The 142,067-nt window shown below is 48.8% G+C and overlaps 6 protein-coding genes across 7 annotated transcripts in view; 4 read left to right on the top strand and 2 right to left on the bottom strand.

Annotated features, from left to right (window-relative positions):
• Window positions 1–6,116, top strand: part of LOC128277599 (ribonuclease P protein subunit p25-like protein) — a 27,603-nt gene extending 21,487 nt beyond the window's left edge. The window contains exons 2-3 of the mRNA XM_053016079.1: window positions 5,237–5,549; window positions 5,620–6,116. Of these exons, the coding sequence (XP_052872039.1) occupies window positions 5,272–5,549; window positions 5,620–6,115 (774 nt within the window). The 5' untranslated portion in view covers window positions 5,237–5,271 and the 3' untranslated portion in view covers window position 6,116. The remainder of the gene's footprint in view (window positions 1–5,236; window positions 5,550–5,619) is intronic.
• A 190-nt stretch (window positions 6,117–6,306) lies between these two features.
• LOC128277935 (MOB kinase activator-like 4) lies at window positions 6,307–8,695 on the bottom strand. The gene is made up of 4 exons (XM_053016542.1): window positions 8,611–8,695; window positions 8,236–8,399; window positions 7,947–8,156; window positions 6,307–7,874 (listed from the first exon to the last, which is right to left on the bottom strand). Exons 1-4 carry the CDS (start codon window positions 8,668–8,670, stop codon window positions 7,640–7,642), a joined length of 669 nt encoding a protein of 222 aa, XP_052872502.1. The 5' UTR covers window positions 8,671–8,695; the 3' UTR covers window positions 6,307–7,639.
• A 64,608-nt stretch (window positions 8,696–73,303) lies between these two features.
• Window positions 73,304–119,307, top strand: LOC128267941 (rap guanine nucleotide exchange factor 4). 2 transcript variants are annotated; one of them, XM_053004906.1, is made up of 19 exons: window positions 73,304–73,315; window positions 88,472–88,618; window positions 92,515–92,566; window positions 93,612–93,730; window positions 98,724–98,810; window positions 99,067–99,208; window positions 99,519–99,705; window positions 101,279–101,424; window positions 103,578–103,722; window positions 104,097–104,270; window positions 105,245–105,566; window positions 106,017–106,106; window positions 106,188–106,302; window positions 106,489–106,742; window positions 106,820–106,990; window positions 115,975–116,108; window positions 116,194–116,364; window positions 118,305–118,483; window positions 118,566–119,307. In XM_053004906.1, the coding sequence occupies exons 3-19, from the start codon at window positions 92,530–92,532 to the stop codon at window positions 118,688–118,690; spliced, it is 2,598 nt and encodes an 865-aa protein (XP_052860866.1). In that variant the 5' UTR covers window positions 73,304–73,315; window positions 88,472–88,618; window positions 92,515–92,529; the 3' UTR covers window positions 118,691–119,307. The 2 variants fall into 2 exon arrangements, with proteins under 2 accessions (XP_052860866.1, XP_052860865.1); XM_053004905.1 differs by lacking the exons at window positions 73,304–73,315; window positions 104,097–104,270 and having other exon boundaries at window positions 88,484–88,618.
• On the bottom strand, window positions 108,312–111,857 carry LOC128267942 (zinc finger protein 335-like). Its single transcript, XM_053004907.1, has 3 exons — window positions 110,691–111,857; window positions 110,540–110,613; window positions 108,312–110,476 (listed from the first exon to the last, which is right to left on the bottom strand). The coding sequence occupies exons 1-3, from the start codon at window positions 111,430–111,432 to the stop codon at window positions 109,484–109,486; spliced, it is 1,809 nt and encodes a 602-aa protein (XP_052860867.1). The 5' UTR covers window positions 111,433–111,857; the 3' UTR covers window positions 108,312–109,483.
• A 4,455-nt stretch (window positions 119,308–123,762) lies between the features above and the next one.
• Window positions 123,763–126,187, top strand: LOC128268718 (succinate dehydrogenase [ubiquinone] iron-sulfur subunit, mitochondrial). The gene is made up of 4 exons (XM_053005913.1): window positions 123,763–123,963; window positions 124,606–124,716; window positions 124,966–125,270; window positions 125,337–126,187. The coding sequence occupies exons 1-4, from the start codon at window positions 123,904–123,906 to the stop codon at window positions 125,731–125,733; spliced, it is 873 nt and encodes a 290-aa protein (XP_052861873.1). The 5' UTR covers window positions 123,763–123,903; the 3' UTR covers window positions 125,734–126,187.
• A 300-nt stretch (window positions 126,188–126,487) lies between these two features.
• LOC128277576 (klaroid protein) lies at window positions 126,488–134,425 on the top strand. Its single transcript, XM_053016054.1, has 6 exons — window positions 126,488–126,605; window positions 128,218–129,460; window positions 129,523–129,735; window positions 131,627–133,282; window positions 133,487–133,599; window positions 133,837–134,425. Exons 2-6 carry the CDS (start codon window positions 128,311–128,313, stop codon window positions 134,044–134,046), a joined length of 3,342 nt encoding a protein of 1,113 aa, XP_052872014.1. The 5' UTR covers window positions 126,488–126,605; window positions 128,218–128,310; the 3' UTR covers window positions 134,047–134,425.
• Window positions 134,426–142,067: the final 7,642 nt, after the last annotated feature.

The following is a 142,067-nucleotide window of genomic DNA, read 5'->3' as shown; positions in this document are numbered from 1 at the left end:
TCTCTCTAATAGCGATGACAGAGCGCATCGATCCACGAATCGATTCTTTACGGGCCATAATTTCCTATTGTGGCCTGATGATTGTTTCTGAACGCTGTATTGGACTTGTAGACATTTTTAGAGACATAGACACTTTTTCTCAGATTCGTTTTTGGATCACAAAGTACGATTAAATGATGTTTTAAAATTTTACCACAATCGTCCGTAAAAAAGGGTTATTACACGATTTGGAAAAGAAAGAAGGGATTTTGATCTTTTTCGCCATTTTTAGATCCTTTTTGTTAAATGGAGTCAATTGAAAGGAAGAGAGTTTTTGGTGCAGTGAAACTGTGAACGCAGCTTTTCCATAACGTCTTAAACCTATTTTCAGTTTATACGACACAAGATTTCCTATTTCTTTTGAAATTTGCTTCCACAGAGTAATTACTGTTACTGTAGTATTATTATTTCACAATAGTTAGTTTCCGAAATCAGCACACGTACCACACTTGTTGCGCTTTAATCACTGGCACTGCCTGGCCAAACGGGGGGCCACTCTGGGGGAGACAGTTCTAGCTGGCCTCCTAGAAACGACGAGCCTTGCTTATGCCGAGCAACTGCCGAACCGGACGGTGTAGCTTTCCGATGCTAACTGAGCCGCCTGGCGTCCTGTCGGTCAGCATAGATCCTTTTCGGCATCAGCCGACCGATTTCCCTGACCGTCGTTTCGCATCACCCCACGCCATGACCGTAATCAGCGGTGGGCTTTCCCGACTGAGATCCTTTGCTCGGTAACACTTCGTCGTCATTCGCCTCGTGTCCGTGGCTCTGTCGTGGAAAGGGAGAAAAGGATCTCGTTCGACACCAGCATCGGATCTGATCCGGTGGCATCCGGTAAGTGCGGGAGTAGTGCAGAGTGCGTTCAATGTGGCGCACATTCCGATGCGTCGCCCGTCGTCGTGCTCCGCTGGTGGCGGCGTTCTTACTTGTGTCGCCACCTCTGCGGAGGGTAAAAGCGAGAAGACCCGAGATATCGACCCGCGGAAAGAATGTTCTGCCTTTATTGTTCCCTCTAGCGATGGCAAACCAGTTTTTGATGCCGCTCGGGCGCTTGGCGGTGAAGTGCAGAAAATTCGAACCGGATCGGATCGTGGAGGCTTTAGACTGGGTGGCAAACGGTGAATTAACGCCGTTGAGATCAATGAAAAGAGTCGTATCCTGTAGAAATCCTGCGACAAAAGGTGTTGGTGTGGCGGATAGCTTATTGATCAGTTCCGTTGACGTCATAGACCCGAACGCGAAAGGAAGCATTTTCTGATGTCATCTGACTGGCAATACGCCAGCGCAATACGCGATTTTGTGAGAGTGTAAAATTGGAATGAAAGGTTTTTCATAGTTTTCTTTAGTTAACAGAACTGTGTGGTGCACATTTTGGTAAGTAACGCAGCGCCCGCCTGAACATTTATCTGTCCGCTTTTTTAAGTCTCCCCATTGCATTGTGTGACTTAATACCCGGGGTTTCCCGTTTGCATTGTTTGGAGTTCCGAACATTGGAATAGGGTTCTGCATTATTGCGCCGTACTGAAGGCAAACATAGTGAGCTCGCGTTGCGTTCGGATGCATCTTCTCGCTATTCCAACTCGTCAACAGGTGGTAAAGAACCGCGTGTCCGTGCTTTAGCACCGCAACCGAGCACGTTTTAGATTTTTATTTTCCGAACATCGGAATCAATTAACTTTCAATCACCTTTCTGCCCCATTCAGCAGATCGCTCACGTGTCGGGAGACGATGTTAGCCGAGAGGTGAAGCTTATTGGTAAAACTTTTCAATTTACTACCCGGTTCGTGGATTTTTTTAAATTGAAAGTAAATTCCACTGAAACACGAATAGAACGCTTATTAAAGGTTCCACGAGATTACCTTTCGAGGCTGCAGAAAAGTTGCTGAGGCTGTTGTTTTTCGCGCTTCTGGTTGCCGTATTTTTCTGTCACCCCCTAGGGAAGACAGCCGCGTGTACGGTTTTGTGATTTTCGATCGAATTTCGCCACCGCAATCCATGGGGTCATTCCCGATGAGGGCGTCCGCACAAAAATGGCACGGATCGATACTGGCAGCTGATTGACACCATCAATCATGTTTTAAGTGATTTCATAGCGTAACGCGGGCGTAAGTAGCAGTTCCTATTTATATCGGTAATTCGTTCCTTTGCCACGTCTCCCGGATGCCGTAATTAACCTGCTGATGGGGCTATTGTTCGCGGGTTCACGGTTTGTTGCAAATGTTGGCTCAACTTTCTCATTCATGTCACTGTAAGTGCGTTGCGTAATTAAGGTTTTCATAAAGCGAATTATTGTGTTTTAAATTTTTCACCATGTTGCGTTCTTCGTCTGTGTCTCGTTCAAGTTACTCTTCGCCGAGTGGCGAAGCTTCGGACGAGCTCCAGAGGGTTGCAACATTGTTGCGACTCGTGCTCCACAGCATGGCGAAAGAACGGCTCTGGGCACTTTGCTTGTCGCCGTTTGACGTCACGACTGCTATCCGTTCCGGCATCGCGTGGTTGTGTTGAAAATAATTCGTTTCTGGCAAGGACCTGACTGTCACTTTCGCAAACCCCAGTTCTGTTAATCATTTTATTCATTCTCGCCAAGTACAAAGACTGATAAATCTTGACACACGCCTTGCGGTTTCGTTCTTCTCAAATTCTTATTCCTCAACATTGTTATCGGCCGCGGCTTCACTTCGGGAACGGCCGGTGAAAGGGAGCGAGGCGATATTTCTGAATGAAATTCTTTCACGCCGCTCGCATAACTCCTGGTCGGTTGGCTTTCCCGAGCAAGAACTCGAGAAGGATATCGGTCCCAAACGGGAGTGTGAAAGGGATAAAAGCTCAGAGCAATTGAAGCAGGACAATGAGACAGATGACACGAACTGAAGTGATGGTTGCCGTGGATCGTTTTCCCGAGCGCAGACTATGTATTGGAGGTTGTCGAAAGAAAATTAATTCACTTCTAACCTCTCCGGCCTCCCGAAAACGCCCTTAGGAATCAGGACGGGTCATGGAAATGGTGTGCTCGGGCTACCGAACGGCGTCTTGTACGCATGAGCCCGGTACGCACCGACCGACGGGTGGGTCTGAAACCACACTGCGAGGCATCGGTCGGTTCGAAGGGCAGTCTTCAAGGAACGAAGATATCGGTCTTCCTTTTTTTTCCTTGCTCGCTTAAATGCCGATAAATATATTTCGAGAAAGGGTTCATCACTACGCCGTCACTCGCAGGGTGTACGGTTTTTCCTGCGAAGGAAATTTGTCGCACCGTTCGCACGGCCAGGCAGGGGAACGGTCTGGGTGCCTTTCCCGTTTCTCCGTGAACGGTTCCGGTTGTACCGCGATGAGCGAAGTGGTTCTTCTGATCAATTAAATTATACTTCGTTTGCACACATCCTTGGGTAGCGGGACGTCTCGATCGCGCGATGGATTGCTCTTCACTGTGCGGGCCAGCAAGGAAGGTGCAGAACACTGGAATTGGCACGATGGTTCATTTCTGGTGCACATAGAAAGTTGGAAGCGTGCGCACACATTCGTATTGCAGGTTGATATTTATTTTTGCCTAAAGGCCTATCTAATCGTGGCGTGTTTCCAAGAAAACGGTGTACCTTAGAAAGGCACATAACATCGTGATTTGTTGATTTCTATTATTGAACACCTGCATGAATTTATATGGGTGTTGTTATTAATTATCTTTCACCGTTGGATCGTTGAGTAACTTACTCAAGCCGCGATCAAAATAGTTACAATACATACAATTATTATTGTTGGTCACCGTAATGGGTGACTAGAGGAAATGATTATACGAAATCGGTATATAAGGTTTATTGTTTGTTATCGCATCCGTGTTGGATAAGGTTATCTGTATCCTGGTAATTGGTATTACTGGTATTACTAGTATTGGTATTGGTGGTATTGGTAGTACTAGTACTGGTATTACTGGTATTACTATAAATGCTTGCTTGCGGTTGTCCTGTTGTCACTTCTTGACTACTTTCATCGCTACCTCAACACCGTGAGTATTCTAAAAGAGCATTAAATACAGATAGTCATGTGGTTGGTTGTTCTGTTTTTTTTATTATCCGCGCAGCATCAATTCGACGACGACGAGATGAATTACGGGCAAACTCGCTGTGCTACCGGGTACAGTTATCCCAATGAAAACTGCTCTTGCCCCTATTGTGCCGCCGCTCATAGGGGATCATCGTTTAAAAAGGACTATAGCATCGGAGGAACAGAGTTAGTTCACTCATCCAGAAATTCTCTCCCTTACCCACCGGGCACACGGGCGATCGAATTTCGCCAAACTGCGCTTCGTTACGAACTCGATGACGACGATGACGATGATTAAAGTTGTTATTTTGAATCGAGAGTGAACGCGAAACCCGACACTAGTAGATTCGGCCAACAGCACTGTCGAATTGTGTATGGACGTGGTTATTCTTGAATAAAATTACTCTAAAAAACATCCTTCTAACTCTGAACTGGGACAAATTACAGCACAAATGTTTGCCATTAAAGTACTTTAAATAGAAAGTTGACGAAATAATGAAACGACACAGCGACATCCAACGCGGAGCCCCGCTAATAGGGGCACGAACGTCCAATCGTTCTTCGTTTCAATTGAATCAATTGAACGACGCGAGCTGCATGTCCACCATGCTACGAAAGGACAGGTTTTGCATAAATGATCTCAAAAATTAATCCTAATTTTCGATAGCCGTTCATCTTTCGGCAACACTGTTCGGCGTGACGCAGAATAAAGTCAATTTCTACGTAAAGGCGTTGCTATCTGTTGCCAATGCTCGACTTTGGGCTCGTTTTATTGTTCAAATTTAATTTTCTACGGGTTAAGGCGAATCGGTTTGTTTCTTTCGTTCCACAAACGATGACTAATGTCTGACGCATTTCACTCTCAATTAACCGGCCCAAAGAATCGATCACTCGTCTTTAAATTGGTTTGGTTTCTGTTGGCTTCGGTTTTCGGTCCTCCTTTCAATGACAAAGTTGTTGGAATGTTAGGAAATATTCCACGGCAAAGGCCAAGCGGCTAACGACAGACTGTTGGCAAGGGGTTAAACGTGCCATCATCGCATCAATCGATCGATTTTATCATTGCTATGAACTGTGCATTAGAAGAGATTGTATTAGAAGCTTCAAGTTGGCCACCGCGACGGCAGTATACCTCTAACACCTTTCTTCCATTTCGCAGGAAGAGAACGTCGGCTCGTAGCCGTTGACCACACGATGATGCACTATAAAAAAGGAAAGAATGTGGAGCAAGAGCTGTCACAGGAGCAGATTCCGATCGAAGTGCTACCGGAGCGGTTCCTGTGGATGCACGTGAAGGGTGGTTCGTCGGTCAAGAATCTGACCGAACACGCCAAGCAAGCGCTTACCGACGGGTCGTACCGGTCTGTAGTGTGGAGCGGTTCAGATGGCGGTGTTGGGAAGACGATAAGTTGCGCCGAAATACTGAAGCGTGACTTTGAACTACATCAAGTGACACGGATATGCTACAGAAAGTAACTTAAATCGGAATAGATCGTATTGCGTGTGGTTCGCTAATCGCTTCCGTATTGCTACCTTTTCCAGAGTGGAAGAATTTTGGGACCCTCTACAGGAAGGCTTGGAGCAGATAGTGGCCAAACGGAATATTCCCTGCGTACACATACTGGAGTCACTGGATGCGATCGATGCCGGAACACCAGGCTACCAGCATTCGAAATCACAAGCCGGATTCTGGGTAGAAGCCGTCGGGGTTGATGGAACGACAAAGCGACCTCAGGGCCAGCGCCGCCCCAGGGATGGTGAGAAAAAGGGAAACTATTTCACCGGACCACAGCTGAAGAAAAAGGCCAACCGCCACTACGGTAACGGACGGCAAGATGACGAAGCCGGTGCGCCTAACGGCAGCCAGCAGCAGCGACGGGACCGGTCAGTGGACAAAGGAAAGGCGAAACCCCCGGGTGGTAACACTCCGGGAGACGGATCGCGAAAAAAGGGCAAACCAAAAGATGGCAATCGGAATAATCCGAAAAATGGAAGTCATGAAGCAGCGGCAACCTCCACCGGCCAGCCGAAAGATTAATAAGCAGACAGATAGCTGCTGAAAGGCTCCGCGCAGCAGGTAAGATGGACAACGGATTTACAAAGGCGCAAATACAGCTAGAAGATTCACACTTCCCTCTTGATGGGTTTGCTGATGTCGATTGAAAGAATTGCGTTGGGAGAACTAGTGGGACTCGTGGATTGTTTTAATACGAGTTTGTATTAGATAAATGGATTTTATTACTTTTCTCATATTTTATCCGCCCGTACATAATAGTGTTGATACTTTGCTCGTAACACGCCCAAGCTAAGAAGTTACGGTACCTCGGCGAAATGTGGTATTTCCGTTTTGTTTGTGGCCGGTGGTTTAATTGCCATCCGAGCTAGTTTTTGGGGTTCTATGTTTGAATTGTTCCTGCGTTTTGTGTAAAAATGCTTTGATCTTCCAATACGTGTTTTGTAACATAGAAATAAAAACACCGTGCAATGGGATCGGAGGTACGGTTCCATCTGGCACATGCGATTTGTCGAACATAAGACTCTAGTAATGAATGAAATTGTTTAAAAAAAAGGCAGTATCGCAAAAAAGGGTCACCATCCCTCCAGCGTTTTGCGGGCACGTTACCGCTTTACCGGTGTCCAAACGACACTTCTTTCTCTTGTCCCACTGCTGTCCGTTATTGCTTTGAACTTTGAAAACCGTTTCCGGTTTCATCTATGCCAGAAACCATCGGCTCTTAAACTCTTGAATTCGGATTCCTTGCGGCCCGTGGTACGTGTTGTTAAATTTTAGATCTGCGTCAGGGCACACCGTGCAGATCAATGTTTTCTCCACTATTTTGTTACCTCATCCACACCACCGTTGATTATTGTGTCAATTTGTTCAATTAAATAATAGTTTTACTATTTATACATTCATATATTTTTATATGTATAGTTTTATCCATTATGTTTACGTGCTTTCCTCGGTAGCCGCTGTTAATGCTCTGCGTTTGTTTAATATTGTTTTTTTCTTGCTATTAGGGTGTTGGTTCGTCGTCTATGCGCATATACACTGTCAGCTGGTGTTCCTAGCATCTACCCTGCCTAACCACGTGATTCCGTCTGTTTCCGATTCCGCTAATATTCCGATACTACTTTCGCCTAATATAAATTGTCACCGCAGAACAGTACGATGGGAGTATGTGCTGTTCGTTTTGCAGACGATGTCGAATTATAAAATTAACGGAAAAGGTAGAAAGAACTGGGATGAAAAAATATATAAATATATTTACGTTTGAGTTATTCTAGGGAAAGTCGCTTGAAGAATAGAACCAGTGATCGATTGAAATTTTTCAAAAAGCCACGCATCGTGTTCGGAGTGGCTGGGACGGGACCACCTGCAATGGATCGCGCCTTTTATGGGTATCGGTGAAGGAATTCATGAAGTTCATATTTGTTTTCCATTCTTGATAGGATGCAATGCCTTCGCCATGGCCTTTGTTGGGGAAAAAACGTGCCAGCGGTACTAGGATGCGTGGACAGTGTGACGGGCGCGATAAGGGGCCCACTGTGTCATCGCACCTTAAGCTTCACTTTCGCCCGGCGTAAGCTCACCCTCCGGGATCGGAACGATCAGGTTCTCCTTCGACATGAGCGTGTATTTCGTTACGAAGTTGGTGAATCGCAGGCAGAGCGATGTTTCCTCCTCGAACTCGTTGAATATTCGCCGGTGATGGAAGTAAGCGTGCGAAAAAATTCGATAAACGCGACGGCACACCGAACCTAGCTTCGCTACCGACGATTCCTTAATCGATACCCTACGAGTTGAGGGAGAGGCCGATTGGGCAAATGTTCGCTACGGGAATTGTGCGTTTCGAAAGGACACTCACCTGCTGGGGAAATATTTATTACTATTCAACAAGCACGCGGCCCCGTCGAGCGTGTGACGGGTGTAATCGATTGCCGGGCACTCTTTTGGTGTTTTGTGGGCAGCGCACAGAAATATCCACTGCTCGGTGGCCGTCATCTGCGTGCAGGTTGCAGGAAAACACTGCGTCTGTAGGCGAACCGCTAGCCCGTTCAGTTCCATACAGAATTGTCTGAAACAATAACAGGTGGGAAACCGTCAGGCCCGCGGCAATGGCACTCCGACTGCTGTTGCGGCCAACAAAAACGTACCGTAAATGTTCGTACTTCCAAACGCCCTCATCCTGGCCGTCGGGCATCGTGAGTATTTGATCCACATTGGATGGGTCCTTTTTGATCATCTGTTGGATGTACTGCTGCACCGCGAGGGTGCTGTCCATCTCTTCGAACACCTCATCGGGCCAGCTGGAGAAATCCTGCAAACAGTCAGCACAACGAACGCCATCAATCGATTGTGTACGCCAAACGGAGGGCCACTTTCACATCACAACAACGAAAGCGCAGCTCCGACATGGTGGGTTGAATACGGGGCGAAGGCGAGATGGAAGGGCCTGGCAAACACTGTCCTCTTGCAGAAACGTATCGCTGCTTGCCGTTTTGCAGTATGCGATGCCAAATTACACAAACCTTTGCTTTTGTTCCTGGTCTGTTTCGTCTCAGGATTGTTGAACCGTCAGCCATCTTCATGATTGAAAATTTTCTCTGCGCTCCTCGAACGCTGTCGACTGTCAAAACGTTGGTACGCGTGTATGTGTGTGTGTGTGGTTTTCAATTTTGGCGTGGCTGTCAAACTGAAAGTGGTGAGTTTCCGAGTGCGAGAAAGCTTCGTGGTGAAAGCTCGTTTTGAAATTTTAAATAACCTATTACTTCGACCAAATGTAAAACGAGAAACATTTGCTAAACGCATTATTCGTTGCGCAGCGAAACAAACAAGTTTTTGAAACGATGCACAATGACCCACTTGTTACTAATATAGCCTTTTTGAGACGAACAGAAGAAATACTTAATACTAACAGAACTCAACAGACGTGCTGTTTAGAATGGTTGCCGACTTACACTTGCATTTTCGACCTAATAGCACAACTAATTACTACTGACGAGACGGAAACAAGGACGAAACTATGACCGCATCAAAGAATGTACATTGCGACACTGACTCAATGGGCGTACCAAAATCAAGAAATAACATGAAACTTTTATCGTAGTGAGCAGATAAACCACGAACATTAGAAAAATGTTTTTATTGTTATTGTCCGTAAGATTTCGGCGATTTTGGAATGTAATATTTTTTTATCTGTTTCGATAAGCGTTTTCAATCAATCTGAATGACAAAGTCCAGCTTTATCTGGGCTAATAACCAGATTAGTTTACATCCGCGTGCAGATAGTCTTCGGATCCGGGTTGAAATCATGCACGTAACGGGCTCGTGTATCCCTATAAATACAGCCACTTCTACGATTCTATCACAATTCGTGTTTGTAACTTGTTGGGTCAACGAAGTAACGCTTTCAAGCTATAAGGAATGTAAGTATTCGAAGAAGTAATTATTTGTCCTCAATAAAGATAAATAGCTTTGAGTTCATGATTTTATGCGAACTGGTCTTGTGTAACAAATGTTTAAGTCTGTTCCTGAAAAAAGCATTATGCTCATAATCTCTCAAAAACAGCAAGCCTTTATAACAATTTGGTATCAGGTTACAGAATTTCGCAGCTTTGTGTACCATTTTTGATTTTCCGGAAAAACCATGAAAATTGACCTTGTAAACATCTTTTTGCACATTGTCATATAACATTGCATTCAACTAATTACAATTTATTTTTGCTCCAGGTCCAAAAACCTGAACTATGAATCTGCCCGCTTAGAAACATTTAAATCATGGCCTAGTCGTGCAATTGAACCAGAGGAACTAGCAAACTCCGGGTTCTATTACGTTGGTCCCGGTGACATGGTGAGTTGTTTTTTCTGCCGGATCGAGATTGGCCGATGGCAAAAAGGAGAAAATGTGGATCAGCTGCATCATGTTCAGTCACCGAAATGCCCTCTTATGAAGGGAAAACCGACAAACAATGTGGAATGTGACGATGAGCCCGAATATGAAAGTCGTTACGGATTATACCGATATAATGTAGATCCATAGCATTCTGCATTAGACAACTAGTTCATTTATAGCACCATAGCAAACATCATCTATTTTTATGTTTTGCTTCACCAGGAAATAGAGTGTGTTTTCTAAATTTCTCCGCTTCTCGATTAACATGCCCGAGTCACCTGCGGGTACTTTGGGGTAGTCGTTAGTTACGGATCAATGAGAATGGAAATGAAAACCTTGACCAACGTTTTGCTACGCTAGCTCGGCGTCATTATTTGACCTCAGCCTTTGAACATCCTGCAGCCTTCGAACATGGGCACCGTTTTCAGAAACTGTGCCTATGGGTAATTGGTTTGTTGTCTATTCCAAATAATAATAATTCCAATATAATAATAATTCCAAATAATAATTATAATTCCAAATGATCACTACCAAAGTAACATCGATGTCTACAGTCAAAGTCCATCAAATTGAATCAAAGATTCAAACAGGGCGTCACAACGATGAAGGAGGAAAAGAATGCCATCAAAATGTTTGTAAGCCATAGAAACTATTTATTCAGATATGTTTGAATTATAAATATAAATAAGCAAGAGCACGCAGTTGCAATTATTTTGTTTTATTCTTTATTTTTTTAAGTTGAAATAATTCTTTATCCTGAACCACATAATCCCATACAATATTGCGAACAGGGAATAATTTATGCTTTTCTACAACCCTCCAACCATCGCATTGTACCCCTGGGCGAAACAACTATCAAAGGGTTTTTTATACGCCAAAATGGGACACTTGCCAGCCAAAGCCCGTTGGTGAGATGAACTTCAAACGAGGAGCATGAAACGGTCCCTTCGCTGGTCGCCTCCGGGATTCTTTTGGCCAGCGGCCGGTGTTGTCATTAGTGCTTAGCAAGTTGTTCATCTTGTTGTGCCCTGATGATAAATTAGTTTCCCAACGTGCCTCTCTGGGGCCTGCGACCGTGGTAATGGTCACTTCAAAGTAATGGGAAAGTAATTTTAACTTTTCGGTTTCGTTTCCAATCGGGTATCGAATTATGGTGTCGAACTTTACCGATCCTCCCCGGCTCAAGATGGCTCCCGGATACATTAAGCTGCCAGACTGCCGGCTGGGGCAATAGCTTTCCGTTTCCTGCTTGATCTGTTGGTCGTTTTTTACTGTCGCACACTTTACTAGGCATAACTTTTTGGGACACGAGGTGGTTTCCGCTTTTGCTTTGCACCATAATCTTTGGGTGAGCGCAGAGATCTGGCGCAAAAAGTTCCCACTATGCAGGATGCTCCACAAAAGCTTCGTTTCCCTGTATTTGGTTCATACCTTTTGGACAGAAAGGGGAGGATTTTCGATAATTTTCCATTAGGGACTCATTTTGTTGTCCGCTGGGACAGTATGCAAAAAGAAGAGAAAAGGAATTCTGCATCGAAGATAGGGCCGCCGCTGTAAGATCTTGGCCGTGCGTGTGGACTTCGATGTAGATTTGATCAGAATCCACAGCCAGACGTGAGGGTAGTTTTCTTCTTCTACAGGTGCTGTGGACCCGAAGTGAGCCATTATGAGATTCTATTATGGGAAGCCATGGGGCGGTGCGCCAGAATGAAACACGCTTTCCATTTGTTAACGCCTCACTGCTCCGTAATTATGTTCCGTTTCGACGCCATCTCGGCAGTCGGCTTGGTTTAGCTTCCGCTAGCATACCGGCGAATCTCTCTCGTGGCCATGAGTGCTCACGGTCAAAGCTGTAGACAATCCGCAAAACCTAGCAATCCTTGCTGTGTGGTTCCACAACACCGGACTTTTCCATGGTCCGCGAGAAACTCAATGCAAGTCAGCATGCACAGTATCTAAACCGCCATGCAAGTTCTCTTATTTGTTCGGGCTTTTTGTTTGAATTATCACAAAACAACACACACCTTCGCAATGGGGGAGCTGGATGGAAAAGTTTTCGCGTTGCGTCGGGTACAGCTGCTTTACAACTTCCAGCACACCCATACTTTCTCGGAAAGCCCTCTGTGAGATAACTGTTTGCGCGCGGTGTGCAAGTCAGAAGTTAATTATGAAATTGAATTCACGGAAAAAGCAAACATAATTTTGCGCATAACCGGCACAAGGTTGCTGAGGGACCGAAGTGCCTTCAAGAAGGCAAGTGGTGAAAAGTAGAATCTCTGCGTTGTCCGCACGCACAACAACGTGTTTTGGTTTATTATGAAACTTTCTTCATACTTTGTTAATTCGAATCGGTTACGATCTTACAATTCTTATCGATATTTGGCTAACACTTTTAGAATATTTTGGATAAAGTTTTTTTGTCTTCGTTACCGTTTATTCAATTTTTAACAGTATACATTTGTGGATGGATTTAATTTGAGCGATAATTATGCTGAAGAAATTAAGTTGAGTTAATTACGAGGACCATTCTTGCGGAGGCTGAAGGACCTTGCCGTTCGATTTGCTCACTTTATTGAAACATTAAACTCCCATCAGATGCCCGTTTGAATCTTGGCTAGATCTCCCATAAAATAGAATAGTTCATAGAGTCCTTTCTCTCTCACTTACTTATACACACCCAACAACGCCCTAATCCTTGTCGTTTTAGGATTCTGCCCTCGAACAATCACCGTGTTCTTTGGGCCTCTTGTCTATCGATGGCTTAGTTGCTGAGTAAATAAACGATTATCTTAATTTGCTTAGTCGTGCGCGTAGACACTAAACGCTTGGGAAGGAGCATGCCTTCACCGCTCGCGGGCCAAACTCCTTTAAACTTTCAAGTGCCACTGAAGAGGGGTTGGGAACGATTCGGGAAAGGATTAACTGATGTCGTTTACAAGAGGGGTCGCGTGTTGTCGGAATCCGTTCCCTGTGAGGCATTAGTGTTTGGTAAACATTCGTCGCCAAAGCTGTCGGTGTTTTCAATCGTTGACCGGATTTGGGGAGTGTGGATTACATTTAAGAACGTTAAAAGAATTTAATTATGAACAAACATGGGCAATGATTTAAAGTAAGCTACGTTGCGGTTTGGGTAGGATTTTCTATTGCCCAACCGTGGAGACACTCTCTATGCTGCCAGAGCGCATTTGGATAGTCACACCGACCAGAAGTCTGGCCGTTGATACCGTTCGATGCTCACCTTTCATCCAGCTGTCAGATAATGTACCGTATTTTTCAATGTATAACGCGCACCCGTGTATAACGCGCACCCATATTTTAAGAGAAAAAATTTGGAAAAAAAGTGTTTTATTGTACATTTTTCAGATATGTGATATCCAACAAATACCCAATGATAATAATGTATTATGCTAAATAATCTAAAAAAAATCTATATTATTCTATAAATATTCTAAAGTAGACTAAAGATAAAATGCGTATACATTGCAAAAGACATACTACAGGGTGTTTCTAAAACGATGCATGATTTCATTTGGTTATAAAGCAAAAACGGCTGAATATTTTTTAATGGTTGAACATTTATTTGAAAGGTTTATTCCTTCCATTTGATCAGAAAAGAACAATTTTGGTACAATGTTTACCACGATTGACAGATGTTTACAACGGAATACGACCATAAAAATGTACCTAAAAGGGCACATTTGTAAGTTTAGAGGAGACAAAATTTTTACTACCCTTGTATAACGCGCACCCAGATTTTAGAGCTAAAAAACTTGGGAAAAAGGTGCGCGTTATACATTGAAAAATACGGTAGTTGAATAATTGACCTATGTAAGGGAATTTATTGCCAATCGTTGCTACAAACTGGCGCCGTATGGTAAGCGCTGATAGGATTGCATCGTTTGATGGCGTGCAGTAGCAGTGTGTAGAGTGAGATGGCCTCGAAAGGATTGGCTGGACGTGACTGTGATGGGCGGCTATCATATGGAGCGACAGAAATGGGAATTGAAAAGTGTTCCGAGAGTGACTTTGACGCTTTCCAATAGGTAAACACTTACCATTAAGTATAGAGCAAGTATCGTGAGCGTGCACGAATGGATCGGTTGTGCATTAGAAGCTGGTAAAACAGTTGGAATGTATTGAAATAGAGGCAATAAGTGTTTATTGATTACTTTGAAAGGATTAGCCATAGGCAATCGAAATATAACACAATCCACCAGATCAGAATTGACTGAGACTTTTTGTTTTATCAAAATTTATTTATCGGAAGGTATGTGCCGTGAAATTTGGCTCATAACTTTTTCCCATCAATCCGTGGCAGCTGTTGCCGTACAGTAAGCCCAGGTGAGGCCATGTGCGTGCCATGTCTTCGTGCGGGGCCGGTTTCATGTGATTATCCTTAGTTATGGTCTCATAATTCCGTTGTTGCTTTTTAAGCCCATTTCCCTAAACCATCGTTCAATTTTCCAATCAATCGCATCGGAAGCAGACGGCTTCGCATGAGCCAGTGAATCGTCCCGGCTTAAGGCCCGGTCTGTCGAACGTTTCTGCATGTCTGACTGAGTGTGTGGCAATATCGGCGGCTGAGCTTGAAGGTTGCTTCCACGCTGAACGCTTCGTTTGTTTTATGACTCGAGGTGTTGAGAAGATAAATAGAAACAGCCCGAGTCTCGCTGTAATGGCTGGAAGTTACTTTTCGATGAGTACCTATCCTTAATGCGCCCTTCAATGCTTTGAGGAGTAGATAAAAAGCGCCTTCCTCTTTGTGAAACTTTAATACATTTTGTCAAAATAATGCATCTAGATAATGTCTATAATAAGAGGGGGGGTTTGCATACATAAGGTCACTCAAGTGAGTGCAAGAAGTACAACACAATGGCCTCCACATGCGCTAATTGCAGGTGTTCCCTGGACAGTTAACAGTGAGCGGGTCTCTAATTTTTGTCCCAGCCAAATCGACACGCCAACCCCACACGCAAACCAATTAACACGCCAGCGGCAGGACATTTTACCACCGGCGGTGGGATTGGATCGCGCTGCCTCGGGGACTTCCGCTGTTCGTGCTTAATATTTCCAATTTCCCACTTCGGGTCATCCGGCTGCATGCCGGTGTTGATTAGCATTTAGATTAAAGCAAATTGCCACGGCATTAATTAGGGCCGGAGAAGGTTGCGGACCATTTATTCTGACCCGGCACGGCCATGGTAAGTGCATTCGCTAGGACATTAGACATTGTTTTTACTCCGGCCCGTGCCGGAGATGTTTTTCTTCGATGAATTTCCGACAAAGAATGGTAAGTGCTTTCCCGAAGCACGTGAAATACAAACCTTAAGTAGAACATGATACTGATGTATACGTAAGCCTATGGATGCAGCAGTAGCCCAATACAATGTTGTTAGTTGGACATTTTGAAGGAAAGTTATCTCGCAGCCTGTAAGCTCTTAACCTACTACACACAAAGCATGCGACTGTGAAGACCAAAGGTCAAATACGCTTGTGCATTTCAAAAGCATCGATAGTTTCTAGGAAATGACTTCAGAACACGAAGCTTGACGGCGCTGGGTGACATGGTGGATGTTATTTGCAGTATGATTTTGCCGAAAGGATATGCTAGAAATTGACTTCCGATCCGCACGTTGTCACACAGTCCGTGAAATGGCTGTGAAATGCTAGAGGTGTTCGAATGACAAAGCGACGACCACATTAGGACCGTCAGATGGTTGCAGTGGCGCCAACTTTGTGTACTGCTGTGTAGGACTGGCATTTGAGTGCGCCTGAGACTGAAGACACAGTATGGAGATGAACGTCAAAGTTGTGACCAGCTTAGGAGCAGTTGGTAACGTTGGCGATGCATATGTTATTATGCCGTCGCTAAGTAGCATAACAACCATAGAAATGACATTTTGTTATTAAACTGGTATCTGTATTGCGATGTACGTTCCAGAAGATTCAAATAAACCACTTTCTCGGCTTTAAAGAAGATCATTTTAAAGTTAGTAATTTCTAATTAATATTTTAATAACATTGGTAAATGGTCACCTTTAATTGGTTTACTAAAGCTCCCCTGGGGCTACCACAATCTCATCGTTTGATCTGCTTAATGCGGAGCGCACGGAGATTACATTTGCTCGAACGACTGCATCGAAAGCTTTAAATGTTGGCACACACCACACTGTGGGCAGGTAATTTGTTTTCTTTAACTGTCTCTGCCTTCTATTTGAGGAAGTCACTGAAAACTGGACTTTACGAAAGGAGCCCAATAGCTACTCTCCACCACAAGCGGTGCCATTCATCGACACAATAACGCCGCGTTCGCTGTCTTCGTCCTTGGGCAAGGAGGCGGACATTTTGTGAACTAATCTCACCCATTTGCTTGAAGTGCACCACCGTGTGCCGTTGTCCCAGTACATGCACCGTCCTCTACCACCAGTTCGAAGGATCTTGGCCGGTTACACCGGGAAGTTATATCCCCGGATCATGATGATGGGCCAACGGGTAGCGAGGCAAGGCCAGAAACGGCAACTTTCACCGGAAGCCCTCTTGTGCATCGTTTGCAATCCGGGAGGTAGCAGGCTGCTGGCGAACCATTCCGGTCTTCTGCTTGACTTCTGTCGCTTTATATCACCACCGAGGCCATTTGTCGAGATGCCGAAGTGGGAAGGAGGGTTTGAGATGCTTTTTGCGACTGCCATGATCCGGGCACCACGTTTCAGCGTTCGAAAGTGCCGAAGGGATAAGATGGCGGCCGGAGCCATATTTGCCATTTTCTTAGTCCGCCTGCACCGTCGGAAGATTACTTCCGTGCGAGGGCGAAGGTAAACTATTTTGTTGGAATTTGACAGAATATGTTGTTTTTTGCTTCAGACTCTCAGGCTGATAACTGTCATTTGCCAAGATAGGCCAGGCCGAGAAGCGGGGTTTGCCTAAGATAATTTGTGTTTACTTTGGAGAAACATACGAGCTCACTCTTCTTGTCTCTGCCAGGAACGATTCCTTCTCGATTGTCTCGAACGGAGTCGGGGATATGTTTTACCAACCTCTCCGGCAAACTTGTGGCGTCACTCAACTCTTATCGGAATGCCTCGGGCGTGGGAACCGCAAAAATGCAATACAGCAGGTGCAATGGAGACGTCAGACTGCCTGGCGCTAGTTAAGAGACCAATCGCACGTACCTGACGTTCCGGCGCTCCGTGTGGTAAGTTTTTGGCGAATCTTTCTCCCGGACACCGGGCGCATTTCTATAATGCATTTCTTGGCCGCAACCACTTGTCCACCGCAGGCACAGGCGGACGGGAAGAACGAAAAATGGCCACAGGGAAACCACTTCAAGATCTCACGGACAGGGAGACCAACAGCAAACCCCATTTGTCGTGAACCGTTTTCACCAGACACGAAATGTAATATCAGAACCCAGTAGCAGCCAGCAGTAGTGGGCAGCGGTGACGTGACGTGATGGAACGCCGGATGATGCGGCGAAAGTTTGCCTTGGAAGTGAAGTGATCCTTCCGACCGCCCAGACTGACCGGACGACGCTGAAGGACGACGGATATAAACACCAGACCGGGGCCAGCCATGGCCTGGTGGTTTTTGGTACGTGCTCGGAAAAGTTTATCTACCATTCCAAATGAGAATGTAATTACTTTATTCGACGATGTTTGCGCTTTGTTGCACCAGAGGGCCTTCGACGGCTGCGATACGAGGGCTGGCGGGTCTGGCGGGAATAATCGAAGTATGGGGCGAATTGTCGAACACCGAATAGTGTGCCAATCGGTTGGCTGGAAGCAGCAGCAAGAGGAGATGTGGCGGGCGTTTCCTCTCCTTATCTGTGAAGTGTCTGCAACTTGATGCTTCCCCCATTGCTGCTGTTGGCTCAATTACTCGTTGGCTAAATTTTCACACGCGTGTGTGTGTGTGTGCCACGGGATAAGCCAAGAAGCCGGCAGGACCTTCGGTTCTCTTACGCCGAAGAACGGGATTGAATCGATCCTGGCGCCAAGACTGGTTCCACAGGACCCATCGGGCAAGGATAATTTGCAAGGATAGGGAATTTCTCAATTTTTTTACTCCGGCCCGGGCCGTCCCGGCGCAACTGTGCAACTAATAGTTATTGCACGTGCAGCGATGATTCGCCCGAAGTGAAGTTAATTGAAATGAACGAGCAGCCCGGCGAAAGAGCACAATTCAATGAGCGTTTCTTTATGCTTAATTGCTTCACATTCTTTCACCATCTCGCGAAAAGGTGAAGATTGTGCTTTATCAATCAAGGCGGACTTTCACCGGGATAGGTTTAAGCGGAATGGAAAAGTGACGCGAAAAACTAAGGCAAACTTTGACGGCTATGATCAGTGGCATAGGATGGTACTTTTTGCCGGTGGTCTGAATTTCTTAAACATTGCCTTGCTCGTTTACTTTCTAAGAAAAGCTTAAGTACTTTTGAGTTCTTGGCTTGATTTAGCACGATTGGATGATAAATTTCAACAAACGAGATATCTTTTTCACTGGCTCACAAACATGTTTATCAACATGCACTAGCCCCAACCTAAATCATGGCGCTAGCAACAATGTATTCCATTCGCATCGCCAGAAGCAACAGGAGAGAACAATTTATTATTTTTAAGATGCCCGTACTGTGGGGCAGCTGCTACGAAGGAGCACTTGTGGTTCCAACGTTTGCTTCAGTTTCTCCAAAGCACCAGCTTAGGGCCGGGCTGCCGTTAGACTTTCACCGAAACTCTTGGCGGATTGTCCTATCTCTATCCCCAGGTCGGGTTGACCAGTCCAGAGGAGCCCACCTAAGGGGCCGGCTGGTGCTGGTTTGGCGAAGAAATTGCATTACGGACCATCAGTCCAGGGAACTAGCGTAATGGAACGTGAAAAGTTTCCTCGAAAGCGATCCCTCAACGTCTCAACGGCTCGAGGATCGTGTTACCAGCGTTGGGGCGTTTGGGACGGTCCGGTTGGGTTAGGGTTTCCCGATTCCCGTTCGTAGGGCATGAAATTAAATGCATAATTTCATAATCCATTATGGGTTCGTTATCCAAAACAAGATGTTTCCATTTCGGTTCTCGGCTAGTGGGCCGCCCCAAACCTAAAAGGTGTTCTATTCCCGGTGCTCGGCCGAAAGCAGCAGGAAATGGTTTCTGTAATTAAATTGGCTCAAAACTCATCACACTCTACGTTCACCGGCGGCCACGAGAGCCGTTCATCTATTTCGGGAAGCCTCGGTCGGTCTTTTGATTTTACTTTGAGAGATATAAAAATTAAATGTCCGTTGTCTTTGCCAGATGTCGGTTGAATTGATTTTTTAGTTTGTTTTTCCTCCAGCAACCTTAATTAGATCACAGACAAGCGAAGCTTTTCCAGTATTTCTCGTCGAGTCCCTCATAACTTATTATAAGTCCCAGCAAGGGGCAAACTTCCTACGCAAATAAAATACAGATTCAAAAAACCTGCACTAGCGAAAGGGCCGTCTCTGTGCGGAAGTGGCGGATAACGATGCACGCTTTCCAGGGAATGTTATTGGGAAAAGTTTCTCCAACTCAGCCAAGATGAAGAGAGTGCACCAGCACGTGTTAGACGGGGGAGATTGTCGACGGAAGTCATAACTTTCGCAGCAATGCCTGCACACAATGCATAAACAACTGTTGACTGCACATTTCTGCATTTCTATCAGTGTTCACACTATATCTTTTGCTGCGGATCGCTAGAGTTTGGCGAATCAGTTGCCAGAGACAATCCCCGTGCCAGGATCCGATGCTTCGATGAGCTGAGTTTTCCGGTCGAGAAGTTTTAAGGCACATTATCCGCTGCAAACGATGCAACTTTTTATGTTCGACAGGAGCAGGTTCAGCAGGCGCACGGTTTCGCTGAGAAAGTTCATCGTTCATCGGTGGTCGCGTCATCAGCCCGCAATCAAACCAAGTCTAACCATAAAGCTAATCGCATATTCCGCCGGAAGCTTAGTATTCCATTGTCGTGTCTTGCAGATAGATTAATGAAGTGGAAGCATCGTCAGGATTAGTCAGATGAGAGAATAGATGTACGACCTACCATCAGAAGTCTTATCGAATTTCAAAGAGCTTGTGGAAACGCCTGAGGTGGCAACACGGATCGATAGAAGTTTGCAGTTTGCCATCATTATTCCAAAAACGATACGACAACGGGGATAAGCAGAATGAGCCCGGTAGCCTGGAGAAATATGAAGACTACCTCGAGTAATAGTTTGTGAGGGTTGTGGTTAAATCCTGCGGTTCGCAATTTAGCTAATGTTAATGTTGAATGCTGATGCGCACTCCAGACACATTTTTGCCTACTGTTTGTTAACGAATGAGCGTTCAGTCCAGGGTGGGAAGAATTTTTCCAATTATTTTCTCTTTTTCCCCAGTATCGAAGAAACTTTCCAAAGCCGGAGCCAAAGGATCAACCTGTGGAATGTTGCCCCTTATCCGGTGTTGCGGTTAACGGGTCTAGGGTGGGCTATGCGCTGAAGATGGATAGTGGAAGCTTGGCATCGCCCGGTCCGGTCTCCAGTAGAGATTGATCATAATTTTTAGCCGGAAAAGCACTTAACACAACCGCATCTTACTTTTCTGCCCCTGTCTCTGGCCACCCCACCTGTATCTTTTGAACCGTTAACGTATCAGAGGGGATCGAGTTGTTTCCAGCGACGCGTCGGTGTCGAGGGATTTTCATCTTCTTCGGCCAGAAGTGTACTTTCGTGTGGACCAAAACACGGGCCCGTTCGCCCGCCCGGTAGGGTAGTATCATCGCTCAGCAACCCTTTACAAGCTGTCACAAGCACACCGAGAGCACATTTTCTTCACTTTAATTTTTCATACCCTTCCCATTCGCTTCAGCCCTTTCAGCTCGACGGTGTCTGCGCCGTGTTTGGGGACGGGCCCCCCCAAAGAAAATGGGTCAAATGAGTTTGTTGTCTGGTTCTGGCCACTATATTCTTACCGCAGGAGCAGCAGGATCTTGACAAAGCACGACGTCTGTCAGTCGCTTTACAAAGACTCACAACGGCCCGAAAGTGGAAGACAATGCCACGCTCGGAAGGAGCTCTTAGTCGGGGGGTATGGGGGTGGCCCAAGTGGTGTCAGCTCCCACGGGGTGCCGGTGTCAAGAGGCTCGGCTACAGGTAGTAGGTGTTGTGTGAGTGAAATCAATAAACCCGCCAGCGGCAGTTTTAAATCGACCGCACCGCTAAGTAAAGGCGCACGGGCGCCATTTTCCCGGAAGTACTTACGGAATCGTGCTGCGTCATCGTCCTGCCGTTGTTTTCCGCCGTGGTGTTCCGGCCCGACCCTGATGAGATTTTCCAAGGTGTTGTCGGGTAACAAGGATGCAAGGTGCCGAGGGGCCCCACTATAGTGGCTCGTGTTTCTTCGCCATTCATTTAATTCCATTTACACACACTTTTCACGAAGCTGAGGGAGTCCAGCAGCACCCGAGGAACCTTTAATCTTTCCCAACGGGTGTTTTTTTTTACATTTTGCTATGTGATTTCCACATGATAATGATCTTTTCCCTTTGTTCGGAGTTTGGTCCTACTTTATGTTATCCTGCCAACGCCACAACGACTCGGGCGGGCCCTTTCGGCGTTGAATCATTCTCATATAGTCCTGGCACCGTCCGAATCGTGGAACCGAATAGCGCTAGTCTCTCTCCTCTTCCTCTCGCCCTTTCTCGGCTTTACGGTTCCGGTTAATTATTTATTTAGAGCTTAATGATTTCCTGCGGTACGTGCTGCATCCAGACTTTCGACCAAGCAGAAGTGACCTAATGGTTGGGTTGGAGTGTGTTTCAGTTCTTCGTGTTGCATCGTGCGAAACCGTCAGCTGGGCGGACTGTGTATGGTGGATTGGAAAGTCGTGCCTTTGTTTTTACTACCAGCTGATTGACTTCCTGCTCGGCAAGGATACTCGGTCCTCGGCCAGTGGGAATGTGGCACAGCTGACTGGTGATGGAGTCGTTTCCTAAGAGGATGGCTTATTTTGGCGTTTAAAAATTTATGCCTAAGAACCTGCTCGGTGGCTGTGGCCCTTAAGTGGAAAAGGTGTAATGTTGACAGAATGGGTGTAACATTATTTATTGAGTTTTATCAGTCTGTCCGGCAGAAGTGTTGAATATTTTGTGGCCTCACCAAGTGTAACAGAAGCGACATGAACCGTTTTTAATGAGCCTGCTTCGCACTTCGGCTCACCTGTAGAGCTCCACCAGGACCAGACCAGGACCAGGTTCCCGGCGACCTAGAATTCCGCACCAGAAAAAGAGAGAAAGTGAGAGTGAGTGACTCGTCTCGGTGAGCGTTCCCGGAAGATATCCGGAGCCACGGACACACAGCTCGGCACGATTTCTTTGTGCGCCAAACACCTGTCCGCGGTGCTGCTCGCTTATCGTTATCAGCCAGTGACTCCGGGTACGCTCCGGCGTCCGGCGAGCGAGAGCTTATTGGCAGGGCACTCACAAGGACGAGCTTTCGGGTACGCTGAACTCCGCCAGCGTATGGCTCTCTTTCGCTCTCTCCTGGTAGCTTTGTTTTCGATCCTGTTGCATGTCCCTAGCGTGGGGCTGTTGCTGTCTGCAACCCAAGAACCCTTGCCCTGGGACTCTTGCTGGTGGCGGATCTTGTCGGAAGCGGTGACCAGCATCCAGTCGGGCCCAGTATCGTAAGACGACAGGTTAGACGACAGCGGCGCACTCGCTCGCTCTCGCTGCACGGGCCCCGAGCCGATCGTAGGAGGCTGGTAGTCGCGTTCGGGTCAGCCGATTCGTACGAAGCACCCACAACCGGGCACTAACCAGTGTTCCGGTTGTTCCGGACTTGCCGTGCTGTGCTGGGCCGCTCCGGCGCGGCAGTTGAATCTGTGCGCGCGTTCGGTGTGGACGTAGTGCTTCGTCGAGCGTTGCTCCATTCGGTGGAAGTGTTACAGTGCGTTACTCTGCTGACAAACACCGTGTGTGCGTTACTACCACTACTGCTGCTGCTGTTGCTGCTGTGGCTGGTGGCTCCACGCCACCAGACTGTGCTTTTGGAGGGCTTCTCAGCCAGCCAGGGTAGGAGCTGCGGATGCGTGAGGCCCATAATCCGTGCATTTGATTACATTTCGAGCGATTCCCGGTGGCTCATTCCGGAGTGCGGACCGTTCGTTAATCCGCACTGCGTGGGGTTTAAGATGTGTGTATTCGGTTTGCCCCTTTCGTTGAAGAAGAGGAGTAAGTTTTTGATGGCTGAGGACGCTCACGAGCCTGGCCAGCCCGAACACCTTGCGTGCCGTTGCGGTTGAGCGGTTAATGTTATCACCTTTGGCCTCGGGAAAGCCCCGGGCGCGTTTACTCTAATTGCGGCAGTAAATCAAAGATATTAAACGGTTGGTTGCGACACCTTGGCCGATAGTTGTTGACCGAGGCAGACGTTAGGGCAGTGACCATGTGTGTACGTGTGTGTGTGCTCGTTCACGGTGTGTGTTGTGATTTATGTTGAGGCGCACTTTCTCACGCGAGCTTCAGACCCTGTGAATTGAATCGGCGGTTGAAAGCATTCTTTCTTGGTGTAAAAATGTGAGAAGCAACTTAGAGTAATCGTTGAAACATACTAACCTGTGACCGTAGTTTGTCTAGCGAAGCGCAACGGAAAGGAATACGAAGCTTGAGACGTTTTACATTAAAATTTATTAGTTTTTGAAGCCACGACAAAAAGGTTGCCGGTGTTCATCAATGAAACAGAAATACGTCCCAGGTTGTGTCCTTGGGGCCGGAGAACATGTTCAACGAATGGGCGCCGTGTAGCTTAACAGGGGCGTTGAGAGCGTGATTCATAATTAACGTCCGTGTTTGGTCCTTGCTGGCGCTACGCCACGAGGACTAAAACGTACATCTGTCTGGGCTCCTGCCACGATTCTGGCGATGGAATTGACGAGCGTTCGCAGTGTTGGGTAAGTTTCTGGGTGCAGTGTTGGGTGCTTTTCGGTACTACTGATGAGGCGCTACGTTAGAAAGCGGACCAGGACGACACGTCCTGACGGAGGTTATATTCTCCTAATATCTCAATTCTGGGAAGCCATCTTGGCTAGAATGTGGAATGCTTTTTCGCTGGGCGACCAATCTACTTGCTTAGTGACCTAAGCTCAACCAAACACTGATTCATTCATTAGCCCGTGGAGTAGTCTCCCGGAACAACTGTTGCCAACATTTACCGTGAACTTCCAGTGCCACCACGATCGGGTGCATTCGAGTATCGAGCCCGTATCTGAAGTCGGAAGTTAGTTAGTCGGCCGAAGGTTTTTTCGAGCACGGCGTCCCAGCGATTCGTATGCGGCCAAGCAACTTCTCCGTGGGCCGAGTAGGTGGAACCTGTTTTACGGCCACGCGGCCTGAACAGGCTTCTTGTGGGCGTTCTGACGCGACGGCAGCGTGTGTGCAGTGTGGATGCATTTCGAGGTCTCGCCCTATGTTGGGTGTCGTTTTCTTTTTGACGCATTACCTTCCCTCGTCACAGCACGACTTTAGGGCCTGGCGTAAAATTTTGCGTACCCTAATCGACTTTTATGAACAGGCGCGCAGTGAGCCAATAAATTGGCCCGTTGCGATTTTTTTTGTCTGCTCCACGCCATGATTCGAACGAATCGGATAACTAAGCGGATGAGGCTTACGTAGGGATTTGAGAGTGCTTACTTGTGAGAATAAGTGCTTACTTCTTGGCTTAATTCGGCAAAATGACCCCGGTCGGAGCGGAGCGGTATTTGGACGAGCCCTTCGTGAGGCGTTTAATATTGATGAGTTCTCTCGTGATTATGGATCCCGGGAGATTATGGTAAGGCCCGCTAGACGTGCCCCCTACAGAACTGTCCGCAGTGTAGTGAGAAGCGAGCGAGGTCCATTGTGGCATTTGCGGGTAGTCCGCAAATCACGGCCACCGAATGGGGACATAGCTTAAAGAAAATTATTCTATTACTTATTGATCGCAGTGATTGATGATTATTTAAAGAGGTTCTTTTGACTCTGCATTAAAACCATGATCTCGTGGAAGTAACTAAATCAACGTTCCGTTTGATTCGACTTTCCATTGAAATTTATTTTATCCTATAATTTACCCGGTTTCGATACATTTTGGGCACGTCCGTGATCGATATTTTGTTCGTGACGTTCTTGCCCTCTACGGCGATCGGAATAATTCCTCAAACTGCACGAACCGTGCCATGAATGCCGGGCATCGTTTGCTTTCGCCTCCTTAACCGTTTGTCACGGCTGGCGATGAATTATTTAGCATCTGGTGCGGATGAAATGGCAATTCTTGCGATTTAGATGGAAGTGGTTCGCTTCTGCACAGCAGCTTCGTTTAATTTATTCGCCGTCTGGTTTTGTATTCTACTTACCGGCATCACTTTTTCATCCAAAGCGTCGCGCAGCGCAAGGTTCGGTGTAATGATTGTTGTTGTTAACATCGGCCGTTTCATGAAGAATTTGAACGGCAACCACGTTGCAGGATCGACATTTGCGAGTGCTCGACATGCTTGGGCGAAAATTTTCAAAACAAAGTATGTTTCTATCATCAATTTTCGTACGTCGCTTCGAAGTTGCAAACTTTTCACGTTCGTCTGCGATGTGAAAGTTAAATATTTGTTCACCTCCTAGCGTACAACTTTTTTTGTTACTCGACCTTTGTCTGTTTGTCTGCCCTTTTTTGCGCTCGTCTCGGCCCGGTGGTTGTTATTTTGCTTCGAAGAAAACAATAGTCAATCCCGGGAAAGCCCCCGAGTGGTGGCCCAGAAGGCTTGAATTCGTTGCAATCCTTTCGAGTGTTACAAATTGAATTGTTCTCAGGAGCGGCGTAAAGAATGTCCATTGATCACGTCTTGGTCCGGTCGTCTTGATTTATCTCCCCGCTCCCCAGCATCTACACCGACGGCTCGAGGAAGTTGAGGCACGGTGTGTTGCGTGTGGAGCACACGTACGCACACGGGCCTAAATCAACATTTCACACACCATCGCAAGTCACTCGGGGGGTGTGTACGGCACAAAACCTGATTTATTTTGTGGCAGAATTTAAGAACTTCAATTCCGCAGCAAGTGGCAAACGGGTGAAGGAGCGGGTGATCATCTCCGTACGCGCACCGTAAAAGGGGACACACTGAGTGGGCCGTCGGGCGGCCACCGCACTGGCGTCTCGTATGCCGCCTTCGCAAAAGCAGAAAACGTAGTTCGCGTTCGCGTGGCAAATGCAAATTGTGTTTGTGGCGATTCCGTTGAGCGGTGCGTCAGTGTGCGGCGTTGGACAGGTACTGGACACGCGGACATTGCGTTGAGGCACTTTAAGGTGCTCGGCCAACTGCTACGAAAAACACCTTTTAGGATACTAACTGCTGCCATATTAGCGGCGCCCGGTACTGGAAATGTGTAGAAAATGGGAGAAAAAAGCTTTCAATGAACTCACCATCATTAAAATGGGGCGAAAAATGATACATTTTTAGACTTTTCTTCAGCCCGTTAGCATTCCCCGTTTGTTAGGCCTTCATGGTGGCTAATTTGAATAAGTTCATCTTCAGGTATGTGTCCGAATTGTGTTTCGAAAGCAAACGCTCGGCGAGAATGTTTCTTCACAAGTGCTTTATCAGTTGTGGTTATTGTGGCGATGATTGCAAGCGAAAAAAGTGTGAGTGCGGCAACTGTCCGCGAATACCACTAAGGTGATCAGTGTTTGTTATCGGTATCAAGTGCTTCGGGAGGGCTTTTAGCAAACAATAGAGTTTGGTGTAAGTGTTCTTCAGAACATTGCTATTTAGTTTTTTAAACAAAAAATACCTCAAAACAAAAAAAGCAGGTTAATTTACACTCAACAGTGGAGTAAATAAAATGAAATCTGGCAAAGTATATGATCCGATATTGGGTTTGATATTTGGTGTCACTGATGATATTAATAATTTTTGCCACATGGTTTTCCAAGCATAAATATATTTTTAAACATAAACATTTTCAATCTACCGGCTTTTTAATCGCCTACTTTTTTACCTTCCATTGGCGTTGCTGTAATAACAAAGTCTGGCATGACAGGTGTATTTATGAATACTCTTCAAAACAATTCTAGATCATTGATTTCGCATTTTATGGTACAGAATTGACAGCTCTGCACCGTGACAATAAAAATCCCCGCGAACCAGGAATGACTGCGAAAGCGCAGACGATGCATTAATGTGCTAGAATCAGTTTTTTTCGCAGAACATAAAAAAACCGGTATCGCTTCGGGATTACGGTTCTACGGATGAGGCTTTCCAATAAAAAAATGCCTCGAATAGCATGGTCACTACGAGACTGTATGTAAAACTCACGATGTGCGAATCATCGTTTTTGCTCTACATACCGATGGTGTATCGTCGCTGGGCTGAGTGGATAAATGTGTGCCATGCACGTGTTCTCTGCGCCGTGAACATATCAATTTAATTACGCACAGAAGCACAGATGCAACGGTCGATAGTGCACCGCGGATGGTGCTTCGGTGGATCGTGATGAAACGAAGGCAACTGCAACGCCAGACATGCTGTGTGGCTGGATAAAATGTCAAATTTTATTCTCATCAACTAACCCAAATCTGAACCGAACGTCTCACTGTGGGCACGAAAGGCCGTTGGCTCGTAAAGCCGATATCCGAATGTCATGAATGGGAGGACACACAATTCAATCGGGCACCAGTAAGCTCCTATCGGAAGGATATTACCGATAACGATCACTAAAGGGTTGCAAAAAACATAAGCCTTTACGTTTTTTTTCCGGTGGATGATAGCACGTTGGCGCACGACTTGTGCGCCTGAATGGGATTCCTCTTTTCGCCAGCATTTGGACAAAATAGGATTATCGACGTTTGACCAAATGTTACAAAAGAGTTTAAAGTGTTGTTGGACCATTCGTTTTGTACAAGTATTATTGTTCTACAAAATCAGGCGTGAAATGTATTGTTGACCTTTTTTAAAGTAACATCATGCTCCGAACGCTTTAACATGACGATTTTCGTAACTGTTGTTCCATACTTCAAAGTCTACAGGACTTGCGTAAATTTGTTGCTACCTGAGACTCTTCCTGCTGATCGTCGTCGCTTCATTACCAACACCATGACGGAGCTGAAAGTCAATCGGGAAAAAAATTCTGCCTAGCTAGCAGGCAAATCGGACCTTCCGGGAACTGAGATTCCAGCCGGTCGGTTTCGTGGTAAAAGATCCGAAATTCCATCCGGATACTGCAGTGTCAGAAAGAATGTCTTCCCTGCCATTCAATGACATCGGTCCGACTGGTTGGCAGACTTCCGGTACGAATCTCGTACCAATGCCGGAACCCTTTTTCTCGCTCTGATGTGGTAAAAAATTATGGCATTTTGGGTGCAAAATCGATTGGTGAAAAATTGGAAAGCTCACAACATTGCTGCCCGGGGTCCTTCCCGGATAAAGCGGTCCTTAAATTCCGAGCATAGTTCAGAAGGTGAGGGTTCGACTAAACCTAACGATCTGTTTAGCCGTCTAATGATGTTGGGAAAAGTTCAAAAATGATACCTTTGTATGGAGAGTATTTTAGATAATTTTATTCACACTCTAGAACAATGAACCACCCGTGGGCTGGGTAGGACCATTCACAAAATCAAAGGTCAAAGTTTCTCGGAAGGATGTCGAAATTACAGCCATAGGTTTATAGGTCTATTGTAAACTATCGATAGGAAGCAAAAAGGGATTTTCATTCTCAAAAGATGCCATCCGAAAGCACTTTCATCTCTGAGCGTCTTTCATGAAATGGTTTCAAAGAAGAATAACATGAAAGAAACTCTTTCAGAGTTGAATTTTAAATCACCCGAATTTAGCTGTTTCCGGTTGCGGGGTAAAAAACGAAAACCGTAACTCTACAGACCTCGACTGCTGGTTAGTAATCAAATCGTCCACCTTCACAAACGCACGATGCGCCGAGACCGAGTATCTTCCCGAACGATGCCCCATTCAAATCGTAGCCAAATTTATTCCAGATTACGGTGAAATTGAAAATGAACAAATGTAAATGGCTTCCGGTTCTTTTCTGCCCGCGGGTCGCCGCAGTCATTGCCCGTTTCCGCCTTTGTGGCAAGCAAAAAATAGTATCCTTTTCGGGAGGATGCTTTGGTAAGGTTCATTAGAACACAACTCCGCATACCGGGTCGCCGGGTCGCGACCGGATCCGGTGAATCGGTCTTTGATGGCCATGTGTGCAAGGCCTTTGGTACGGATGACGCATTTTTATTCTCACCCAGAATGGACACCCACCACTCGTTGGTATTGAGCAAAAAGATGTAAAAGGATATTCTACGGGATTGGTCGCTTTCGGGTTGGAAATTGGATCGAGAAAAGGGTGAACATTATCGTTGTATTTTGGTCTGTTTTGTTCCATATCATGGCAGGTAATAGAGACTCCCTCGGGCATTTGTTGGGACGGGTGAAAATTAGGATTAGGAAAACTCGAATCGGTGCCCGTCTACGTCCGCACCGGAAGAGAAATACAATGTGGTGCTTAGCAAGAGTCCAACTTGGGAGTACTGTAGTGTTAGAAATATTTACTCATGTATGCAATCAGATTAAACCTGCTTTAAAAACATCCAACCGGTTTTTCAAAAGAATTCCGCCCGGGTTGTTGCAATGGATTTTAATTAATTTCATGTGTTTTTTGGCCAATCTTTAAGCTGCCTTTGTGTGCCTTCAATCGTTGAAGACCAGCAGCAGCTCGATTTCATTTCGCCACCGGTTTTGACCGAAATTTGAATTGGAAATTCAATTTCAATTGGGGCGTACGTTTTCGGACAAATTCCGGCGCCCAGTTTTTCGCCTTCACACCACACGCGGTGCGAAAGATGAAAAAAAAGTTTAAACTTTATTCCCTGATTCTGATTCGGTTCTCGGACTCGGACCGAAAAAATGGTTATAAATTTTAAATTTCTTTTCCCGGCAACCGCCCTGAACATCCGAAACACTGTACGGGGCGGCCGCTTCCGATGGGTGCGTGTGTTTATACTGGAAACATGTAACTACCGAAGGCACGCAGCTCAGCATCCGGGCGCCCGGAAGTGGTTATAAATGACCGTGCGCCGATGGAGACACCTGGTGTTTTGTAGAAATGGAAACAGCCGCAGGAGGTTGATTGAAGGTAGCCCCCCCGTGGGGGTTGCCGTCCGATGGTCTGTTGGGGAAAATAGTAATAAAGCTGAGCGAAAGCGGCCCCATGAACTTTCAGGTAGGTCAGCCAGTGTCGAGCCGGAATCAATTTCCGGCCCAGAGGACTGTGACGGTGCCAGATAAATTGAGACAAGTGTTTATGTGTGCCGTGAGTTGGCGGGTATCTTTCTGTTTACTTGGCCACTACTTGGTCGGCCAAGTGGCGGTCGAGTCCAAACGGCAAAACGCAAGCCAATTGTAGGGCGTCAGAAAGCATTGGGCACCAGGGTGGGTCATTTCTTGGAACTCTCTAATCCCATCGATCGGCCCCACTGAGCGTTGCCGTTTGCCCAGGACTATCGGGAGTCACGTTTTGGAAATATCTTACACTGCCTTTTCGTGCTCAGCCAGGAGACTAGGGCTGGCAAATACGGCCTATGACATTGGGTAAAAGTGCTGCTCGAGTCGAGAGCTGGACTTTATTTATGGACGGCTAACCTAATTTGAAGTTGGCCGCTCGGAGCTCCGAGGAGCAAAAACTCGTAGCCTTCAGGCTAGCTGGCAGGTGACGAAGGTTTTCAAGTGGCCTAGCCTCCCGGCTGGAAGAGGTCATTCAATGGCCGAGCAATTCCCGGTAGTCTAGTTTTAGCCGCTGTGCGTTCCGGTCACAATCTTCCCATCGTTGGATGATGTCCGATGGTTGAGGATAGAAAAAATGTCCCTTGATAGAAGCGACACAAAAGAGGGCTAGCCATGTAGCCATGGTGGCGGTGAGGCAGGATATGGTTCCGGGAAGCGATTCGTTACGTTTCCAGTCAGGTGGTTGACCAAAGGCTTTCAAGCGGCGCCGCAGGAGGTCGACCACTGGAGTGAAGCAGTGGTTCCCGGCGTTTTGAAAATTCTATTTTCTAGTCTTATTATTTTTGTCAATCAGTGTTTCTGTTATTGCACTCTTGTAGAAACATTCGGTTGGATAGTTCTTCAATACTTTTTAATATTTCACTTATCGGTTTTCCATTCTTTTTATGTGGGTCTCTTTCAATTCTTTCATTCGTTTTCGATACCCAGTTAACAATTTTTATTTCACACTTTACTACACATTCCAAAATGTAAGAACCACTCTGGTCTGTGTTCTCACCGAGCGGAACATTTCACCGTACGGTGCCGTACTCCCACAGGGGGACTTATTATATTTACTCCGATGTAGCATGTTACATCAACGGTGTCGATGGGTTGTCCTGGGTGCCCCTTGTGCGAGCAAATCCTCACCCGCAAAGCCTCTCACTTGGGCGGGATTTCCTGGGATTTGGGATTTTTCTAAAATACTGTATACGTTTTCTGTAACATTCTCTGTACATTTTCTTTAAATGGGCCATCCGATCCGCTCCATTAAAGCTCATGGTGCGCTGCAGTCGGCGTAGTTAACTTATCATTTAGTGGCGCTACAGGACTCATTGCGTTCCGGCCACATTTACTTACTGTGAGCTCATAGCACCGTGCCGGGCGATAAGCTACGGTCATTCCGGAGCAAAAATATGAGAAAAGGGGCCAGAATCGTCCCCGGTGACACTGGCGACGCTATATCGCCATGCAGAAAGGTGGAGAAAGAATCCCGCAGGAATGTTGCATGCGACCGTGCACCAAGCTGACATACATTGTGTAGGGTCTCGCCGGCGTCACACTTTTCTGCGCCCTCGGCCTCATTATGCATTCACAGGTTAGTTTGCATATTTTTCCACGATATGTTGCCGTGCACCCTCCGAGCCTTTGAAAGCTGCGATGCTTCGTTCTGAGTGATGGTCGGTGAGGAGCATAAATTGAGCACGGCATTTCTGTATGAGAACTCACGCGCCGTGAACTGTCGGAGGGGTCGTTTGAAGGCTGAAGCAGAAAAAAGAAAACCAATATAAGTGGATCAGGAGCTAAGTGGTTGTTGGGTGGCCAGACAGTACGTCACTACATTTTATGTGCGAAATGCCAGGGGAATAATAAAGGACCGTAAATAATGGATGATGTCGAACATGGTATTTTTATGATAAACTAAACCATAGCTGACCTTGAGTTCATCTGCAAAGGTTCCGCACGACTAATTGTTGCTTTGTGCAAATTTTATGTCACCCTTATCAAAGGTTCGCTCTTATGAATCACGATTAGATGGGGTTTATCGCTACCAGTACGAGTGGCATCCATAGTGGGTATTTTATCGGTGCACGGCCGAATCGAACAAACATTAATTAAATCCTTCATCCGAACGAGAGTCAAAGACGCCTGTTCGCTCTCTGGACTCGAGGACGACGATGACGACAGCTGCGTAAATCGGAAATGTTCCCTTCGGCCGGCTGACGACCATGAGGGAATCAGTGTGAAGTCCCTCGCCTGCGAAAGCATCCGCCAAAGCGCGACGTCATGTTGTTCCGCAGGATTTCCCATGACGCCCTGGCCCTGGTCGTAATGGTTCGATGGCAATGTGAACCAATTTTCTGGGGCAGCGTGCCTTCGCTCCCCGAAAGGGACCGGAATTCATCCGTGAAACCGAAGGAGAAGCCATCGCCATCTCGGCGGAGGAAGATGATTTTGATGGTGCAAAGGCTCAAACGTCAGAACTTCAATAAACCTACGAGAGCCGGCTATGATGTCGAGCGAACTTAATTAAGTTGACTGTCGTCGGCATATTGCGATACCGTTTTAATCGCCGGTCATCGCTGCTGATTTCACTTGTCACGTCGCGTGTACGGAGCGTTCCATGGCATATGACTAATGCTGGACTCAATTAGGGCTCTATGCAACAGGGATTGGCTTGGATAAATATTGGAAAAACGGATATGAAAGATCGTTTAAAAGAGAACCGTTTTTTACAAATCTGTTAATCGTCTTCAGGCCGGCGCCAGAGTACAACATTTGAATATATCAACTCCGTAACCAGTTCCATCGTTCAAACTACGGTGGATAGCGATGTAAGGAACGGTACGTCTTCACTCTGTCTTCAAAGCAAAAAAAATTAAAACTCCCATCACCGGTGAAGCAGCCTCTGCGTTGCAGTTTTGCTGAAAGATTTATCGTCCCCTTGCACCGGAGATCGGTTTCGGCTACGGTGTGTCTTCGATTTTCGAACGCCAAATTGCCACTTTACGTGGCTCCAACGGCACAGGCGATGAGCCGTTGGAGTTCGTTTCATTTGAATATCTGGGTTGAGTTTGGCACGCCATACAAATGCTAACAACGGGCGCTAGCCATTCTGCAGTTAGCATAAATCAATCGTTTTTACGGAAATAGGTTTTCCCCTTTTCTGTGTGGAGTGTGTAGGAGTTTTGTTTTGTTCCGCTGTCAAGCATTTTGTGGTTTCATATTTCTCTTCCAACGGTTGGACATCAACTGCGAAAAAGAGGATAGCCATTTATGCAAATTTAATTCAGGTATGTTTTCTATTCATAGGCGTTTTCGTTTTGTGAGAAAATCATTTGAACGCTGTTTTAAATATTGTTTTGAACACGACGTTTGAAGTATTAATATTTTAATGATGAATGGTTCTGAAATGACTGGCTTTAAATTGAAATGTTGTTCAAAATTAAACTCAATTAATTTTGCCTTCAAAAATACAGGTTTCTGGTTGTTTTGCTCTTGATTGATGGTTGCGAGCATATTTCCGCGCCAAGCCGAGAAGTTAATTGATTTTGCCTAATTACGGCATCGTTGCTGCTGCTTCAGACGAGCATCGAAAGGCACTAAGGTGGTGAAACTTTAGTCTAGCGCAGGTACCGAGACAGACGCCAGAAATCAATCGATCGGTTATAAGTTTGTGTTCGCCAGGCGCTTACGAGGGCTTAGTAATTCGATACTTTGTTCATTAATGGATTGATGAAATGTTGCCGTTAAATTGTATGCTATTCTTATGCTTTTATGCTATCCGGAACTTGCCTTTGTACAGTTCCGGTTCTAACTCACATTGCTTAAAGCTGAAGGTGTCGTTAGAATGCTCGTTATCTTTTGATTTTTACCATACTTTGGATAAGTATTTTTAGAAAAAAGTTCTCGGCGCGTTTTCTTATGTGATAATTTGTTAACCACAAAATTTAATATTGTCAAAGAAAGATTCATTAAACATTTTGCTAAATATAAATGATTTATGTGGAAAAAGCCAGTTCCAAGATTAAGAACTGTTCAACAAAAAGCAATCTGTTGTAATACGTTCACATGACGGGCAAAAAAGTTTTCATTCGCTGCCCTCAACAACGAAATACACACGTTCGTACGTTCTTGCCGGTTGGCCAGGAAAAGTGTTTCCCGAGGCAGAAAGGATGAAGGCACCAAAATTAGGAAACCAAAGAGCAAACAGCGCAAAAAACGAGAATGCCTTCTTCTGTGCGTATTTCCGTTTCTTACGTTCGCCGACATTTCCTTTTAATCTGGGTACCCTCGGGGCCACCAGTTGATTAATCAGCGTCAGGAGCCATCTTGCCGATGGCCGAAAGCGAAAGGAGCTACAGCTGTAAACATGATGCGGATTCAGTGTCTGGAGTCATTTAACTCACATCCGTTGACGCCTAATCCTAATTGAACTTTCGTGCTGGTGTCCTTGAAGAGGCAAAACGAACAAGAAGGTCTGCGAAAATTCTTCCATGGCCGTCAGAGTATTGTTTGGTTTTTTGGTAAGCTGAGCAAAGTTGAGCAAATTACTATCGGGACATTGGCTAAAATATATTTTCAAAACTGATATTAAAATCAGATAATCGATATAATCCATTCGTTGGCTGTATTCATCGGCAAGGAATCCCCAAGCAACCACGTATGAGCACCATTTGGTTGGTTTTCAGATAAAAGCATTCGCCTTATCACGGAGTGACTTTTTAGTGAAATACGTGGGCGTGCGCTCGGAGCAAAATTGCAAATGACACCGTACGTGGCAGGAAAGTGCAAAGAAAAGCTTGCCCTCCGCAGGGAGCAGAACATGAGTGCCAGTTTAAAGTGGCCAAGGCAGTTTCGGTTTTGGCAAAAGTCATGCCTGTCTTGGCGCACCTTCGATCGATCGTACGGTGGTGGTTTTTGCACATGGCCCGAGGACATGTTGTTCCAATCGGGGGAAAAAATAGCGCCGTCCAAACGAAGTTCCACCTCCGCCAAGGGGAGCTTGGCGGCCTTCAGGCGTTCGAGGTTCGCCTCCGGCGGCACGAAGAGAAGTGAACTTCACGAAACGTAGCACGATGTTCACGTAGTTTATTAAATTTTCTTTATTATTTACGACTTTCCGGTCGGTCTCGGTCTCTCTATTTGTTGTTAGCCGTAGAAGTGGCTACCCTTTGGCGTTGCCCTGCCATTTGTCTTCGACTGCAACAAGTCCGACTTTCGTCCCGGTTGTGTGCGCCCGGGAGTTTGCGCATCCTGTGTCTGAGGGCCTTCGCTAAGGCCGCGGGCATGGTTATGCTGATCCAGCACACCTCAGCTCGAACTTTTCCACAGTGGAAGTGTGCCTTCACCAAGCCCAAGTTTTGGGTCTGCCGAAGCCAGGCTTGGTTTTGACGCCCTTCCGGCCGCGTACCGGCGTGGCGGGCTCTTTCCGTTACCGTGGGTTACCGCGGAAATGGATTTTCCGACCACATCCCGATCGTGCCGCGGAACGTTCACCGGCAACGAGTCTGAGCACAGGACGGGGCCAAAGTTTTGCGGGCAAAAACGTTCGCGGTCGCGGAGTTTAAAATGGAAATCCGTTTGTCGGAACCCCTCCGGCTGTTTGGCGTGGCCGTCGCCGGCTCGCTCGCTATTACTTATTCAATTTCAATTAGACCGATGGATCATCGGGCTTCTAAGCGGTAGTGAAATGGCTTCTAACTGAGCGCAGTGACCCGAGTTGAAATCGGGAAGACATTCGATTGAGAGCGACCACAGGCCGGCCGAAGGGGCGGGCGTTCCCCCGGGCACTTCTCCGAGAGGCAGCGGAGGAAGTGGTTCCGAAACGGTTACTCCCGGGTGGCGAGATGAAGATGATTTAAAATCTCATCTCATTCACATGGCCGCCTTTTTGGGGGCTTTCCGCGAAGTTTACCGAGGGATTGACAGAAGCGTCCTGCGTCAACCATTCGGCGAAGGGGCGAATTATAATTTTATGATTGCATAAATTTTGCCTCGTTCGTCTCTTTCGAGCCGACCACGTAGTCATATTTGCCCACAACCTTATCGTCCTTCCCGGAGGATGAAGGACTTTGCCGTCCGCCGGAAAGCAGCCTTTATCACTTCACGCCAGAAAGAGAGAGAAAGAGAGAGGTTTTCACGGTAAACACCATCGCTTCGTTGTCTCAAAGCCAAGGACGAGGTCAAGGTGCGTCCAATTGTGCTGTTGCGGCTAGCCTTACGCTGCCATAAGGATTAGGCATAAATCGTTCCGCTTGAAAGTTACGCAGGAAATGAACTTGGCGGCGGCAAACCCACGTGCTTGTGGGTTCGGACCGTACCTTTCGGCCTACGCAAAAAAGTGATGGACCTGCCCAACTCCGACCGTATTGTCTGGAAAAGAAAGAAAGTTTAAAAGCTTTACTCAAGGTGGAAGAGAGTTACAGATTGGAGATGATGAATGATTTCGTTTTCCTGACCTGATCGATACGATACGATGAAGTGTAGTGAGATATCGTTGCGCTCCTGGCTATGCAAATGTGATCCCTCTAGACGGTTATGGCTCAATTTTCCGATAATCTCGCGTAAAGGTCCCAAGGCGCTGAATTTGCCCGCAATCAGCGTTCCAGCACTTTGCGCCCGAACTAACCAACTGTTAATGCGACTTCCGTCCCGTAATGATGCACTGTCACCGGCCGATCGTATCGGATCCATAAATCACTGCCCGCCTCTTAGCAGGGGGGCCAAAGATTGCCAGCCTGCCATCGAAACCGACCGGAACTGATGCAATGCGAAACGACAAACTATTTGTTGACCGACAAAACCGGTGCGTTGGGTTGGGTGAGCAAAATAGGGCGAGAAAAAGACCTTTGCGTTCGAATGAAGTAGTTCAATCTTTCCCTGCCGCCGTTGTGTTGGAAAATTACTCGCTGAAGGTAGCTTTGGCAGCGGCGACGGCTGCGTTAATTTTCCGTTAACCCTTGCGGCCCTTCCTGTCAAAAAAGGTAATTAATTTTATGAACCTTTGCCCGTTTCGCGCAAGCTTCAATCAACCGCAAATTGCTGTAGCTGCAAAGGTCCGCCCGTGTCGATAGGGATGGCTTTAAGTAGATCTTTGCCCCGGCCAGGTTTCGCCTTATCGCAGAGAGAAAAGTTAGCTGAGTGATGCCTTTGTTAGCACTTAATTTATGATTGACACCAGACAATGCGCGGTCGCGGTTTGGGGTGCAAATTTAATAAAGTTTTAAAGGAATTGCGGTCTGATAAATTCAATCCGAAAGGATAATTTGAGAGTTTTGTATAGATTTAAGTGTCAACGTCAGTCATGTTTTATTGCCAACAAAGAAAATTATTGCTCGGGGCAAAAGTTCGAAAACCAATAGGTTGATGCAGAAAGCAATCGCTCCGGAAGGTCTGATCTAGCCGGAAGCGTTTGCTAATGATTGTTGTAGGGGTTTTCCGTCTCGCTTGATGTCGTGTCCAGTGGGCGCATAATCAAATTCGAATCGAATGACAAAACTAGCTTCCAATCAGTCGTCGTATTGAGTTTCGCCACCAGATCGAATGATTTATAGCCAATTTGATTTATCAACACTGAATGCCAACCGCTTACGTCGGTGTTTACCGATTGTTGCCGCAATTTCATAGACTGTAGAGGCTTTTTACCGTAGATTTATTGCGGCAAAATCGGGGTTTACCCGCGGTCCACGTTATGCAACTGTTTAGGTTTAATTATTGGGTGCTCGGAACGTGATTTGAGGTTTGGAAAATATCATTTTAATTGCTCAATAAGGTGTTTTTGTTGCGAATCCTATATGCTGCGTGGTCAATCGGTCGCTCCACCGGCTGGAAATTAATGATAGCAAATAATGACAGAAATTAATTATTTCGTGCGGTTAAATTTATTGAAATTGGTTTTTAGTACGGCGCTATCTTTAAGCAGAAATAAGTTTCTATTGCACTTGCTGTTCTGAGGACTACAGCACCGAATGGTTTTAAAATAATTTAGAAGCTACAAATACTTCACTAATTAAATTTTGATTTCCTACACTGGGCTGCAGTTCTCGGCCATTCATTGCTGCACTCGGTCAGCTAAAAGCGTATATCATGGCTACATTAGACACGCATCGTAAAGCATGCTGTAGAGAGGACACAGAATTTTTGGACACGGATACAAAATACAAAGCGGTCCTGAATTCATGGTTCGTATGTACGGAAGTTTGAAATTAAATCATACATTCAGCGCAAACATTGAGCTAATACATTCATATTTATTGCGAGCCCATTGTGGGTGTATGTGTGCCGGATGAAGGAAAGTTTTTAATGAATTCCACGAACTTTCATCACTGGGCCAATACTCTTGCTATGGCCAAAAAACGTTCACTGTAAAGCCCAGCAAGGATACTCTCGTACTCGTTGGGTGAACTAAACTAAAATAGCCAGCAAACAGTCGGACAGGCCCCGGGATGGTGGCGAGGGTGTCGCAAACAGGCCATTCAAAACCGGCCATTACCTTGGTCCCCATCCCCGGCAGCAGGAGCAGCAGCTTATGCATATTTCCATTTTAATTTAGTACCTTGCTTTTGGGAACCCGCAGCATGCTTCCATCATTTGGTGCCATCTATTTTGATGAACAATGGTTTTTGCTTCCGCTGCTTTTCGGACACTCTTTAAGTACCAACCATGTTTCGGTGACATTAATAAATTGTGCCGGTTTTATGTTTAAACCTAATTAAATTCTGTTTTTTCTTATATTTTCAGGTGAACTGAAGTCGAAAAGTCGTTCGAATTCCGTGGCACGGTGAAAAGTGCAAATAGTGAACACCAAACAGCGTCATTAAACGAAGCCTCAACAGTCTAAATTTTTTTAGAAAACCATCAATCGAATTTGTTAAGAACTGTAGCCAGAATTTTGCCTGCCACGTGTAGCATTACGATAAAATTGGGCCTGTTTAGACCTAAGCCAATGATCGAGATTCGCCTCATTTTTCACAAAACAAACTATACTATTCCTTCTTCATTTCGCACCTATTTTGGCCTGTTTTATCGTGCGCGAATCTGAGCTGAGCTGAGCACCTTTTATAAGTTTTTTTTCTGTTAAATTGATGGTATTTCATCATATGACAGGTGAACAGGAATCAACTTTCGAGAGAGGATATTTTCAACGGAAAGACAAACTGTCACCAGGTCCACGAGTTTGGCCGTTTATCATCGAAACGAAAGTACGTCCAAAGTAAATCCGACTGCGCGCTCCGGGTTCGGTTAAACGGTTTTTTGTGATTATTTCGTTTGCATTTGTCGCACTTTTTACATTTTCTGCACCCTCCTCAACGGTGTGTTCCGTGCGCCTGAGCAGCCCTTGGGATGATTTGTTTCACTTTGGAAATACGAACGTGTGGGCCACACGTCCGGGCGCTGTATGAATACATTTATTTTTCAATTTCATTTCGGGCTCTGGCTGTAACGGCTTCTTTTATTTCTCCGTTAGGTGGACGAACTGTTGAATCGTACTAGAAGTGAGGCAAATTTTTGGGAGTCATGTGAATTTTTGGTGCTCGTTGTGCCGTGGTGTTCCGTGCGGTGCGCTGAAGGAAGGACCTGGCCGCCAGGCGGTTGGTGCCATTTTTCACACGCAAATATTTTCCCGGTTTCCCAGTGTCTCGGATCAGTGCTGAAGGTGTGAAGGTGTGTTGTGAAGCTTCGGGTGAATGTAGGTGCGGTCCGTGAAGTAGGCAGCTCCGAGCGAACGTCTAGCATCAGCAGCATTCACGATGGCGATGGAATGGATAACGGCGATAGACAAACGGTAAGTGCTGTTTGATTGATTAGTTTTTCGGGAAATGGCAGACTTTCCTATGCACGAAGCGTGACCTAAGGGTTTCAGAATACAAAGCGGCGCAAGTGATCACAAGGAATTTCAAGTGGCTTCAACAGAGATTTAAGATACAGCATCAAGAGAAAGGATTGGTTGAGCGCTAGATCAATGTGACGTTCTGATCCATTCGACAACGCGTCATATTTTACCGTTCAAATTGCAAGCAATTTATCTTCCAAGTTCAAATTCCTCTACGAAAACACTATTCAATCATCATAAAATAAGCGCGAAAGACGCATCGGGTCGCACTTATTTGTGCGAGTGCGTGCTATGAATTTGTTCCCGCACAAACGACAGCAACAAAACATCAACAGGAAAGGATGAGATTAATGGAGGGCAAAAGAAAACGGACGCACCATTTGATGAAGGATAACGAATTGTCGAAACGGTGCTCTTAACGAGCATGTCCAGAAACGGTCCCCTTATTAATGAATCTAACGGGCACCTTTCAGTTTGACAGATACGCTGGGTTGACAATTATATTTTTAATGAACTTTAGGTGCGAACGGGCACCATTAGTAACGGCCGCGTAATCCTCCAGCTCCACCTTTTTTGATCATAGGTAAATAGCTATATAATATCATAGCTCTCTTGACCTTTTCGGTCCGGTATCAAATAATCGCTCTGCATCTCTCTTTACCTAAGTATTAAATAACTCCTGAACAGCTAAACGGCAATGAAAGCTGTGATTGATTGAACAAATCGTTCAAATGTTGGCGTCGTTATTACTTAGGAAAGCCTTACCAGCACCCATGCCATGGTCTTAATCCTTGAAACGTAGGCATTCCTTCGCCTTCCCAAAGCACTTTAACTTCTCGTTCAACCGTTTCGAGTGTTTGATTTTGGGGCGCTTTACAAATCTCAAAAGCCGCTCTTGATTGGTTTTCCAACCGTCGGCCACGGCCTGAGACGGTGAGACGGTGGTCTAGACTCACCTAACTTACCGCAGTTACGCCAATTGTTGTCATCAATTCTACGCCAGCCAAATAAAAAAAGAAGAAGCGAGCCGGATCGAGATTTGAAAAGTTTTCTTCCTTCACCAATTACAGCCCTCTCCAAATAGCAGCGTTCACCACCTTCTTCGCGGTGTTCTCAATGATAGTGGGCCAAAATAAAAAACCTCCAGGAGGTAAGGTAATGTTTCGATCCATAGCTGAATCAACACCGAGGCGCAGAAAAGTTAATCGAAATTTTGTGGTACGAACGTTTCGAGCGCTAGCTTCGCGTTGCGAACGATTGTGTGCGGGGATTGCTGTAGGATTGCTGGGAAAATTTGCGCTCACAATTTTCCGCGTGTGGAAATTCGTCGAAATTCTTTTTCGTTTTCTTTTGCTTGCCGTTTGGTGCTCGAGAATGAGAGCCAAAGGAAATCGATTTTAAATCCCGATACTTAACCGACCGGAAGCTGCTTTGCCGGCATCATCGTGAGCTGCAAAACCGAGTGACATTGCAGAGCGCGTCGCAAGTCGTCGAACAATCCGGTCGCGTCGCTTTGTTTGTGCAAAGATTTTCCACTGTTTGTCAAAGCGATTGATGTGTCGGGGAAATTTGTTAGCTATATCTACCGGGCTGTTTGGGCGAAGAATGTAAATGTTGACGGTTTTTTGATTTCTTTTTCAAATTCTTACGATTTATCCCGGTGGTTTCCGGGTGTACACTCGCCGGGCTTGAGTTGAGTAATGTTTGTGTCGTTTTCGGTTTGCTTAACTCAACTTTAGCGCTACATTATCATTGAAAGTTGTTTGACTTGCGTTAGTGTGATCTTTAAATCCTGGGTTTTTGAACAATTATTTTGGCCGTTTTAGTTCATAACAGTTCTAATACCCTTTAACGATTTGATTTTCGCATTTTTGGATAAAACACTGAATGGAGCATAGCGCAAAACGTACCCCTTTTGTCTCTATATTGGGTGTCTTCGGCAGTCGATAAACCGATTTACGGGAAATTCTTGCAACCAGAATGTTCATCGCCAGCGTTTGAAATGGAAATGGTGTTCGATGAAAGGGCAGATAAATTGAATACTGCCGCTGGCTTGAATACTCAATACGCCGCCGACGCGAAAGGACGACGATTCGTGAGCGCTAGCCATGCTTGTCCTCTACCAAATTGTTGGGCAAAGCACTCAGCATAGGAGACAATTCTGTAACGGTATCCGGACACGGACAGTCTTTCATATCTAATGCAAGGATGGGTAACGGACCGGCTTATTACCTTTTCATCTTGTTGAAAAATTTCAATAAGACCTGAAACAGACCACCGAGCTGTGAAGGAAGCGGACCAAAACTGTCCGGAGCTTTTGATGCTACCAGAACCTCGGTCACACCGTAAGCTTCAGCTGAGCTTGAGGTGGTTCGTAAGGTTGAGTTATTTTCCTGATTAATGGTCGTATTAATGCTGAATGATTCACGATTTTGGAGCACGCTCAACGCGCACCGAATGCGAACGGTTGACGGGGCAACGCAAATCGAAAGGATCGTGTTATGCAAACGCGGGATTAGCTTTGATCTTCGGGAATGCTGGCTACCCAGTTTCCGGTTGAACGAGAAATAATTGTCAAAAGCACTGCTTGGGTCCCGGATTCCGTTAGCGGCGATTCCGAGTAAATTAATTCATTTCTTCAAACGTCTAAGCTGAAAATGGCAGCATCCGATGGAGAGAGCGTTTTGATTTAATTCAAATTTGCTCCGTTTCTTCGCAGCGTATCTGTGCTTCTGTACGAATTTTACTCAAATAAATTAAAGTCTTCCTTGCGGCTAAGGTGCCAGGAGTTCCAAGAACCGAGCGGCTGGGTTGTTGAAGCGCTAAAAAGGCACAAAACGTGTGCCTTCGTCATTGGGTAGGAAATGGTGCACACCTTGCTTCGATTCCGAACACCGGATGTTGCCTCCGGGGGGAGTCCTTTTTAGTCGCTGAGAGCTCAGCCGGAATTCACACGACATCGTTTTCTCATTTGTACTACCGTTACGCGCGAGCTGGTGTTACTTTTTGGAGTACGAGTTCTCCGAAGGCAGATAACAACGTGCCGTGGGCCTTAGATAGGTGCCACTATCGAAGGCAATGTGGGACGCATTTGACAATCGAACCCGGCCGACGCTGAATTCGTATGCAGTGGAGTATATTTACTTTCGGAAATATGAGCAAAAAACTGAAGCTTCCCAAAGAACGCCTTATGTTCGTGCCGTTTCGCATGGAACGCTGAACGCCATCTGGTGTCGATGATGAAGAGGAACCTACGGGGCACCTGCGCGGGCCTAACGTAAAGTTCCCGTGGGGACGAAAGACAGAAGACAACCGATTGAGCTCCACGAACCGGAAGCGGAAAGTGTGACTTGGTGCCATGCTGTGTTTAAGCTTGGCGGAATGGGCTTAGCACTCACACCCGGGTTGCCGTCGTGTTTTCGTTTTGCTTACAAATGGTTTTGCGCGACGCAGTAACAAAAATATGAAGGTGCGAATGTTTTCGGCGTGTGCTTGAAGCTGTGGTGCAGTACTTTTGAGGCCTCAGGGATACCATATTTGGTTGGAGCGATAAATTCAAGAAATGGTTCTATTTAGTTGGCCGATGGCTTATTTTTTATCAGCAACATTTTCTCCATCAAAATGTTAAAACGGCACCAAAAAGATAAAGAATGGTTTTGAATAATATTGACCGTGCAGGGCATTGAATGGAATATGTCCTGCTTATTGTACTATTTTGGTATTAAAAAAGATGACCGAAGTAATATGATGAAAAGATAGACGACAGTTAATATTATCGACGGCGTATAACAATTTAATGCTCTTATTTTAAAAATTTATTTACATTTGCTTAAATACTCCGATCCGATTTACTCGACATTAATGCACACCGAGCGTAATTGATGCCAAATGACAATGTGACGCAAATGGTAAACTGCAAACTGGATAAATACGACCAAAAATTAATGTGTTAATTAAAACTGGAAGTAAGCCACCGCCAACAGGCTAATAGCTCCGTCGTTTGTTTGCTTCCAAACGGGCGGTGCCGGGCGTCCTTTCCGGTGGCCACCCGGAAAGGACATCACATCGCACTTTGGCGATCAACAGGCTCGTCCATTTCGCAGAGCGATACAAAATATGGCCCAGAGACAGGGACAGGCACAAAAACGACACACGCTGAAAATGAAGCTTCCCAAACTCGGTAGTCAGCGGGGCGAAAGAAAATGCTCCGCTGGACGGCTACCGAATCATCGGCACCGAAAACAAAAAAAACAACAACGAAAGCTCGGATGTATGCGCAAAAAACGAGGACCCACAAACACCCCGAAAGGGAGAGAGAAAACAGTAAAGGATACACCGAAACGGCGCAACAGTGGTGGGCCCCCAGTCGAGTCAGCATTATCGTCACCATCATCATCGCCATTTACGATACCGGCACCCGGCGAGCAGCGGCGGAGCTGCACGGGACGCACGAAGGCAAATGTAGTGCCAGGATAATAAAAACTCTGGCCAACTGCAGGGACATGGTTGTGGCTTCCCCGGCAAACGACGGAGCCAACAAACGGCTGTGCGGTGTGTGATTGCCAGAAGCGAGACGGAGAGCGAAGTAGTAGTGTACGTACTGACCCAGGCAACAGCCGAGCCGAAGCAACATGTAGCCATATCCTGGCAAGCATATTTTCTACTTTGCCGCTGCTTTGGGGGTGCCGCAGGAAACGGAGAATGGTTTGCCATTCGTCATGCTCCAAAATGGTCGTGACGGCTGTTTCTACGGGGGGTGCTGGCTACGGAGGCAGGAAAACGATGATTGACGGGCCAGAACGCCCGGGAGCGCGGGGCTCCGACCGACCGTGTTTATGAGAGTTTTAACCTCACTTCCGACGGCACTTCTTTCATCTCTCTTGATAGACGGCGGGAGAGTGAGAGAGGATTTCGGTGGCGCTGATCGATCGATCCGCAAGTTCATAAATATTTCCCGGCTGATTCTCATGTTTTTCCAGAGCAAAATTACCCGAGGGGTCTGGGTGCATTGGAAGCAGCACTCGGGAGAGCTACGATCCTTTTGCTAATATACAACGAAACATCCCAATGTAAAATACCCAAAAATGTAAAAGATTTTACAATTTTATTTACTACATATAATTATAAGTCCATTTGAAGAACTAATAATGAGTTGTGCTCGAAAGCACGTGTTGACAGTGGATAGGATAATGGGATTGGGTGTCGTAACTACTGGCCATAACTATATTTGAGTTATAAAAATACGGAATTAGCTGAGTTAGACATCGCGAGGTATTTCTCAACTTTAAAATGTTTCTTTATTGCTCAACATAAAAATAAAGTGAACTCCTTCAATACTTTCCGAGTATTGTACCTCAGTATATTAATACGCATGATTGAATCTCTCAGAGGAAGGATGATGTGTTTGTATGATGCATATAAATGTCCCATGCTCCCATGCAGAGTGTCTAAAGGCCAAGGCTTAAGGTTCCATAGTTGACCGCAGACTGTGGCCAGAGCTCATAGCAGTGGCTGACGCTTTAGAGCTCTCTTGGCGGGGCCTTATGGATCCACTCTGAGCTCGTTCAAACCCGGGCCAGGGATTGGGCTTTACAACAGACACCAACCTTGCCTTCTGCAGCCTAACGCGACCTCGCCGCCGTCCGCCGACGATGGTCGTGTAAAGTTTCCCGACCCCGAAAAAGGATGAATTTTCCATCGCCACAACCGTGCGGTCTCCCGGGGGTCCCGAGCTCGGTGTCCGTGCGACTTCTGCGGCCGTCCAATTTCTTTGGCCTACCAATCTGGGACCAAGCCAGCCGGGGAGCCGGCGGCGGTGTTGTGGTAGGTCGTAGTTTATCCTTTTCCCACAATCAGCCCTGGCTCGTTGTGCACGTACGGTGCTCGGCTTTCCTTCTTCGCTGGCCGATGCATGCGCCCGGCCGTTATGTATGTTGGGCATCGGATCCATTTCCGCAGGAAGTCGGCTTAGCTGCCGTGTGCAAACACGACCCGAAATGTTGCCATCTTGAGTTTCTTCGGTGGCCCGGGTCTTCGCGTTCGATTATTAATTTTCCCGGCAAGACCGTAATATTTTCTCACCGCCCGTGCCCGGTGTCGGGGGAATGGATTCTTTTTGATCACTGTCGAGCACCATCCGGTGCACGGTTCGTTGACGCTGCGCAGCCCCCGGGATCGGAAGGAAAATGTTTAATTTTGTCGATGATAATAGCAAATGATCCCATCCGGGGTGGTCATTGCAAGCCCGGCCATGAGTGGTGTGGTTGGCCGGCGACAAGGACCACTTGACCGCGTTCCATGTTGGATGGAATGTTACGACGTATGTTATTAACATGTGGCAGATGTTCGACAGCACAGTGACCGCCCTTTTTATGGGAGGACATGTTGCTGTTGGCATCGGCAAGGGATCTACACATTCGGAATGAACATTCTATCACCACACAAAGGAATTGAATGCCTGAAGTTACTTTCTGCAGTTGTTTTATTCCACAAATTTCGATGATTATTGAACCATTTTTGTTGTATTTTAAAGTTTTCCCACTTTCGTTCGTCCCGATCTGCTGGGTTTACACTGAAAATCCTCAATGCGGCGCATTTTCAAGTAAAATGTCTTCCGCTGTGACTTCAAAAGGCTCGTTCAGCGAACGCGACAGTATCACCTGCGTCTTAGCCATGGCTGTCGGCGTTTGGCTTGTTGTTTGATCCTCCAACGCGCTGCCGGTGAGCCGCTGGGGTGGAAAAAGCATATTATCTTTCCGGTTCTCGGAAAGAATAATGAAGTTTTCTTTGCCGTACTCGCCCAAGGCTGCGCTATCAGAAAATGGGGGATCACGAGCGAGTGACATCCTACCTCAAGCGACACACGGTTGTTTCGAGAAAACACTATTATCACAGGTATGTCGGTGTGCATTCGTGTGATATCAAGAAACGTGTGTAAGTTAATGTTTGTTGAGTTGAAACTTTGCACGTTGAAGCTTTACCCACACGATGGTGTCATCAGTCGGATGCTATATGTTTATGTAAATTATTCAGGTCTATAAAAATCACACAGTGTTTGGTTCGAATAATATTCACACTCTTTGTCGCACCACAACGGAACATAATTGTCTCCGCGGCTGGTGATTCAAATTTAATTTTGCACCGTCGACGGCGTTGTCGTGTGAAATTCAAGCTGTCTTCGACATCGTGCCACGACTTTCCGTCTTCCAGTTCCGGCCATTTGAGCACGCAATTTTTCAAGCGCTCGCGGAAATGGGAAATTATAAATTTGCCGTCAAGTAATGATCATTATTTAGCTGTTTCCATTTAATCAAAGCCCAATTTGCCGCACTGGTGAAGGAAGCAGATGAGGCGCAGAATTGCGGAAATGAAGTGAACCGTAATGATATTTGTCATAACGACTTCCGGCCATAAAAACGTTACGATCTTTGGTTGTGGTTATTATAATATAAGGAATCCGAATTCTGCCTTCTGTTGAAGATGAGACGATTATTCTCAAAAATCGAAGACTGTACAATCGATAACTTGCTGCACTTTCAGCGACCATGAAAATTCGAAAAAGGACGGCGGAACAGTATCGTGGAGAAATCACGATCATGAACGTTTGCCCTTTCTGGTTATTTGATTGACAAATTGCTATCCGGAGGCGTCCGCTTGGAAACCGTGGACGCTACGCTCCAAAAGCGTAACATGATACTCATCAACCTAGTTGCTTCCATCCGGCAGCTCAGAAGGAAGCACCGCTTTTCAGCGTCAACGTTTTCGCCGTTACTGATTGACGTTGATAGATGAAGAATATTGGATAATCAATTCGTTGAGTGCGGTTTGGCTAAAAAGGAGCTTCTGTGCGCCGAAAAAGGCCACTGTCTTACGGTATGCAAATGCACTCCATCCATTATGCATTGCCCCGGAAAAGGGACACTTCCGTTGACTACTTCCGCCGTAAGCAGCGTCGGGCGTAACGGATGGCGCGATACCGAACGCCCATCCATTCAAGTGACAAGTGGAATTTTTTGGCTGCCATGCACAGTAAGAAAATATAAGTAAGCATCTTTTTTCCACACGCTTCCTTCCTGTTGTGTTTTTTGCGCCCTTCGCCAAATGGACAATTTTCCGCTCGGTTCACAGCCGGGCGCATAATCATGATTTTTATTTTCCTTCCTTCGCCGGGCCGGACCGGCAAACGCCGGCTAGCGTGGAGCATATTGTCGGGGCTCCATAACATTATTCTCAATCACGGTGATCAGCATCGTCATGATGATGATCCGGACGATCCGTACCCGCGGCTGATCTAATGTTTCATCTTAAGTTGCCGGCCGCCCACCGGCACCGTAAAGGGACGACGGGATGGTTTTCTGAAGGGCTGTGACATTGAAAGGCATCACCGTATTGACTGCCTGTGCAGGAGATTTTGATTGCGACGAAAACGGTCCTCGGAGTGTGCGCTGCGAAGGGTTTTTTCGGAACGCCCCCGGGTCCCAAAGTGGAGCAGAACACAGGATCATCCTTTCTTATGGTCGCCAATAATTTCCAATGCGCAGGCAATAATCCACCTGAAACAACCGGCCGCCCCGCCAAAGAGCAATAAAACCGACCAGCACCTGCCAAGGACGTTCCGCCGGAGAAGCTCTCTGGGCCAAGAGTTCGATCGAGAGGGCGGATTGGGAAAATCTATTTCCCGCACTTTTTCGACGGGATAAGCAGAAAAAAGCTGCTTCGGCCACCACGTCGGAATACCGGCACCGGCAGATTTGGGTGCCTGTGTTATCAGCAACCGTCCAGGAGCCACATACTTGACAGAGCAGCTGGTGGAAAATTGAGATTTATTGTTATGTGCAGTGGCCACGTACGGCCACGACTTACCCTCCTCCCGTTCCTCACTACTTTATGGGAAACCCTTTTTTCCCAGGGGCCCAGGGATTTCCGCCGGACCGACCCAACCGAAATAGCTGGGAAGCAATTTTCGTGACCATTCCGACCGGTGCCGGTGTGATTTGGGAGAAAAAGTTTCCGGAACTTTGGAGCAACAATCTCGGCGACAGAACTTGGTCCGGGAACCGGGCTATGATTTGATGCCGCCGCCGGCCGCTGGCCGCTCGTGTGGTCCGAGTTGTGCCACCAGCGCGACACAAAGTTTCAATGTTAGTTTCGATGTCGAAGTGGCTTATGTTGTGGTAATTTTAGTTCCGCCTGTGGCGTCCCAAAGGTTCCCGAGTGCCGAGAGGGTCCGGCACATCCTGCGTAACTCCCAACGAGGAGTTAGTTTCGTGCGCGCTCCGGGAACGTCCATTTAATTGACAATTTGCTGTGCGCGGGATTGTGATTTGTCGTCGAATGGCGGCTTGGAAAGTTGTTCGTTTCGCCACCGATTGCACTTAAATATGCTGCAATTCGCTTGTATTGCGTGTCGTTCATTTGCATATATCTATACAAAGTAAAATGCGACCGGCAATAGGATTGCCAAAGACAGTAGGCAAACAAATCCCCGAAGTTGTCTCAATTTATTTGCCATCATCATCGCAACATCATTCGTCACGCAGCATAATGTTTCGTCACTTCCAGCATCGGGTTGTTTGCGTCGAAACGGGGTCTTTAATTAGAGAAAACAAAAACCCACTCAGACCACCAGAGCCCGAGCCTGGGTCTGGGAAGCATCCCGTAAAGCCACCGTGGCGTTCACGTGGCGCTGGTCTCCGGTCTGGGATGCTTCGGACCGGTTAATTACCGCGCCCGGTTGGCCGTGCCGGCGGTCGTGTTTCGAAATTTGCTTCTCTTAATCCCCAGACGGAAGGGGGTTTTGCGCCTCTGGTTCGCTTTGGGTGCTACTTCAGGGCCGTTTTAAATCTACTTCCCTCGGTGCGGAGCAGGATTTTCTTGTAAGCTCATCTCACGCCTTCCATGTTCGCCCGAGTGTTGTCCGTCCGAATCTGCACCGGAGCCTGCGTGCCGTGGAATGATTGTTTTATCCGTGTTCGGCTGTTTAGTGCTATTTTTAGTGCCACGCCGCCACCAAGACGCTGGTCATTCTTGGGGTCCGAATCCTGAACCGAACCGTAAATACTAAAAATAACCCGCCGACAAGTGCCGAATGACGGGCGTTGCTTTTGGGGCCGGAAATCGAAATCCTTCCATTGTGTCTCGCCGGTTTACGTGAGAAACGAATCGAGGGTCCCTCGGTGTTAGTTCTACCGTTGTGTCTTACTACTAGGTGTGTGCGTTGAGAAGTGAAATTTTAGAATGATGGCTGTACCTGCCGATTGGGACTTCCCAGTTTTGCGGTTCATTCATCATTACCTCATTTTAACATCAGGTAAATCAGTCCAGGTCGCAAAAAAAATTAATCAGTTATCAAACGACCGCTGAAAGGGTTAGACCATGCCAACTTTTGTGCCTGAAAATGACGTTTTGCGGGGATTATTATTTTTCTGCTCCTGTTGAAGAAAACTGCTTCGGAATCGCACCAAATGCTTGTCGGGACTTGGTTTTGGAAGATCGCTGTGCTTTGAGTGGTTTAAAAAACTTCAAAATGGCAATTTTGACTTAACAAAAAAAAGCGTCGAAGGACTCCAAAAAACGGACTTTCTGATGGGACAGAAAGGTGTGGTGTTTCACAAGCTCCTAAAACCTGATGGAAAGGTTAATTCCGATCGCTACTGACAACAAATGATCAATTTGAACCATGCATTGATCGAAAAACGACCAAAATGCAATTCTAGTGGGCTTCAATGGGGGCGCCTGGTGGCCCGTGGAATCAACCACCAGGCGCCCAAAAATACAAAACTGTTTCAGGATACTATCAAATCACTTGGATGGGAGCTGCTATCCCTCCTCGCGTTATTCACCAGACTTGGTTCTTTCCGAATATCATTCATTTTCATCGATGGGACACGTATTGGCTGAGCAGCCCTTCGTTTTTCCACGAGGAAGTCGAAATTGGATGACTAATTAGTTTACTTAAAAAGTCGAAGCATTCTTTCGTCTGGGAATCCATGATTAAGCAGAGAGATAGGAGAAATGTATAGCTAACGATGGCACATACTTCGAATAAAAAAGAAAATTGCATAAAAATTTTAGAAACATTTTTTGTGTGTTAAAATATTTCACTTCTCAACGCACACACCTAGTAAGTTTATTGGTTTTCCTTCCAGCAAGGAACAAGAGAATTTATATTCTTTATTAGTAAAGGACTATTAAGCCCTACACGCAAATTTTGTAATAATTTTGCTCATTCGAATGGCTGCCATCGTGACGTCCGTTGCTTGTAATGTGCCACTTTCACCCGAGATCATAACGGCATGCAACAGGTTCAATCGAATTTCCACGCTGGCGGTTGTCCTTGGCATCCGGCCCGCCTCGTGTGCGAAGCGCAACATGTGTAGACTTTCGACGTTACTTTGATTTTATGCTCGATAAAAACAAGGAAGTGCTCGCAGGAGTTGGAGTCGGAAAGCACACCATTCGTCTTTAAAATCGTTCTCCTGTTGTCTTGTCGCTGGGTCTTGCACGCCAAATGAACTTTACAAGATTATGCTTCTCTGCACAGTAAATTCACTTCCGTCATCGCAAAACGAAATGGCAAATGGCGAGGTACGAGCAACATGTTGGCAAAAAGGATTTTCAAGGCGCAACAGAAGAGCGTTTTCCGTTCCGGAAACGGCGCGCTAAAAATCGATCGAGCGAGAATCAGTACAATTCGCTCAGTATGCCGAGCATGCCGGCGACGATTGGGCCCTCGGTTCGCAGCACAGCCCCGTGTCCCGGTAGGATTCACCCGGGACTCAGCGAAGCCAAGTGACAGCCCGCTTTATCTAACTTATCCCGTATGGCAGGGCCCGGGGTTCGGTGGGGTGGTATTTTGAAGTGAAGAATTGGGCCCCCGAATCCGTTATCTGCGACCTAGGGCACCTTTCGTACGATTCCGGCGGTTTCTACCAATAGATGTTATTGTGTTGCGGCTTATCGTGAACTTTGGGTTTGCCATAAATTTTTCTATTGAACTTTTTCGCCGAAAAGTTAGATTTATTCGCAGTGCAACCTTTTGCCTTTATTGTGTGTTGCCACGGGATAGCTTTAGACCCCGGTGTGCCTCGCCTTGCCTCGCTGGTGAAATTAATTCAATCAACAAAGCACCGGCAAAATTGTTTGGTGCGGAATAGCGGGAAATGAAATTATTTTTCAAGATCAGATTTTCATAAGCCACGACGAACGCTTTGCCAGCAAACGCCATGGACGAATGTGCGCCCATTCATTGATGGTTTGGTGGGCCCGCGACGACGAGACGGGAGGAAACACATTAGAAACAGGACGTCTTTTTGGGTTGAACAAAAGTTCCCCGAAGCAGACACGAATGTGCTGCGGAGTGTGTGTGTGAATGCCGAGGTCTATTTTTGTCCATTGTGTGCGATTTAACACTGCGAAATTCTGAAGAGGTCCTTCGAAACGAAGCCATTCAGCGACTGTTGTGCCACGCGCACAGACGACCGTCAATGCCATTCTTTCAATTCCACTTGCTTTGAAAGTTGTACCTGAATTGTATATTTTTGTAAAACAACAATATGATGAGAGTTTTCTTTTCATAAATACTTTCGCCGCCAATCCCTACACCCTCATGGAGATCATTGTGAGGAAAATGTCTAACTCCAAGCAGTAATAGAAGCGAGTTCAAACAAGTGACTTTTCTTGCCGCCGTGGCCTCACACTGTGGCCGAATGCTGCTAACACGATAATAATGTCTTTCGGCTTGTCAATTTAGCCACCCCGTTGATGCTTAACCCATTAAGAATTTAATAATGTGGTTACGCACGTTCAGCACACTGGAGGAGTGCCATCGTTCAGTGAAACGATAAAATCCACGTCCAGTTCGCCCGTCTGCTTCTCTGTTTTTTGCAATTTCTACACATTATGAAGCCCACCGATGGACAACGGCCCTCGGCCCCGGGAGGATATTTGACGCGAAACCGAAGTATCGGATCCGACGCGCACGAGTTGATATAAAATGGCCAGCGTCCCTGCGCCAACGGCGAACGATGGTGTGAATGGATGTCATTAAAAATCTTGCCGCTTCACGAACGACATAATTTTATGGCTTTTTGAGTGAGGCAGGCAGCGGGAGAGCAACGGTACTAGAAAGTTGGCCAACGTTAATGCTACTTTGGTGTGTCCCAGCTGTGGGCAGTTCCCATCGTGCGACGTTGAGTCCGTCGGGAAGCGAATCTAACTACCCAAAGTTGGCCAGAAATTATGCTGGCGAATGTTCGGAGCGGAGAAAACCGAAACTTTACAATACTTTACAATACAATAGAGCTTTAAAAGCATTTTGCTGTACATTTCCTTTCCGTTTGGCAAATGTGCTCGTTGCAGTTTGATTAACATTTTTGATTGAAATTATAACTAAGAAAGTGATCAAACGTCAACATCTCTCAATATGTTAAAACGGGGAGCAAAAACTGTCAGTACGTCGTGCTAAAAATACACCAAAAAACTATTCATTTTCCTTTCCTTATGTTTCCAAAGTTTGTGGTGATAAAAAAGAGTCCTCCCACAATGGCCCCGCATCAACCGGTGGTTTTCCGATGCTCGAGCTTTGCCTCCTCGCTTCCCACCGGATGTTCCCGTTGCGCATTTCGTTAGCGTCGTATCATAATGCATCTCTCGCTGCATTCATTTCCGGTTCCGGGCTTTTCCCGTTCGGGACTGTACCGAACGGTGGAAAAATGAAAACTTTTCCTTCCGCTCTGTGGACTCCGCGGTTGGCACAGTTCCTTACGCTGGTTGGTTGAGTCCTTCTGCGGCTCTTTTTTTGTTGTTGTTGTTTGGCAGCACGCTTTAACGGACGGCTGACGATGGTTCCGGTTGGCAAGTGAAGCGCGCGGTTGCTTTGGGTCAAGCATAATTTTTGCTCCTTCATCGCCATCACCGACGGCGCCGGCGAAGCAAAAGGCTACCCAAAGTGTTAATTGACGGACAGATCAGCGCCAGATCCCGTCGGTGCTGCTGAAGCGTACGGAGACGCTGCACTTTATGCTTCGTAGCACGCTTCGGCCCGAATGGAAATGAAGCGCATTCTATGGGTTTCGTTTCAAATAGACCAGTAATTATGAAACGATTTGCTTTGCACGACTGAATCTACGTCTAATTGCATTGTTTTCGCCGCGAGAACCCGAACGGAACTATATGGTTCCTTTTGGTGAACTATGAGGCGCACAGCTGCACAAACAATTTGCGTGCTCGCTCACTGATGGGTCAGATTTGGGCCATAAATCAACTCCAGGTTTCAATTGATAAACGGTTGTCGGTGAGTGTGGCTTCCAGCACGATTGATTGATATCACGCGAGTATTCCCGGCGCACGGCGCAACATATTGTGCATCATTAATCATTTCGCATCCCGAACCGAAACGGAGACATCCGAAAAAGCCGTACAAAGCCGCCAAACCCGCTAAACCGGAGTAGCCGTCGCCGTCGGGATCGAGACATAAATATAACAGATTTTATCGCCCCGACGGATCGCACCTGGTTCCGCTTCCACATTTCACTCAAGCTCACGTTCGAAACGTATCCGTTTTGCAGGGGGCCATGGAAAAATACTAAAGTTTTACAGCCGCCGAATGCTCCGATTCCGGCTTTAACTCTCTGTCTCTCTCTCAAGTCCGTCGATTTTTCGCCGCCTGATTTGGGCCCCACCGATAGTGAGGCATGCACTGCACCGACTCAGACGGCGGTGTGCGGTGAATTATTCATTTATGATAATGCGAGGATATATTTCTTCGATAAAATCCCGGTGCCTCACACACGCTCGGTAGGCCACCGGAAGTTGCCAAAAAACAAAATCGTGATCGCTTTAGATTCGGAGCCTGGCTTTTTAATCCCGCTTTGAACGGGGACGCCACGGCGACCACGGCGAGAGTAATAAAATAAAATAAATAAAGACGTCTTCACCGCCACGGGTGAAACGGCTGCAGGTCCTGGGCAATCGGTTACCGCGCGACAAAACCGCGTGATGCGTGATTCGGTGCGCACGGGCCGTTGCGATTAGCATATAGAGAGGATCTCGGTCTCGGGCTTTCGTCGGAGCTTACGAAACATTTATGCATGTAAACACGAGCGGCGCGATCGCGTTGCATAAATTTTCAAACGCAAACATCACGTTCGGTGCGCCTTTTTTTTGGGAAGGTTGTTGACGAAGTACGGTTCTCGAATGTAAACTCCGCTATCGATTTACATTGCATCACAATGGGCGGATTTTATGTAGCAATTAGTAGCCGCGGGGCTTTCGTGGTGTTAGCAACAGTTTATGTGGGATGGGCTTGAAACGATCGTAATTTGCTTTCGACATGGCGAAATCATGTACAGAGGTACCGCTTGATAACAACATGGTCTTGTAGCTCTGAAAATGATGGCCCTACCGTCGTTACTGCAGTCGATTGATTGATTTAACTCGGAAGCTAACCAGCACTGGCTCGGAGGATATGAAACAGAAGGCTCGTCGTTCGATCGGGGCGGGGCGCGAAAATGAGAACTATGGTGCTGGGTGGTGGCGGGAAAAGTAGTTCCCGCCTCGATGGGAGGGTTACTAGTCCGCGGACTCTCTCCATCGGACAACATGTGTGAAGCACTAAATCTGAGTTATGAGCCAGCCATAAATCATGGATGATCAACGAGACGTGTTATTGTCGACCCAAGAGCCCTTGGGAGCGAGAGAGAAAGAGAAAGAGAGAAACAGAGAGAGAAAAAGAAAAACTTTACCAGAGAAAAAACATGGCTTCCGAGTTTAGAATTTAAACCTCGCTTTTCCCGGCGAAAATGGGCGAGCCGAGCTAATAATTCATCCATTTCGAAACGAAACACATTCAACCGACCGACCCATACAGGCTTCAGGTTCAGGTTCCTGGGGCGTGACAGGGTGATAAAACATTGATAATAAATTGCGAACCGGGCCCGATTACGTTCGAAATATATTTCCCAGACCCGCGCGGGGCCATTGATTTGACCGCCCATGTGTTTAACGTGGCTAACCGTGCGATTATGTTAACAAATTGTTTAGCAAGGATAAGGTCGGAATGCAACACTGTTCAGAGTGTGTTCTTATTGAACACACTCTGGATTTCACATACACTAATCGTATTTATGCCTAATGTGTAAATCTTTAATTTATAAACGATGATGTGTTTATGTACATCAAATTAAATGGGCGGTGATAAGAAATTCTCAATGCGTAAACGTAACTTTTGAATAAAACAATACAAAATCAAAACTGAATGATTGCAAGACCCTGGCGTTTAAATATTTATCATGTTTGGCGCTGCTTCATGCTTGTGTTTAAAAAACATTCATCAACGAGCTTACACACGCCAAGAAGCAATTTCCCGGATCGCCTGCGTTCTCAGTGGACCGCGAATCCGCTCACCAAGCAAACGCCAGTCTTCCATCATGTGCAGAATCCGCTTTACAAAAGTAATCTCCCCAAAGGGTATTCGCTTCGCGTCGCGAGGTGTAAAAACTTTGCTCAAACTCAAACATATTAATGGAACAGCCGAGGAAAGCTTGGAACTGATTTTCATCAACTCTGCCACACACAAACAAACACCCGTGTTATCCTCCCTCGAGGGGGCTGCCCGTTTCATTAAGGAGCCAAAGCAACCGAGGCTAAGAACGGTCCACCGATCGACTTCATAGGGGATTCTTTTTGCGCAAAAAAAAAAACCATATTGCCAGCAGCAACTGGCGGACGTGTGAAAATTAGACTTGCCGAAGCCAGCCCGAGCTATGCGATGCGCTTCGATGATGAGGACGTGAGGAAATGTGGCGCGTCAAGGCAAGTCAGTCTCGTCATCAGACACCACAGAGAAGCTTCGCGTTCCCTGGCGTTCCCTGGCGTTCCTTGCCACCTTCTTTTCCTTTAATAAACATATTTCACTGAGCCCCCGGGGGGACTGGGTCGAGAATTTAATGTGTTTTTGAGCGCTGCGGGCAGGAATTCGGTGCGCATAATTAACGTTAATCCGGCAGCAGCATATTAATGTGTTCATTAATTACGACTCCGTCTGCCTTTAACTCGGCTCGGCTAGGAGTGGTTCGGGAGCATGGTCATAATTATTATTCGCTCGACGAAAGGTCACTTTAAGTGCGGAGTTTTGAGATGTTTCATCAGGATCTTTATGCCTCGCCACTGACGATTTAATGCTTTCTGCTTCTAGGCCCTGCGACCGGAACATGCGTGACTGTGAGCTGATATCCTGTCGATTGCGTCGCGTAGAGCCGCTCTGCCGGTTGCCGGGCTCTGCCCTGCAGCAGCTGGCCATGTGCGGGTTCTACGAGGATCTCGAGAAGGGCGTCACGTGTAAGTGCTGATCCCGATCCGTTTGTCCACTGGCGTTCGACGTGACTAACGCTTTCCCGGCTTTCCACAGTATTCCGAGCGGGAGAACAAGGACGTTACTGGTACGCGGTGCTCGGTGGCCAGCTGGAGGTTCGATACCACGCGGCAGACACCAAAGATGGAAAGGTAAGTTCGATTGGTAGTGCATTGAATCGCCATTAAATGCCGAAGCGTCGATTTTCAAGAAAATCCCCTATTTACTGTCGAATCAACAGAGCGAATAGATGTAATCCTTGTTCACTCAATTTTGCCCCAATTTGGAGCCGGAAATTGGACAAAAACTCCTTCCGATTATCGATGCCGCAAGAAAAGCTACTTCCGCTGAGTATGCCTACTGTGTGCCAGATTTTTGCTTAATTTGAAATTCATGAGCCACCAGATTGATTGGCCAGCGAAGCTAATCCTGGGGCTTCCGGCTCCGTCAGCTTTCTGTTGTTTTCATGCTGGGCGCGGTAAACGCGATGTTTGTTTTGTGCAAAACGGCCACGTGAGTGATGTTGTTACAAAGGAAAGGTAAAAGTGCTTAGGCATCTGGCAACAATATTTTGTATGTGGCAAAATGGAAAACCCTCCTCACCAGGAGCTTGCGCCCGCTGTTATGGCTGCTGCCGCCGTTGGTGCGATGGGGGGTTTGATTCACGCGCGCCAAGCAAACCGATTGTTTATTTTCGCTCGTTATGCTCACAAACCACGTTGATACAAAGCAAACGAGACACAACGCAACCACCACGGAGGTGTCATCTTACGCGTCTGCTGTCTGTTTGAACTCTCGGGCACGTTCGTCTTCCTCAGCATCGGCCACCGTAAGCCACGGCGGAAGCCGTTCAGTGTTCATGGTGCGATGATTGCTACTCTGTTACACTCCGTGGCTCGCATTTCACGAGGCTTCGGATTGCCATGGGCTCATCCGAGGGCCCCGCGTTTGAGTAATAACAGAATGACGACATGCTTTTTTATGCTTTCAAAGACACTGTGGCGGTGTGTCATTCGCTGCGTCTTCGGGGCCTTTCAAACGCCTCGCTCGGCTGAGTGGCTAAATGGGACCAAATACTTTAATTAGACGCGGCCCAGGACCCCGAACATACAGCCGAAAACTTACCCTTCCGAATGCTGTGCGTTCGATTGGAATTGATTAACTGGTTCGCGGTCGAGCGATGGACACGGGCCTCGGGTCAGGGTCACCCAGGGGGCTAAACGGCGCACCCTCCGATGCTGCCGAGCCCCGCCGAGGAGGTCGGGCAGAGTAAACAGAATGTCGGTTCTTGGAAAACTGCGGTTCAGAACAATGAAACGAAAAACCGTCGTAGAAACCAGATCGCCACCGAAAGGCGCGCACAGCAATCAAGCTCAATCAGCAAAGCGGTCGCGGTAGCACGGAATTGAACGGGCGGTTGGCCTCATCGACCAATCAAGTAATTGAGGAATTACCCACTGTCTGGCCGGGAGGTCCCGGACTAATTGTGCGACGTAAGTTATCGGCTTACACACCGTTTATGGATCTTGTTGGAGGAGAGGATCGCGTAACTCGGGCCAGCAAATCACACTCAGTTCGCCGAGTCCCCACCATCATGCAATGCCCGGAGCGTCTCTCGGACCTAGTCGGGGGGGGCTACGTGCTGTGCTGGGCCGGATAAAAGATTACATTTACGGCTAAACGTGACCGCACGTACCGTGATCACCCGGCGGATGGGAGGCTGCCCGGCACCGGAAATAGGGTATCTGTAGTGCCAACGATTGCCAAGCAGCGGGAATCTTCCGCAAGAGCGTGCCAGTTGCTTCGGCGTAGATTCGTCGTTGCGCTCTCTGTGAGCGGAAATCTAGGCTGTTGTTAAATCCACTTCCTACAGTATCCTACACTGTTACTGCTTTCATTGAAACATTAACATTGCTTCGCTCGATTCAAATTCGGACCGCCGAAACGTTGGCCGGTCGGCGGCCTACGGATGTTGTTTATCTTTAATGCCGACAGTGAACCGCCCGGGGGTTCGAAATTCTGGGATCTGGAATCGATACTTCGAGCTCTTTGTGTGCCAAAATAATGGTTTATGATTTTTCTCCGAAACCACTGAACCAACGGTCCAACAGGTTTTGTTTGCATTTCTTCAAGCCCTTTTTAAAAACTTTGGACTTGCCTTGTTGGCTTGTTTTCTAAATCCTTACAGCCTAATCAGTTCCCTTCACACAGCTGAAGCAATACCTGCTTGGCGCAATCTGTTTATCGTTGCCCTCGTTGCCCTCCGGTAAACTATTCCGGATACTGTTTCCAGACTCCCCGAAGGAACGATGACTTCGGCAGCATCTCAGCGGTTCTACCACTGGCGCTGCTTTCACAGACTCTGACCGGCGAGATTACTACTGCCGCCAGTGTTTATTTATTTGCCAAACAACGTTTTCATCCGACGGATTTTCACCGGGGTCTCGCTCGCACCGGGCCTGCGGCACATCCCTGATTTTCGGCCATCCCGCCGTGGAGGACGATGGATCCGGTTCGGGCGATTGAATTTGGTTTAAAGTGTACCTTGGCCCCGACCGGACGTTCGTCGTCGACACTCGGTTCACTCAGTACTCGGTTGTTTACGCCAATTTATCATTTTTTTACTCATCCGTATCGTCGTTAGAGGGTTCTGGTGTTTATGGCATCGTTAGCCAGTGAGGAACCGAAACCGCGGCACCGTTAAACCGCGGCACTGTTCGTAAACACGACGCGGCAACTCGGAGCGCCGTGCGTGCGGAGTGAATTCAAAGGACATTCGAGCGCCCTGCGGCTTGTTTTTATTTGCCAAAATTTGGTTCCCATTTTAATTCCCGCTCAGCCGGGCCGCCGAATGGGGGCAGTGTATCAAGTTGCATTACAGCTTTATCAAAATGGGTGTACATTACTACAGTTGAACCGTATTAATACTACTGCGCTCAGGTGTACCACCGATCGGTATTATCTCAACATTTTCCCACTCATCAAAGTGATTTACGACAGTCCCGGAGGCGGTTTTTCCTCGTTTAGCCCAAACGGCCTCTTATCGTTAAGTGGCCCCTTTCGCGATGATGACGTCATTCGGGGATCGTATTGGGGCTTCGCAAACATTGAGCTATGTTATCTGCGCAATATCCTGCTCGCTGTTGGGCATTTTCCCAGACGCAGGCGATACCCCTTCACGGAAAAACATCTCAATAAGCACAACAGGACTCATTTGAACCTTTCACTGAAGTCCGTCACCAAATGTAAGGTATTTGCAACATTTTCACTGCCTCCATCATGATACTGCTAATTAAACAGAATTCTGAGAAACCTTCGCGGCATTCTCGACCCAAAAAAAAAGGTATGAAATGTTTTACGTTTCCGCGTTCCGCCTTTGTTTCCCGCGGAATTAAGCCGCTTCGTATTGGCCCAGTTCGGAATGTTGGCCCCGTGAAATGTAAACATTCTTGCTGCAGTTACCCACGCAACCGTTGGTTAAGCCGATTTGTTGCGCCAGTATTTATGCATTCCTGCATCCGGCGCACGCTGGTGGAGACTCCACAGCTCAGCGAGTGGGCCAATCGATCGAAACACAACTCTCGCCACAGCTGCCGGTCGGACTCGGAGCAACTATTTCCACTCCATTTCCATTCGGCACTATGCAGAAACTATTTGTGTGGCGTACACAACCGTTGTGGCTAGAGCTAGACATCGGCTTGGCACATCGTTTCCGTTAGCCGCGAGCATTGCGAAATGTGCCCGCCGATGTAGTGGTTCACCTTTTTCAACACCTGCTTGCGTTTCACGACTGTCATTGTTCCGTTTCCTTGCTCTGCTACTGTTTAGTCCCCGGTGAACGGCCCCCCGGTAATGGACGGGTCTGCGGACGAGCGACACGCAACCTTCCGCTGCTCGGTTAGGATCGTTCCCGCTTCAGGCCGCTCGGTCGGTAATATCCTTTAGCCATCGGCCGGGCGACTGAAAGCAACGGCGGTCCGACGGCAGCCAGCGATGGGAAGAAGGTTGATGTTTGTGCTGATATAAATTCAATTATGAAATTAATTCGTTCCTATTAAGTAATCAACTGTACATTATTTTCCTCCACTCCGCAACGCACCAGCCGCGGCCCAGCCCCCCAAGAGCTAGCTCCTCATTTGGGCGTCATTTTCTACCATCATCACTGGGGACTCTTCCCTTTGTTGCCCGTCGCCCGACATTAGACAACGCCGCACAGCACGACGACAACGACGATTAGTGCTCGGCGGTTTGGTCAATTGTCTCTGAATTATGCTGATTTGAGGCCACTGTGGGCCGCTGTGGTTGTTGCAAATCTTTGCCCCATTCGCTACTGTGTTGCTGAGTTGCTCTACGAGGACCCCTCCCAGGTTTCGGGATGCAAGTTTAATGCTGGCTCGTCCGGCTCCCAATCCGCCACCGGCGAAGGTGAAAGCCAGCACGGGTCGGGGAAGCTTATGGCTGTCGGCAGCGCTGGGTGCCGGTATTGCAACATGAGTAATGGTTGTGTTTCTACGGCGTGCCGGCCATTTTGTCGGCTGACCTACCGACGGCCGATGAAACCGTTTCCCAGGCGAACCCATTAACATCAATAACGAACGCAGTGATGTTTGTCCTTTGTTCTCTAGCCCGGCGCGGCAGGCTACCCACTCCACAGGCTCTAGGATCTAGGGCTGTACACTAGGGCCCCTTTTTCGGTGTTGATTTTGATGATTATGTTGATGCTGATTGTTTGTTCCGACAGCGGCAGCGAATACTGCAATAATTAATTCGTGTTTCACCGCGCTGATCCGTTGGAGTGATCGGATCGCGAACGAACACGTGTAGTTCGTGGGATGCTGCCATCGAGGTGGAATGCTGTGATTCTGCCAGAGTCGAACAGTGATGGATCGGTAACCGGATACGGTTGCGTTTGGGGTGGCTAAATTCAATTCACTGTGCGAAGCGAGCGAAACATTATCTATTAATTACCCAATGGAACGGCCGTCGGGGATGTCGCGCCCGGCGAAGGTTGGGTGTTGAAAATTAACCCAATTGTAATAATCTGTAAATGCGAATCCGTCGATGTCGTTATTTGGGACACGTTGATAGATGGCTGAATGATGGAAATTATGTTTATAGTTGAAGCTAGGCCATCATTGAAGTCCAATAAAAATGGTAGAAAAATGTCACCTCGGTTAGTCGCCATGTGCCATCTAATTTACATTGCACCCTGGTTCCCTGTGACAAAACAGAAGCCTACATCGAGAGCGTCATGTTCCCGGGCGTCTCAATTTACCGACGCATTTCACAGCACGTTCATCGAAACGCTAATTTATGCAACACCGGAGATGCCGGAGTCTCGTGCGGCTGATGTTGCCACGACGGCAACGCCGTGTCACGAATGTATCGAATGTTTGCCACAGGAATGTGAATGCAACGGGTGGCGTTGCACTTTCAGTGCTATGCAGCTCGGCCTACTATGCTGCGCTGATATGCTCGGTCCGCCCGCTCCGAGGTTTGTTTGCGCTTGTTTGTTTGCGGCAGTCCGGTGTGTTTGTTGTTGGTTCCGTCGTGGTCACTGCCATTGCGTGGCGCGTGTGACAAACAGTGGAAAAGGCCCGATTGCTTCGACAGGTTGCTTCCGTCTCGCTTCCGACCACTTTCTGGCGCCCTGCTGCTGCATCTCTAATTACTCTCTTTATCCGCCGGGTCCGACTGCACCGTGGTTTGTTTTGTGGTATCTCTCTCTCTCCCTCGTTCCGTTTGTCTGTCGCGTATCGCTTTCGTCCTACTTTGCGTTCGGTCCGCACATCACGTCACCGCAGCATCCAACGCATTCCGACGGCGAAACCATCCCACGACGATCATCATCCTTCGACAGCGTAGAAGCGGTATTGTGTCTCTGGCGGCGTAGGTCGCGACAGCTCGATAGGCTATCTCGCTCATACGCGCTCCTTGCAGTCGATCGTTGTTCAGTATGATCGCGCAAAAAGTGATCATATGTTTTGTGTTGCGCCTTCTATGCGCTGTTGTTTACGTTCTCTTTCACTCGCCCCCCCGGGCCACTGGTCATTAATTTTATCCGATCGATGATTGTGTCGCGGTGCCGCCGCCACCCGATTACACGCTTCGCCACCGCGATCGTCGATCGACGGTGGCTTAATTTTTGTTTTCGGGTTGTGGCCGACGATCGGCGCTCCCCCCCACGCGAGACGCCAGCCGAGACGGTCCGCAATGGGAGCGAGAGAGCCAGCCGAACCCCCTTCGCGTGTGCTCGGTCTCTTTCTCGGGCTTCTCGCGTTCGAGGCTGGTGGTCGCGGCCACGTTTTCGTTCGCGCACTCAGTCGTCCCGTGGATGTCCGACAGAGTGCTCGCGCGTGCGTATATTTCGTTCGTATTAGTGCATTGTTTGTGCCTTGCATATCGTACAGTCCCCCGGTGGGAAAAGCGAAGAAAAAGTGTCTACGATCTCCGTGTTTGCATAACGCATTGCTGACGACCGCGGTGTGCGCCGCGTGTCATTTATCCTTAACCATCAGCGCGAGCGTCAGTAAGGCACCGCGTTGAGCGGTCTGTGTTTTAAAATCTCATAAAGTTGTGTGGCAAAAGCCAATCGAGCAGATATTCGAATTTGATAGGGCGTTTGGGACGTGGTTTTTGTTACATACATCCTTCAGCCTACAGTGAGTTTTTGACCCCAGCTCGAGCCGGTGTGTAGGCGCTCGATCGATCGATTGGTTTATCGTGGCCCCCCACGGTAATATCAACATATCGCTATCGCGCCGCTTGCTTCATCAACGCGCGGCCACAACCAGCAAGTCCCGGTTTATTGCAGCGCCGAGCCGAGAAAACAGGGCTCCAGAATCGAAAACGTTTATTGGCCACCAAGTAGTGTTTGCGTAAGCAGAGTGCCTGCCTGGGCCGTGATAAAACGCTACTCCCACGGCTGGCCACCGAGCACCGGAGGTGCACGATGCGCATATGGTAATGTGGTGCCGTCGCCGCCGCCGATCTACCGTTCCTATGCTAACATCCGGCCCGGCGATAAGATAAGGATTTGGGAAGCGAAGCCGATTGCGGTGCTGGTTGGAGTGGCCGTTGGGTTTTCATCTCGAACTGCTGGCTGCTGCTGCTTGAAGTTTGTGTCGTCATCTAGCTAGTTCGAACGAATGAACGAGTCGAATGCAAATTGCTGTTTCGCAGTTCCTGAATCCATTTTATTGTAAGTACACTTCACTGGCACACGAATTGGCGGTTAAATAATGGGTTTTATTGTAAATAACGTTCAACATATTCGATGGAATGTTTTGCATTTTGCTCAAAGTCACTACGGATTTATGGTACTGCCGGAGCACTTTTATGGCACGTGTTGCCATGCCAGGCTGGCAGTAGCCGCCAAATCAATCGGTCGTATTACCTCAATCGGACCCGAGCAGTGTTGTGATCTGCGTATTATTCGTTTGCACCATCAACACGCCATCCGATCCGGGTATGGATCCGATAGGTTCCACTGGCGGCACGATCTCGGCTCCCAAAATGAAGCTGTCAACCGGTCAGCAACGGAACCGATCGAAATCGAAACGGTCAATCGATTACGCAGCGGAAAATGAAAAATATTTAAATAAGGCACCGTGTGATTGGCGGACCTTGCCCGGGAGGCCTCTCGCCCTCTCTCTCACCCTCTCTGTGTATTGCTCCCCCACCCGCCAAGGCCGTAGACGGTGTGCACCGATCGGGCGACCGATCGCGAAACAGTGTGTCGCGGATACCGTGAAGGTTCACGCGCAAAACGTCAGCGCAAACAATCGTCGCCGACCGCGCACCGCCCGCAAAAGGGCAAGCGTCAAGGAAAGTGAATCGTGCCAGCCAGCGGGAAAGGGGTACCGGATGGCCACCGGCTGGGCCCAGCAAGGGGCGGGTTCGAATGTCGAAAATAAATAATTATCGCTACGGATCGCAGCTGATCGCCACGAGCACCGTGCGGCATCCGGCAGCCATTGCAGCGATCGCGTGCGACATTCGAGCTGCAATATGGGTCAAGTTTCACCACTTTTTCCGGCCCATGCGTTGCTACCCATCTCCCGTTTGGGGATTGGCGTGTCCCATTAGTGTGGCGCCGCGTATGGGGAGTGTCGTCATGGTTAGGCAGATCGTTAGGCCACTCCGGAGCTCGTCGAAGTTGATGAAGCCCTGTGCAACGTACACATTAGCGGCTCCTCAAATGGTACCTTTACGATGCGATGATTACGGGTGCCGGTGCAGTATGTTGCTGCGAAAATAAGGTTTCCACGAAATCACAACTTCAAACTGCCACCAGAAATCATTTGCAAACTGACGGGCATCTCCGGACTGTCATTAGGACCGCGTGGGGTTCGCCCACGTGGCTGCCCGGGCCGCGTCGTCGTGTCCGTGTATGGTGCGCACGTCATTACGCGAACCATTTGTCATTGTCTGGTTGCCGAAAAGAATGAACACTTTTGAATCCAGCTGTGAAATCGTTCCGCCTAAATTACCCCTGCGCCTACACACGCCGGACGCGTCGCGTCGTTGGATCGCGATCGCGATCGCAAGATGAGCGTGAGCCATTGTGGCGTGAAACAAAGATCGTCCTTCCAAGCGTGGCAAGCAACGTATTCATTTTTCACGCCATCAATTATCATTCAAATTGATATTAGCCTCGGCTAGCCAAATATGTGATCCTCTAACTACATTGCGTCGATCTGTTAGTACTCCTTTTGGTGGCGAAAGTAGCAACGCTCGTGTGACCTACTTCTCAATCTTCAAGGCATCGAGCTTTGTTTTCCGAGCTCCCTGCCAACCACTGCACTTCCATTAGAGGTCGTTTGTCTTCATTTTCTATTGCAATAATCCCGGTCGGCAATGTCCATCCTCCGGACCAGTGATCCTCTGGGGTTAAAATATATACTTGATATCTCGACGTGTGTAGGCAGGGCCTCATTATATCCGTAGAAGCACCGATTTGGAAGCTCAGCCCGTCCGGCGTGTTTCGTTTCGGTCGAGCTTTTGCTAAAAAATGCTAACGTCTCCCTCGCGGAACCCGCTGGCTGCTATAAATCCACTTGGTGGCCCCCTACGCGGCGCCGCTTGAAACTGACCAGCACCAAATTGGGCACCTCCTCCTACACCGGTGCGCGGTGAGTTGGCGTCTGTTTTGGATAATCCGCGTCCACTCTTGGCGCACGCGTAAAGCCGCAAACAAACGGTGACATTTATGTGCCGTGTGCGCCGAGTTCCGGATTTCAAGGTACGGCACTTCCAGCGATAACCGATTCGTGCTGTGAGTGCACGAAAGTGAAACCATAAATTTGGGTGTTTAACCGAATCGAATATCCCAATGTCTGCTCGGCTTCAACCCGCGAACCTTGGGTGGCTTGCTTTCGCTTAACCTAATTAGAGCGCGAACCGAGCGAGATAAGTCAGATAGCTTTCGATGTAGTCGAGCCGCCTGCGCAAGTGAGTTGTGACATTATTGGAACGCACTCAGCTCACAGCCTCATTACCGGCGGATAAAGTCCCGACCGAGAAGGTCGAGGTCGCAGCGCACCAATGTCAATAGGTCCGATCAACTCGCACTACCGTCAATTGGCGCGTAATTTACATAGGCAATGTCAAGCAGCAAATCGGCTCGGCGGCCGTGATGGTGGCGTTAATACGGACAAACAATTTTAATGACCGCTGACGTGATCCTCACAAGGATCGGCACGGAAACTGCGAGCAGCGTGACTTGCGTTCAGCTTTTGATTGCGGTATTCAACGGTGCAATACACCGTCCGCAAGTACACCCCGAAGTAATGAGCTATTGATTGGTGGCTAATGATTAACCGACCGAATTGAGTCCTTAATATGTTTACGGTTGTTGGGCACGGTCAAGTGCCGCGCTACATTCTGTAAATAAATAATGTAATCTACACATTAACGATATTACGAAAGCTAACCGAGAAAAGCAAACAACGTGTGGACATTGGGACACCCAGAAAATTAAGCACATGCTTCGTAGGCACTCGCTGTGGCCGCTCTGTCGCATGTTTTGCCGGAGAATATTAACCGGCCGGCATATCTGGGCCGCATATCTAAATGATGGCTGTCGGTGAGTGTTAAACTTCCATCAATCAAGATACGCACGGTCGGTGGTTGGCCCCACCGGCGAGTACCGCTGGAGAAGATGTTCCGAACGATGATGATGATGATGATGATGCTGATGGTGATGCCGATGTTTAACCCGGGCGCCGTCCCGTCACCACGGGGCGTTCGCTTCCGCCCCAGCAGAAACCACAGGTCGTCTTTAATCGTGTACCAGAGAAGGTGGACCCGCGGTTGCGTAGACAGTTACGCAAACGGGGCCTGGGTTGGGCCTGGGTTGTTTGAAATAAATCTAATTAATCGCGCAGCGTAAGTCGCAGGGTGGTGTGGTGGTTATTTCTTTACGGTACTACTTCCGATCTTTACGACGAGTACCGGCCGGCCGGAAGAACCGGATTCGCCCTAGAACAACACCACCACCGGTTCAGTGGCAAGGTGCAACACCTGAAGGCGGCCCACTCGGCGGGGAACCGGCAGGTTTGTCGTGACCGACCTTCGGATGGTCACGCAAACGCCGAAGAGACCGAGAATGGCGAGAAGCGCCGTCTGTCGCTTCGAGCAGAACGGGAGCTGCCACCGCAAGGGCGGGCTCTGTCGGCGATGGCCGTCTTTCAACGCTCATAAACATAGCGGTTGTCTTGGCCCACGGCGGACTGGGTTGGGCCGCTTCAGTTGTGCCGCACTTCCGGGCAGTGCGTATTCTTTGTGCCCCCCACAAGTTTTCTTACTCTATTTTCTTTTCTCGGCCCCCTAATGGCTAGATTTTTCACATATTTCTCTGGGTTCGCGGAAAATATGATACTTTCTTGCAGGGGTCGCGGCGTTCAGCTGATGTGGTTTGGCGATGAATTATTTAACGCCACCACCGCTAATTTTGAGCCCCCTTGTCTTCGTGCCCGAAGGCCGAAGGCCTTAAGCGGCGTGTGCTGCAGCGACGGAAAGCGCGAGAGGAAAAATTAGATCTCCCAAGAAAGAGCAATGAAAATAATTCATAGTTTCTTTGCACCGAGTTTTTCCACCCGAATGGCGCTGGCCCGTTAGGAACATGCAACATCCATTTGCGAATGGACTCATTTTTTCCCTTGTACCTGGTCTGGGCTCTCGCGTGCTCCAGGCGGCGGCGGCGGCTTCTTCGCACGACGCGGTTCAAATCATTGCTAGAGCGGTTGCAGCCAGCTTCGAAGTGACATCCGGCCGAGGCAGAAAGGTGGTGGAGAAAAAAAAAGCGCGGACCGATAAAACGGGCCGCCGTTTTATGCTGCCATTTTCTTTCCCACATTCATTACGGGCGAAAAACAAAAACCGCATTCGCTACAAATTGGCTTCCGGGATTTCCGGAAGTGGCGAGGATTATGCATGGCGCCAGGGTTTTTTTATGTTATTGAAAGAAATTTTAATGCTATTCAAAATTAACGCAAAAATGTTTGCATATCATGAATCCGCGTCCAACATTAATGTGCACCGTGGCCTTTTTTGGGCCGGCTGGACGAACGGTCGTTTGCATGGCTAATGGCGCATGGGGCGATTCATATTTCAGCTCGGAATAAAAAATAAAACATAAATCGTCAACCGGGGGTTTTTGTCGCCTATCTCACGAACGGACCGCGAACGGAAATTAGTCTTTCATTGTTGAATATTTTCTAACGAATAATGACTTAATTTACGAGCAAGCGTTGCTGCGTCACGACTCATCTGGTGCATGCTCGAAATTGGGTTTATGTGAGGAAGGCACCGGGTAGCTTGGGATGCATTTTGACTAGCCCGTCCGTACACGAAATTCATTCTCGTGTGGAACTCAAGTAGACGTGCCTCACAATGGGAAGGGTTGCTGAGCCATCCGACGAGTGAGAGATTATGCTTTATTTACTGTATGAATAACCCGCTTCCCGCTCGACGACATAGGACTGTTTGCTGTGTCCCACTGCCAACTGTCGGGTGCAACCATGCGAAGGTGCAAATGTATGCACGGATGTGTATCCATCCGTCGTGTAGTTATCTCTTTTTGGCCCAACTCCAGGTGCGTTGAGTATGGTCCGGTTTAAAGTGCTGTTCCCACGGGACTTTTGCGACTGGGGAAGTTTGGCGTTTCGAGGTTACTTTAGAGTAAATGTTTTCCAGAGAACTTTTACCACGGAGCTGTCAGGTATCGTCATAAAACGTTCGCGCCAAAGGACCATAAAAGTTTAGGAATTTTATAATCTGAGCATATAAAACCCAAACCCGTATATTTCTATCACTTAGATGGTCTTTTACTGATACTTAATCTTTATTGACTAATCGAAGAATGATAAACTTTTCAATTTTAGACAGAGAATAGATTCAAATCTGTCCCCAAGCCTATCGTAAATTGATTATGCTAAAATGTTAGTCGGTCACGTCATTAAAGCATTCCAAAATGCAAATACCGCTTAAAGCCCTAACGAATCAGTCCACTGTTGGTGGGCTGTAGTCAAAGCCGTAACCGCGTCACATATTCCCTGATAGGCTCCGACAGCCGGCTGCTCCCCTGGCTTTCCCGTTACCATCGTCCCAAATTGACGTAGAGAAAAAAGGCTCCGAAAAGTGTAAATGGCTTCGATGACAGCAAACCCGGCGGCGTGGGCACAGTAACACGGTCGCCAGGGTGGACGCTTTCCATCAACGTGAAAAAGTATCGCTTTTCCGGCCTGCGAAACGTGCTTAATTTGTTGGCAAAACTAACTTTTCCACCGAGCCGAGCCCGAGCCCGAGCCCCGGCAACGTTGGCCTCGGCAAGTGACGTTGATGAACCGGTATTGATTGATTCTGTACGCCAAACATGGCTAAACCCCGTGGCCACCCAGAAGCTATTTCCGTCCCCGCTGCCATCGGTCCACCCAGTGTTTTTGTTTGAGGGCAGAAAATGGCTGCCGGGGTTAGAGCAGGATTGATGCTCACGACCGACTGACCACCGGCCCCTCGGGCTATTGGTGCTCGCGGTTGACCGATGGTGCCCGCAGCTCGCCACTTTGCGCTCCCAGGAATAAAGCCGTTTCAAGGACACCGAAGGAAAATTGCATTTAGATCGACTCGGGCACTCGGGCACTCGGGCCGTGTGTGTTGACACGGCACGGCAGCCGAACCGCTAAAACGCGGTGCATCCCGGGCAACCGCGACGGCTTTCACGGCGTTCATTAATCTCCGGTGGACACGCGGTGGCCGAATCGATTTATCTTCCGAGCTAAATAACCGGACCGAACGACCATGTTTTCCGCCGGCCGTGTTAGGTTTGTTTTAGGTTGACGCGCGTGTGGTTTGAAGCGTTAAATGAGCGGAAAATGCCGCCCGGCGCATGGCGTAATCCTCGGGTTTGATGGTCGGTTTGTTTGACATCACTAACCGACCCTGTATGGAACCATGCTTTGGTAAGCGATGTGCCACGGGCAATGTTTAAAGGCGCTTCGGTGCTTGTTGAACGCACAACACGCTCCCTTTAAAAGGATTTTCCAGTCAACGTTTGCATGGGGACCGGCACGCGCGGTGCTACTTTTCGCTTTCCTTGACACGATTTCCAGCTTTTCGTCCCCAAATTGCCTAAGCCCTTGAGCCGTATGCGTGAGGCTTTCTCTCGTCAGGCCCGCATCTCGAATCAGTAGCACAGTGCACAGCGCGTCGCCCGTACATTAGCAAATGGATGCTGTACCGTAGCGCGGCAGTTGAAAAGCAATTTGTCGTGATGGCAGCTTGAAATCAGCCTGCTATGCTTTGTTTGTTTGCTCGCTTTCTTATGTGCTCCTCACTTGCATCGCACCGCCCGAGCAGAGCGCCGGTGTCATCTGCCATGGTGATTACTGGTGCGGCCCGTCAATGCTGCCCGGGTTGAGCTGTGGGTGAGAGTTTGAGAAGGGGGCTCCACAATCAACGTCGTCTCGCTCATCTGGATAAACGGTTCACTGAAGTGAGGCTGACTTTTTGTAGTCTGGAATTGCGATTAGTTGGTCGTTGAAAAGATGCGACAAAGTTGCTTGGAAGCTTGCCGTTTGTATAGTTGAATGTTTCTTTTCGTTGACTTTCGTCAGCTAAGCACAGTAGGCTGAGGCTGAAAACGTCCAGAAGTACTTCGTTTTTATGTGAAAATATTTGGTTCAATTAAGATGTGGTAAAAGTGTTAATAATAATTAAATAAATTACCCGGCTGATATGTGAAACAACGAACGTTACTTCATAATTTGTGTACAATTTTAATGTTCTGATCATAAATCAGAAAAACGGTATGTCGGAACGGAATGTGTACCGAAGATGTCCTCGATGTTGGGAAACTGTGCGCTCGTGCGGCCACAATTCCCCCACCCAGCCGGTTCCCGATAGGTTTATGAGTGAAAACAGCCTTTCATAACTGCAGCTAACCGGCGTAAGTAATGAAAAGAAACAAAGCACGGGATAGCGAGGATGTGCGGCTCTGCTCCACTTGTGCCGCCGTGCGGTGCAAGTGCATCTCTTGACGGTACACCGTCATTCTCTCCAAACGCTCGCCCGTATGACACTCGTCGACGGGGAGAAAATTGCAACAAATTTTCCACCCCGTTGCGTTCTGCCAGACGCACGGTGTAATGATGGCACATTACGGGCTTTACTCCGGGCCGCCCGCCTGAATGCAGGTTGCAAGCTGATGGCCGGGTGGAAAGCAATCATTGCTGTTCATCTTCAACCGCGCCATCATCTCGCCAGATCTGGGAGGTTTCGTTTGTTTGCAGTTTAACGTTCGCTCGTCTTTTTCGAGGTTTTTTTCGCGGAGCGGCACTCTACCCGTGGGAGGTTATGATTGTTTTATGATACGACCGTCAGCGACGCTCCCACCGACCACCACGGCGGCATGAGTCATCCAGGAGGGGGTTCTTCGCGTTATCGATGTGATAATTTGTTGACGGCGCTCGGTGGTGGCGGCGCGCAAATCTTGCGTTTCGAAAGCAATTAGGCGTCGTCGCTGCGTGGCACGGCGTGGGATTAGCGGCGCGCCGATTGTCTCGCGCGCGCGCCGTCGATGGCAATGACCCGGACCGCCCACCGCAACATAAATAAATATCAACGCCAGCAAACGCGGCGTGATGTGAGCGCTGGATGGGTCTACCAGATATTGATGGTTACCTTGTTGGTGGGCCTGGCAAAACTCGGATCACCTAATGCCCACATACATCCGTCCGGATTTATCAGCGTAATCACATGGCAACTTCGCAAAACCTCGCACGATCGCCAACGCCATTGATCGCGGATATTTCCGGATGTGGACGAGCCGGAAACATACTGCCCGGAGTGTACCGGAAATACCGATCACATCGGGTGCACCTTCGACGGGGTGTAAGTGTTTTTGATTACTCCAAATTACCCACGTTTACCAACAATCAATGACCGACCGGCCCGTTTGGCGTGAGATAAGAAAGTTACCGGAACGCGTGTACGCGTCAATAGGAGGCGTAACGGAAGTGGCCGACTCCCACGGGTTTGTTTACCCCTTGGAGCGGGCTTGGAGCCGAGCGACAACCCCTTCTGCCGAAACGAAAGTACCACAAACGCTGCTCGGTGGGAGTGTGCAATGGTCGTTTACTGGTTAATTGTTGCTTTTGTTTCCGTGCCGGTGGTGGGTAAACTTTAATTGCCGCACGGCATTTCAGATTGCAAACGACGCATACTTTTTATCATGATGGAACCGTAATTAAAATGATGAAAAACAAGTCTCTTAAAGTTATGCTAACGTAAACGTATTAATCTCCCTGCCAAATAGTTTGCTAATCGTGTCGAAATTTCTTATACTTTCAGGTAATAAAACTACGGATACAGCTTTGTCACAGTAAGTCACACCATAGGGGTTTGCGAGATGAAACTAATGTACCGTTAGCAAATAATCGCAAACAATCACCATTAAAAGTATGAACACGGGTTTGTAAATTGAATAATTTATGCTCAACCAAACGCGCAAGCTCCACTCCACTCGAAGCGCTATCCAAGACTCCAATCTGAGCGTCGTAATCAAAAGATCGCGCAATAAATCGCTACAATCCCAAATCACGGTGGACGGTCTGCAAATCATAGCCCAGTACAATCTGCGGCCAAACTGCGGCCAAAGCATCTGCGGATCTGGGAGGTTTTTGGCGAATGTCATCATCGCTGCCCGGCCAGCGCCCATTCGTAATACCTGCGATGGCCCCGGGCATCTAGGCGCTGGCTGGACGCCCCGGACTTTCGCCCAATCGAAAGGCCCACTGTTCACTTTCCCGACCCCAGCGCTTCGGTGCTAATTAGCGAATGGTACACGCCGAGCACGGCGCTTTGTAGACATGTCTCTTCAACGGGCTGCCAAATCAACGAACGCCGTCCGCGACGGCTGGTTAATTATTTATCAACGGAAAGACTTTCCCGATCCCGGCGATTGGCGTGACGTGTGTTTTCCGTGCGCTGCCAACGGGCTGCCGTTGATTAGCCAACCATTTCCGTTTCCGTTGCCTCTTGCTTTTTGGGCGGAGTTTGTGTGCCCGCCCTCCCGTTCGCTAACAAGCTGGCGCAGGCCGCAGATTAGCGTCTTCAGCTAGTGAAGTGTAGTGTTCTTTCGTAGGAGTGAAGAGACCCTCTAATCTCGATGGCCAGCCCAATTACCGTCACGATAGATAACGCGTCGCTCCCCTGCCGCTACTTGTTGATCAGCTGGCCATCATCAGAATGGTGGCGGAACCCGGTACGGGGAATTCTTATTTTCCCACTCGCACTCCCTCTCCATCGAGCCGCGGAACTGACACTCACGCCGGAATGTCCGCTCAGAGAACTCGGTCACACTTCTCGCTCTTCTCTTCTTCGCCTCGACGGTTTATGATGCCGGTCCGTATCTGGCACAACACCCCGTGGCGTTACGATTATTATCGCAGCATCCTGCCACTGCGAGATTCTCGGCTGCGAGCTCCGATCGATCAATAATTCGTTCCTTCGCCAGAAAGGGACGCCGGCCGGGTCGATCGAAAGAAAGTAATTTATTGCTTCCGATTGCGTTCGGAATGTGTGCCGCTCACCGTCATCGGAAACCTATTACCGCGAGCGGGGTTTTACTCTTTCTTCGTATTTCTGTTGGTGGCCGAGGTGGGCATACCGCAGATGGGGCCCTGTAGCTGGCAGAAAATGGACCCACTGAGAGACACCTTTTGAGAACTTCTTCTAATGATAGACCAGCACATTTCGGGCCTACGAAATACTTTCGCTAATTGAATTCTCCCAGTGATTGTTAAATATTTCCCCCAAAACCGGAACTCACTGTTGGTGGTGGAATTTTACTTGCCGCAGCCTGGGCTCCGGAGTCTGGTTGACCGTACCGGTTCCGGTTAGTTGCACATCGAAGACCTTGGGCCATTCTTTGGGGCAAACAATGTGATGCATTATGATAAACACGCAAGGCCGGATGTGGTAGCGGGCCGTAGAATGATGCCGGAAATTAAACATTCGGACGACCACGATCGTCCGAACAGCGCGTTCCCCGAGCATTCCCGAGCACGGAGCATGGAGCCGGAAGTCTGAATGGCTCCAGAAAAGCCCGAACTCAATTTCGGTGTCATGGTACGCGCGCGGCCAGTGCGAAAGAATGCACCGGGTGCCGGATTCCATTCTCCGTTCTCAGCTCGTTCGGGTGGCCGGGTGTAGTTCGGGTGGCCGGTTGCGAGACGGGCTGGCTTCTGGATCATCTCCACGAACAAATGATCTTTACTAATTCAAGTGCCACCGAGCAGCACCGGAGCCAACGTTGCGACCGACGTCTCGTTCAGTCTGTCAGGCCCCGGAGTGGTCCCAAAGACAGGGCCCTCTGGATGGGGCGAAGAATTTCAAGCCGTTCCATGCTCGGTGGCCTTGACGAAGATGTCAGTTGATGGCACTTGAGTGCACTTCTTCGGACGGGGGATATTGTGGGCAAATTACGTCAGCTCTTGACTGGAGCTGATGCAGCTGATTTGTTCGACAGGCGACTTTTATGAGTTTTGCTGAAGTTTTTGACATTTTTCTCGAGGGTAACTATTTTTGCTCGTCCATCAATCTTGTGCATAACTTGTAGCTCCTAATGGCTGCTTTCAGATAGGCCCGTTTTGGATACGAAAACATTTGTAAACACAATCCCCAGTTGTTGTGCTATACTTAAAAGGGTCATTTGAATTTGTTGAAACATGCATCGCTGGGCCGCATTAACAACAAAGATGTACTTCATTGTGATCACCTATGGATGCGCCTGCCAGGTGCATCTTCCCATCTTGCAAATTATGAACACAACGATGCGTTTCCCTCCTGCATTGTGCTCGGGTGCATTGTGTTTTCCGTATGAAAATATCTCGAAAACGGGAGCCTTTCCGTGGTGCTTTTGTGTTCGAGCGGACTCCGGACTCGGTGCGCCCTCCTCTCGGTGGTTTCTGGCTCCCCGAAAGGTATACTTAACTTATGCATGAAGCTGACTTTAACGCGTTGAATGGGGCGGAAGTTGGCTTGTCCTGGCGGAACCGGACGCTAGAGCGCTCCGGAGCTCCTCCTGCAAATGGGTACTCTCCATCACGCCAGCACCCTGAATGGACTCGTCCATTATCGAGTCAGTAAACGGTACAAGGCAGCAGTTGTTGGTCCCGGACCTGGCTACGCTGGGTCAAGAGGCGTCCGTAAATCTTCTGTGTCGGTCCGGTCGGCGACCAGTGGAAACCCGGTGGCGGTCTGTCGGAATGGTCGAAACGAATACGGTCACTGCTGAAATCATCGATGCGCGCCACATCCTTCTTGGCTTGTTTAGGCCGCTGTTCAGCCGGTGCCGGTGTTTGCTTGGGGAAACGTATGGTACAACCTGCTGCTGTGCGGGTCCTTGGTCCTGTGGACAGGTAGTTATGAAAGGTTTCGACCGCCCAGGAAGATCAGCAATATTGAGCGGCAACAGGCTCGGGCTCGGGTCAATTTGTATCGTCAGGAGGTAGTAAATCGATGGCTGATTTCGAGCTCACTCCGAGTCCGGGCGCATGAAGCCCCGGTTCATCGGTAACACCTCATTATGCAGAGTTTCCGTTGTGTTTGCTTCGGCGCCTGTTGCGGCCAACGAACCAACCTTGAAGGTGGGCGGCTGTTTAGAAGGTCCTGAACGTGGGAAGGTCCTGAACATGAGTCCCAAAAGTCGGTGGTACTATCTGGACCAGAAATTAAGTTTGTCTAGCACAACGCAAACTTCTAATGAAGCCATCTGAGCATGCAGTAATAATCCGGGAGGTCTTGGCCGGTCTCGTTTGGTGCGGTTTAATTTTTGGACCGAAAACTGCAGTCGGTAGCGTTGGCCGGCAGGAAATCGTTACTTGTTTGCGCAGATTACAAAAACGAGCTTTCGTTCCGAGAAGTTGATAACGAGCTATGACGCCGACTGCTGGCAGGAACGTTCCCGTCTTGTGGACAAACATGACATCATTTGACGTCACTCTGGCATCGAATAGAATTTCGCTAACTATGGTGCACAATTCCGGCAAAGTTGTGTCTTACAACCATCACTCAACAACTCTGAGGAAGCAACATCTGATGGATGCGTATCGCTTTCAGTGTCTGGCTGCCCGTCCCGAAAAACGGGCACACATTAGTTTCTTCCGCCCATATGTGTAGAAGGTTCCATTTCGCTAGCATCGCATCCCCATCGGAGTCTCCTGTAATCTGCTTAGGTGCGCCTGTTGGGCCCAAAAACCAACAAACCATCTACCGGGATCCGGAACCATAACGTCATCACGGGGAGGCTTTACGTCAATCCGTGCGTCCCGAGGTGTGTCGCACCGGAGAAACGCAAAAAAGGCGCACACACGCAAACAATCCTCCATTGTTTATGCCGGTCAACATAATACATCTATTATGATCGGATAAATGATACGGCCACGCTTTGATAGGATCTAAAGGATGTGGCCAGGCTTACGGGCTGCGTGTTTTTCGGGTGGCTGTTTTTATTTCTGTTGGCCATTTCGGCAAGCCAGCGAAAGCGAAATGATGAAGCAATTCCTTCGGGTAAGCTTTGTTAAGACCTCTGATGTCACTACGCTTCCCATTCCGTGCCGTGGTTTGACAAATCTTTTGCGTCCCATTGGGAGGGCTCATGTTGCCAGCTGAATGTGACTCGTGTCGTCTTACATGAAGATAATGAAAACGAAAATAAAACATACGCCCGTTGTGTTTTTATTGCAAACTTTGCGCCACTCTGCCACGTTTTTTACACGCTGCCTTGAGCTCGTTTTTACGTTCCAACCGCGCGTCGGGATAGTCAATTTGTGCAGCCATGCAGGGTGTCCAAAATTAAAATTTATGACCGCGCCGGTAATGAATAATTGTTTGGCCATCGCAGGCGCACTGTTGCGTGTTGGCTTTTTTGCATACCAATAGAGTTCGGGTTCGGGCGAAGCGAAGCACACACAAACCAAAATTGCAAAGCGTCATTGTTGCTGTCTTTTCATGCAATTCCGGTTGCGGTGCGTGTCACATAAGTCGTTGCGCCCTGATTAGCATTAGTTGTGTGCAGCATTTAAAAGGCTGGAGGCTGATGAGCAGGCCGATAAATGGCAAGCAGATCAAGGATGGTGTAATGTTTAAAACTCTTAGTTAAACCGTAAATTATGAAGCCTCATTCAACTTACGCTTGAAAGCTTCTGACGCCACCGACGGCGGGGCCAATAATTTTATCTTCGTTTTAAATCAGATCGTGCGATATTTAGTGCTACGTGGCTGAATCCCTCCAAAAGCCACCCCAGGGACGTTGATTACGATGTTCGCTTCCTTCTTCGTGGCCTTCCTTAGATGGATCATGAATTCGTTTCGTCACAGCTGCGCCACTCGTTTATCACGTCGTCGCGTAAACGCATCAATCCGAGAGCACCAAGGCGAGTATCGGCCGGAACATATCACCACGCATAGTGTCTGTTTCAATCACGAACTGCAGTTATGTCACGACGCGCTTCTGTGGCCATCGTCGATGCAGCTGAACCGGAACAAACTGGAATGGCGTGGAGTCGGTTATGGACGCCAAAAACCCGACACTCAAGGGGGAGGTCCCCACATGTGCGTGGCTTGTCACCTCGGGCTGCGTTCGCGTGTTGGTGTGGAAAAGCGCTGCGGAAACACGGCGGATTGATAACACGGCGCGACACGGCGTACCTTAGTCCGTGTGTTAAACGCGTCGCGTTCGGTTTGCTCGCTTTCTCCGGGTTTGCGAAACCAATCTCGGCCAGGTAGCATCGTAGAACAAGTATCGTATTCATGATGCTGGGAATGCCATCATCAACGTCACCCCAAATACTGATTCATTTCATGTGCCGTGTCGTGATCGAAAAACAAACGGTCCAATAAAAAATGGTAAACGTGTCAAAAAAATCAACGCGTCGTATCCGTTGCGCAAAGTGACCGTGAGAGATTCGCTCTCCGCCGCCTACCCCGCGGCTCGGCAAAGGTTAAGGGCAATTGTCCGAGACCCTATTTGCATTGCAGCCTCCAGCAGCAGCAGCAGCTCTCCCCCGCCGGCCGAGCTGTCACTCAGACAATGCCGCGCACGCGGTGACAGCGCCGCCTGACAGCGAGTGGTCTCGTTCCCCGCGGTTCTGTGGAGTTATTTTTTCGTCTCCCTCGCGGAACTCGTGCCTTGTTGACATTGCATTTGCGCCGCGCCGCGCAGCGTTTCCAACACATCAGCACAAAAGCCTGCCGGGGAGAGGTGCGTAGCATAAGCGATGGAGTGTGCGGCGCACGTGTGTGTGTGGCTCCCAACAGACGGTGCTAATTAGCTGCCACCGCGATAATGGGTGACGCCGCCCGCAGCTCCGCCGTGTTGGAATTTGCGTGAAGGTGTCTAGCCCCCCGCGTGTGTGTGTGCCGTCGACAGTAACCTTATGGCGTAGATATGGCATTCGCGTAGGTCGCGGTGACGGTGACGCGTTGCCGCACGCAGGTTGCCGCGAAACACGTCAACAACTTGTGGGAAGCTTTTAATGAAGATACGCTGGGACATTATCTAGGAAAGCTGGGTTGAGCACTTCATCGGGGTGGGTTAAAGCAAAAACATCGGCACAATTTTACTCCATGAAGGAAGTTGAACAAACATCGGAGGACTTCACAGACCGGCTGGGATTCTGGTAGATCCTTGCTCAAGAGAAAATGCCCAAGAGCGTGCCTCCGGAGGCTCAGAACCACGTTCTCGGTACACTGTTTCCATTGTCATATCACCGTCGCACACCTGTGAAGTCTCGTTTTTATGGAACCCGACCGAGAGATGGTGGCCACATGGTGAAACAATTTTCTGGTTCGGGCGAGGAATTTTATGTTGCCCCAGAGAAGGGCTCCGGGCTGCATTGCAACCACCGGGGGGTGGGACAAACTTTTCCCATGAAGTTTCCAGCCCAGTGGCACTGGATTTTGCAACGGACCGTTCTGTCGACGACGACTTCCGTGTTGGTTGCCCCCGAAGATTGTTTTGGAAAAGTTTTCACACACACACCGGCTGGGGGAAGGACTCTTCCGTAAACGTAATGAATGGCTGACCATTATGGGTGGCCATCAATTTTGTCCTGCATGCCAACGCCGGGGGTATCCTGTTGCTTGATTTACGCGCCCAACAAAGGTGTACCGAAGCCCTGGCTGGGTGCTCCCGGGCGAGGGTCAAACGGGATGAGGTCAATTTGATGTGGTTTTGCTCGACCTCCACGAGGGCATCCAGGAGCTCCGGCAGTAATTTCACTTTATGAGTTTTATCGTTCCGTCAAAATAAGCCCTCTCCTCTGACTGGGAAGGGCTCCGACTCCTGTGGTCCCAGAATGTCTGGAACGAGAGCGGCTTTAAACACACTTTACCATTTTGATCCTATCTCTGGCCGTTCGATTGCTGACACCTGATATTCCGTAGCCGGTGATGAAATGTAAACAAGGACGGAAGCCAACGGTCGGACACTGCATCGCATCCGCACGCTTCTATGTAACGTTGATGGACGTTGACGTTGGGCAAAATGCGTTTAGCAACTATAGACACTTGGGCTGAACTTGACTATATGCTCCTGGATTAGTACGAAACACACAAGCCGCAGCATGTGACCACTACGGTTCTCCTGGGGGTGCAAGGTGATTTTTTTCACAGATTACTGTTGTGCTCAAGGTGAGTACGCCACTCGACGTGCACCTCGCTAATTCCGCTATGGACGCGGATTGATTTTATAAGAGGCTTCTGGGAACCCTGACGCTGCGAGAGGATCACGTTTTTTGACAGACCACCGGAGGATCCGTTAAGGATTACACCGGCTGATTGAAACTGCACTCTTGCTCCAAGTGAGCGCCGTAATCTTGGACGCCAACATGCTCCTCACCACTGGGACTTCGGTTGCGCTTAGCACCAGTGTCGACTCTCGGTGGCTCGGTACACGGGCCCTCCAACACGAGCCAGCCAAGAGTGGGTAACGAATGTACTTGAACGGAGCGGTCCGCACGCTCTGTTAGTCTCGCCGTACGAAGGGCTGCTGCCAGCGGCCATCAATATAACGCCCTATCTTCTGACGCCCTGTCCGACGGTGACATAATGCCGTTTTATGTAGATCTTCACGTTTTATGGTTCCATTTGGCCCTAAGTGACTCCCGGCCGAGGTCACTTTCGCTGTCCAGTCCACTAAAGGTGGCGGCTGCAGTTTGCCATCGTCATTCTCGCTCCTCCGATCCACTTTAGGAAGTGTTCGAGTTCGAAAAGAGACACTCTACGTGAAGCAGGATAGTCTGGTTTAAGCTTGCCGGAATCGTTCATTAAAATGACCCGCTATCCTACCGTAAGCTTTCATCGAGACGAGTTGGATGTAAGGATCGCACTTTGTGATGAAATCTTGATGCGACAGGCTGCCCCTCCCAAATGCTCTCAGTTAACTGGGCCGGCACGGGGCGACACTCGGGAAACGCCATCTATCCTTATTTTCAACGGTGGACCAGTGTAAATTAATCAGAAGTTTCGGCGGGCGCATTGGACACTGCTGTTCGTCTTCATCTGCCAATTACTCGACGATCCATTTGATACCCGTTACGCATTGCGGACAGTTTCGGTGGATCGTAAATTGCATTTTTGCTGCAGTTATTAATCTCGTTCCTGGATACTACATTTTAGTTGACTATTGAAGGGAAACGGTACCCGGGTTAAAACGCAAAAGGAGAATTATTTGTCAGTCTCGCAAAGTAGTTCCAAGATTGATAGTGGCTCTTCGCTTCGCCCTTCAAAAGGTGGAACTCTTTGTATGAAAAAAAAAACGCTAAGATTCCTATCGTTGCGCTGTCAACCGCCAAAGGAATCTGCAAATCCGTCCAACTCAATTTAATTCTTCGCGCGCGCCCGTGAAAGGGGCACCCCCAGGCAGTGCGAAAAAATGTAGAGTGCATCCTGCGTGCTATGGACGAGCGCTGGAAATTCCTTTGTCGATGTTCAACGAGCAGCGCAGATTAATTTTTTCTCTCCCATCACTATCCGCGTGATTGCAAATAGTGTTTCAATTCCGGGAACCCGGCTAAAGGTACGGCAAACATTGTTCACCAACATTGTGCAGCTGCCGAGCATCTCAGGATTTAGTGGCGTTCGCCAAGACGGTGCTCGAAAATGGAGTGCATCAGCACACAAACACAGTGCACAAAGTGTTAACAAAGCAATATTGTAAGCCTGGAAGCATCTTCCAGGAAAACGACCTTCAGTTCAGGGAGCAGAAAAACAACCAAAACCTTCAACCGGAGGCGGAGTTTCGAAGTCAATTGTTTACGCTTTCGTAAAGTTTCGCGCGAAAGGTTTTAGCTGAAAGCTGAATTTTCGATTATAGCTTTTCGGAAGGATTGTTTAAATCGCATAATAATTGGCATGAGCGCCTTCGAGGAAAAATAGAAAGCCCTCCAACGTCCACCTGTTGTTTGTGCCAGGCACCAAATTTGCAAAGATGAATGAAAAATTGATTGTTTTCGCTTCGTTATGGCACAAAATCCAATTTAGTTTACTTCAAATAATGTTTATTCCCCTTGTTACGAGTGCTGCACGATTTTCAGTATTTCCCGTTGCGCCATTAGTTGCCCTTATCGGTTTAATCTTTCGGATTAGTTTCGAGTACCTAGAGGCTTTATTTTTTATTGTTTCTCGGGTCGGGTTTTTGTCGCCCCCTAGAACGCTGTTGATGACAGCTTCTTGCTCGGAGTGGCACGCTTTGGCAAAGGTTTCTTTTCCTCACTTTTCTATTTCGGTGCTTAACCCTCATCGGTTCTTTGTATGCGCGCACATACAATTTGGTTCTAAAATGTTTAATTATATAAAAACGGTTAGATGAAATTGTCTGAATTTCTCCAAAGTAGATTTATTTTGGTCATAGAATCGAAACATATCACCAAAAAATTTGAGGCATGTGTAGTATTGTCTGAGCAGAAATAGTTACGAATCGGTTTTTTGTGTATGCGTACGCATACACATACGAGGGGTGATCAAAAAGATTTGCGAAATTGGATTTTCCGAGGGCTAAGTATATCCGATTTTTTTGTGGCGTTAGGTTGCTACACATGTCAGTGATTTATGGTGAAAAGTTTGGTCATTTTGAATAATTAGTTAATTTTTGACAGCTGTTTTGCTTGGACAAGATTTTGCTCATTGTCGGTTTTTGTCTACTCCAAAAGTAATTGACCACGAAGCGGTAATTTGAGTTTTGGAAACAAGAAAAAGTCATAGGGGCCAGACCTGGAGAATACGGTACACGGAGTGTTACATCATTAGTGTGTTGTTTTGGCCAAAAATTCACTCAGAAATAACGATGCGTTAGCAGGGATGCGACAGCCCATTTTGGGTTTCCCACAAGTCAGGGCATTTGTGACGGATTGCTTCGGGCGAATTGGCCATAACCTGCAGGAAATATTCTCTATGGACCGTTCTATCCTTTGGCAACAGTTCATAATGCACCACGACCTTGCAATTCGAGAAAACTTGAAGCAAAACTGTTCACATTCGACCAAACTTGGCTTTTCAACGTTCACATCTTCTTGGCCCTCTGAAAAAATTTTCAACCACCGATAATCCCGGCTTTGGGTCATAATAGCTTCACCATAAGCCACAGTCAACAATCGGCGCTCCTAATTTCGTTTTTCGCACAAAATTTGATAAAGTTTCTTTGCCATCCATTTCTTGAAGTAGACAAAAATCGACGAAGAGCCAAGACACGTGCATAGTCAAACAGCTGTCAAAAATTGAGTAATTACTCAAAATGGCCGAACTTTTCACAATAAGTCACTGACATGTGTAGCAACCTAACGACACATACATAACCCGCGCCAAATTCGTTTGTGCTGACCATCGATATGATATTTGCGAGAGATGTAACAAAAAATAAAAAAACTTGAAAACTTGACTTTTTTTCCCGATTTTTCGCATATTTCTCAAAAAGATGATTTTCTATTTTCCGTCTTTACTACTTATTTTCAGAATTTTTGACACGTATATCATTTTTCTTCAATAAAAAACATTCCAATGAACAAAACGCAAATAACTAAAGTTGTTAGTTTTGTGAAAAATGGTAATTTTGTATTTTTTGAAAAATGTGTGTATGCGCGCGCATACACAAGAACCGATTCGCTGTAATTTTGGAGGGACCGATGAGGGTTAAAGCACCAATTTTCCTACAAAAAGTCATTTCCGCTTATCGCTGAAAAGTGAAATAAGTACCGTGTTCGGTTTTTCTTTCTGCTGCCTTTTGGCTTCCAGGTAGACAAGGGACTTCGCCGCGTCGCGAGAAAAGTGCGCGAAATAACCAACAGTATTCAAACTTTGCACAACTTTTCCTCGCCCGAGGCGACGGGGTGGTCTCGGCAGTCGGCAATGTTGCGCCGCTCGCTTTCAACAAGATTAACGACCAAAACGACGCCGACACCGCCGCCGTAGTAGCGTATGGTAAAAAGCCCACAGGACGAGATGGGACGAATCCCAGAACCAACCGCCGGAAAAGTTAGAACATTTCCTTCGGCACCGCGCCAGTTGAGCGATGGCAGGGCATAAGAGGAAACTTATTCCCCGGACGAAGGGATCTCAAAACCGAATCCTGGGGGTGGCCGAGACTCAAACCGGCTATCGATCTGGGGTCGTGCGGGTCGCTGAAGTTTTTAACTGATCGACAGCAGCAGTGTGTGGGATCATCCCATTTATTTATCTTATCGCGACCGATTCCTGCGCTCGCTCCGGTGGACCTGAGCATTAGCCAAACTTTGCCATTAGCGATAATTTCGCTCTTCCCGATAACTGCCCTCGGTAACTGCGGCTGCGTATCCAACGGCCACAGCGCAAACTTTTGAAGGGGCCGTCGCACTAAGATGACGGACCGAGTGTGAGTGACTGACACTTTTGGTGCCGCCGCGGGAGTTGGTGATCCGGAAAACTTTGGTTCTCCGCTAGCCCGCAAGACAGGGGGCGAAAAAGGGTCATCCCCAGCAGGAGAGACTTGTTGAACGGCCATTCGTTCCATTTTGTTCTTGTAGGGATGTGGGGTATTCTGTGGATCAGCGCCGAGCTGACAGCGGGAGTTGATAATGGGGTTCGTTTTTTGTGTGGAAGTAAGGGTTTGTGATTAGGTTCCGATAGCCAATAATGAAGCAGTATTGGGACTATTCACTGATCCATTTGTCTGCATTCTTAGAAAAGGATTCAATTTTCTATGTGCTTTGTAACTTACATCCATTCCACATTCCACGGTAGGGTTTCACCACAGCTATCGATTTCAGAAAGCTTGCTGTATTTTCCAACGGGAACTGCCTCCACTATAACCATAACTACACAGGAATCGATCGCTACCAAATTCCAAAAGTCGGTCGCGAAGACTCTTCCGATGTCCTTGTTAACAGCTAACCGGCCAACCCGCACAACGGTAGGCGATCCATTCTCGTATGAAGGCAAACATGTTTTTGCCCCCAGACATCACCGACGCGACAGTTCTTTCGCTGGCAGCGATGCGCCTTCTACAGCAACTTACTTGTAGTGTTGGCCACCGTGGAAGCGAAGAGTGAACGTGAAAGTACGTGACAATGGCGCGTTGTTTTTACTCGTGTTCGCATATGTTGCGCCCAAGATACGAGTGTCTCCGGGAAGATTGAGACCTCGTTCCAATCGAACAAGTGGCACTGCGTTTCGCAGCCGTAGCTCAAGTCGACAACATGTTTGGAGCATCGTTTTACTAGATATACCCATACCCAAAGTGTCACATGTCATACGCTGTCGTAGCAAAAGTACGCCAAAGAAAACAAATGATTGCAAAACTCCGTTTCCACGCCAAATTCCTTCGTTTGATTCGATTCTTAACATTTTATTTGATCCTGTTCTTTAAAAAACATTACCGTAAAGAATGTCGAAGTGAAACACTAATGAAAAAACCAACCTACACCGCCGGGCAAGCCTCGCATCCGGTTCCGGGCCGAGGCCGAATTTGGGGCGTAAATTACGGAAAATGAGTGACACGCAACGAAAATATATTGGACATTTTCCGGAGGGGCGCGTGTCGAAAAGATAAGAACATAGTAGCTGTCCGTGTCTTCGGGCACCGGAAGTGACACAAACAGAGCGCAGAACGAAGAGAAAAGCCCCACGACTGTCCCCGGCGAGCCCGTAGAGTGTGAAAGTGAAATAATAACACCGCCGTGCTACGGAAACCACGGGTGCTGTTAGTGTTGGTGCCCTGGCACAGGCTTCCACCGTACCGGTGGACGTCGAAGAAAAATCAATTCTCATCACCGCGTGGCGCATCCTGCCCGAGCAGGATGTGGCCTCGGCGACACCGATGCTACAGTGTAACACCGAACCGACGACGTCGGAATAAGGTAAATTCCAGCTTCCACCTGATGGAGAACAAACAGTCGAACCGACGGAAACGACCCCCGGGGGCTCCGATCCCTGCCTAGGTTCTGCATCCGTGTTTCCGCTTTTGTAGATTTGAAAATTTGTGAACAACTCTTCAAGGTCGAAATGTGATTGATTTTCCACTGCCCGTCCCTTTTCTGTGGTCCCGAAAGGGCGCAGCGCGACGGGAAGCGAGTGTGGAAAGCCCGCCGGGGAGGAAAAAGGGAAATTGTTTCACAGATGAGTGAAACAAATTGTGCCGGAAAAACCGCAATAACCGTTCCGCGTGCAGTGAGCACCGTTTTGAACATTCTGGACCGCGGCAGGGAATGGGTTGCTTAAGGGAACTTGGGGAACTTTTGTGAAACAAACGAACCACGGATCGCGATTGTTGTATCAGCGGCCGTAAAGGAGAGAACGAGCGAGAAAGAGAGAAAAGTAAACGAATCCTTGGAGTGTGCGGAAAACTGCACTTCGATCGGAAAAAAGTTCCAGTTTGAGCTTTGAGCGAAGCGAAAATGATGGAAAGGAGTCCCGGTTTTGTTTCGACGTTTTTCTCAACGCCGGGTTTCGTTCAATTTATGTAGATTTCCCACCATTCTCCACCCTCCGGCACTGATCGAACCGAACGGAATGGATGGCGAGCGAACGAATTTGAGTTTGGTTTGGGAAACACAAAAATTGCAACTAGTGCCAGTTCGGGAATCGGACAGATTGACTTGATGGCAGCATTCCCCGGTGTGTTCTTTGGGACGATTACTTTATCCATTTCGTTCCTGCTGCGTTGAGTTTCTCGCTCGAAGTGATTTGTTTGGAGGGCTTTGCCCTGATTGCGTGTTGCTTTGGCTCGCTTCCGTAGCTAGGGGAGATTTATTTACTTTCGGGTTGTTCCTCGGTGATGGTTAAAAGGGATTTAAAAGGTTCAATGTACATACCAATACATTTGTAGTTCGTGTACTCGTAGCTGGGTCGTATGATTGTTCACAAACTTTATTTTAAGTGGTAATTCCCATTTTTATCCGTATTGGTTCTGTACTTTTCCAACTATATTAGTTTATAGTAGCACAATTTAATGCTTTTCAAAGCATCCCACCAGGGGCATATAAACTGATGACACTGACGGCTTGGCATTGTTTATTCTTAAGGACTCGCACTCTTTCTTTTAAGCATCTTAGCGCGTCTCCGTTCAAAAGATTCAGTCTTCAGCTGCTTTTGGTTAAACTTAATGAAACCATTTTTCTTACGCTCCGACGCCCTGTTTAAGCGCTCAGTGGAACGAGCTGATGCTGCACTTTTGGGCTGCCTCACCGTTTAGTTTAACGGTAGCAAACAATAGCAAAAAGATGGCAACCGCTAGCGGTGGGTAATAATCTACTGCACCGAACCGCGAACTTCATCGTCGTTTAGCAAAGTATGGTGAAAGTCCCATACCTCCTGCTTCTAGCGCGCGCGGTGTTCATACGACCGTTAAATATGCGCCGAACTTTCTCGTTCTTTTGCAGTTGATGAACTGAACTGCAGCTACTTTAGCGACGGGAATAATCAACTGCAGTGCCTGTCGAACGCCGGTGCCGTTGATGTGAGCCCCTTGGGACCCTGCTGCATTTTTTCCAGCCCAGCGACGATGCTTGGTGAAGATAATTGCAACCTTCGACCTACGAAGCGCCCGTGAAACTTTAGACTTCACCGAGTGTCACTTACATACTTTTCCGACATTATGATATGCATTCAGCAGAGCATAATAAGGTTTAGGGCGGGCCATTTGCAATGCTCTCATTGTCTTTCCCGACCACAACACAAACCCTTTCACATATTATGTTTCACATTTGGGTTTGATGACGGTAGCATCCTTTATTTTGGGGATTACGTTCAGCTACCAACAGCCAGCATTCGTTGCTCGAGTCGATGTACTTTGTGGCTGCATTAGGATGCCTCCGAGCTCACCGAGCAGACCGATTTAAATTATCCCATTTTGGCTACTTCCGTCCCAGGGAGGGCGCCCGGGAGCATCATCCACCGCGTATGCATCGCATCCATCATGGCCGCCAACGTGGTCGTGGTTCGAGAGTTTCCAAAATGATGCCATAAACTCATTTTCTTCCCCCTCTCTCTGGCGTTTTACTTGCAGCTGTCGGTGACACTATGTAATTTGGGCGTCGGGGCCACCTTCGGTGAGTCGATCCTGCACGATCTGCCCCGGGACAGTACGGTGGTGACCAAGACGACCTGCGAGCTGCTGCGAGTGGAGCAGCAAGATTTCAGACTGATTTTTGAGGTAAGTAAGAGCGTGCATGGAACCCGATATTAGTGAGCTTCCAGCGAGCTGCATCAGCATAATTCTACAGGACCCGAAAAAGGCCACGGACGGAGCCCACTTGCGGAGCATTCGGAGGGCAAAGTAAATCAGCTTTCGTCGTGTTGGGCGCAAACATAATACCACCGTCTGTTTTGGAAGATTTTTAGCTCGGTGGCTTGTGGAGCAGATTTACAGATTCGATTTCATGCTTAGTTGCATGCAGCATAATTTAATGGAAGATCAACTGAATGTAAGTTCGCTCTGTCTTGAGCTAAGTAATGGTCTGGAACGGCAACATGATTTGCTTAAAGACTTTATAATGATTATCTCCTGAGCGTTGGAAGGATTCTTAATCCGAAAAACGTTTCGGCAGAAATGCACACAATTTGCACCCGTGTCGTGCAAATCCTGAATTGAGTTCCCAAATTCCGTATTTATTTATAAGCCGGCTGAGCATGGAAAATACTTCTGCACTGTGAGAAGCTGCGGGCCATTAATAGGAATTTCCTTATTTTAGATCAAAGGTCTCTATTTATGCCACAGAGAGCGTATCAAGTGTCAATACACTACCGCCCAAACACCCGCGAGGGTACTCCAGGCGAGAAGTGAGATGAAGTCTTACATCGTCAACAGCGATACGGAGACATGCAGGAACCAGGAGCCAGACGTAAATCCAAATTTATCCCACAACAAGATGAAATCAAAGCCCATTACATCAGAAAACGGAGCTCTGACTGGTTGGCTACGTCATCGCTACGCCATCACCATCTGGCCCGATCGCCCAGGCTACGGACAAACATAAACTCCAATTAATTGGGGGCCCCTAGTTTGGCTCGAGCTGTGTGCTAAGCCTAGAATAGCACGGCCCAGACTAGTAGTACGGGCTATTTGTCGATGTCGATAAATACACGGTCGTGGTTTGCGCTCTCGTGGAAGCGAGGCGAGCGATTTAGTGATGCCAATTATGACAGCATTACTGGTGACGTGTTCAAACGAAACGTAGGAGCCAATGGTTTCCGTAGGCAACAGAAATCTCTTCGCTACTAATTAATCCATCGGAAATTAGAAGCGCACAGCTGAGGAACATTCGCTTCCGTGGAAATGTCGAATAACGTACCATAGACAGAATGATTCATGCTCTTTTGCTAAGAACTTTCTACGCAAACCAATCACGAAACTATGTTCGTGGGCTTTTGAACCGTCATTCGAACCCCAAACTAATGGGCCGGATCCATCCCGACACGACCCTTTTTCCCGGCCACCCGATGGAGGCGCCTGGTGGTTGACTTTAAAGCTAGTGTTTGATGTGGAATCCTTTGCCATTCGGATTTGGGTAGGTGTCCTTTCGCGTCCGTACGGCCACTGGTTTCCGGACTGTATCGTCCGTTGCCTGCGGGTCAACAATGCGGAAAGACAAATTGTTTGCGGTTTCATCTGTGGACGAAAGTTTTCGGCTGAAATGCGCAAATTGACGTCAGCGGCAAGCTAACCGCAATGGTGCGAAATCTTGACCGTCTGTTCCTGGGGGCCCCTGTCGGCTCGGTCGGCTATTTGTGGCTGGATTGGAACCCTGTGGTCCTGCAAGACAGTCAGCTGGTCGGCCAGCCCGCCGTCCTGTTTCGATCGCCGTCGGTTTCAGTTGCGTTGCTGCCGGGCCAGCGGTCTGGTCCCAGTTGCTAATGATGGGCCCGAAAAGGATGCTCACAGCGGGAATTAGTAGCGTGCAGTAGGACATTGTTGCTCGCCAGGTGGTTGATCGCCGGTTGCCATCCGATTTACAAACAGCGGTCGCTGGTCATTATCCTCGGCCAAGCCGACATTTTATGTCACACGACGTTTTGTCGTTGCATCATTTGTATAAGAATTCAAAAAAAGGTAGGTGATTTTGGACCTTAACAAACTTTTGAATAACTTCAAATTCGCCATCCGTGAATTGGCGCAATTATTGTGTTTGGCTATTCCTGCGGTACACAAATATTTGCTGCACAAAAGCAAACCTTGCGTGCGTGTTTCACGTCTTCATCGTACAACACGAGACGCGCCTTTCCCGTTTCGCAATCGTCTCAATTTGGGGCCACATCCGCGAGGCGTTTCCAGCGAACCTTCTGCAGAAGGAAGCCGCACATTCGCCCCGGCGCTTGCCGAACGTCATGCCGATTGTCTTCGGAGTAGCACCATCAAGACAACTTGAAACCGAATGAATCTTGATTTCTTGTTTGCCCGCCTCAAACACACGCAACGATGTCGTCGTCGTCGTCCTCGTCGTCGTATTAGACGTCTCGCTATCCCATCGCAGTCCACACTCAGCAGCCGTTCGTGCCACTAGTTGATGGATCATTTTTCCTGCGGGCGTTGGTTTATTTTATGATCTGCGTCCCATCCCGCCCGCCTCAGCGTTCCCTTCACTTCCATTCAGCTGTGCAAAAATAATCCGACGAGTCAATAGTAGCTCGAGTTTCGTGCAGAGTGTTTTCCTTGGCCCATGGCCGTGCGTGTCACTGCCACGGCGGGCGCTGAATGGCGGATTTTCTATTTCAATTGTACGTGAAAGTACACACGCTGCGAACCGAGGTGAAACATGAACGCGGAGAAATGTAAAGATTTGCCGGCGAGTGTAGTCTTTCTAAAATGTCTTTCGCCCTGATTTATCCGACTGAATAAACATGATTGAAAAATTCCTTCCACTTGAAACCGTGCGCAAGCGGAAGCTTCATAAAATTCGTTTTCTTCCATCGTGACTCGAATTTATTTCGGCATAGACTGGTTTTTTGCAGAATAAATCCCTTTTCTCTATCTTTTTCTTATTGCAATCAGTACTCGAAATTGCTTGGTAATATGCATCATGTATTGGGCATTAAATTTGTTGCGCTGCAATCCGTCTGGGATTGTTCTAGAAATCAAGAGTTTCTTCAAGAAAGGTCTTTCCGTGCTGTGTGTTGTCACTCGGATAACCTGACCCGACGTTTGAGGGATTGGCTGTAACTCTTTCGAGACATGTTCTATGTATCCAAGGATAGCACAACCCCTGCACAAGACCGGTGTAAAACGATGCACGACATCGACGATAAGCATTGCGCTTTCTCCGGTCGAGTGATTCATTTTTATTGCAACCATCTCACCGAGCTTTTGCTCTCATTTATTCATGATCATGCACTCGGATCCGGTGCAGCTGATGATATTTACATCCAGCTGGATTTACTTGCACTTGGATGTTTGACATCGGCGTCTGAATTAGTAGATGATTTATGGACGTTCTGGTTGGGCACTTCGGCCGGAGAATGGAACAACCCCCTTTTGCCAACCAAATTTGCCATTAATTCTGGGCATTTGTTTACACGTGTAAATACCCGATCGCATCCCCGGCTGTGCTCGAGAGCACTTTTGACATTCGGCCAATCAGTGGCTTCCAACAATATTTCCCAATCAATCCTCATTCTGTGTGTGTCTTTCGCCGGGTGGTTTTCGAATGGAACCGAAACGCTTATGCATGCCCTTTTTTCGATCGATGCTTGCACTGATCAAATGAAGCTCGTTTGAAGGTTGTGTAGTGCCACCGATTCGCAATTGAGTTTATTGTCAGTCGTCATGATTGGCAGCACTGTTTCACTTTATCGCATTACTTCGTCGCGTGCTCGTGTCCCGATGGGAAGCAATTTTCTGATGCTTGTTTTGGAATGGATGTAAAAATTTAAACATTCATTCGATATCAGTGCACCGCTCAATCCGTAATCGATTGTGACGGGAAAATCCACGTTCCGGTTCCGGTAATCGTAACGATGCTTGTGCCACATGTTTCCGGATGGCTGTATTTTTATTTTTGAAACTGACCACTGCTGAGCCCCCCGTAATAATTCTCACTCTTTCTTTCGTTGCAGAAAAATAAAGAATTAATGAACGACATAATTACAAACTGTAGGCTAAAAAATGGTGAGTACACAAACGCAATCTGCATTTCTGTTGAATAAATATTTCATAATTGGTACAACGGTTGGCGGTTGACAGATAACCAATTTCCCGTGCAACATTGCTCGAGCCAAGTTTTGCACTGTTCTTAATTTGTTTGTCCATTGACATGCAGCAGCTGAAGGTGGAATTATCAACAAAAAACAACATCGAGTCGACATTGATTAATATCAGTCGTGGCCACTATTTGATAGTAAATAACCTGCAGGCCTTTGCAACCGTTCCGATGAATATTGATGAACATTTCCCCGTGCAGAAATCAAATATCTCACGCAACAGAAGTCACGTTTCGTAAAGTGGCGTTTCGCCACGGAACATTTAATTGGCATTTCGGCCAGCTTCGAAAATCGCTCCATCGTCGAGCACTACTTTCAGCGCTTCAAACGACGCGTCGAGTTCGTACGAGTTCTGGTGCATTCCGCCCGTGTTCCGAACCAATACTATTTCGTAAGACCCGCAGCCGAGACCGGCGGCAGGAGATCGATTGATCGACTCCCTTCCGCATAATTGCTTTCGCACGCTAATGATAATGGTTCACCGAAAGCGATTTTCGGTCACTAATGCCGTGCCGAGTCTCGAGTCCCACTCACTCACAGACTGACGGTTGAGACCATGCCAACCCCACCTAATGACTGCCGTGCGAAGGTCCTGCCACTCCTATCGACGGTAATGATGCGGTTTGCAGTAGCGGAACTGCTTGTGTGGGTGTGTATGGCACACCGCTCCGGGAAAACTCATTTCCCTCCGGCTGCCAAGGGAGTGGAATTGGCGCCATTACTTTGGCGGCATGCAAATCATAGTTCCAGAAAAGGTTCTATAAAGTTCTGTTTATGCTGGATATGCTTTTTATATTGGTTAACGCGAAAAGTGCGATAAAAATTCACACAAATCAATGATGATCACGGATCGCATCCGCCGCTCGTGTTGCTTTTAATTAACAGAAAAACATCCTTTATCCTGTTTTTTCTTTCAATCGCTCTCTCTCTCTTTCTCTCGCTGTGCCGTACAGGATTTGGCCAGAGCATGCAGACGACCAGCACGGTGCAGACGAACGTGCAGCAGCAACCGTCGCCCACAAAAAAGCAGCTCAGTCCGGATCATCCGAATCCTGCCGCACCAATCACGGAGGTAAGTGGGTTAGGTTCACGTCACCGTTGTTGCATTGCGAAACATGCCCCCACGCCTACCGACGTCGGGTTGAGTTTACGTCGCGCGTCCATGAACTCTTTTCTGGCCATTAAAACCCATGGTACAGGTAACGGCAACAGTTGTCCTAATGGATGGGACAGGATTTGAAGCCCGCGTCGGCATAGGTATCGAGTGCTGTGCATTCTGCAATCTGACGCTAACGACGGTGGCCTATGGAATAAAATGCACACCGGTGGACAGATGGTTCTAATGGTCACTTACGGCATTTTAAGCGCTGCATGCGTGAAAAATGTCGTCAATGTTTGAACGCGGCGAGGCTTTCGAGCACGTTGCAGACCACCATCGTTTGTCTATCGCTTTGCAGCGAGTGCACGTGCCGTGGAATTTTGATGCACTTCGTTAGCGGCGACTAGGAACTCGCTCGCCAGGGATTAAGTAGAGATTTTTTCCGCACACAGCTCACCTTGGTTTGCTCGGAAACTCGGCACTAAAGCGGGGATTTTACGTGCCATTGTGCGTTCCGTTCGATTCAGGATCGATTTATGGATCGCATTTTTTTTATTGCGACGTGCCCATGAAATTGTTCCAAACATCGATACTGAATTCCGATACTCCTCACGCTCCTGGTTTGGGTTGCTGGAATGCTGCAAACGGAGTCACCATATTAATCTGTAATTTCGTAATCTTGTGGTCCCATTCCTACCTCGCTGGAGTCTGAAGCGTGATGAAACTTTTCCCCATTTGTCGTCACCGATAAGCAGGTGTGGCGGAGCAACTTTCGCCCTTCGTCGTCGTCGGCGTCGACGACGAAATGCTTATCAGCGGTCGCATAAAAGGCTCCATAAATTTCACGGTTACACGGATTAGCGACAACTTTCTTCATGAAAGCACACCCGCTCGGACTGGTGACGGATGATTATGGCCGCCGGGGAGTGTGAAGTTTACCACTTCCCGGTGCGGAGTTTTTACAATCGCTCGCTCGCACGACCCAAAATCAAAAACCAGCCCAAGATAAGGACGCCCAGAAGCTAACCGCAATCATTGTCAGATGCGGCTAATGCGGTTCTCCCGACCGTCCAGCCAGCCGCATGTCCTTCCAGGGAGAAAGTTTGGTGTTATCCCGCAAACCGATCGGTGCCATTAAAGGACTGCTGGCTTGGCGGTTCGCGAACCGAACGGCACATTTGTTTTTTGAGCCTAGATTTGCGTGTTAAAGTCGTCCTAGATTACTGACCTTCAATTTGGCACGGCCGGGCTGGGGGAAACCGTAGAATCGAGGGACGTTGGTCGCCCCATCGTGGCCTGGCCGTCGTTGCTCAGTTATCTCCGTTTATCTTCATTCGCCAAACGCCAGACGGTGTTCGAGACTCGACTCGTAAAGTATCCGCGCGCGCCCCCATTTGAAAATGGCCAGAAGCTTTTCCACCGCACCGGGATCGCTACGCGGGCGTAGCGCGGACCGTAAAACAATAAAAGTCTCTCCGCCAAGGCTAATTATTGTTCCATCGTTGCCATCGTCGTCCCCGTTATCGTGGGCCCGTGGGGAGGGATTGTTTTATTGGTTTTCTTGGCTGGCCGCTGGGGCGAACGGCCAGACACCAAGACGTTTTGGCCACACCGTAAACCAAAGCCCGCTTGCGGTCGCGGCGAGCCTTCCCGATTTCTCCCTGCGGACCCACAATCGTGGCCATTTTGTGGTTTAATGCCCCATTTTATAATTTCCTAGTCCGTCTTGTGGCCAGGCGATTCTGGCGAGTGCCGGAAGTTATGCTGCGCGAGTTGAGAAAAGAACCGTTCGTTGCGGCGGGTCCTCCAGTGTGTCAGGATCACGTTTCGGCCATTCACGCGGACCTCGCGCCCTCTGAATGTGCCACGTAATTATCACTCGGTCGGTTGTCCCTTTTGCTTCGCGATGCACTTTGGAGCGCGGCCCGTTCTGGCGTCGTGTGACCTGCCGGAGATGGTGTACGTTGAAATCGTTAAATGTTAAGATTATCATAAAACAATGAAGCACTGATTAAGCGTCGCTACGTGGAACGTTCTGGGCGATTGTTTCGTGGCATTTCCGAGCGTCGTTTGATGGACATTTAATTATTCGGTAAATTCATTCCATTTTTATTTGAGACGATTAGAGCGGATAAAACGGGATGAACTGTGAGTTGTTACGTTTGGATCGTTTTCTGATACAAAAAAGTAAGTTTGACTTTCTGCGAATGGCTTAAGCATAAATTAAAACGTAAATTAAACATCACAGGTGCAGTGTTATTATCCAAACCGAAACAAGCAATTGTAGTTCATGAAGAGCATAACAAAGGCATTAAAAAAGACCGACGACTGGCTGATGACAGCTGACAAATCATCTTGTTTACTACTCGCTCGTCCCATTTATCGGAACAAACCGGAATCACAGCCCCCAAGAATGCCGACCGGAACCATTCGACCGGAGAGCTGTCTGAAAGCAAAACTCAATTAGTCTCCCCAAGGGGGTTGGGCGACTACCATAAAAGACATCATGCTTCTGCACACACGCCGGTGCTGGTGCTGGGGTACGGAAATCTGGCTTTCTTTCCTATGCTCTATCGATGCAATGCAATCGAAAACCAATTAAAACGATAACATCTCGTCCACCAACCGACTGCCGACCAACGCTTCTTCGGGCTCCTTCTACCGTAACCGCCAAGCAACTTCTTTCGAGCATCGTTTTGTTACCGATCATTACGGAACCGTGTTGTGCAGCCGGTAGTGACACACGAATGAGCTCGTAAAACCCCATCGCTGCCGCCGTCGGGAATTAGTTTCCCACCAACTCCCAATCCGAAACGCTCGCCAGGTTCGTGCCGGTTACGCTTCACCGCCCGATCGTTACCTAGGACCACTTGGGAGTTTCCAATCTTGTAACAAGATTTCGCCGTGCCCGTACACCACTAACTGACCGCTGATGGATTCGAATCAATATTTAATCAAGATTTGCATTGCGCTCCTATCGCAGCCGCAGCCATGGTGGAGGCGCATGGTGCTGCCGAAAACTTTGTCTTTCCGGCTGTCGTCGACACTCGATAGAAAATTTTCACTTTACGATCGAAAGCGCAACATAATGACCGGTGCAGGTGGCCGGATTGCAGGGTGTTCTCGCGTGAACTGGCAGGGTGGCTTTCCGTTTCACCGCCATCGGCGCGGTGTGATTGAAGTTTCAATTAATCCCCCAGCGGCGGCGGCCGTACAGTGTGTGGGTCCACCTAATCCACCGTGGGCCGGGCCGACACAGCGGCGTGCCGAGTGTTGCCGACGACGATCGTTAAGCCAACCGCCGCCCGGAAAGTTCATCCTTTTCCGTGGCCGGATTTTGGTACAAACTTTGAACGAAGAACTTATCGATGAAAAACGATTCTCACCGACCGACGGGACCAGTGGCGGAGTTCGTGCGATAGGACATCGTGATTGACCGTGTATAGGTGACCCGGGTGACAAAGGGTCAAACTTTTCCAGCCCAGTGACATCCTTTGACATCCCGAACGTGCTTCGATCGTGATTTCGACGTGTCCCGGCACGGCGAGCGGCGAGCTAGAGTGTGGCCAGAAAGTTTAAAACCAACAGCTTCGTCAGCTTCGAGACAGTGTGACACGGTATCATCTCATTAGCGATATTATAATTTAATTTTGTGCAACTTTTACTGACACGCTGCCACACCGCGACCGCACAAAGAGTTGCTGAAGGCGATTAAATTTAGTTGTTCAAACCGCACGAAACATGCCGCTTTGCTGTGTGCCTTTGGAACGGGCCTCAAAGAACGGGTGGTTTAGAGCCCCGATTTAATCTAAACTTTATAACACGCTTAATGCTTTCACTCACCGAGGCTTGAAGACGTGCAGAATACGTATTACCGTCTGGTACCGTGGGCCATTACCGAGCTTTAACGCTCGAAACGCGAATTGTACTGTTTAATTGGGTTCGTTCACAGCAACAGCTCACGGGTTTGAACGCGGCGATTTATGGTGAATAATTTTCCGCTTAATTTTTCGACTCTTTTCGGCGACGCGCCGGACAAATGGCAAGTCTGTAAAATGGTCTTTAATGCGGAACGCGGTACAGCGTGGAACGTGCCTTGGCACGGACATAAAACACAACTTTGGCGGTAAAACTTTTGCACACCACATTAAACACAATTAACGTTCATTTCGGAGCGAGCTCCCCACTCGGACGGTTAACCGGCCGCGCGGTGGCTCTTTGTGGCTCGCCTGTTTTTCTTCCCAGGCACACGACCGACCCGAGCGAAACCCTTTTTTCTGTGCCAAATGGGAGTGTGCGTTATACGCTGTGATCCCATCGCCAGGGACCCTCCCGGGATGGGTCGGTTTACTTAAACCGTACGCTGCTGATGTCTTCATCATTGAGCCCTTCAAGGTATGCAAATATGTTGTTCGCAAACCGTCTTTTTTTTTTGGGCGAAAGCTAACTTCGGCTCATGTGCGGGGTCTTTAGGGCCAAAAGCCAAAAACAATAGAAAACACGCCCGGGCAGCCGCTGGAGTCCACATCAAACACCTCGCCCGAAATTGTTCACCGTCACCGTTTCCGAAGGGTTGGGCTGCGGTTGTTTTTCCCGCATAATAGCTTCGCGTAATGCCCGGCCCCGGGGGTTGGTATGCTGAAATCCTGTGAGCGACACGCACGCAAGCACTTCCAAAGGAGCACGATTGTCCCACGGAGACCCGTTAAAAGGGCGATCGAATGGGGCAGCAGCTGTTTTGCGTGTGCTGGGGACCTTTAAGCTTCTCATGGATCAATTCGATTATAAACAGCCAAATAAATAAACTGTTTACGCCGACTACGAGCATAAAATGATGTTTAATCAATTTTAAAGCTCACCTCACGGTCTACGATGGGCTCCGGGGCGTACGATTCAACGTGTATCCTGGTCCGGGCGACGCCAGACTAATCCGGTGTTGCCGGTTTTATCTTCTCCTACTCGCCAGATACCAAGTCCCGCCATGTCCCGCATGGGGTGGGCCCTCCGGACGCTCCTAGTGTCAGACAATACAAGCTGTTTAAAGGACCGCAAGGTAGGTGAAACCCGAAAAACATGGTTCGCAGCGATTCCGTCCTTCCCCCCACGGGACCGATCCATAACGGCGCCTTGCGTGATGGAGCGACTCCAATGTCGCTCCGAAAAAGGACACGCGTGACACCGTCCGGGGCCAGCATAGACGGAACAAAAAAAAAGGAAACCTACTACAAGTTACATGAACCCCGTTCTTATCAGCTCCTTTTGCTCTCTCTCTCTCTCTCTCTCTCTCTCTCTCTCTCTCTGCCGGTCAGGTGGGCGGAAAATTCATACGGAAATGTGCCCCCGGCACGGAGCTGGTCGAGTGGCTGCTGAACCTGTCGCCGATCGTCCACACGCGAACGCAGGCCGCCGGCATGTGGCAGGCACTGCTCGAGGAAGGTGTCCTGTGCCACGGTAAGCGCTGAGGTTGCAGTCCCTCCAACCACGGGGGCCCGTGGTCCTGTCTGCAAGCCATTAGAGCGAATCCCGTGGAACGAAATTCTCATTAATTGCGATTCACCCTAGTGTGTGTGGGTCCTTTCGCGTCGCGTCTCGAACAATTTCCCTATTTCTCTGGGCGCGAAAGGACCCCCCGCCTGGGGGTTTGTTACAAGTGGTGCACTTTTCCCGGCTTTTCACCCATTTTTCGCCGGTGCCTTGTCCTATTTTTATCACCATCTCACGCTCCACGCTCTCTCTTTCTCTTCCTTTTCCTCTGTTGCAGTGGCAAAAGAGCAACCATTCAAAGACAAGTGCTTTCTGTATCGCTTCAAGTCGGACGAAGACGGGACGGCCGGCGGCGGGCCGACCTCCGACGACGTGAGCCACGCCAACGATCACATCCGCGAGGCACTTCCGGCCCTGCTGCACCGCGGTCCCGACGCAACGCTCCGCATGATCCTGAGAAAACCGTGAGTCACCGTCAACCGGCCGCAGTCGCTGCTAAATGTTACTCCGTTCCTCCGTTTTGTGTTTTTATCGCGCCACCGAATCCCGCCGGGACACCCGCCCGCGGCTTCGTCACCATCGCGCCAGCTGCAGATGGCTAGCGGCGATGTTTATTATTAAATTTTCAATTATAATTTACCACGATCGCAGACCCCGGACCGGGCCGAGCCTGGCGCGCGATGTCCCGGCGACACGAAACACGATCCTACGGCAGCTTAGCGGCGCCTTCTCGCTGTGTACACTTATTTATTCAGTTTGTGCAACCCGCTGGAGCCCACTTTTTGCCCGCGTCCCAACCCGGTGCGCCACAAAAGGAGCGCACCGTTCGCGGGTTCGATAACGGTGCGGAAAAGTGCACCGCGAACCTTGCGATGGTGCCAATTTTATTATACCGAGCTTCCTTTCTTGAGTTAACCACGGTTGGATGCCGGTCGCCGGATGCTGATGGACGGCCATTTCCACTGTTTATGTTTCAATTTTCGAACCGAACGCCGGGCGAACGGACGAATTGAGTGGCACGGTTTTGGGGGGTGCCCCAATCTGTCCCGATCTTTTTGGAGCACATTGAAAACTATTCGCCACTTTTATGGTGTAACTATCGTTTTATCGGCCACCGCCTGCGCAATATGTGTTCGTAATGAACCGCACGGGTGTGGGACGGGAATTTTTACGACCACCGTAAAGCTCAGGGCACTATTCCTGTTATTCCTGCCCGGAAATTCGTGTACATCGAACGGCAACAATTTGTTGCCAATGTACTTCCGGTGGCTTCGTCAACCAAGTCCCGAACACGGTAGCTTCTTCTCCACAGCACACTTTTATGGATAAAGTTTGCATTATTGATCGCCGTTCAAAGTTTATGTTGCCCGGCAAAGTACGGACCGCTTCCTGCCAATTCGTTTCGAACGCGCATAAAAAAACGTACTCATCTCGTGTCGCATCGAACGCGAAAGCAGCGGAGGAAATTCATTTAAATGATTCGCCAACATTTCGAATTACACGGGTCAGCTTTCCTGGAAATATCCAGTTTCCACAGTGATGACCAGCGGGTTGTTGGTAGTTGGTCGGAGTAAACTTAATTAGAGTTTAGATACTCAAAAGTTGACTGATTGTAATTACCGAAACCACTAATTGCATTTCGGTTCGTTTGAAAGGTTTGTGGCCCATCATCCATCGCTGAGCGTGGGCCATCCCACGAATCCTTCGGCAAACTTCAAACCTCTGATCTTCTGATAAAGAATCTCCACTTGAGCAAAGCGAGCAAATATTGACCAAAAATTAAGAACTTTGTCGTGTTTCGCGGGTCGGATTTACGCGGCAACGCGTTAATTGAGCGTAAATAGAGGCATCGGCAATAAATGTGGGCATGCAAACTTTGGTACGGTACGGAACAAGTAAAGTTGTCACGACCGATCAGGAAGATGAGGTCCCGCCGGTGGTGGGCGGATGCGATATTATACTTTCAAATGAAGCGCACACTTCGTGAGAACCGAAACTAATGCCTAGCTTTCTTCTCCGTTTCCGGTCGCGAAGCAGTTCCCATGAGCGTACGCAGGAAGAGCTGGAGTTGGTCTACGAGGAACTGCTACACATTGCCGCCCTATCGCACCTGTCAACCTCCATCAAGCGCGAACTGGCCTCCATCATCGTGTTCGAGGCGCACGCACATGCCGGGACCGTATGTAAGTACCTGACCGGCCGGAGTGGTATTACTCCTTCATTCACTCAGGCCCCCAGCAATCCTCCCGTAGCTCACCCGTTGCTGGTAATGAAATTGTTCCACTCGGCGTAACAGCCGGAGAGCCTGTTGCTCACGCCACTCCCAAGAAAGGCGTCTGATGTTTTAATTTTCCACCTCATTTGGCGCCGGCACTCGGATGGATGGTGTGCGAGCACCGACCGGGTGCGCCCGTATGCTTAGCTTCCAGCCAAGAGCATGGATTTGCATCTGATCAGTGTGTGACACCGATAATTGGTAATCAACCGTTCGGTGAACCGTTTAGCATCGCATCGTTGTCGATGACGGCTGGCTCTTGTTACCTAATTCCATTTTCCGTCTTTCGAAGGATCCGCTTGTGAGGGAATGGTGGCTTCCTTCTCGCACACATAAACACACATCAATCATTCCTTGCGGCACGGGACTCTATACCCAGGACGGCGATAGTTCGACAGTTACGCTAACAGTCGGCGTGCCCTTCAGTGGCTCTCTTGATCCGATTTTTTTAGTTGAGTCTGCAGCACGGCTCCGCACGGACCCATCGTGGACGCTCATCATTATTCATTGGATGGCTCTCGGATCTGGCTGCGGGGTCTTCTAGAGCTTGTTAAAACTTTGCCCTCCCCGTCACCACGAATGCCCTCGATGCCCGCTCAAACTAGCCATGGCTCCGATGGCCAGATAGACAAAAACTGTTCGTCTTCGTCAATCAATCCGGACTGCGTGGGCCCACTTTTTTCAACAGAAATCATTAGCATTAGCATAAAATGTCTGATGGGGTCACAAGCGGTTCACAACTTATGGCGCCCCGCACGCCCACCCGTAAGGATGGGTTTTTTCCATTTTAAGAACCGATTCCGTTGTGATGAATATTTATTTTACGACAACTTTTCACGCGCCTTGCTCAAAACATGACAGAAAAAATAACATGGAGCATGTTGTTTTCTGTGTGCCTCTACAACGTCCTCCGACACCGTCGAGACCCGTCGTCCTGTTTTGCGTTGATTTTGATGGCTTTGAAAAAGTTTGCAGTTTCACCGGAGCCACGCAGACCGCAGCGATTCGGTTGGCGAAACGAGTGAAAGTTGATGTGATTTGAAATTGAGATTCTCGTTGGTTGTTTGTCCGAAAGTTGGAAGCGCTGCAATTTTACGCTCCGGTGGATGCTGCACGATGCGGATGATCGTGGCTCTGGACAAACACAGAATAAGCAATTTGCTCGATCGTCAATCTCGACAGGAACTGTTACTTAGTAGCTGTTAGATTGAGGAGAAATTTCCTCGAATATAGTAATATGTAGCTACAGCATATTTATTTATTGCTCACATTCCCGGTTCATGAAATTTATAAACCACTTTGATGGGGTCCGGGGACACAAACTTTGATCTTTAGTTCATCCCAGGTCCCCGGTGCTATCTGCCACATTTTGTGGCGCAGCCAGCACAGGTATACTTTATGGTTTACATGAAAAGCGTTCCACACTAATTAAAACCCTCCTGAGCGGGCACTCGAGCGCCAAAAAGGAACGCTGAGGACACGACCGGGACAACTTACATCGACGTGCACTATCGAAAACTATAAATTATTCGTTGCTGGCCGGAATGTCATAAATTTCATTTCACATCCCTCAACACGGCGCCATCACATCGCTGTCTCGGTGCTGGATCTGTTTGATGTTTTCTCCTTCGGCAACGACCCTCAACCCTGCGCCCTTAGGATGGATCCGAACATTCGACCTTTGTGTCGCGGGACCGGAACGTTCTTAATCGACATTAGGCTGTTGATTGAGTGCGTTCCACCCGAAGCGCCGGGCGTTTCGGAGTTAAGTGTTCGTGATCGGACCGTTAGTGTGTTACACATGCACGCGTTAATAGTACGTCCTGAAAAAAAGGCAAAACAAAAAGGGCCCCACTTGGCCCCCGCCTGGCTGGGTGTCATTAGCAAACGGCCAGTTCATTACGAGAGTTCGGTACGGCGCAGGATGAAACAATAAACCATTAATAGCCTCTAATGGATGCCAATTTCTTTGGCGCTATCAATCAGGGCGCCTACCGGTGATTAGTTTAGCGTACCAACTTACGATTCCGTTCCGTTCTTTTGCCCCTCACGACACGCTAGTGTTTAACCAAGGCGACGAAGGACGCTCCTGGTACATCCTGCTGAAGGGATCGGTCGATGTGGTGATCCACGGCAAGGGCACGGTGGCTACCCTGAAGGAAGGTGACGACTTTGGTAAGCTGGCCCTCATCAACGATGCGCCCAGGTGAGTGAAGCCGTTTTTCTGTCTCGACCCAGGATACGGGACATAGTAGCGGTCGCAGCAAAAAGCTAATCCCGCAACAGCGCAATGTAGCAGTAGCTTTGACTTAACACACCGTTTCTCCGGGCGTAGATTTAGGAAAAGTTTTTCTTTTTGGGGATTTTCGGTTCACCACTCGTCAGATTGCGGTTCGCGCTTTAGCTGATAAGGGTTTTCTGCTAACATTGGGGGCTTATGAGGGCTAATTTTATAAAGGATTTTTTCTTCTATTTCCTATCGCACTTCCACTACCACCACTTCCGGGCCTAACCACTGCTTCACGGTTAAACGGGGAATGTGAAAATGTTGCCACCGCGACGCGCTAAACACGGAACCAGAGCGGCCACGATCGTGCTGAAGGAAAACAACTGTCTTCTGCTGCGTGTGGACAAGGAACACTTCAACCGCATCCTGCGCGACGTCGAGGCGAACACGCTGCGGCTGCAGGAGCACGGCAAGGACGTGCTGATCCTGGAGCGGGTCGCCAAGCAGCGCGGCTACTCCGCGTTCAAGTATGGCTTTTGCTCGGGCTTTAACTCACTAACTCTACTGAATTTAAAACACAAAAGAGGCGCGAGCTGTACGATATACTAAATATTTCTCACGAGGATTACGTGTACATAATCGGATACACTCTTCGGTGGATTCTTTTCCACCCAGCACCCAGAACCATTCCGTTCCGTTCGCTGGCTCTTTCGGCTCTAATCCTTTACAAGGCCGGCTTAATGGTTTCATACTTAATTACTATATTACTGCTGGTGTCTGCTCCGCGGAGCCGGGTTAATTTGTTGAAGTAAACGTTAATTGCAGCATCGCCGAGTGTCCGGGAAAACGGGCCGAAGCAAGGACCGCTTTACAGCGAGCGAAAAAAAAACAAATATTTGCCATGTTGCAACATAATTTCCTTCCCATCGTGATCCGTTTACTTAGGACAGAGTGTGGACAGCAAGAGGCCGCTAGAGAAAAGGACTTGTGGATCCTGGCGCAAAAGCGCCAAGAATAAGAGACTCACACCAAAAAAGAGAAACGCTTGGTAGCTATCCACTGGCTTCGCTGGGGACTTTGGGGAGCTAATTATCCCCTTTTTTCTGCGCGCTCTCTATCTCTATCTCTCTCGCTCGCTCGTTTTAATCTTGGTCAGATGGCGATACATGTTCGGCCAGCCTGCCAGAGCTAACATTTAGCTAACTCGGCCAGAACCAGAAGATCGGTGTCGGTCTGGTAGTGTCCTTCTTTTTTGTCCGAACTGCGGCAGGTCCTACGCCAGTGGCAGGGACATCCAGAACCGACGGCTTCTGGCAGAAACGCCCTTTGCTTCGGTTGTAACATTTTGACCTTCACTTGTTTTATCCTTTTTTACGCTTGGCAAATCTTTTACGGCCCATTCCCAAAAACTGGGACCGTTTTAATTAAGTTAATTTGTTCACTGCCACCATCTCTGGCTTTATGTTTTCCGCTCATCTGTTTCACTTCGACCCTCCGCCAGGTACACGGTCATGTCCGGTACGCCGCAAAAGATGCTGGAACACCTGCTGGAAACGCGGCTCGGAGGCCAGGCCGGACCGAACGATCCGTTCCTGGACGACTTCCTGCTCACGCACATCGTCTTCATGCCGACGCCGCTGCTGATCGACGAGCTGGCCGCGAACTACCACGCCGACGCCGACATCGACCTGCGGCAGGCGAGCGACGAGGATCAGGAGTACTTTCTGACCAGCAAACGGCGCGTCGTGCAGTTCATCCAGCGCTGGGTGCTGGCGGTCCGGCACGCCGTCTTCGACGACCCGCTGGCGGTGGAATTTATCGAGGTAAGCGGTCCGGTCCAAGAAACCCCCAAAAAGTGCCAAAGCGCCCCGATCACAGTTTTGTGATGGGATCGCCCATCCAACGAAGACAAATTGCGTTCCGGTTCCGCCGCCGTAGATTAGATTTGAGCCTATCGACAGCCTATCGACTACCGTAGCAATATAATCACTCCGGCTGACACCCGTCGTGATGTGACCCCCGAAAATCACGTACCGCGCTCTTCTGGAAAACCGAATCATCTTTCCAGGGCCGATGATGGATTACCGGAAGTGCTGGCTGGCGCTATCTTTCTCCGGTTTTCCATCTCATTTCCGGCCCTTCGAACTTGTTTCACCAAACTGACATCCCGCTGGCGGCACCCGCCGGTGACAGCGAAGCGAAATTGCATTATTTTTCCCATCATTATCATCGTCGTGTCACGGATTTGCAAGCTACCGTCCTTTTTTCCACAGGAGCTGGCCACAGACGTCGAGGCGGAGCCGGCCCTGCAGGAGGAAGCGAGCATCATACATCACGTCCTAACGCAATTATCCCGATACCAGGTAAGGCGTGACCTGGCCGTGGACGTTTCTTTTCCGTGGACTCTTGGAGCTTAAAAATAAATCTTCGTCTTCGCCCGACAGGAGGACCGCCAGATGAACGCCACCCAGAAATGGAAGCTTCCGCCCAACGGGCAGCCGATCTGTCTGTTCAGCGGGAACACACACTCAAAGACTGTTATACGCCCGGATGACGATAGTAATTAATTTTCCTATCCCTACGCCACCCTTCGTTGGCTGCCGCTCTTCTGCTTCTGCTCGATCGATCGATTATGAGCCTGCAGGCGGCTGCAGGAGAGCTGCACCGGACGGGCGTTTGAAAAATGGTTCCAACACTCTAACACACTCTCTCAACACTCTGACTCTCTTCCGTCCGGCTCGCTAGTCATCTTCCGGGTGTATTGTGCCGACCACACGTACTGCACGCTCCGCTTCCCGATGGCCACCAGCGCGGAGGTGATTAAGGCGTGCGCCGCCGACAAGCTGCAGATTGCCCGGCTGCCCGACGACCTGCTGCTGGTGGAGGTCAAGTCGAGCGGCGAGCGGGTCGTGTTTAAGGACAACGACGTCAGCATACCGACCGCCCTGAGTCTGAACGGGCGCATCTTTGTCTCACCGAAGGACCACCTGGACGCGCTGGTGAGTTGATTCGACTCCTCCGGCCTTCCTTCTTAATTCGGATTGACTGCAACCCTAACCCCGGCAACCCGTTCCAGACGCCGCTGCCCGAGCAGGAAGTGCCGACGGATGCACCGGACGTGGACTTTGAAGCGCTGTCCACCAAGGACGTTGCCTACCACATGACGCTCTTCGACTGGGACCTCTTCTGGGCGGTGCACGAGTACGAGCTGCTGTACCACACCTTCGGCCGGCATCACTTCAACAAGGTAGGTCCGCGGGGGGTGGGGGCCTAAGCGACGTCCCCCCCAGGGGGATGTTCGTAATTTCCATTTCCACTAAATGCTCGCAGGCGTTTCAAGTTTTCCCTCAAGATTTGCAAGAACGCGTAATGCAACGCGGGGCCATCAAATCCATTCACCGCTTCTTTTCGCAGTCGCCCTGATGGATGACGCCTTGAGCGTTGGCGGTCGGTGTTGCCCAGGAGCGGCACCGTCAGTCACAGGCTTCCTTCGCGGGCGCTCGGTATGGTACATAAATTTTACCGTGAATTATTGCCTCTCGGGTGCAGAGTTTTCCTAGCTGCTGTGGTGAAGACGTTTGTGATTGACACCCGGGACCCTCGAGCTGCGTTTGCTCGTCGTTGCCATTTGAATGTACACTGTGCACTTTAATTGAATTGAAACATTTATTTTCCGGCAAAACTTTTGGCCAAATCAAATGGAAAGCAGCTGTGAGGTTAGGAATGGCAGACGGTGCCCGGTGCCGTTGTCCCAATCTTGGTGCTCAATTAAAGATCAACACAAAGTTTCATCTCGTTAAATTATCACGGAACGGGGTTGGGTTGGTTCGTGGTTCACATTACTTTCGCTCCAGAAAGCGCATCCGTAGCGCGCGGTACTATTGCACCGTGGAATGGAAAGAAATGAGCAACGAGTACGCAAGTCCACCGACTCGCTGGTGGCTCACCGGCCAAGGCTATTACGCTAATGAAAATGACCGTGCAAAATGGCCGCCCCACCTCGGAGGTCCTTTGGGCACGGAGGAGTTTGCACATTTGCTTCACTAATTGTGTATCCTTCCGATTGCCGCCATAGATAGGGCAGTTTGGTTCCGGGCGCCGAGGGCATTGGCAAAAAAGTGCTCCCCGGGATCTGCGTTGAATTAATTCACGTTTTGTGTGTGTTTCAACATAACCCGTGTGTTTATTTAGAAACGGTATGGGGCCAGACTAATGCTTTAAATCGAGCCGAGTCCGATGGGATTTTGGCGGTTGGTTTTGGATCAATTATGCACCTTGAAAGGATCGATCAATCACGGGCTTAAAGCAAATATAAAGTAACAGAAAGGCGACGCTATCACGTTCGTTTCCGTTACCACCAAACATCGTTCCGATTGACGTTCTGTTTGATTAGAATTTATTTGATTGAATTGATTAACACTTTGAATTCGGTCGTCGGTTAGCCATTTAGGCTGTTGGTTCTCCGGCTGATGGAAATTGAAATTCCTGTTGACTTACCGTCGCTGCCGTATCCTGCTGCTGATACATTTTACACGTTACTCACGCTACTCATACGACGCCACGGAAATAATATTCGAAAACAACAGTTTATTCTTAAGTGATGTGATGTGACCCACAAAGTTGCGTAAGAAAGGGGGGGGGGGGCGGTTTGTTATCGTACAATCTATTATCATAGCTCGGATTAGGGGATCATAAATTAATGTTGAGATTCCGTACCATCTACCTAATTGCGTGTTATCGAACCTACCAAACTTATGCTCTAGCGCTTGTCATAAACCCAAAAATCAGAAGTACAACATTGGCCACAGCCTGGGACTGGGCCGGGGGAGTGGTGGCCGGGAGGGAATGCTTGGAGGGGGCCTAACTGATACGGTGCGGTGCCGTGCGTAATGCGAAGAAAACCATATGCCCCTAGTCGGTTGCGCCGTAAGTAACAGTAATTCTAATAAAGCGCATTAACTGTTAACGACCACGACGACGACGACGGTGGTGGTGGTGGTGCGCGCCCGATCTTCCGGAACCGGACCACGCGAACCACTCTCTTACTGTTATGTTACTGGCGCTGTGCTTCCCGGAATTGGAATGGAAAATTGATTGTCACAGTGATGCTATCTCGGCCCGGTCCCCGGAACCTGTCCTTCGTCTGCCAAACCGGGGGGCAAAAAACAAAATCTTCCCTTCGTGGAATCAACGAACCAGAAAATCGGCAGGACCGGCAGGTTCTTCCGGTGGCCGACAGAACAAAAGTGAAGCGCTCTCGAACCCACCGGGCCGGGAGTCACGCGCACCACTGTCAAATGTTGCCTCTTCGAAAGTCGCTCCGAATTGAGTCTGTTCTTGGCACCGGCACCGGGGAGGGTTTGCAGTCATGCTGCTTTTAATGCGCTTTGCCAGCGCCACATTTCGGGACGGGACCCGAGCTCCCGAGTTGGTTGCGGTTGCGAAAAATTCGAAGAATTGTGCCCCTCCACTCGAGTTCCTCCTCGACTAGACATTTATTGGTTCACCTCCAGGCGATTGGAATGGTTAAATTGCCGACAGACAGACAGACAGACGGACGGGTGCCCTTAGGACCTCCGCCGGTAAGCCGGTTACCGAGCGATCTGGAAAAGTGTATCGAAAGTCGCGGGCGTGCCTTCGATGGGACGAGATTTGCGCGTCGAGAGTCGGACGCAAAAAATGGCGGATCCTTCTGATTGGTGCCTGCCGAAGAGTCCTTTCTGCCGGCCGGCCGGCCGGGCTACTTGTCGGTGATTTGCATCAGCGCCATGTACCGGTTGTACTTGGTGTAGTTCCGGCGGCCAGTTTCGTCGTTCATCAGGACGCCCGCGTTCTTGTGATTCGGATCGCGGATCGTCTTCAGCCGAATGTGCTTTGTAATGTCCCAGCGCCAGTTGGACCGGTACGCGCACAGCGAACACTCGAACGGCTTCTTGTTCAGGTGGCCCACGATGTGCACGTGGAAGCGGGACGCGGTCGAGGCCCAGAACGAGCAGTGCGGACACTTGAAGACCTTCTTCATCAGTGCCGTGGACGTGCCGGGATCGGCCGGCACCCGGTTCGTGACCTCACCGTACCCGGGTGCCGTTTCGATTCCGCAAAACGTTTGCGACTGCGCCGGCGGTTCGTCCCCCTCCCGGCCACTGCCGTCATCGTCCCCGTCTGCATCGACGGCGGACGGGGTCTGCGCTGCCGCCGTCTGGGAGCCGCCGCCGGCACGTTCCAGTTCGATCCTTCGCACTTCGGCGCTACACTCCAACAGCCGTTGCCACATATCGGCGCTGCAAACCGCGTTTCCCGCGGCTGCCCCGTCCGCTGGCCGGTTCACCGGGAGCACCCGTGGTTCCGCTTCTTCAAACGAACTCTGCAGCAGCGCCGCTATGAGGTCCTCTTTGTGGGCCAGCTTAATGTGGTTGGCCAGCGCTTCGACCGTTTTGAACGACAGCTCACAGTAAACGCACCGGGTCAGGACGGGCGAATCGCTGGCTGCGGTCATGGATGGGTTCGGCTTCGAGTCCTCGACCGGCCGGGTGTCGGCTGTCAGGGCCGAAAGGGGCAACGGTTTCACGAACCGGCCCTTCGTCGTACTGGTGGTGGCGGCCGGGGCAGCGGTGGCAGGTGAAACCGCTAGCGGAATCAAGTTCGGGATGGGACGGGGCCGTTTTTTCGGTTTCAGAGAGTCGGGGTCCTCCCCAGCTGGGGTCCCATTTTCGGGACTAGCCTCTTGGACGGTCTGGAACGGTACGGAGTGTAAGGACGAGGCAACGTGGGCCATCGAAGGCGACCTAGTTCTTACCTCGTATGGCAACGGTTGGTTCCCTGCCGACTGCTCGTCCTGCTGTCGCTGCTCAATCCTCGCGTAATTGGCCGCTAGAAAAGAGAGAGAGGGTGACGATGAGAGATCGGCGGGTCCGAAACTCGAAAACTCGTGGACGGTGGCCACTCACCGGCCATCACCGACGAGCTGGCGGCGGATTTTTCGATCTCCTCCAGCAACTTGGGCAACCCGGCAGCGGCCACGAGCTGCTGGACGTAAGCCGCCGCCAGGTCCGTATCTGGATCGCCTCTACGCAACAGTAACCGCTGCGAGCTGGCCCCGGGGCCGCCGTGACTCGCTGCGGCGGCCGCCGCCTGTAGGACCTCACTCAGCGTCGTCCGGGTGCCACCTCCGGTAAAGTCCGGCCTCTGGAGCCGATTACGATGGCGGCCACTGGCCCCGAACGACGACTTCTTGATGCCGTCCACCGAGCCGTGCACCATCTTCATGTGCCGCACGAGCTTCTGGTAGTGGCGCGACGCGTACAGGCACCGTTTGCACTCGTTGATCACAATCTTCTCGCCGTGCGTGTCCCGCAGGTGCGTGAGGTACTTGCGCGGGTTCTGCGTGAAGTAGGTGCAGCGTCCGCACGAATAGTTGCGCTTGATCTTGCACTGCGGCAACTGCTGCTCGTCCTGCGCCGCCGTGGCCGCGCCGTCCGTTGGTGGTGTCGGCGAGGACGAAGACCCGGCACCGAACGGATCGTCGTACGTCTGACGCCAACCGGACTGGGGTAACCGGCGTGGGTCCGCGCCTCGCTCCGATCCTTCATTATCGGACGATTCGCCGAGGTGGACCTGCTCACCGCTGACAACCCGCCGCACGATCAGCTTGTCCCCGGAACGCTGCACCATCGACGGTGCCACATCCATCGTGGGGGGGGCGCTGGCGTCACTGGAGAGGCACCTTGAGCGCGGTGTCCACTTATCAGCCGTTGGTCGTCACAAACAAACCGCGCCAAGGTTTGCAAACAAAACGCACATGAATGGGTACCCCGGTACCTTATCACCCGCGGGAGGGGAGTAGTTTTTGCGAGAGATGGTGTCGGCCCCCCCGAAGAAGGACCGCGGTGTAGAGAGAGTTCACTTGCTTCGAGTCGCCGCGACACGTGAGAATTAGTATTCCCGACTAGGCGCCCGCCGACACTATCTTGGGCCGCCGATCGGCCGCTGGCTGCTGCGTAGCGCAACCATTTGCGGCAAAAGAATGCCTTGACACAGTTCTTGGCCTGGCCTAGAACGCGTGAGACCAGCCCGCGAGCGAGCGAGATGGCGCGAACGCGACCCGAGAGAACGCGATCCGACGACGACGGCGACGTTCTGACGAACAAGAACTCGATCTAAGTCGCTCCAGTCGCCGCCGCACCGACCGGTGGATTGATGAGCGTCTTGACCATGAAGCGTCTCGCGGGGCGTTATGTAACGACACAGCCGCCGCCGCCGCCGCCACCACCGCTCGCCCCTTCGCGCATGTAACGTGAGCCCTCGGGTCCCGCTCCGTACGCTTCTCGAGTTCTATTTTCTTTCTCTCGCGCGCACTAAAAAGAACCCCTTATCGCGCGTGTGGCGGCTCGCATCGAACCGCAGAACCGAGTCGATATGTTTACACACTGCACACTGCCGTCGAGCTTTCTTGGGGGGCCCCGATCAGTCGGGATTGGGCCCGCCTCGGGACACTGCCTCTTCACACTACCACGCTGCGTGCTGATAGGTTCCAGAAGCGCTCCGCGGGCTCTTGGCGACTGGATAGTCACGTGGTCGCGGACGCGGACTGGACGGAAGGGGGGACGGACACTGACACGCACACTCTCACAGAGCGCCCGTGGGCGAGTAGGGCCGAGGAAGGAAAACCTCGACACGTGCCATTTTTACCTTCACGCGGCGGCGGCGGCGGGATGGAGGGCGGACTGGTAGTAGCCACCAACGGCAGCCGCAGCAGCAGCAGCGGCCGCTGGCGGGCTAATTACTACGCGAGATTACTTCCCGCGGCGGTGGAGGAGGCGGCGGCGGCGGAATAGAATTGAATTTCAACGAGATGAGAACTTTGCTGGGAAGATGGTTCGCTGCTGCTGCTTCTGGTTGCTGGTGAGGAGCCCTTCGGTCAGGGTCCGAGTGTGTCGGAGTCGCGGACAGCCGGGGGCCGAGTGAAGTGGTGACCCACTCACTGATAACAGAACCACAGCAGGGTGGGGGGGGGACAGCAGCAGCAGTGCGAGTGCGTCCACTTAGAACCCGTCTTTGCTGCCCGCTGCCAGCCTTGGCCACGATCCAGTTATGGAGAGCGCCGCGCGGTTTTAGTACAGCGCTTTTAGTACAACACTAGTTTCACTTGAATCCACTCGTCTGCTGGTGGCCCTTTCTGGACTGGCCCTTCTGGTCACACACTGGAGCCCTTGGCCATAAAAAGCCCCACACACTCACACGCGTCGCGTTAGAGCGGCCGCCCAACTGAGGGGCTGCGCTAGAATACGGCGCGAACGGCGGATCGAAATGGCGACTCGCTCCGTCTAACTCCGATCACTAACTCGCGGGCCCGGACCGCACAGACACAGCACTCGGCACACACCCGATCCGACCCGACCCGACGCAAATCTCATCTCGTCGCGCGACACTGACACCGACCGACCGACCGGCTCCGCGCTGTGTTCTAATGCCTCGTCTCCGTCGCCGCACACACCGACAAACACTCGTTCCCCTTTTTAGGGGGATGATGCATTAGGAAAATCGGCACCACCACCACCACCAGCACCAGCACCACCGGCAGCGGTGGCCCTTGCAGCAGATGCTGATGATCACCCGCTCTCTAAGCGCACCCCATCCGTCCGCCCTGGCTCGCCATCCCTCCAAAGCCGCTTGACTCACACAGAGCGCGCACACTCCGTGAGATGCTAGCGTGTGTTGCTAACACACATCTCCCCCGCCACTTCGACGCTGACCTTGACGGCGAAGTGCAGCAAAGTGCATGCCGCGTGTGCAGTCCGCGCTTGTATCTGTGCGCGGCGCTCATCGCAATGCGCGGCGGCCCGCGAGAGAGATACCGAAGGCGCGGGCGACAGGAACTGCGGCGGAACGGCCACGGCCCACAGAAAACGTGTTTTGCTGCGAGAAGCGTCTCTCGGAAGCTCCGGGCCTGAATCACTACCGGTCCGCGGCTGCGATGCGCCGGCCTTAGTAGTTCGCGCGGAACACTTAGCGCATACCACCCCGGAACCCCGACATGGAAAGCTCTGGATGAAAGCTTCACATTGCGGTTTTTTCAGTGGGAAAAATGGCCCCTGCAATGGTTTTCGGATTTTGTTTTCCCGGAATGCTGTGAGGTGGTCCAAGCCCCCGACACGTGCCAGGGGCTGCGGTAAACGCCTTACTGGGATGATATGAATAATGGATGTTGGATGTTGCCCTCGGGGGAGGTGATTTCCTTACGGGCTACGGGCGATGCGATAATTGTTGGTGTGTTCCTGCCCAACAGGTACTCAAACTGGACCAACTACCACTGTAGTTGTTGTTTTATTTGACCCGGAATTTAATAATTTCAAAAGAGTTAATGTTAACACGACAAATAAAATAGATTACGATAGACTGGAACTATCAATTAATAATATTTTTAAGAATGTTTTAAAAGTGCTCTGGTCTGATCTAATTCGCTTACAGTCTCCTATTAATGAACAATCGCCATAGAATAGGTTCGCCAGATATATTGTTACTCAAACAGGGCTACTTAAGCTTAACAAGTGCATCGTCACGAGCCACCATTCAAAGGCCCGAACAGTTACAAGGTAAATGCAACTCACTCGGGCACCATTTTACGCCATCTCCAAGTTGGAAGTTTCTTCGCACGCACTGAAGGGGAGCTGGTCACCGGGGTAAAGCGACTCCTAAACCATTCGCAAGTCGTGTAACACAAACACCCCGGGTCCTTGCTAAGGCAACTCCTTTTTTGTTCCCCATCCTTTTGTGTGTGTACCGTCGTTCCTAACGAAGGTCCTTCAAATGCTCTCCGCACGGAGGCGCACGGTTCTTGAAACTTGCTCTACGCGTATTTACCTTTCGCGTGTGCGTGGCGCAATTTGCAGGTGTCGAGTGGGATTCCGCGCACTCGCCCCCCTCCCCTCCAGAACCCCAGCCATCCCGGCCACCGTCAGGCGTCAAAATAAGCGGCTTTCGGTGGCAAAACTTTACCGACTCTCCTAAATTAACTTTCGAGATTCCCGTTCGCTCCGAGTCGCTGCACCCGGTGCGGTTAAAGGCCGATTTACCGGTCCGAAAGAGACCTTGGAAGTTAGGCTCCTTTTCTGGGTACGTTCCAGGTTTGAGGCCACGGGAGCAAGTCACGCATTTTGCGTTGCGGTTGCGTTTCCTAATCATGCTGCTAATGCTTAACATAATTGTAGAATTTATTAGAAAATATAAAATGGCGTTCAGTGGGTTTCATTTAAATTCGTAATAATCAGCCGGCGCCTTTCCTTTGTCGCTAGCCTACGCTATTGTAGTGCTAAACAATAGCTGTCCGTTTTCGTTCGGCCCCAATTAAAGGCTTTCAGTTTTGGTTCGCTTCACCGCCCTCCGTTTTTGCTAAGAATTCGAATTTCGCCCCTCGCCAGCCAACCAACAGGTAAGACCCGTGCCGATGGTAACGAAGGCAATAAAGTCATATCGCAATCATCGCCGTCATCAATTTCCGGCGGCTTGGGCCACGTGCTGCTGGGCCGAATCGCGGATTACTTGCCTATTTTTTCGGTTGCCGGGCAGTCGGAGCCTGTTGTTGCCAGTTGCTGGGTTTCAGGACGAATTCGATTCGCCGACCGACCCCAAACTCAAAGAAAGGCCCGGCCGCTGGTTCGCCGCGCGAGGTCACCGTTCGGTTTCGTATTTTTGTAAGAAATCATTTTCCTTCGCCTTTTTTTTGCTCGTCCACCCTCGGTTGTCCGGAAGCATTACGTTTGCAGATTTAATTGGACTGCTGCAGCCTAATAACGTTGGGTGGGAAGTACCGTGACTCTCGGCCGGCCCTCTCTTCCGTTTATCCTTCGCCGCCACAAATTGGGACCACAACGCGTCGGCGAGTCGTCATGTCACCGGGCGCCGGTCGTTTGACGCTTTCCCCGGGACCGGGAAATTCGCCGAAAAAGCGGTCCCCGTTGGCACGTGGAACAAGGTGCAAGGCGGTCGGCGTTTCTGAGAAGACCGTCCAAAACCGGGCGCTCGAACCGAAACGTCAACGATCTTTATTTCCGTTCCCGGTGGGAGAAGGAGGTTTTCGATTGAAAATTGGCCTCTACCTGGTTTGGGGAATCGTCGCCGTGATTGGTTGCCGGAGGGCTTCCGGTGGTCTGTGTGCTTTTTATAAATATTTATCATCCCTTTCGCAGCGCCGCTAACTAGAACGTCCCACGATTTTTCTTCCGATTCTTTTAGATCACTTCGAATTTGGATGTTTTCATCAGACGCTTCAACGAGATCCAGTACTGGGTGGTGACGGAGATCGTGTCGACAACGAACCTGACCAAGCGCATGTCGCTGGTGAAGAAATTTATCAAGCTGGCCGCCTTGTAAGTACGCGGGGGCTACGTGGATTCTGGGTATGCTTCGCGCTGTTGCTGAGCCGTTCCGTCTCTATTCTTGTTCCATCTGAAGCTGCAAGGAGTACCAGAACCTGAACGCGTTCTTCGCAATCGTCATGGGCCTCTCGAACACGGCCGTTTCCCGGCTGTCGCTGACGTGGGACAAGCTGCCGTCCAAGTTCCGGAAGCTGTTCACCGAGTACGAGGCGCTGATCGATCCGAGCCGAAACCACCGAGCTTACCGGTAAGCAAGTGACACGCATTCCCTTAGCCCACGCGTCCTGGACAACTCCACTCTCTGATGGCAACCCACTCGGCAAACGCCCACCGGGGCTCGGACACTCGGCGGGCGTCTAATCCCTGACGCCCTTCTCGATGATGAATCGGAAATGATGTCACGTAGCAGCCCCGGTTGATGGGCTATTAGTTTTCCCGCACCGGCCAGGGGACACTCCATTTGAATCCGAATAGCGCAATGTTAATCATAGTTTTATTTATGCCCACGGTTCTACGGTTCTATTTTTAAAGCCAGTTCCACAATCAATCACAACTCCGGGGCCGCTCGCCCTTGGGAACGATTACTAAACCGTGATCCGTTCGTGGTCCTCGTCTTCTATCGGGCTCGGTTTTGTCTCCGGAGACCGGAGATTTGGCGCGACATGTGGTGTCAGTTTGATGAATTGAGTCGCCGTCCGGAAGCCCGCGCCCGCAACAGTTGGATCTGGCAGAAGTGTTGCCCCCCGGCAACGGGATGTGTCAGAGCGCGACCGAAGGATTTCGATGCGTCCAGAGGGTCGCTCGTCTCGAAAGGCGCTCGCTTTCACACAAAAGCATTCCAGCTGAGTGGGGCTTGTGTCCTTGCCCGGGGAAGCTGCTCGAGCTCGAGTCCTCGAGGAGGACACGTGATTGAATTTTGCCTTCGATAATGGCCTCACTCGTACCAGCTCACTTGGCAGCTCGAGGAGCGGGCGAAGAAGTTGAAATGACGTTCCACACTTGAACGGGACGCGTCTCGAAGTCTGTAAAGCCCGCCCGTCCGCCCACCGTCAGCCAGCGACGGAGATTACAACGAACCGAGCGCCTAACCTAATAAAAGAACCTCTCGCCATCCAACGATGGGCGGGATGGAAGATTGAAAATCAAATTAAATCCTCACCAACCTGTTGGGCCCTTTCCGTTCGGCCCCCGCTGGAGGACACACCTGACACACGACGGTAGCTCGCGGCCCGCCCTTCAGCCTAGCGTACACAGATTAGGTGATAATAGCTTAATCTTTTCGGCCGAAGCTCTCGGCCCAAAGTGGTGTCCCTTCGGAGGTTTAAATAACACTTCGCAGCTCGGGCCCGACCACACACACACGACCCGACACACACCCAGATTGCGTGGCGAAAGATGCCTCGAGTGACGGGGAGAGAAAAATTGATCATCATCAGTATCACTCGCCCACGCAGGCGGTTCATTTTCCCCAGCCCAGATCGTGTGTGCTGCAGAACTTTACAACAACCTGCTGCGGTATGTGACGTGCGGCAATGATTATTATGTACTTCGCGCGCCGCAAAAAGCTCGAGAGGCTGGCGAAGAAATCGATACAACCGCGTGGCGCGGGAACGAAGAAAAGGCGCTTGGTGAATGGTGAAAAATTGGAAAAAGTTCGTTAGCGAAGTTTGCGGAACCTCCCAGCTTTGCTACGTGAACGTGATACGGAATCGGATCAATTGAGATGCCAAGCGATAGGGTTCTCTACTTATGGTTGCCTTTTCCTAATGCGGTGGAAGTTAAGAATCGGGAAATTAGTCCGATAGACTTACGGTGGGTGAAAAGGATTCGTCCGGGGTGGCCCTCACGGTGCCTATGCCACGGAAAAAGTTGATTCTTTTTATCAATGTGGCATTATGTTAGATGCTGTGTCGTGCTTCGACTAAAGGCTTCAAATAATGTCGTTAATGAAAAATGAGTTCCGTAAAAGGAATCTGCTGAAGATCGATAATGTAGTTGGCAGTGTATTTTAAAAGACCGGTCTAGGAGCGGGCTGGTGGCAGTCGAACCCCAAAACGAAACCAGGAACAAAAACTGATTATTGTCGTTTAATTTCGTAGAAGACATTCAATTTTGTATCTTTTCTTCTGCGTCGACCTTCGCGACCTTATGCTAATGTCCTCCCTGCGTTCGTGTTCTCCCAACCAGAATGTCGGTCGGTAAGCTGCAGCCACCGGTCATCCCGTTTATGCCGCTGCTCCTGAAGGACATGACCTTCGCCCACGAAGGCAACAAGACCAGCCTGGACGGGTTGGTGAACTTCGAGAAGATGCACATGATGGCGCAAACGATGCGCGCGGTACGCTTCTGTCGCTCTCGGCACTTGGGTAGGTTATCCGCGCCAATTTCCGTCTCCATTTGGGGCCGAGGTCCACTACAATATTTGCCTTTTTGTTGCCCCGTGTTCAGTGCTCGATCCACCGTCGCCCAAGAACGAGAACGAGATCCGCAACTACATCCGATGCTTCCGGACGATCGACAACCAAAGAGTGCTGAACTCGATGTCCCAGAAGGTGGAACCGCGCCGATCCTAAGTCAGCGGTAGTCGTCAGCAATCCCACCAAAAAAAAAAAAAAACAATGCCAACCCGGACCAAGAAGCGAGCGAACCGAAAAAGGAATGCACATACACAAACGGAGCTGGTTCCATGAGACCAAATCCCTTGCCCGGCGGCGACGATCACCCGGCGGATGTGGCCGGCCCACTCAAGGACACGGCCGCACGACGACACCGCCCCCAGTTGAGCACCGAACATGATGTCCCATTTTATAAGAAGCAAACTGCCAAATGGCCGCCGAATCCGAAAAGTATCTCGTTTTTGTGAAAAGTATTTATTAACTCCGCATCATCCGCATCGTTTGTAGGGGCTATGTCTGCTGTCTTTTATTTTTCGTTTTTATGTTATGTAATTAACTTCTCTTTGGGGCGCCCGGTGGCCGGTAAACACACGAAAGGTAACGCGGACCCTCGTCCCAAATCAGTTAAGATTGTTGTATAAATAATGAAAATACCTTTGCGGGGCTTTTTTTCCGGGCCCACTTTCGCCCCGATCTTTGTCTAACGCGGTCGTAGTGTACGTAATCTCCTGGCCACCCCTTGCTGTTAAATACTTAAGTTGTATTTTGTTTTTCGTTCAATAAAATTCATTCTCTTCAAAGTTTATGTTTTTCTTTTTAATTTCCTGTAAGCTCCTCACTGAAAGAGAACCCCAAAACACTGATCCTTCGAAAGCATTTATGAAACTTGATGCACAGTGTGAGCAGAGTCACTTTAAAAGCTTGCTGATAATGGAGAGGATTTCTTTTAAAATCAAAAAACCCAAATGAAAGTTTTGTGCAAATTTGGTCGGTGGGAAAAATAGATTCGCTAGCGGGTATCACAAAATAGGAGATTTGATGGACGACGGAAAGAATTCAGTTCGTTTGTAAAACACTTTCGTCAGCTGTAGCTAAAGTTGCTGGCCACACAAATTTAGCCAAGCGAAACATACAGAAAAGCCAGTATAAAACAAATCACTCACATAAAATTACCAATGTCAATACATACCAAATGAAGTAGAGAAGCATTCACGTGCAACAAAACACTCTTATCCATTTGTACTTACTCCTACTGAACGGTTGCTATTTTCCTCGGCAGGCATACAGATCAAGATATACTCTATTTACAATAGACACGCAGATAAAACATAGGACCTATTTACAATGACACTGTGGCCAGTATGAGCCGTGAAAACATTAAGATATGCTAAACGATTTTCGGTTGCCGACGCATACCGGCCGTCTCATTACTGCGCCGATGGAAACCTTTGGCTGGACCAAAGCTGGCAATCCATTCGCAGGAGCTTTGGTTGAAAGGGGGCAAAGATCACGCTTGTTTTAGGCCCTATTGGTGACCCGCCGATAATCAGTTCCCGTGTCGTGTAAAATGTAGTAGGAATGTTTTCACCAATGTCCACAATCTCAGTGTTGTCCATGTTCCATAGATTGAAATCGTAAAACCGTTACCCGAAGTAAACTTTCCATTAGAATGGATGTGATCAGCAGACAATCTCTCAGAACGACAAAGAATCCACGGCACATCCAAAATAGACCAGTACCGGAAGCCACTAGTAAGATACACCAGCACTAAACAATCAGCAAATGGAAGATATATATTCCGAATCAAACCACCTACCACCCAACTACAGCATAAGTGTTTCTACCACCGTTGTTTAGATCACCTTTAACTCAGGAGACCGATCCAAATGTTTTCGTGTCCCGCCGCCAATATTATGCGAAAGGTGGCAACAAACCAAAACCCTGTAGCAATACACTGTGACCGTTGTAAGACGAGAAATGAAACCCGTTAAAATGATAGAGACCCGATATAGAACCGTTAACGTATCAATGGATAGATGGATCGATCCTCCAGGAGACGAGGATCGATTGACTTTATCGACGCCACCAGTTACTGTTTGATTTGCTTTGCTACCGTTTTTCTCCCTGACGAGTGAGAGTCGGAACACAGATTTCGGAGTGACAGAGAAAAGTGATGCTGAATGAAGGTTTCCCAATTTATGCTCACTCCTCGACCTCGGTTTTCCTTTCGTAATCTTTGCTCATCCAAAAGTGACAATCAATCGATAGACGGAGAGAGCCAAAGCCAAACGATTATCAAAAGAAATGTGGACAGCGTACGGCAGGAAGCCGCCGGTACAAACCGAAACGTTTTTGGTATTGGATAACATTATGCATTTTTATATCTCTTGCAAACCGTAGCAGTTGGAGAAGGCGATGTAAAAATTAACGCTACAAGTAGACTCATTCCCGCGCTGTTTGGATGTAGAATCAAAGCATCACCTACGTGTTTAGAGTTTATCACTCTTTAAATGTCTTTGGTAGTAGAAGCCAAGTGTGCAAGCTATTGTTAATGTTAATGCGCTCCGAGCGGAGCGGAACAGGCCTAGGCGATCGTGGAGGACACCCATCCATCAAGTAACTACTTAACGGACTGACGGAAGCGATCTGATACGCGACATTACTAGTTCTTAACACCTCTTTCCAGTGCTGTAAATAAGCGCTTCAAGGCAAGCTGAAATCCCAAACTACTACCGACTAATCTGACTACAAACCGCATCCGGAAACCCGTTTCACACTTGTACCTTCGAGCGTAGCGTTTCAGGACTTTAGACCGAGAAGGTTGCAGTAGATAGGGAGTGAAAATGATAGACATCGCTGGTGAAGCCAGCGGAAGTTGAGAGTGAGAAAAACAGGGTGCGACTCAGATACAAAACTCAAGCCTCTAGCTAAACGAATATCCACGTGTAAAAGGTTTGCTTTCGAACCGTTTCGCCGTAACCGATCGGTCGATCGCGTTGCAAATGGTAGCGTCTTTATTGACAATCATTCACGAACGAAAAGTAGAAATTGGTACCACCTTCCCGGAGGGTACCACCTTACCTTTCGAAGACCTAAATATCCAGCGTTTATAAACTAACTTCTTAACTTGTTAACGGAAAACAACAGAGTAATGGAAATATAAGATAAGCAGTGGTGGAGTGCTCATCGAGACCGCGGTTGGAATTGGACATCGTCTCAGTCGCGGCCGAGGATTTGATGATAGATTTGATAACCGTTCGATAGACTAAGCGTCCTACCGTTTGTAGTGCTGTTTCTACCACGTTTCGCGACCGTACCAGTTGTGTTTCGACGTCCCTCCTCGGCGACACATCTCGAAAAAGGCAGAATGACGCACACACGGCTAGTTCCAGACAGTCGCCATCCAGTTTCCGGTTTCCAGCATTTTATCTACCTATTACGCAGACCGACTAGTGGCCAGCAAATGGCGTTTGGCAGAGGGTGAGAGCCGGAGAAAGTAAAAAGTAGCAAAAGAACACACCCTGCAAACTGCATGCATATTCACACACGTGTATCTATAAACCGGCGAAAAATTAAAACCGAACGACAAGAAACTGTAAGGATAACTCCAATTTGAAAACCAGAACCTGCGGGCGAGAACCGTAACAGGACGGAGGACGAACACAGACCACCGGTTCACCAGGCACACAGGCGGCGGTCGTCCTATTTGCAAGTGAGTGTGGAAGACTTTCTGCTATGTTTCGAACTACAAGCCTCCTCAAGGTAACAATTGGACGCAAAAGTAGTGTGCGCCTGTTGCGAGTACCATTCCTTCGAATTTCCTTTGAAGCACCTTTACTAAACTGCAGAAATAAAAAAACAGGTTTCTTCAACGTGTAGCCGTCGGTCCCGTAGCGTCCATCTGCTTCCTGTTTTCAGTCTCTTCCACCGATCACTGTTAATTTTCGGACATACCACCCAGCGCACTAGCAATTGTGCGCCCTGTATTACGTGTAGCTGCGTAGTTGTAGCCAGCAGGCAGAGCAGTATTTGTAATTGTAATGTGTTACGTGTTATGTGCTGTACATTTGGAATCATGATGATGATGAACGAAACACGAAGACACATTCTAAAGTCTCCCTCACGCGAATGAACGACTAAAACAGTACAGAAACGTGCACTCTAAGCAAACAAGTAGCGACAACGTAGAGCATTACTGAGAAATCACCAAATTGTACTAAACACCAGTTCTTCTTCTTGGGTCAACCTATCAGTAATGGATGTGAATGTGATCAAAACCGTAGAAAGCCATAGCCATAGTCGAGGCTCACCATCAGCAGAACATGCGAGGAAACATCATTCAACTCTTTTTCTACGCAACTCTATAGTGTGTCAGTTGTTGAACGTGTTTATTAGTGTGTAAAATTTTAGACCCCAAACCCGTTTGGTAGGGCAACAAATTAACACGTAGCAGAAAGGACAGTAAGTTGAAAGTAAGCATTTCGAACGGGAGTTAGAAAGACCTTTTGCGCTAACTGCAACGCAGCCGGAACCGGAAGAGGGGATCTACGTGAGAAAGTGTGCGGCAAACCATTACTCAACTATTGCGGAAGAAATACGTTTACTGTAGGCACTGTCACTAACACTGTTTACTAACTTTTTTAGTATAAAGTGTCATTGGCGAGATTGTAAAGTGTAAGGAAACAATGACCCCTGTACTCTGTACCATACTTGCGTAGCTATGAATTTAACAATTTAGTAGTTCTACCTTTAAAATTCTCATCTTTCGAAGATGGTCTGTTGGGCGGGCGGCTGTGTGACGAAGAGCGTAACGTTTGGTGTGTGTGCGAAGCAACAGTGCGTTCTTTATTGAGCCAAGGAAACGTTTGAAACGTAGTAGTCCAGTGGAGTGTGAGTAAATGTGTGTAGCCATGGTGCAGAATTGATCATTAAATAATAAAACAAAACAATATCAAGTATTTTCAAACTTTCCCTGTTCGTGATTTTATTTCGCTTCTTTTTCTGGAGAAAAACTGCAGAAAACCGTCAAAATTCGAAATTCTTGCACTCAACGGGTTTTCTTGCACGCAAGAAAGCTTCCAGTGGTGCGTGAACACAGCTCAACAGGTTAGAGTGAGAGAGCCAGTTTCGACCACGCGCAGTGACGTTTTTTGCTCACCACAATTTTCAGCCTTTCTCACTGTGAGAAGCTGTGAGGTAAACGAAAGTTTCCGTCTCTTTCACTCGACCTTTGTACAGCTCAGCCTATTCCTTCACACAGTCTGTTCCGTGTGTTTCTCGGCGCAGTGTTTCGTTTTTATTTCAACAAATTGGCAAACCCTTTTGGCCAGATTGGTCTGTCAAATACCGCGAAACCTAGTCTAGCAGTGTTCTTTTGCGCATCCCAAACAATGGCTGTCCTCGCGTCGGATCTCAAACTGCTGTGGACCTACCGTGGAACGTTCGGCCAGGTAAGCAACGCTCCTCTCCCGCCCTGTCTCGATCCTTCTGGAGCGGGGCAGCTTCGCACCCAGGGTTGGCCACCGGAGTCCCCTCGGTCAAGGATACTACAGGATGACGACGAACAATCCCTAGGTCGGGTGCAAGGTGTTACAAGCTGACGCACGCGAGCCCTACCGATATTACTTTGTCACGGGTTAAAATTTATGATCTTATATAATCGCATCGCAATCGCAGTGCACAGTGCAAAAGCGAAGAAGAAAATGCGTTCCGCAATTATCTTACCGAAGCGCCACCGTTTACGCGAAGAAAAAAAACAGTTCTACATTAGCTCTTTATTTCTTTTTGGTGCCAACCAAAAGGTGGCAGAGGGTCAACGAGCAGCGCAAGGGAAGAGAATGAACGGGGCGAGGCACGGTGGCACGCGGATCGCTGACGATCACGCCGTTTCGCGCATTCAGATTCAATTTGTCTTGACACGTTATCACTCCCCGCGCGCGCGTCGCGGTTGGAAGGTTAAGGAGGGGACGCGAATCAATTTCGAAGCCAAGGCGTTTTGATTAGACCCCGAATTAACATTTGACTCGTGCCTGGCCCGGCAGCGGCAATCACAATTCACTTAACGCTCGCTTCCCATTTTTGTTTATTTGCAGGTCAGAAACATTCACCTCGCGGTGGCCAGCAATGCGGCGGCAAAGAAGGTCAAGAAGTTCCAGATCTACCGCTGGAATCCGGATCAACCGGAGACGAAACCATTCAACCAGGTGGGTGCGCGCCGCGCAATCCGGCCCAAACCAGTTACGCAATGTGGTCGCTCTGTGTGCAGTTCTTTGGTCGCACGATCGCACGGGTCGGCGGGTCGGTGATCCTTCAGAACCGGTTCTTGCATTTCAGCGCTCACGCGATGAATGTTTAATGCATTTTGCGCCGACTACAGACGGGTTGCTGCGATGTCGCAGAGGCCGACGGTAACGTGACTCGTATTCAATATATGCATTTTGTGCTCGTTTTAGACGTACGAAGTTGATCTGAATGCTTGCGGTCCGATGGTGCTGGATGCGCTGATCAAGATTAAGAATGAGATGGACCCGACGCTAACCTTCCGTCGGTCGTGCCGGGAAGGAATTTGTGGGTCGTGTGCGATGAACATCGGCGGCACCAATACGCTCGCTTGCATTAGCAAGATCGACGCGGACAATATGGATAAACCGACCAAGATTTATCCGCTGCCGCACATGTACGTGGTGAAAGACCTGGTTCCGGACATGAACAATTTCTACAACCAGTACCGCTCGATTCAGCCTTGGTTGCAGCGCAAGTGAGTAGTCGCGCCCTCGGTCGCCCCTTTCGTTGGGTTTCATCGGTGCACTTTTCTTTCGGCCAGGAACGAGAGCACCGAGAAGAAGGGTGATGCCCAGTACCTCCAATCGGTGGACGATCGCGCCAAACTGGACGGTCTGTACGAGTGCATTCTGTGTGCGTGCTGCTCCACGTCGTGTCCCTCGTACTGGTGGAACAGTGATAAGTATCTGGGACCGGCGGTGCTGATGCAGGCCTATCGGTGGATTATCGATTCGCGCGACGAAAGCACCGATGCCCGGTTGGACAAGCTCAAGGATCCGTTCAGCGTGTATCGGTGCCATACGATTATGAACTGCACGCGTACGTGCCCGAAGGGCCTCAATCCTGGCAAAGCGATCGCCGAGATCAAGAAGCTGTTGTCCGGTATCGCAAAGAAGGATGCTCCCGGGCTCGAAACTGCGGCCCTTCACGGCAAGTAAGGTGCGCCAAAAAGCTATCTATACCACAAACACACACACAAAGAGCGGAACGTGGAAGGAAATGGTGTTGCGATGCTAAAAACGAAATGGATGCGAATATCTTCATCTCCTAAATCAAGGGAAAGGCCGGTACCTATTGGCAGGAATTGGCAACTTGCGGCCACCAAAATGGTGTGACGAATTCAAATGAACTACCAAAAACATGGAAGAAAGTACTGTTAGTAATGGACGCTATTCGGTTCAGCTTAGTTTAGTTTGCTGTTAGGTATTCAACGTCGATAACATCTTCTCCACACAGAACACAAATCCCCCAACTGAGGGCCAACTGATAAGGATCCCGCAAAACATCCGCTGGGGTGATTCAATGTCGACATTATTTATTTATGTTTTTCGTAGCAAAAAGGGCGGAGCAATAAAGAAACGGATGGAAATACCCATTGTTGGCAGCTTTAAATTATGCATTTAAAATTATTCCATTATTCCAGGCACCTTCGCGTTGGCAGCACGGCCGCGGCGTTGGCAGTTGAATTCGAGAGTTCACCCAATTAAAGAGAGTTCATTCCAGAGAGAGTTCACCCAATTCGAGAGTTCACCCAATTAAAGAGAGTTCATTCCAGAGGAAATTTTGAATTTGCTGGAATTTCGATACCGTGAGCATGCTGCAGTAACTGCAGGAACCACCAGTTATTGGCCAACTGACAGCAAATCTGTCACAGTGGCTCCAAGTGAACGCACCACTAGGCACCTTCCATGGTTCACGGTGAGGCTGCGTCGCTCGAGTCGGTGAAATAATGGACTAATTCGTGTTACAAAAGCCATCGTGATCGGATAAAAACGTGTTTAAAAGTTGCCCCAATCCACGGTGCAAGCAGGTAAGATGAAAAATCAAAGTTATTGTATCGGGAAAGTGCGGAAAAACGACATTCAAATGAGCCCCCGGTTCGCTGCGTGTGAATCAAACGGTTTCGGTTGCCTTTGGTTGTAGTAGTGCGCTACGGAGCGTGTGTGTGCGGCGCGTCGTGCGTCGGCCGCGGCGCGGTTTGTTTGTGCTCTCCGGTGTGGCTTTCAAAACCCGCGAGCTGATTCAAAGCAGGCTGCGGCTATTGTGTAGTTTCCCTCCATTTTGACGACGAAACGCGCTCAGTCTGCGCCCAAGCGGTTCAAGAGACTTTTTGTTTATTTTTAAACCGCGCCCCATCGCGGGGCCAGCCATACGATCGTTTCCTGTGCGTCTCGCTCCGATCGTGCCTTTCTCATTCTTTCATCTCCGGGTAATCGATAGTGTGTCGGAAGTCTCGCGCTAATGCTCGCTCGCTCGCTTATGTTGGTCCTTGAACGGTTAGCATCGCATGAGTGCGAGTGTGTGCTTGGATGATTGCTAAATGTTGATCACGCCTACACAGCACCGGGTGGGCGCCGAATTAAAATTCTACGCACACGCCCTAAACCGGCCCGTGCCGTGACGCTCCGCAGGGAAGAAGGTGATATTGAAATTTAAAACACCCATCGAAAGATAACCGGCGGTCCTCGTTAAGATAGTGGAATTGTGGTTGAGGAGCAGAGCCAGCACACGCAGCGATGATGAAGCAAGCAGAAGACACGATAACGAAGTAGGCGCGCGCGTCTGGAGAGAAGACCGATTAGAAATTCAAAATGCAGAACCGTTGCCAATATGTGCTACGCAGCCGGACCAACGGATTGTTTTCAAAACGAAAAAGCGCGTTAATCTCGCGACCAACACACACATAAAGGCCGTACGAATAAAATGGTGCAAAACGGTGACGCACTTGTGTTTGGGTTGAACCTATTTTTATGGATGCGTCCCATCGCAGCAGGCCTGTATGAACATGTTTTGCGGTGATTGTTCTCGGCGCCGAAAGATTCCACTTACGATGCGCAATCCGATGCCGTTGCACAGAAGACCGTATTTTTATTCGCAGCTAGGGGCACCGCAGGAGAGATGTGATGCGCGATTGGCATCTGGCGCATTCGAAAGGAGCACGTGGAAACGTGTGAGTCATCCTATGCCCATTGGAGACGGACCCACGCGACGCCAGGGCTGTAGTCATGGAAGAATATTATGCAAATTAAAATATAGTCACCTTGTTAGAAGAAAAAATGATAACGAAAAATGATAGCACAATTCTTGATTGAACAAACGGCGCTACTTATACTGGGTCGCACGTGGGAAGCGTTAATTACAAGTTCTGGTTTCCCTGCGTCAGATCGAATTTCAATGCCAGTGCTCTACCGTTGCGGTGAAGTGTGGCCTGTGTTTAAATGTATGAGGAAGCGGTGGTCTCCGAATCACGTGTAAACGAGTTTTGTTTGCGTATGTTTGTCATGTGCTGTCGTAAGTTATGCTACGGCAAGAACCCGGTTGCGCCACCTGTGGTGGTGTAGAATTTGTTTACCTTTCTTTTATGGTCCTCAAGTTAGCGAAGGCCTTAATTATCACGTTATCTTTACTTTATCTATTTGCAGATGATTTTGAAGGGCTGATCCAGCGATAGAGAGAGAGAGAAAAAAAAATAACAAGGCGAACAACCGAAAGCAGGTAGAAAAAGCAGACACACCATGTCAGAACCACAGGTCGAGTCCATAGAAAAACAGCACCGTTCGCGTTCCAAGACGCCCATCTTCAACTTGCGCGTCAGTGCGGAACGTGAGCAGAACGGGGCAGATGCCTCGCCCGGCCGCAAAGTACATAAAAAACCAACCGTTGGCATGATCGAAGAAAAGGATGAACTACAGTCCGGTCAGTCTTCGGAGAAATCTGGCCCACCGACCGGTGGACAGACTCGTAGCACTGCGGTGCGCAAAACGCGCGTCGTAACGTCCGATTATTCCTCGGATGATATATCCCCAGAGCGGGTACGAGCGGCTGCTGCTGCAGTCCTCGTTGCAAGTGCCAACGAGCAGTTGGCCAAAACGACCGCACAGTTGTCGCAATCTACCGTTACGACCACCTCGACCATAACAACATCAGTCGTCATGCGTGGTCAGCAGCAAGAGCAAACACAAAAGAGCACAGCCTCGAAAGTGGTCGTGAATGACTCCGCAGTTGCTTCAAGCTCACCAAAGAAAGATGCCGCTGGACCACAGATCACTGCGCTTCCGACAGCTGGCGTAACGCAGGAGTCGAAGATGGGCACCGCTAAAAAGGCCACCACAGGCATTCGCACGAGCACACCGAAAAATGCGGCCCCGGTCACGCGCTCCTCGACAAAGGCGGCGCTCACTCCGGAGGAACTGCAGCAATTCGTTGCCTACAAAGAGTACCGGGAAGCGGGTGAATATTGGAACAAGTACCCAAAAACCGATTACACCTACTCCGAGCTGTCGCCACACCGCCGTGAGCTGGCCCAGGGAATGGTTGCCATGCCGAACATGTCGCGCCCAAGTCTCTTCAAACACGCCGAACGCGTCCAGACGATGATCCAGCGTGATCCGATGCGCGAGGCGTACATTCGTGAACGGTACGCCGCGGGTAATCTGTTTGGCACCCGCCGGCAGGATTCGGATTCGTACGATTCGACCGACGAACTCGACGGCGCTGACTATCGGCGGCAGTTACACTTCAACGCAGAAGGTCGATCGATCGTCAGTCGGTTCTTCCTTTCGATCGTGACGTTCCTCTACAGTAGCTTCCACTCGTTCCGATCGCTGTTCGTGAAAAGGACGGATGAGCGCCAACAGTACTATACGCGCATCGAGGATGAACGAGGTAAGTGATCGTGTTTTGCGCCGACACCGATCGACGTTTGTTAACGCTTCTGTCTACTACAGGTTTCTTCACTCGCGTGTACGGACACGTTGCGTCGTTCTTCATCAGCGTGTTCAAGCGCATCTATCTGCTGATCTCTTCCGTACTCTTCCTGGACGCCTGGTTGCTGCAGACGGTAGCCACCGGCACTGAGCAGCAGCAACAGGCGGTCGGTCAACGGAAGCGCCGCTATTTGCTGTTTCTGCTCGTACTGTTGCCATTCTTGCTGATCGGAGGTAAGTTCGTTTCCACTTTCTTTGCTAAGTGGCTGCTATTTTTTCAAATGTTAGTCACGACGCACGGATTTGTTTTGCCCACCCAAAAACCTGTCTTCGGACCAGAAATCCAGAATTTGACGAAAATACAGTTTCAAAGTATTGTTTTCTTTAATTTCCTTTCATTTCGAAATTATGAAAATATGAAACAGAAAACGTCATTAGTATTATTGTTATTGTCACTTTGGATGGTACTGGGTTTCTTTCTTTTTACTGATCTTTGTGACTCTTTTGTTTCTCAATATTGACCCTTTCTCGTTAACCATCTAATTTTCTTGGATCCCTTCCTGCTCCTTCTCTCTTTCTCTTTCTCTTAACACAGGTACCCTTCTTTATGTCGATCCTTCCGCATTGGAAACGGTTCGCGCAAGCCTTCCGACCGTTGAATTAGAGCTTCCCAATCTTCCCGCTCTGCCGGAACTGCCAAGCGTCGCCCTGCCGGAAGTCGACACGGTCAAGCAGTATGTCGGCGACCGGTGGTCCGATCTGTCGCACTTCACCGCTCACCACTTCGATCAGCTGAAACTGGCCACCCAAAACTCGGTCGAGTCCGTCCGCCAGCTGGTGCTGGGCGAAGACGAATCAAGTGCATAATTTGATGTACTTTGCTCCAGCCCTGCCGCTGGCCAATTCTTCTTTTTTCTCTCTTCTACGTTTTGCCATTTTATTAACAGTGCATTTATGATGCACTTAGTTTAGACGTTAGTGTTAATACCATGTTTATTGCGGTACACACGCGGTACACGCGTGCCGCGGCCGATCAATTTTGTTCACTGAGCATTTCGCTACATCACACTTTTCGGAGCAAAAGCACACTGAATCATAATATTATTTTGTTTTGGGCTCCAAAAGCGCACTCGATGCGCGTGACTGATCATATAAACCCACTGACGGTACCATATCGGAATGGAGATGGCCTTGTTACACCACCAGAAAGCATTAATAACCAAGAGAACGGATAGAGGACACGCGATCATTTTCAGATTTTATTTGCATTCTCCATTTGATTCATTTAGCCCACACATTAGCCCACGAGGTTTATAAGCTTTTAATTGCCTTTCGTTTTCGTACTATTCTCCACTTGCGCGTGTTGTATGGTTCAATTTGTTTCGTTTGGCGTCTCTTTTGTGTTTAAGCTTGTTTATCAAATAATTTGCACCGCAGCTCTGCTGCTTTGAAGGATGATAAGAATGTAATTAAATGAAAATTGATAGTACAATAAATGTTGGGCAAACAAACAACTCACTGTGTTTGTGTGTGTGGCCCACCGAAGCGCCTCCGACACGTGTGCCATAATTTCTTTTTCACCAAATCATGATCAAGCGCAAGATCACAGAGATTACGTACGGGATCAGTTCCTTCACAGAACCTAGAGAGAGAGGGACTGTGTTCCGAGCTCTTAGCGCTTAGCGAACTGCGTAGTCGGCAGGTAAGCATAGATTTTTTATGTTTTCCTCACTGTTTACTAGTTACTGCTTTCCTTCTTTTCTCGTTTGTCACACCGTTTGTTTGATTTTCAATCTGTCTTAATCTTCCATTGTGCTGTGTCGTGGTTTGTGGAACGCTCGTCCTCTATCCTTCTCTTGCTAAAAAACAACTAAAATCTTGAGTGGGTTTGTCGTTATCAGAAAATAATAATTTAATCACCTTTTTCATGCTTCAACATTGGAGTTGAGTGTCCGCAAAGTTGACGGAGTTGGTTGTAGAAGTGATCGAGGTGATGCGGTGTGCACAGAAAAGGCTTAGAGGGCGAGTTCTGTTTCCCTTTTTTCCTGTTCCTCCCCTTGATCTTTTTCAACCTGCAAGCGGACCTATTTTGCTGCGTTTTTCACAAACTTTTGATCGTTTTCAGCCTACCTCTTGGCGGACGAAGAGCAAACCATCGTACTGCCGGCATCATCGCGTGCCACGTTAGCACTGTCATCGCTGTCGCGGGTCCTTCCGGACGGTATTAAGAATGCGGAAGCGACCGTAGAACAGCTTTACCAGTACGTTAGTAGCGCAACGATCGATAGTTGGCCGACGCTCAGTTTACCCACCGTCGGCTGGTCGATCGTGCCATCCTTTGCCTGGTTAACGAACTTTGCGTGGCCCTGGTGGCCTCGAAGCACTACCAGTAACAATCCGGAAACGTCAGCACTTCGCGATACTTTGCGGAAAACTCTCAGCAGGGAAGAATACAACGAGCTAATGCATCACATCGATGCATACATTGATGGGCTGATGGAGCAGAAGTACGCCTCTAGGATGGCCAGCCCGGAGAGCCCGCCAAAGGAAGGTGCTGTTACGCCGGAAATAACGGTACACATGGCGCACGTTATCGAGCAAAGTTTAAAGTCATACAACTATCAGCTCACGGATAGTGACGTGGAAAAGGTGGCACAGCAAGTGCACCAAACGCTTCTGCTCAGTTACCCCGCGTTGTTTGAACAAGGCTCTAAGGAGGAACCGGCGGACAGCAAAGTTACGCTGACGAAGGAATACATTGCGCAGATACAGCGATTAGTTGAGCAGCAGATAAGCGTTACCAACAACCAGTACGTTATCACGGGACCACAGTTGGAAGATCTCCTCACGAGGATACTTGCGTCCGAGGGACTTCTCACGCTAATCGATCAAAGAATCGACACGAAGCACGGGGAGGCCAGTCGCGTCGCTAGCGAACAGCGCGATGCGCTTGTCGATGCGTTGCGCAAGGAACTGACCGATATTAAAGATCACTTCAACGAGCAACTGTTGAGCAGTAGCTTACAGTGGGAAGAACGGTTACGTCTCGTCTCGCAAAACCAGGCGCAACTTGACGATCAGCTGCGTGCGTATCGATTAGAGAATGATCGGCTCTACCAAAAGCTGCTGGCCGATCTCGATGGCCGGCTAGGAGCGCTGCGTACCGAACGCTTTGAGGGCATCAATCGGGTGGTCCGGGAAAACATTCTCACCATTCTCGGTCTCAACGTGCAACAGGACATCCCTGACGGTGATCTTCGATCGTGGATCAACGGCGTGTTCGTGGCACGGGAACACTTGGAGCAACGGTTGGTGGAGTTGCGTGAAACGGTGAAGGCCGATCGTCAGTCAGATATTGAACAAAATGCTGCTCGCCTAATGAAGGACATTGGGGATCAAATCCGATCGGAGATGTTGGCACGCTTCGAAGAAGTGCGATCGGAAACCGTTGACGCTGTCCGAACTAAAACGGACAGCTCCGATGATGGTGGCAGTGGTGGTGGTGGCGGGACATTGACTGAGGATGACGTTAAGCGGATTGTGCGTGATGCACTCGTCATCTACGATGCCGATAAGACGGGGCGCGTCGATTACGCACTGGAGACGGCCGGTGGTCAGGTGCTTTCGACACGCTGCACCGAAAACTATAAGTCCCATTCGGCCGAGTTTCGCATCTTTGGCATACCGATCTGGTATCCCTCCAATACACCGCGCACCGTTATTTCACCCACGATGGAACCCGGGCAGTGCTGGGCATTTCAAGGATTCCCCGGTTATCTGGGTAAGTTAGCTCCGCTATCCACTGTCCCGTTTCGCTTGCCATGTGTAGTCGTTGCGGAACTCCACTGAAGAATTCTTCGTACTTTGCGATCATCATCTCACCATGCAACCTGGCTGGCTTCGCTCCATAAACTCTCTGGCCGGCCGTTTGTCCTTTCGCATCGCTTTCAACTTTCCGTTCCGTTTCTATTTTCTCTATTTCTAGTCATACAATTAAACACCCGAATAGTCGTGACGGGTTTCACGCTGGAGCATATCTCTAAGCTGCTTGTAGCCAACGGATCGATTAGTTCTGCCCCGAAAGCGTTTACCGTTTGGGTAGGTTTTTTTTCCTTCTTTCGTCTTTATTCTCTCTGGTTGTGGTGTTAAAATGCGTCAAATGAATCTCATCAAATTCCCTAACGTCTTTTGGCCGCTTCAACGCAAATAATTGCATGTTCCTTTGCCGTGTTTTGACCCGTGAAGTAGTGTATAGAAAATATGCCCTCCATTCGAATGTGATGCCGTTTGGTAACTTGCAAACCGTGGCGTTTCTTTTTCTCCGCAACTTCGCAGGGTCTACAAAATCTAAACGACCCCGATCCCGTGCTCCTGGGCAGCTATGAGTATCGGGACGTGCCGGACAGCAGCCTCCAGTACTTCCCGGTGCAGAACAAACAGTGGCAGGAACCGCTGCAGATCGTCGAGCTACGTATCGAGTCGAACCATGGCAACGTGCACTACACGTGTCTGTACCGGTTTCGGGTGCACGGCACCAAGACTTAGGACGAGAGAGACCGGAACCAGGAAAGGGAATGTGTCTTTTTCGCGCAACGCCCGCTAAGTGTCATTTGCCAGCAGCTACAACGAATTTGTTGCAACAGGTCCTGCCCCTTTGTACCCGTTAGAGGTACATTTCTTTTTATGTGAATTTTATGTATTTATTTGTCACTTTCGTCCACTTCTTTACGTCTTACTTTTACACATCGATTGGTTTCGCGTAGGAACTTGCCCATCGCAGCGAAACCGATCGAGCGTCGTCGTCTGGCTGGCGTTTAGTGTATTGTATTGATGTCCTTTTAAGATGTAAACTTTTTAATACTGTTTTGTTGTTCGTTTTTATTTAACTCTCAATGCACGCAATACCATTGATTAAGATTAACAATTGTTTATGATACGAATGTGTCGTCGAAGCAAGTGTAGTTCCTGCTGTATGCACCACAGAACCACTCTTGCAGTGTCTTGCAATACTGTACAAAGATTAGTTTAGAGTGTCTTCAGTTTGCCTTTGTCTACTCTACGCTTTCATCACAATTTACACATTTATAAATCCGCTGTTCTTCTGTCTGTGGAATGTTTCTATTCTGGTTTGATTGCAGTGAAGTGCTGGGTGGTTTGTGTGTCTTAACAATGTTTAAATCTTGAGCCTGTTCTTTTCCTTGTCCTGAACGACAATAGTTTAAGAAACTCGTACTCGCTAAACCTTCGTCCGCTTAGGTCCGCAACTTGTCCGATATTATTTTTGTATAAACGGCAATGCTCTTGAAACTACTTAAGCGAAAGACGTTTTTAAACTACTTTACGACGTACTGAAATCGTGTGATCGTGTGATGTACCAGAGATGCCTTAGGATCGTACTATTTGCAGGACCTTTACTAACATCAGAACTAGAGTGCAACTAACCAATTACTAAAACAGGAAGAGGAACAGCTAAAACATGTCCTACACTAGGAGTAACAAACGCATGGTTGGAAAATTGCCTATCCAACGTGTGTGGATTCAACGCATCACGGTGAGCCAAGTAAAAGAAAACTGACAGACCGATAGAGGTTGGTATAGTTACAAATCACTTCATTCCTTCGTTCGAAATTCACCTTAATTTGGCCATTAAGAAGTTTTGTAATAACCCTAATGTAAAGTTTTATGTAGATTTGATTTGTTTGTTTGGTAGAACGAATTAATACGATTTTAATTCTTGTTTTCAAGTACAAACTGGTGTTGAGAGCGGCCCCACGCGACACCAAGAATAGTATCGAGTAGGTTTTGTTGTCTAAGTATGAGTAAATAAAATTAATAAGTGACTCAATAATGAACACGTTGCAAGGAAACAATCAGGATTGGTTAGGGAATGGTCCACGAGGACAAAACAAATCAAAGAAATAGCCCTCTAAACATCTAATTCAATAGCGTAACACCATAATAGGTAAGTCCTAACATAAGTCCTAATAAAGAAAAATGTGGCCGACAGTCGCCGTAAGATGCCGTAAGATAAATAGTTTATTAATTGTCTTCTGTTATGCTCCCTCAACAGCACGACAATGATTCCCAGATTTCTTTTCGTTATACGTAACACAAGGCGTTGCCAAACAAATTCGCACAGGGATATTCGCAACACTTTTGTCTATTTTTAACATTAGTATATACAATTTGTTTTCGACGATTATACAATCGTTAAATATTGCGTAACAAAATCAGGCTCATAACCTATATTAGCTTAGTGAGTGGACACTAGGAACAAAGTCGTTTCCCCAGAGGAGGGATGCTTCCTTCCGAAACAAGCGGAATACAGCGTACTGTTTGCCTACAGAGAAAAAGAAGAACCCAAGTCCAAACCAAACAAAACCGACCCGTTTGCTCCCTCTCAGCCTCAGCTTGTTAGAGGTCAGCACAAATTCCCTGTGGCCCCTCCCGGTTGTCGGTTGGATTATCCCTGGCACCGACGGAAAAGTGCATGCTGCTGCAAAGCAACACACAGGACCGAGGCTGGTTTGTGTTCCCTCCTTCGCGCTGCAGTTTTTCTCTGGTCCGTTTGGTTCGGTTTTTGCCGACTTTACAAAGCCACAAGCTCCTCGCTGGTGGCAGTGTGTCCGCCTGAGAACTGTAGTTAATTTGTGCATCTTTAAAGCGTGTCGCGAGTGCACAGTGAGGAGAGGTGCATTAAGTCCACGAGTGGCCGAGAAAAGCTCGCGGCGCTGCGGATGTGACGTGAAGAGAAAGTGTCAAAGAAAATTACCAACCCACCGCCACTCGCGGGCCGAAGACGGACCACCCACGATCCGGGCATGAAGATGGGAATGTGAAATGAATATTTCATTATTCAAATGCCTCGGGCGATTAGCGCGGGAAATGTTGCTGCTGAGGCTGCTGCTGCTGGCAGGATTCGAAACTTTGTTCCATTGCCTGGCTCTCGGGTCTTCGACGGATAAACTTGCGAAGCGAGGCAAGAATCCGTCGACATAAATATTTAGCTACTATCATTAAGTTTTAACACTTGATCGCTGCGAAAGGGGTTCAGTTACGTCTCCGGAGTCGGATGATTTAATTAAAAGTAAGCTACAAACGTTACACGGGTGAGTAGGGAAATGCTTACGCTTTCAATGCACCGATTACTTTATGAAGTATTGGAGCATACTGTAATTTGATAGAAAATTAACATTAAAATTCATTAGACCATTCATAAAGAGAAGCCCTTTTAATGTCTTGAGTACCACTAATGCAACAATCCCTCTTATCCATCTGAATTCAACTACAATGTTTCCTGTTCTTAACAACAACGGAACAATCAGAACGAATGTTTTTCAAGAACTTGTTCCTGAGTCACAAATATTGATCTCGCCCGATTTGGTTTTCGTTGACGTTTTTGGAGGACTCGGGCGAGCGGTCTATTTTTGGCCAGCAACGCTTTCCGGCGAACTTCTCCGGTTCCGGTTCGCATGAAAAATGATGCTTCTCTGTTATTTTCCAAACAACAAAAGGAATCAAATTAGGGAATAGTAAAACAGAGTGAAACGTAAACAGCAACAACGCGGTGCAAAATGTTGACGCTCAACAATAGTGTGTGCTTCGCGTTGGACGAGCGTGACGAACCGTTCCGGGGGTTTCTTTTTTGGCCCGTTACTAAATTTGTTTACTAGCGTTTACTAACGAAGCAAACGTTTTCTTAGCGCATAACCGTTTTGGTATTGAGGCATTTGAATTGAAACGAATATTACACACCAAATAAGCGATACATTCGACTACACCAACGGAAGTTTCCGCGGCAAGCAGCGGTTGCAAATGTAGCGAAATGTGCATAAATAGCGATGAAGTATTCATTCTGAAATGCCTTCTGGTGCGACCGACCGGCCGATGAGGTCAGTGATGAGGACATTCGTGATGCCGATGGCGGCGATGATTTGGCCGTTGTGGCGAAAGAACGGGATGTAAACGCCGATATCCATCCGCCGGATGCCGTCCGGTGATAAGCAAGTGAACTGTGAACCGTTCGCAATCATCTCCCGCGCCCGTTGGGTTGTGATGACGGACGGAAAATGGAAATCTAGACATTATCTCCGGCTGTGTTCTCGTGTGGCCCGGCAATGGTCGTAAAATTTTTGGCTACTAAAACCGTGGCTTTGGCATTCGATTATTCCGGCAATCGATACGCACGGGAAAGTTCGTTAACGATCTGCCTTGGAGCCCCGATCTTGTGTCGATGGCGAAATGTAATCAGATGCAGAAAAGAAGGATCAGAGGAAAGAAAGAAGCCGAAATCAAATCGGATCTTTTAATGAAAACGATAAGGGTGCGACCGTTCGTTAATCGAACAGAAACAAGAATGACCGCTGGCCACATTAAGTGGGTGGGCAGAGGTCTAGGATTACCGCTTCGGTTAAGTCCCGGAGGGGCTTTACGGCGTGTGCTGTAGATCCACCACAAAGCCACTGCGCCTCGAAGCACATTTGGGAACATCAGTTTGCAAATAATTTGGTGTGCAAAGGTCACCGGCTTTCTCGCCTACGGTGGTACACGCAAACTTGGACAAATTGAAATTGTGGTTCCTGGCGGTAATGCGTCCGATGATGCGACACTGCAAATGTCACGATCTGCCAGCAGGTGACAGTGATGAGGGTTTTCCAGGCCAACATTTTTCTATTGTTTCTCCACTGTGGTTTGCCCGGCCCCCCGCCCTCAAAGGCATGCAAATTGCACACATCTATCGGCCGTAAACAAAATGTCATCACCTTTCGCCACAAAGCCAACGGACGTCTCACACCGGCAACAGGGGGTTTCTGATCATCCCAAGCAGCTCTTTCGGTTACCGGTTATATGGAACAGACTGTGTCCTTGTGAACACATTTCAAGTCGCGCCAACCTATGGAGCTACTTGGAGGCACAGAAAAGGGCATAAGAATTCGATTAACTAGCTTCACGGCTCTGATTCCCCAACATTCGAAGAAGGAAGTTATTTAGAATATTCAAATTAAGGTCCTCCCCGTCTACGGAGGCGTAATGAGTTCCAGGGGCCAGCGAGGCGAGGCCTATTACATCAATTAATGCAAATATAATTGGCCTCCGGAATTAAGCCACCCTATCCACTGGCACCCAGCCACCGCCGGATGGACGTTGTTGAGGAAATTGCCATGCTTACACATCTAGTTAGCATCGCTGCCCTGCGGTGTTGTACGTTTTTCTTCCGGAGGGTGTCATTTTCCTGGACGCGAGTTTTCATTTTTACCCCCGAATGACTTTGGTCCCTCTGGGCGAAATGTGAAATCGATTCGCAGCCAACGTACGGTCAGCCAGCTAGCCATTTTCTAACGGATGACACCAGAGCGCACATCGTCAATCGGCAATCGGAGTTGTTGGCCTTCAAAAGATTTTCCCATTTTACGACCCGATGACGACGACGATGCTTTCGCTGGGATTCCGACGATGGCAAGGACGGTACGGCAGCGTCGGAAAATGCGCGAGAGAAGAGCCAAATGGAGCGCATTTTCCGAGAGAAGAGGTGGCCTCTCTGTTGATGGTGCTAGGATTGTGTGCGTGTGTGTTTGTGCGTAGTTTGTTTGTTGTTTTGTATCGATTTTTTCGTTCCCCTCTCGTGGAAAACCCGAACGGAGCCATCTCTCTCACTCTCGCTCTCTGTCCAGTCGGAGACAGAGTTGGTGAAAAGTGGAGGAAATCTATACACACGCGTTGAATAATGAAGGAAGGGACGACAAGGAAGGATCCGAGGAAAGTTGTTTCTCATCAACTCGAAAAAAAAACGGTTCTTGGTAGCTGTGCTGGAGAAAGGCGTTCGCTGCTGCGTGTATGTGTGTGTGTGTTAGAGGCGCTGACGCCAGGTGGTGAAACAGTGATTTGAGGCACTGCTTGAAGGTGGTCAAAATCGCATTTCTTTATTGTACAATAATTTGAGCAGTGTGATAATTTTACTCTTATTTTCGCTACCCGTTGCTGAAAAAAGGACATGAACATGCTTTCTCAAAAAGAACATGTTTTTGAATGTACCGTTAATAAGTTCCATTGCTAATAAAAAGAAACAGGACCCACTTTTCGCAATACCCACAAGACGACGAGTCCCTCAGGCTCACTTCACCGGCCACAGTGTGTGCGTCACATTTTCCACACGTGTAAACAATCGGAGTGTCCCGAAAAAAGCCGTTCTCAATTCGCATCAAGGATGTGTCGTGGAAAATCGCTTTTCCTCGCTCCAAATCGGAAGTTTCTCTCTCGTCTGCTCACCTGAGTCATTTTCTCCCGCTCAGGTGACACTGCGCTGCCACACGGTGCATAACTATAACACGTAACACGTAACTTAGTGTCAAATCTGTTGTGCGTCCTGTATAACGTCGTGTTTTAGGGTCTGCTGAGCCACAACGCTTTTGACACCTGGTCGCTGTACTGTCAAAATTGTTATATGAGAGGCTGTTATGCACCGTGTGGCACCGCAGACAGAATCGCGCACTCTCTCTCTCGCTCTCTCCCATACGTGCTCTCGATTTGACGCAGCGTCGTTGAGTACTGAACTCGCCGACGATAAACGTCAGTCCAATTTTGAATTTCGTGCCACACGGTCGTCGTCAAGTGTGCGTGTGTAGCCGTTGTGTTCGCGAGTGTTTTATGCTCCCGCTGGGCGGTGGGGGCGCCATTTGGTGTGTAGTAACATCATCGCCGACCGTTTTTTTTCCCTGTTCGGCCGACCGCGAGTCTCGCCGAGTGCCAAATCGATTGTGTTCTGTGCGTGCCCGTGTGCGAGTGTGTGCGTAAAATTGCGCGTTAGAGCGAGCGAGAGAGAGAGGCAGAGTGAGAGCGGGCGTACGGGCGCGCCACGAGCGAGCGAGTGAGACAGGTGAGACAGGCGACAATCCTTTTCTGAGGGTGTGCGGAAAGGAAGGGGCGTGCCGGGGGGTGAAGTGTTCTTAGAGGTCCGGAGTAGCCCCGCGAGGGTTTTTGGGCGGAAGTGACGTTGACGGGGCGCGGACAGAGCGAGTTCGTGCACAAGATTTACGTCTGCAACGTCTGGCCCGGTTGGTCGGTGGTGGCTTTTGTGGGTTTTCTTCCGTTCTTGTTCCTTCTTTCGCTGCACGCTTTGAATCGGTCTAGCAGTCTGGGCGCTAGCGACGCAATTTGTGCCGTCCTTGCGCCAAAGTTGATGCTCTGCAACGAACGGTGAACATCCGAAAAACAGAAGAAATCCTACCGAGGTTCCGTTACATCCGGTTCGTGCTTTCGGAGTGTCCACGCGCGCAAAGAGTTGTGTGAAAACCACTTACCCACGGTGTGTGTGAATATTCCGTTATTGGAGCGAATCGAAACGGAAATCGCCACGGTTGGGGAGCGAATGGAGAAATTTTCACTTCATTAAGCCGGAACCGCCGTGTGTGTGGCGGCCTCATTCAGTGCGTCCTTCGCTCCGTCCCCCGGCCCGGCCAACGACCACCACAACAAACGCAACTCACAAAAACCCTTCGCATCAATTACCGGTCTGCTGCTGGAGAGAGCGCTATAGCATGCCATGAATTCAGCATGCAGGAATCCTTGAGCCCAGGATGCTGCAAAACCGCCGGCGGGTGGTCCACCACCACCAGAGGGGGCACCGGATGTGTCGCGCCGTGGGAGTTACGGAGGCAGGAAAAAAAGGAATCAAATCGGAAAGCGGCCACCGACCAACTCCCGGCGGCAAAGTTCGCGAAAGCCTCGATGATAGTGGTGTTAGTGAAAAAGAACACACACACACTCACACACCGCAAGTGCCAAATTGTGCGTCGGAATGCGGCGCCCTACTACGATCGGTGTGCAAACACTAAAAAGTTGCAACACGCTGTAGAAGGTCCTGCTAAACTCTCTGGCATTCAGCAAAGCCAACTTCTAGGAAAAGATTCGAACTTCGCAGAAACAAGTTATTTTGCCCTCTTCTGCTTCGCTCGACACGATAAAACACGTTACTACCAAAGAGGGTCGCGACCGAAGCGCAGCCCAATTGTTTCCCACGAAGTCGCAGAACCTTGCGGCGCCCGCCGTATTCGGTTTGTCCTACACGTGATAGACCGCGTGTTTGTGTGTGTGTGTGAGTGCGAGCAAAATCGCCACAGCGCCAGCGTGTGTTTGTGAGATGCAAAGCATTGAGCCCGCGAGCTATGAGAAAACGGTTTTGGACCGCTTTTTTGAAGCCGATAGAGCGTGAAAAGTGTGTGCCGTACTCTGGTTTCGCATCGAGCTAGGACATGCCAGGATAATGCTGCCTACTTTGTGTGTGTGTGTGTTTGCTGTGTGTTTGCTGTGTAGTCGAGATACAGTGCGTGCCGATGCGCAGGAAGTGAAGGTAGCAAGCGGTGCTTCGACCGGAAGACAGGACAACGCTCGGTGTCGCGCTCGGTGGCGTTAGCCCTTTTTTTTCTCATGCAGCAATATATGCAGCACCTTACCCTGTGAGAGAGGCTACTCCTGGCGACGGTCCTGGCACGTGCGTATGAGAAGACAGAGAGAGAGAGAGAGAGAAAGAGAGGGAGAGACAGAGAGAGTGCGCGCACACCCTCGATCAG

This window comes from Anopheles cruzii, chromosome 2, assembly GCF_943734635.1.
Source record: "Anopheles cruzii chromosome 2, idAnoCruzAS_RS32_06, whole genome shotgun sequence".
NCBI classification, from domain to species: Eukaryota; Metazoa; Arthropoda; class Insecta; order Diptera; family Culicidae; genus Anopheles; species Anopheles cruzii.
Note: the sequence above shows the minus strand (reverse complement) of the source record. Positions and strands in the feature narration are given on the sequence as shown.

What these genes read in the sequence shown, in the direction of transcription:
- LOC128277935 (XM_053016542.1), bottom strand. Translation starts at nt 8,670, where the DNA reads ATGAAGATGGCTGACGGTTCAACAATCCTGAGACGAAACAGACCAGGA. An exon ending in GACCAGGAACAAAAGCAAAG is followed by an intron (nt 8,400 to 8,610) that starts GTTTGTGTAATT and finishes GACTGTTTGCAG; the next exon opens with GATTTCTCCAGCTGGCCCGA. An exon ending in TGGAAGTACGAACATTTACG is followed by an intron (nt 8,157 to 8,235) that starts GTACGTTTTTGT and finishes TTATTGTTTCAG; the next exon opens with ACAATTCTGTATGGAACTGA.
- LOC128267941 (XM_053004906.1), top strand. Translation starts at nt 92,530, where the DNA reads ATGAACGACATAATTACAAACTGTAGGCTAAAAAATG. An exon ending in CTGCCGCACCAATCACGGAG is followed by an intron (nt 93,731 to 98,723) that starts GTAAGTGGGTTA and finishes CCTACTCGCCAG; the next exon opens with ATACCAAGTCCCGCCATGTC. An exon ending in TTTATCAAGCTGGCCGCCTT is followed by an intron (nt 116,109 to 116,193) that starts GTAAGTACGCGG and finishes TTCCATCTGAAG; the next exon opens with CTGCAAGGAGTACCAGAACC.
- LOC128267942 (XM_053004907.1), bottom strand. Translation starts at nt 111,432, where the DNA reads ATGGATGTGGCACCGTCGATGGTGCAGCGTTCCGGGGACAAGCTGATC. An exon ending in CAGCTCGTCGGTGATGGCCG is followed by an intron (nt 110,614 to 110,690) that starts GTGAGTGGCCAC and finishes TCTCTTTTCTAG; the next exon opens with CGGCCAATTACGCGAGGATT. An exon ending in ACCAACCGTTGCCATACGAG is followed by an intron (nt 110,477 to 110,539) that starts GTAAGAACTAGG and finishes GTACCGTTCCAG; the next exon opens with ACCGTCCAAGAGGCTAGTCC.
- LOC128268718 (XM_053005913.1), top strand. Translation starts at nt 123,904, where the DNA reads ATGGCTGTCCTCGCGTCGGATCTCAAACTGCTGTGGACCTACCGTGGA. An exon ending in ACCGTGGAACGTTCGGCCAG is followed by an intron (nt 123,964 to 124,605) that starts GTAAGCAACGCT and finishes GTTTATTTGCAG; the next exon opens with GTCAGAAACATTCACCTCGC. An exon ending in AGACGAAACCATTCAACCAG is followed by an intron (nt 124,717 to 124,965) that starts GTGGGTGCGCGC and finishes TGCTCGTTTTAG; the next exon opens with ACGTACGAAGTTGATCTGAA.
- LOC128277576 (XM_053016054.1), top strand. Translation starts at nt 128,311, where the DNA reads ATGTCAGAACCACAGGTCGAGTCCATAGAAAAACAGCACCGTTCGCGT. An exon ending in GCCATTCTTGCTGATCGGAG is followed by an intron (nt 129,736 to 131,626) that starts GTAAGTTCGTTT and finishes GATCGTTTTCAG; the next exon opens with CCTACCTCTTGGCGGACGAA. An exon ending in AGGATTCCCCGGTTATCTGG is followed by an intron (nt 133,283 to 133,486) that starts GTAAGTTAGCTC and finishes CTCTATTTCTAG; the next exon opens with TCATACAATTAAACACCCGA.